Consider the following 144,179-nt stretch of genomic DNA (forward strand, 5'->3'; position numbering starts at 1 on the left):
TGGCCAAGGCCTGAACATCCGAGGCTAAAGGCCTCTCTGTTACCGGTAAATATGCTAAGCTGCCCAAACTCTTCGCCTTACGACTCAAGGCATCGGCCACCACATTAGCCTTTCTGGGATAATAGAGAATGGTGATATCATAATCCTTAAACAACTCCAACCACCTCCGCTGCCGCAAATTAAGATCCTTCTATTTAAACAGATGCTGTAGACTCCGGTGATCGGTATAAACCTCACTATGGATACCGTACAAATAATGCCGCCAAATATTTAAGGCATGAACAATAGCTTCTAACGCAAGTTCGTGGACCGGATAATTCTTCTCATGTACCTTTTTCTATCTGGATGCATAGGCAATCACCCTACCGTCTTGCCTCAATACTGCGCCGAGACCAATGCGTGATGCATCACAATACACAATACCAAATCTCTCCTCACATTCATCGGTCCACCTAAATGGAGCACCCTTCTGGGTCAATTTGGTCATAGGTGCAGCAATAGAAGAGAAACCCTCTACAAATCGGCGATAATACCATGCCAAACCAAGGAAACTCTGGATCTCCATAGTTGAGGACGGTCTGGGACAACTCTACACTGCCTCAATCTTTTTCGGATCTACCATTATCCATTCATACGAAACTATATGACCCAAAAATCCCCCTGAATTAAGCCAGAATTCACACTTTGAAAATTTTGCATATAACTTCTTTTCTTTCAAGTTCTGAAGCACAGTCCTCATGTGTTGCTCATGATCCTCCCGACTCCGAAAATACACCAGAATGTCATCAATAAAAAGAATAATGAAAGAATCAAGATAGGGCTGAAATACATTATTCATTAAGTGCAAAAATATTGTTGGCACGTTATTCAGCCCAAAAGATATCACAGGGAATTCATAATGATCATACCGAGTCCTGAAAGCCCTCTTCGGGATATCTGGCTCCCGAATCTTCAACTGGTGATAGCCTGAATGCAAGTCAATCTTAGAGAACACTCTGGCACCCTGAAGCTGATCAAATAGGTCATCAATACGTGCTAATGGGTACCTGTTCTTCACTATAACCTTGTTCAACTGGCGGTAATCAATACACATCCGCATCGAACCATCTTGTTTTTTCACAAATAAGACAGGAGCACCCCAAGGCGATACACTGGGCTGAACAAAACCCTTATCAATCAGCTCATGTAATGACTCCTTTAGTTCCTTCAATTTTGCTGGGGCCATACGATATGGTGGAATAAAAGTGGGTTGAGTGTCCGGTAACAAGTCAATGCCAAAGTCAATATCCCTGTCGGGTGGCATACCCGGAAGATCCACTGGAAATACATCAGGAAAATCCCTTACTATAGGAACTGACTCCACGGTAGGAGTATCAACACTAACATCTCTCACATAGGCCAGATACGCATCACACCCCTTCTCAACCATTCGTTGAGCCTTAAGAAATGAAACAACCCTGCTAGGAACATGATCCATGGTACCTCTCCACTCTAGCCGCAATAGACCTGGCATAGCCAACGTGACCGTCTTAGCGTGACAATAAAGGATAGCGTGATAGGGCAACAACCAGTCCATGCCCAAAATAATTTCGAAATCCACCATACTGAGTAATAATAAATCAACTCTAGTCTCAATACCACTTATAACAATCAAACACGATCGATACACGCGGTCATCAATAATAGATTCACCTACGGGTGTAGATATATAAATAGAAGAACTCAAAGAATCACGGGATACGCCCAAATACGGGGCAAAATAAGATGACACATAAGAATAAGTGGAGCCTGGATCAAATAAGACTGATGCATCTCTATGACAGACTGGAATAATACCTGTGATAACAGAATCGGATGCGACTGCCTCCGTCCTAGCAGGAAGGGCATAATATCTGGCTTGGCCTCCCCCTATAGGGCAACCTCTACCTGTCCGACCTCCACCTCTAGCTGGCTATGCAGGTGGAGTGACAACTGGTGCAGTAATCATGGAGAAGCCTGAGGGCCCTATGGAATGGGTGGGGCCTGAGAAATCTGTGGAGGTGCACCCCTCCTAAGTCTGGGGAAATCCCTCATGATATGACGAGTGTCACCACACTCAAAATAAGCCCTCGGAGGAATCGGCTGCCGATACTGGCTCGGGCCTGATCGACTAGACTGACCGCTGAAAGTACCCCGTACAGGAGGTACAGTAGACACTGGCGGTGCATAATATGGAACCTGAGGTCTGGGAGTAGCCGGAATACTGTTGAAAGCTGAAAGTGCTGAATGAATAGGACGACTCGCATAGCCTCTACCATGACGGGCTGCGGCTGGGGCATGACAACTCTTATATGTGTCAGAATCTCGAGGTCTCTTAGCTTCCCTCTCTTCTCTCTCCCGGGTATGCATACCCTCCAATCTCCTAGCAATTGACACCACCTGCTGGTATGAGATGTCCATCTCCAGCTCTCGGGCCATACTGAATCTGATACTATTATGGATCCCCTCAATAAATCGACGAACCCGCTCTCGAACAGTAGCAACCAAGGCTGGTGCAGGCCTAGCCAAATCACTGAATCAGACCGCATACTCTGACACGGTCATAGAACCCTGGCGCAACTTCTCAAACTCCGCGCGCCATGCATCTCTGAGACTCTGAGGAACATACTCCCTCAAGAACATATATGAAAACTGAGTCCAAGTGAATGAAGCTGCCTCAACCGGACTGTCCAACTTATATGCCCGCCACCACTGGTAGGCTGCTCCTCTAAGCTAGAATGCAGTGAAAGAAACCCCATTGGAATCCACAATAGCCATAGTACGGAGGATATGGTGACATTCCTCAAGAAAACCCTAAGCATCCTCTGAAACCAAATCGCTAAAAGTAGGAGGGGGGTACTTCTTGTACCTTTCGAGCCTGAGTTACTCCCCCTCCTAAACTGTTGCCCTAGCCTCGGGCCGAACTGGGACAACTGGCTGCACTGGTATAACCTCTGGGGCATGGTCAACTTGGGCCCATGGATCTGGGGTACGGGGGGCGGGAGTATGTGCTCCTCCCCCGGTCTGAGATGTGGCAGGAGTAAGTGGAATCAACCCTGCCTGAGCTAGAGTGCCAAACATGCTCAAAAACTGGGCAAGAGTCTCCTGAAGTGCAGGGGTAGTAATAGGCGTCTCAGGTGCCTGCTCTCCAACTGGAGCTGCTGGTGGTTCCTCTACAGCAGCTCGTGTAGGTGCTCTAGCTGCACCACCTGGTCTTCCTCGGCCTATGCCCTGACCCCGGCCTCTTACGGCTCCAATAGGGGGCGCGGGTGTTTGATCATCGGATCCAGTTATGCGTGTCCTCACCATCTGTGAGAGAATAGAAAGAAAATGGTTTAAAACTTCGAAGTAAAAAAATGCGCACGATAAGGAATCAAAGAAGTGAACATTTGTCCTAACAGTTCCATAGCCTCCCGAAGATAAGTACAGGCGTCTCCGTACCGATCTGCGAGACTCTACTAAATCTACTTGTGACTCATAACACCTACGAACCTAGAGCTCTGATACCAACTTGTCACGACCCCAAATTCCCTCTGTAAGATGTCGTGATGGCACCTAGTCTCTAAGACTAGGTAAGACTATCAATGCGGAATAACTAAATATAGATCTGAAATTAAATCCTTAATAGTTGAATAAATAAGAATTGCAAATTAAACCAATACAACTCTAAAAACCCAGTAGAAATAAGTCACAAGCTTCTAAGAATTTATTCTAAGTGTCCCTATACATCACAGACTAAAGAGAATGAGGAAAACAAAATAATAAGGATAGAAGGGGACTTCGAGGTCTACAGACGTTGGCAGATATACCTTGAAGTCTCCGCGTACGACTAGTTCACAAATACCTGGTCTGATAGGACGTACCTGAATCTGCACGAAAAAAAATGTGCAGAAGCATAGTATGAGTACACCACAGGGGGTACCCAGTAAGTGCCAAGCCTAATCTCGGTAGAGTAGTGACGAGGTCAAGTCAGGCCCTACTGGAAATAATAAAAAACAGGGTAAAAAGTTAAACAATATAATAATAATAAAATGACAATGAAAATTAATCAAATAATTAGTATGTCACAATTTAACTACATAGAATAAGAACAAATAATACCTCGCGGAAGGAAAACAGAAATTTACAACTTTAAAGAAAGTCACAAAATAACCAAAGGCAAATGCAGCCATAGAGAAATATCAATAAGGGCACTCCCAAGGTACCGCCTCGTAGTCCCAAATCATAAATAAATTCACAATATCTCATTTTCTTATATCATCGCGGGAGCCTTCACAATAAATTTTAAAGAAATTATTTTTTCCGAAATAGCATCCCGCGTTTTAGCCACCCTTATCACACCGCATGACTTTTAGTAGTTTCCCTACTAGCCACGCGTATCAAGCCACCCTTATCTCACTGCATGCGTTTCAACACCCAGACCTTATATCACCGCATGCGTATCAATATCACAATATTTCACAATTTGCACTTCAAGTGCCCAAATATTTTAACTTGCCACAATAAATCAACAATAATAATATTTTTCACAATAAGGAGCTCACGGCTCAATACCAAATTTAAAAATGTCAACTACTTTATATTAATAATAATTCAATTAAGAAATTCAACCTTCGATTAATGCACAGAATAAAAGAAACAAAATTCCAACTAAACAAGTAAGACAATTAGCAAGAAAAGGTCAAGCAAATTTTCAAAATATAAAAATAAATCAATGATGATGAATATAACATGATGAAATGATTTAATTAATATGCAATAGTGATCTACACAATTTAAAGACATAACCTTCCATATTTAGTCTGTGTACACACTCGTCACCTCATGTATACGACTTTCAACACGCCACATCGATACCAATCCTAAGGGAAAGTTCTCCTGCACAAAATTAGACAAGTCACTTACCTCCAACCACGCTCAATCAGTCAATAAGAATATCATTCCCTCGATTTTCCGACTCCGATCGGCTCGAATCTCAATGAAGCTTCTTTGTTATTTTATTGATGAAAGTTCACATGCGAACTAGCTAGTATAATAGTGAATATTGAATACTCAAACTAAAAGCAAGACCGCGAACAGGACCAACGATATCGAACTGAATCACCGGCGCGAAACTCGACTCAAAGAAACAGAAGATGGACGATGCAGGTGTGCTTTTGGGAGGCAAATCGTGACTGGTTTCATGACTATTTTATGCTGTATTTTTGGGCTGTTTTCGTGGTGGTTTCAGGTGGTTACGGGTCGGTTTTTGGAGGAACAAGACAAGCAGCAGCTGCTGCGTTTTTGTCGCATGAAGCAGCTATATTTGTTTACTGCTTCTTTGGACTGTTTTAGAGCTAAACTCGAGTAATTTCATGGCTGGTTTTGCTGCTCCTTTTGGCTGGAGTTCAGAGGTGATTCGAGCTCGTTTTTGCTGGGTTTTCAACTGGTTTTTGGCAGCATTTTTGAAGTATTCTGGGGTTGTTTTAGATTGACCTTTTGGGTGGATTTTGGTGCGTTTGTGCAGCTGGGTTTTCTGCTGATTTTGAGCTAGAGTTTTAGTGGCTAAAAGCAATCTTACATGGCTAAAAATGGAGGAAAGGATGGCTGGTTTTTGGATGAAGGAGGAGGCTGCGTTATTTTTGTATGAATTCCTCCCGAGATCGGTTCTTTCTCCGTTCTCCCGTGCTCTCTCTCCTTTTATCAGATCTTTTTTTTTTTTTTTTTTTACTTTTTTTTTAAATACAGATTAATGAACTTATGAATTTGCAACTTCTACATTCGATGCTGAAACCTATAAAATCAACTCTGATTGACCTCAAATTTTACACACAAGTCATAAATGACATAACAGAACTATAAAAAATTTCAGAACTGGATTTCGAACCCGATATCAAAAATTCAACTCCCACGTCAAACTTCTAAACTTAAATTCCTATTTTAGCCATTTCAAGTCTAATTTAACTACAAACTTCCAAATAAAATTTCAGACACGCTCCTAAGTCCAAAATCACCATACGGAACTGTTGAAATTATTAAAATTTTATTTCGGGGTCGTTTACACATAAATCAATATTCGGTCAACTTTTTCAACTTAAGTTTTCATTTTGATTCATTTCAAAATCTCTCTTGACCTGAACCGACTACTCCGACAAGTCACATAACAGCTATAAAGTACAAAATGAGCAGTAAATGGGGGAACGGGACTACAACTCTCAAAAAAACTGGCCGGATCGTTACATGAAGCTACTCAAGGCCTCAAATCGCCGAACGATGCGCTCTGCTCAAAACGACCGGTCGGGTCATTACAATAATTTTTGTTACTAAATTATATTTTTTTATTCATCAAATGTATAAAGAGATAAGCCTTTTATTATATTTGTAAAAAAGCTACCAATATTTTTAATAATTATTATTTTGTGTTATCTATATAATATGCTTATCTTATGTATAAATATCCTGATAGTATCTTTATATTTTTCATTATGGTGTTATGAGTTCTATATATTAACTAAAATTTCCTACATAAGAAATTTAATTAGTATATACATTTTTACGCTATCGCTTGAAATTCTCTTTTTTTAAGTATTCTTCCTTTATGACTATTTGTTTATTATGATCTAGTTATGTGTATATGCACGACTTTTCTCATCATAATTCTAATTATAAGTCTTAAATTTTTATATTTTCTCAAAAATTTATATTTTTTTGTTCCTTGAAGTTATATATTTATATATTGAAGTTATATATTTATATATTTTTTAATTTTTTATAATTCCTTAAAACTATATAGATATTTAATTATTTTAAATTCAAATTCGAAAAGAGTAACTAATTATTAACTAACTTTACTAATTTTGTCCTAAAATCTGACACTTATTGAATTTTGTCCTAAAATCTGACACTTATTGAATTTTTTCCTAAAATCCGACACTTATTCGAGGTCAGCGTTGGCATGATATATGGATGGAGATTGATTTCCTTGTATATGTAAAGTCTTGATTAATTTCCGGTAAGATCTTAAATTTATTTTTCTTGTTAGTATATAGGATAATTTAGTGCCATCTCAAGCTTCTAAAACGAAGATCATTCCTAATTAATCAGCAACTGTTCTAAGCATGCTCTTGTTTAGTAGAAACTTGAGCAGATCATATGGGTACTTTGTGTAAACAGATTGTCTCCTTGACTATCTGGTACGAGCAACTAGCTGTGGAAAACGAAGAATTCAATCCAATTTTCTCTCCTATTTACAATGACGGTGAAGAATTAATTTATTATTGTATTTATTTCGTTGTCTACTTCTTTCATGAATGAAGTGGAAGAACAAATATTGAAGAAAAGTGCCCAATTACAACATCCTTTTCGTGAGATTGAAGGTAAACCATTTATTTGTGCATGGTTATTGTCTATACGTAAATAGTGTTGACATATTGTGGATTTAGCACATAGTATAAACAATTTGAAGAAAGGATGTTTTCTTTTATTTGAAAGTTATTGTTGCGACCAAACACACTCACGCAAGTATACGCGGTCGTCGAGTAATAAAGTGACTAAAAGTCGGATGTCGAACCCACGAGGACTTATGATTAACTATTAACTAAATTAGACTATCCTAATTATCTAAACAAGAATTAAATCTAAAAATATTTTATTCCAACTAATTAAATAAGAAAAATATAAATAATAAACTTTGAACAGAGAAAGAGCAGATTTTAATGATATCAATGTAATGAAAACGATCTAGGGTTATGGTCTATCTAACAATCCTATTGTATTCTTCAATTGAATTGACCGACTAATTTATCTAGCTTATTGGTTGACAGGGTTAATATTGCTCATAAGAATCTGTCGAGTTCTTACTCGCCTATTCAAGCTAACCTAACGCCTATATGTCGATGGAGTTAGAATCAACAAGAACGCATTTATAATTCCTGTAAATAAACCAAGCAAGGCAATTAGGTATATGTCTATCCTAACCACGAATCCGTTCCCCGATGCCCGAGTTCAAGAACTTGCCCTACTCAATCCTATATGCAATATAGAATTTCCACTTTCGAGTTCAATTCTAGATTCGTAGATAATATTCAATTGGTGATCAAGCAATTAATTAATTAAGTGCAAGATTGAATAAATAAACTAATATGATAAATCAAGAAGTCAAAATCAATATCCGAATAACAATAGTCATGAAAGAACCACAGCCCTAGAACGTGAAGTTTAGCTCCACATAGACATGGTAGCCAAACAACAAATCATATAAAGAAACATAAAAATTACTAAGTTTGGTGGGAGAAAGATGAAACTTGATGAATTCCGGCCTTCACAGCTTTTTCCTGGCTTTTTCCCTCTTCCCAATATGTTAGATAACCTAAAGGAGGCGTTTTTGGCTTATATATTGCGTACAAAAGTCGTGAGCCAAAGCTCTCCTATTCCTAGTCCAAATCGGCTTCAGGGATTGATGCTAAGGTGGATGCGACGCATCCAGCTTGTCCTCTATTTCAATTTTTGCCTGCGAAGGTGGATGCGACGCATCCACCTTGTCCTCTATTTCTCAGCTTGCATGCGATGGTGGACGCGACGCATCCAGCTTCACTTCTACTTCCCAGTTTCGCACGCGATGGCGGACGCGATGGCCCAACTTCACTGCTAAGGTTGCATGCAGGATGATGTTTTCCTAGGTTGGATGCGACGCATCCAACCCTTCTTCCTCTAGCTAAACCACCTTTTCTTCATATTTTGCACTCCGAACACCTTAAATCGTCACACATAACTTAATTAGTCATCAAACCAATAATTACACCATGTTGGGTATTTTAAAGATTAAATAACATCAAAAAGTGGTTAAAGCATGGGCAAAGTAACATCAACACATATCGAAATATGCCAAACATCAGTTATAACTAGCTAATTTATAGAAATTGTTATAAGAAAATTATATCTTAACATTTATCAAAATCTCAAATACAACTACGACATATATATTAGTTGTTCCACTCCAGATTACGTAAAGGAAAAGACATTTAGTTCCACAATATCCCAACCCAACAAATTCAAGGTTTTTCCATTTCTGTTGTCTATTTTTAAATAATAAATAAATCTTTAGTTGTATATTATGGACCTACTAGCTGTTAGAAATATAAAATAGTACTAACAATTTAATTTTAGCATAGGTTCAAGTTTCAACTAGCCACATTAGTCAACATCAACTCATGTGATGTCCATAGGTTTCACAGTAAAAAATGTTAAAAAATTAAAGCTTTTTCCATCTTTTCAATAAATAGAGTATTTTTTTGAAATTAGGGTTTCTACTGACAAAAGCAGATTAGAGAAACTGCCTCTGCCGATATACTAATTTTGTCTTTTTCAACCTCTGCAAGCAATAGTTGGTAGTACTTCATATTATTACGGAAAATTTCTTTAATTTTTTTCGCAGAACAAAGATTGGAAATGGTCCAAAAAAGATCAAAATTAACACTGAAAAAATTATCTTTTATAATTTAAAGAGACTTCTCAATTAAAACATTAAACATTCGTTAATGTTTTGTGACGACTTCTACTGATAGTATTTGGTAATTGGTAGTGTTCTGAGCTTCGAGTTTTCACGGTTCCCGAATGCAAATCCTTATAGTGGGTTGGTGTAATTATTTGCTGATTATTTGTTAAGAAATAAGAAATAACTAAAACCGATATATCACTTTATTTGTCATAATGTGACGCCTTAAGATAGGGCGGGTCAAGAAAAAAGACTAGCACACTTCTATGTTAGCAAGCTTTCGAAAAAAAGGGTCATATGATACTTTAGAAAAGTTTCAACAAAGAGATTGACGCATTTTATTAACACTTGATAAGAAAGTAATCATAAAATTCATTATTTAAAGTTAATAAATATGGATCACTTCATATTTAACTAAATATTAAATCCCATAAGATAATCACAGATATTTCTAGACAATTTTAACTAAATTTTATACAATGTCTTAAAAGTATATATAAATAATATATATTTATATGTTGGTTCTGTTCGGGTTCTTTTACTCAATATACCAAACAAAATCAAACCAAACCTAATCGAATTTTTTAATCAGTTTGGTTTGACTTTTGGGTTTGACGGGCTTCCGATTCGATTTGTTAGATCAATAACACAAGCCTAAACAATTATTTTAAATGGATTACCAGTTACAGTAGTGGAAAAATGAATACTCATGGGCATAAATCATTAGTTTGAGTAGACATTAGCTCCAATGTCATCAATGCCAGTCCAGACAAGTAAGTATTAAAGAAGACTTAAATAGTTGAAATAAAATGGTCCCCTCGCAATGCAACCCTCTTAGTCTTGTAAACGTGCAAGCTCTTTGATTTCATGAAATTACGACTCTAGATATTCCTTTATACTCTCGTTCAAATGGGAAATAAAAGGGACTATGCGTTCGCGACATAGTCCTCGCGTTCGCGAAGAAGAACTAGAGGCATGCGAGATTTCGTGCTTTGCGTTCGCGATAGAGATCCCGCGTTCGCGAAGGGTCAAGCTGAGTAGTCTTCGCATTCGCGACATGTGCATCGCGTTCGCGATGGAGGATTTTTTTGGCTGAAGTAAATTGTACTTCGCGAATGCGACGCGAGGGTGTGGCCGTGTTCGCGAAGAAGGACGCGTCTGGGCAGTATTAAAGTTTCCAAAAATGAGGGTTATGCTATTTTTATCAAAAACTTGAGTTGGAAGTTCGGATTTTGGACAAGGGATTGAGAAATTTTCAGAGATATTGATTAGGTAAAGATTCTTAACTACTTTATGGTTATATTCCACTAATCTATGCTTGAATTCATCGTTTAATTTCGGATTTGGGGTGGAAAATGGAGAAAGGTTCTTAGGCCGAATTTTGGGGTTTTGATCGAGATTTTGGTATCGGATTTGAGCAATTTTGGTATGAGTAAACTCGTGAGTGAATGGGTGTTCGTATTTTGTGACTTTTACCCGATCCCGAGACGTGGGCCCCACGGGCAATTTTTGAGTTAATTTCGGAATTTTTGTTAAAATATTAATTTCATTAATTAGATGAGTCTATTATGGTTGTATTTATGATATGTAATTGCTTTTGGATAGATTTGGGTCATTCGGAGCCAGATATTCGTGGGAAAGGCATTGTGACCGATTGATTGAGCTTGGTTCGATGTAAGTGGTTTGCCTAACCTTGTGTTGTTGCCTTTTCCCTTAGGATATTTCGATATTATTTGGTGTGTGGACACCATGTACGTGAGGTGATGAGTACGTACACAGACTGTTATTACAAAAATCTCGTTTATCCTTTTTAAATCATAAATGGTTTCTCTTATTGAATTGCACTAATATGTTTAATTGTTTAGTTTAGACTAGAAAAATATGATTACGTGTTTTAACTGCCTAATTGATATTCTGTTCGCCATGCTTAGTTAAATCCCTATTTTCCTTATCTGTGATTAGTGTAAACTGTGTAATTCGAGGCCATACCTGTCATTTTATCTAGCACTGCATATTTACTTTGGGACTACAGACGTATTCCGGGAGATCCTCCAGCACAACATATTTACTTTGGGACTACGCACGTATTTCGGAAGATTTCCCAGCACTGCATATTTACTTTGGGACTACGCACGTATTCCGGGAGATCCCCAGCACTGCATATTTACTTTGGGACTGCGGATGTATTTCGGAAGATTCCCCTGTACTGCATATTTATTTGGGACTACGGACGTATTCCGGGAGATTTTCCATTGTGTTTACTTTGATCTGAGCCGAGGGCTCATTTAACTGTTAAATTTTTGAGAATTTTTTTAACTATGTTACCGTAAATTTTACTTATATCTTTTATTGTTTAATTTATTATATTTACTCCGGTAGGGCCTTGACTTGACCTCGTCATTACTCGACTGAGGTTAGGCTTGGCACTTATTGGGTACCATTGTGGTGTACTCATGCTACTCTCTGCACATATTTTTCGTGTGCAGATCTAGGTGCACCTTATCAGTCGTACTATCAGTGAGTCGGGACAACTTTAGAGACTTCAAGGTATTTCTGCCACGTCCGCAGACCTCGGAGTCCCCTTGTACTCTTTCTCATGTCCATTATTTTCTGTATCTTCTGTGTTAGATTCTGATGTATAGAGACACTAGACTTTTCCTTCTGTAGTTTGTGATTCACGATGTTTTGGATTTTGGGGATTGTTGTGTATTTTTGAATAGTTGGTTAAATTTTTATTTTTATTTTATTATTTCGCAAAGTGTTAGGCTTACCTAGTTGTAGAGACTAGGTGTCGTCACGACGTCACACGGAGGGGAAATTGGGTCGTGACATAAGGGTGGCTATAGGAGAGATAAGGGTGACTATTGTCAGGGATGATATGTGGTGATGTAGCATTATTGTATTGGTAAGTTTTATGTTTGATCTATCTTGAAATTGTGAGCACGTGGCTAGTGCCCAGCGGATTATGTTATATGGGATCGGGTTGCATGCCGCAACAGGTATGATTAATATTATATGTGATCGGGTTGTACGCTGCAACAAATATGAAATGTGGGCACGAGGTGCCGGGGAAAATATGATAATTTTTATTATTGGCACGTGAGTTGTCCATGCGGTTTTGATAGAAATATGGGCACGAGGTGCCATGGAAACATGAAAGTTGGCTAAGACCCGTGTTATGAAAACATGAAAGTGGGCTGAGACCCGTGTTACAAAAATATGAGAGTGAGCTGAGACCCGTGTTTTATGATTATGAAATGAGGTGTCACAAAGTGACTTTTATTTGAAAGAATTTATATTCGAAAGATATTTATTTGGAAGAAGTATATTCGAAAGATATTTATTTGAAAGAATTTTATATTCGACAGATATTTATTTGAAAGAAGTATATTCGGAAGGTATTTATTCGAAAGAATTATATGTGAAAGATATATATTTGAAGGACTTGATTAATTGGTTGTGCTTGTGTTCCTTATTCGTTTGAGCAATAATTATGGTGTTCTTGTTGCCTTGCTGTTTATATCACTGGTTGATTTTTGTTGCTATCACTGCTAGTTGTTTTTCAATACTATTGTATACTGCTATACTACACAGATTATTTGACGAGTGAGTGTCTTTACTGTACCTCGTCACTATTCAACCGAGGTTAGTCTTGATACTTACTTGGTACCGACTATGGTGTACTCATACTGCACTTCTGTGTATTTTTATGCAGATCCAGGTATTGGAGATATCGGACTCGGGCAGAGTTAGTGTGTTGATCGCAAGGATTTGAGGTAAAGCTACTTGGTCATCGCAGTCCCTTGGAGTCATTTTATTTTATTGTATTGTCAGCTCTTATTCGAACAGTACTGTATATTCGATCCTTGAGATCATTGCATGTATTCAGTAAGAGTTCGTGACTCGGTATTACCAGTCTTAGGAGTTGGTTATATTTGTTTTCCACTTTTGGTTTAGACACTTGTATTAAATTATATGTTTTAAAAAAATGGCTCGAATGTATAATTGAAATCACCTAGTCTTAGAGACTAAATGCCATCACGATGCCTGTGGTGGGATTTTGGGTCGTGATAAGTTGGTATCAGAGCACTAAGTTCATAGGTTATACAAATCACGAACGAATTTAGTAGAGTCTTGTGGATCGGTATGGAGATGTCTGTACTTATCTTCTAGAGGCTACATAACTATTAGGAAATTTCCACTTCTTCCATTCCTTTCGTGTGGAATTTATTGATTTTGGAGTTTGAGCCTTTGTATCTCTATTCTCTCACGGATGGTGAGGACATATGCTACCGGGTCAGCTGAGCAGACAACTGCGCATTCTGCTAGGGTCGCAAGAGGCAGGCTCCGAGGAAGGGCACGTGTCGCAGCTAGAGCACCTGTCAGAGCATCAATCGGAGAGCCGCCAGTAGCTCCGGTTGGGGGACAGGCACCAGAGACACATGTCGTTACCCTCGGACTTCAGGAGACTTTAGCACAGTTCCTAAACATGTTTGGTACTCGTACTCCAGAGCAGAAGGTTCACATTGGTCAGGTTACGGTCATAGTACTTGTACAGCCAGTTATTTTGGTTCAGTCTAAGGTCAGGCCAGAGGCATCAGAAGAAGAACAAAAGAGACTTGAGAGATTTAAGAGGTATAGTCCACCTACCTTTAATGGAACATCTACCGAGGATGCCCAGGGATTTCTAGAAAAGTGTCATCGTATTCTCCGCACCATAGGTATTGTGGAAGTGAGCGGAGTTGCCTTTACTACGTTTCAGCTATCAGGAGCAGCGTATCAATGGTGGCAAGCTTATGAAGAGGGTAGACCAGCCGATGCAACACCACCAACTTAGGCTCAATTTTCAGAGATGTTTTTGAAAGAGTTTGTTCCCCAGACTCGCCGGGATGCATGGCGCACAGAGTTTGAATGGTTGCGTTAGGGCACCATGACGGTGTCAGAATATGCTATCAGGTTCAGTGAGTTAGCTCGTCATGCACCTATCTTGGTTCCTACAGTTAGAGAGCGAGTTCGCAGATTTAAATTTGGAATTGTTGGGTTAAAAAAGTTAGTTTAATAGATAAAGCATATACTTATCAAGTTTAGTGTTTAAACAATTTAATTTATATACTCTCTCATTGACACATTATTGATCAACTCTCCTAAAGACCTTAACGATCAAATTTGATAGTTCCTCTAGTAAGATTGATATTACATGCACTTAATAGAATTTATTTTTAGTCAAGATGTGGTTACACACAAAAAAAAGAAGAAATTTTCGCTATACATGGCGGGGGAGGGGGGGAGAGGGGGGTATTGAAGTCTTTTTGAGTTAAGACTGAACATGTATTGCAATCGCGTCGCTGCCATCTCTAAATTAGTTAACAAGTTTGAAAACATTATGTCTTCAGTTCGTCCCTCTTTCTTTTAGTCCCATGACGTTGGTGTAAAGGGATGCTCGAGTTGCTATCTCGTGACTATGTTAGAGGTAAAGTAATTGCTATATAGCTAGAGTTCTCCTTAATGATAAATTTGAATTAATTTTTCTAATTGGAATTATCTTTTTGAATTGTAGAAGTTTTATGATTGTTCTTTCTCATATAACTATGCATAACGTTAAAATATATGTTAAATAGACTGTCACTATATAATTTATATACAATAAACTGTTACTATACAAAATATATACAAAATAGATTGTCATTATACAAACAATATACTAAATAGAATGTCACTATACAAAATAGACTGTCACTATACAAAAAATATACTAAATAGACTGTCACTATATAATTTATATACAATAGACTGTCACTATACAAAATATATACAAAATAGACTGTCACTATATAAAAATTATACAAAATAGACTTTCATTGTACAATTTATAAATAATAGACTGTCACTATACAAAAATATACTAAATAGACTGTCACTATACAAAAAATATACAAAATAGACTGCCACTATACAAAAAATATACAAAATAGATATTTCAGGCTATTAGATAAAATATGTTTGGGCTGGAGAGACATTTCGGGTCAATAAAAAAAAATATATGCTATTAAAATTTTGAGGGGCTATAGAAAGTCATTTTCTCTTTATTTTTCTCTAAAAAAACTCGTGTGCCGTGGAGTTACTAGTCTCTTCTGCTGCTATACTTCATAAACTCCCCGGAGAAGATTCAAGATTGATAACAGATGAAAGATCTTAACTAGTTTTGCTAGAATTATAATGCATAGATTATTCATGTGGTAAATAATTATGCGGAGATTGTTATCCGATGCATAGTGTCACAATCCCAGTTTTCCTCCGTAAGATGTTGTGATGGCACCTAGTCTTTAAGACTAGGTAAGCATAATAATTTGCGGAATAACTGAATATAAAACGGAAATCAAATCTCAACATATGAAATATAAACAAGAACTGCGATTTAAATGATTACAACTTCCAAAATCCGGTAGAAATAAGTCACAAGCTTCTAAGAGCAAATACTGAGTGTCTCTATACATCAGAGTCTAAAGAGAATAAGGAAAGCAACATAACAAGGATAAAGGGGGACTCCGAGGTCTGCGGACACTGACAGATATACCTTGAAGTCTCCATTACGGTCCAGCTAGTTGGTATCTGGTATGGTAGGAAGAACCTGGATCTGCACAAAATATGAATTGGATGAGGCAGATACACCAGATGATGTCGTTACAGGTATGATTTAATTTATAAAAGAGTAGCACTATTCTTATTTTAATTCAATCCCAATTATCGAGGTGAAATCTCCTTTCATGCTCCTTATATGGCGAGTTTGTGAAATTGTACTCCACTCCCTTGTTTATCCCTGTTGGGAGATTTGATGATGTTAGCTCGTGTCTATCATTTCGTTTCGTACACTATTGAGGGCTATGATCCAAAAGTGACTTTTTATTACGTACTATAGTGGATTTTGATGTAAATTAGGGATAGTTTGATTAAACTTTGTGAATTGATTGCCCTATTGGTATGAGGGTTCATTAATTATTGTGAATTTGTTTGAAGTAATTTATTAAAAGAAGAAAAAGAAATGGACAAATTTCAGTTGGCACGATGTGCATAATACTTGTGATTCAGAGCTGAGGATGTGATCCTCATGTTTTAATGTGAATTGATATGTTTAAACAGGGCTACATGCCGCGGTGGAAGTTATATCGAGACGAGATCTTAGTGGTTAAATTTATATGTTTTAAATTCTCCCTTTTGAAAATATTTGCATTATAGTACAGATAGGGAGTCATGCTTGTTAGGATTATTTGATAATTCTTGTATGTGTTTTTTGTGCATATTTAGCCATTTCGTGATGTAATTATCGAGTTTTAGCCCACGAGGTGAATGCCCAGGTGACGTTAAATGTGACTCGATGATTCGGGTGATTAATTACGATGTTTTCATGTTCCTCAAATTGTTGTCAGTATTGTGAAGGTTTGAAGCAAGGCTTAAATTGAGATGAAGTTACTTCCTAGTGTTGTAATTAATTATGGGCAACTATTGTGGCTAGAGTTATTATTATGGGTCTATGTATAATGTGTTACGTTATTTGGCTGTGTCATGCCAGTGTAGGCACGAGTTGCTATAACCGGTTGAGACTAATACCGTGTGTTGATGTGCAAAAAATCACGCCTCTTTAAAATGTTTAGAGTATAAGAAATTTGGTTTTAAAGTTTATAAGTATGGATGAGAGAAATAATCTTCAACTGAGATAGCGTTGTCGGATCCATGTTAAATTTGCGGTGACTTAGAATCACCCGCGAGTATGTGTGTAATAATACACTCAGTAATTTAATGTCCTCACAAAGATTCTTGGCACATTCGAGGACGAATGTATATTTAAGTGGGGGAGAATGTAACGACCCAACTTGTCATTTTGAACATTTATACTCCTTCCAACTATTTGAAGTCTTAAATAGCTTCATATGATGTTTTATGACGTATGTGAATCGTCGGTTTTGATTTTCAAGTGTTTCGAGATTAGTTCGAAAGAATAAATTCCATATTGGAAGCCTTAAGTTGAAAGAGTTGACCAAATTTAACTTTTTAGTATTCGGCCTCGGATCGGAATTTTGATGGTTCCGTTAGGATCTGATGGTGATTTTGGACTTGAGCGTATGCCCCGATTTGCATTTGGATAGGTCTAGAAGGTTTCGCCACCAATTGGCGAAAGTTGAAAATATTAAGTGAAAAAGGTGTCTTAATTTGCACAACACCTATCTTTGAACGGGTATCTCTCACATAATGTGAAGATACTTTCCATAAATGTTTCACTTACAGTGTAGCCCTTTGAGTTTAGTATATAACGCATCAAGTCATTCGTCAATTGGACATTCCTACTAAAAGTTATGATCAAACTATCAAAGTTAGATCACCCAGCTTATTTTGGCGGACAGCGAAGTGAGGGTCACTTCTCCAGACTAGACGCGGATCTTGTGCCTGCAGTGGACAGCGAAGTGAGGCACACTTTGCTAGAGTATACGCGCCCCAACTCCAGCTCTTTTTAAGCCAATTCGGGGTTCATTTTTCCCATTTTATTTGGACGAATTTTGGAGCTCTTCTCCACTCTCTCAAGACCACCAACTCCTCTCTTCTTCAAGGTAAGAAATCCCCATTATCTTGGTATGAAATTCCATCATTTATACACTAGTATTGATGAAATTTACATAAAAAATACTTAGTTCTTCAAGAACTTAAAGGAGGGTTTTACAAGATTTCTTCCAAAAAGGTAATCCTACACCCTTAGACTTATATGTATGGATTTATTATGAGTATGTGAGCAATAAATAAGTATTAACTCTTATTGGATGGTGCTTACTTAAACTAGATTATTGGGTGTTGTAGAAATTTTATAATGAGTTATTTAGCAACAATTGAGTGGATATGAGTTCATTGATAATTTTAATGGTGCTAAAGAAGGTTGTTTGTAGACAAAGGATGGCTTAGTATCTCTTGTTGGTGGGAAGGAGGGATTGTTGGATGAAGAAACACCATTACTAGAGGTAGTAAAATGCTATGTACTCTAGGTGTTTGATAAAATACCTAAATGACCAAAAATCTAGAAATATGTTTACTAATATTGGTGCAATTATGTTAAATTATTGTAGATCGAAATTTATTTAGTGTGGTGGACCATCATAGTATTATTAAGGGGCAAATTTTAGATTTGAGCCGTCCGGAGGTGGCTTTACTCACGAAGATCATATAAAGCATTGACTTAGTTTTGTCGAGGCAAGTATCTTGCCTAATCTTGAGTGGGAGAATTACCCCTTAGGCATTGAGTCTTATGTAAAAATTGTGTAATTGAAAACCATGTACATGAGGTGACAAGTACGTACTTGGTTTATATGTGCAAATTATATCGGTTGAAATTCGTAGACTCCCTTATGTACTAAATTGAAAAATTGTTGGAACTTAGTAAATCCTTGATTTGTCATGCCTCATTCTTTGTTTGTTGAGATTGTATTTTATATGATAATTTGGTGTGATTGCCACTTGAATTTTTATGTGAATTTCGTTTGTTTGTTAATTTGATATTTCTTGGAAATAATCACATTATGGATTTTTTTATCTGTAAATCATTAATTAAATAAGTTTAAATTGAGGCGTTTATATATTTATCTAAAGTTTGGATTAAAAAGGTGTTGTCCTATGATGAGTTATTTCCCATCCTTGTGCTTGTTTTTGAGATTTTATATATATTGTGTTGAGTTGTGGTTATTTGACTAGTGAGTATCTTGACTGTACCTCGTCACTACTCCACCGAGGCTAGTTTTGATACTTATTGGGTACCGACTGTGGTGTACTCATACTATACTTCTGTACATTTTTGTGCAGAGCCAGGTATTGGAGATATTGGACTCGGACAGAGTTAGTGTGTTGATTGAAAGGATTTAAGGTAGAGTTGCTTGGTCGTCGCAGTCCCTTGGAGTCTTTCTATTTTATTGTACTATCAACTCTTATTCGAACATTACTGTATATTCGATCTTTGAGATCATTGCATGTATTTAGTTAGAGTTCGTGACTCAGTATTACCAGTCTTGGGAGGTGATTATATTTGTTTTCCGCTTTTGGTTTCGACACTTGTATTAAATTATATGTTTAAAAAGAATGGCTCGAATATATAATTGAAATCGGCTTACCTAGTTTTAGAGACTAAGTGCCATCACGATGCCTGTGGTGGGATTTTGGGTCGTGACAGTGCATCGCACGAACGTAGATACTAGTACTATATTAAAAGCACGAAAGCCTTAAAAAATGTTGTTCGTCTTTTTTACCCTTTAAAAATATATTTTACATTGGATAAAATTGTAAACTCAAAAAACTTTCATACTATTTAGGAGTTCGAAATCAAATAAGTTTTGTCCAAATATAATTATGTGTTTGATATCTTTTCCTAATAAGAAAAAAATATATTAAGACAATAAAAAGAATACAAAAAGTAGGAGAAAAGTTTCTTTTTCTTTGGAAAGACCACGATTTGTGTAATGTTTTTTATTCTTTGTCCTTTAATCATACAAGACCGATTTTACCTTTTTATTTTCCTTATGAATTATTTGCTGTTTTTAAAATTTAAAGCATACATATTTCTTTAGCAGCTTTGTTGTTGAATCCGTTAGTTTCTATTCTTAAAATACTACGGCAAGTATTGTTATGAACTGTAATCTACCATTAGATTTTGAAATAGTAATTATTGTTGGAACAAAAAAATATATTTGTAATAAAAATGTAGTACATAATTGAATTTACAACATTAACTGAATTACCGAAATGCACAATAGCGTTATATGGAAACAGTTTTGGAAAAAAAAAAAAAAAAAAACTAATATTATTACTAAGATAGTTTATTACATAATTTGACTTAAAAAAAATAAGAATTAGCTATGAAATTCAAATTGTAGCTAATTTAATTGGATTTGAATATTACCATCCATATGAACTCTCTTCTTATTTTTCGTATTTTCAATTTGAGTTCCAACAGGAATATGATGAAGTTCATATTAGGGACTTGGGCAAATATAATTCATATTTCTAAGACAATGAAAAATATAGTATCGTTGCATTATATTTAAGTACAAGTCAACATACTATATATTCGACTCTAAGCTACTAAAGCAGATGCATAACCCATACATTAAAGTTAAAATAAAGCATTAGATTACTTTTGTGTGGCATAGTTTTTTTCCCTATTAAGTTGGCTAAATATGATCAGTATTAATTATTTTACAAAGTCTATATTTTGAAAAATAATATTCAACAACTCAATTACATGGTTTAATAATATTTGCGTAATTTTAAAAAAATTATGTTCATTAAAATGGAGTACACGCGCAACGTGCGATGCCAGGATTTTCATCAAGGGGGTCAAAATATAAAAAAATAAACTCACCAAGAAATCAAAGGGTGTTAATACATAGTACATATGCATATTTTATAAAAACTTATCTAATTACACAATGTAATTTTCTGATAAAGGGGTATGGGTTGACACTCCTTAAGTGCATGCGGCTCCACCACAGACAACACGCGACTAGTAAAAGTCACTGCCGCATGTTATAGACCCATGACTTATTATCCATAGTACGTACAGCGGCAGACATTACCACAAAATTTGAAATTTCAATTTATTTTTTTTGGAAATATTTAAAACGTGTATATCCATGACCAAAATATTACTGTATTTTATTTTGACTATATTATTCAGGTAACCAATTTGCTACTTCTCCTCTTCTATATATAAAGCTCCTGTATCCTTCCCAAAACATACACCAAGCAGCTTTTGTGAGAATCTTGAAAAATCACAAAAACTGCACATTTAAAAGAAAAAAAAAAAAAGAAGAAGTAGACGAAAAAAGATGCGTCCAGCTTCATCAGTTATCACCTTCTTTCTTCTTCTTTTTATCTCCATCTATATTTTGAAGAAAACCCTAAAAAAGTTTCCCAAATCATCGATAACCATAGCACTAAACTACGTAGTTTTTATGGCTAATCAGTTGAAATGGGCTTGGGAAATTCTCCTCCTTCAATCTTTTTCTCATCCTTATAATCTTAGTTCTATTTCTCTAAATGCTCATGATCAGGATCATGATCATGAGCTTGAAATTATGCATTATGAACCCGAATCAGAGTCTTCGGGTTCACTAGAATGTGCAGTTTGTTTGTGCAAGATTGAAGAAGGAGAAGAAGTTAGAGAGTTAAGATGTGATCATCTTTTTCATAGGGTTTGTTTAGATAGGTGGGTTGGTACGGGACATATGACGTGTCCGTTATGTAGAAACCATCTCAAGCCACCTACTCTCGTTGCTAATTTGCAACAAGAGGTTATTTTATTCGATTTCGCCTCGGGGACGAGGTCGAGAGATCGTTATGAATGGTGGATACGGTAAATAAAAATAGATTTTGCATGATTATGGTAGAGGAAGATGAACAATATATATATAGTTCTTAGGAGACTTTTTTTTTTCATGGCCATTTTCATGCACCTCCTGTAAATTATATGGGAATGATAAACTTGAATACTTGATGATGATGATGAAAAATAAAGTACCCTATTGTTGATATGCCATGTATCAATTAATATTCCTTTTTAATCATTTAGTGGTAACTAATTACTGGTATATTCAATCACGAATCATTATCTTTCTTAGCACTATAAATCAGCGATATAATGATAATTTCCTCACTTTTCTTTTTCTTTTTCTTTTTCCCATTCAAATTTGGTTTCTTCTTACCAAAGTCTGACCACTCAATTCTGTGAAACACTAGTCACTAGATATTTATTGCAAACTATATATTTGATACATACTTTTACCTCTTTTTTGGATGATAATAACTATACTATTGTCACGATCCAATTTCACCTATAGGTCGTGATGGCGTCGGACACCGCTGCCAGACAAGCTAACAATAAATACTAAATAAATTCTCATTTTAATATTTTTGAAGTCATAGTTGTTCCCCTCAATTAAATAGCAGAAGATGACATTTACCAAATAGGTACTAATATCTTTAAAATTTTCCAATACAGTACAACCCATAATCATCCCAAAACCCGTTGTCACAAGTGCATGAGCATTTACTAGGGAATTAAAATAAAATACAACATCTGTCTAGAATACAAATTAGACAGAAAAATATAATAACTCTGAAGGAGACTCTGTTAGCTGCGGATCGTAATATAGAATGCAGCTCACCTATGTCCCCAAAATTATTAACCACACCTCTGTGCCCACAAGGCCGCTATACATATATGTAGCTGCACAATAAAATGTACAGCAAGTGCAGTATGAGTACGAAAACAACGTGTAACCAGTAAGTATCAAGCCTAATCTCGAAGAGGTAGTGACGAGATGGTCGACTATGACACTCATTATAGGTCAATAACATTAAATAATCATGAAAATAGAAATATTTATATCATCGTGATTCACAGAGTTAACAATAATTTTATTGAACCAGCAGAAGTAATTAAATTCCTTCAATTCCAATAATTCTCAATATATTAATTAAATCCTTCAATTTCAGTAAAAACAAATTCCAATTTATCAAATAGCTTTACAAGCTGCAATTCAATTTCAATAAATTTTCAATTTATCAAATAGCTTAACAAGCTACAATTCAATTTCAATAAATTTTCAATTTATCAAATAGCTTTACAAGCTGTAATAAACTGTTCAAGTATCGTGTAATTGTTATTATTATTAAGCACGATTTCTGCCGAGGTCGTACGGCCCGATCCAGAGTTTCATGTACACTGTCGAGGGACGTGCGGCACGATCCATAGATGCATCTATCTTGCCGAGGCATTCGGCCCACTCCACAAGAAAGGAGAATATTTTCTTATGTACCTCCTGAAGGAGAGTATATTTATTATAAGATAAATTCGGGAGGGAGAACAATTTCTTTTAACAATTAATTAATTTAAACAGAAAATCAAGCATATGAAGTTTTCATCCTTTAATATCTTTATCTGAAAATTCACAATATATATATATCAATTAATAGTAATTAAACAAAGAATATAATTTACACAAGTAATTCATATTTTGAGTCCTAAACTACCCGATCAAACTTCCAAACTTAAATTCTTGTTTTAGCCATTTCAAGCCTAATTTCACTACGGACTTCCAAATAAAATTCTGATCACGCTCCTAAGTCTAAAATCACCATACGGAGCTGTTGGAATGATCAAAATTCTATTCCGGTGTCGTTTGCATATAATTCCACATCTAGTCACTATTTGAACTTAATTTTGTTTTTTTTAAATCAAAATTCCATATCTCGGGCTAGGGACCTCGGAACTTGATTTCAGGCATATACCCAAGTACCAAATCACGATACAGGCCTACCGAAACTGCCAAAACACTGATCCGAGTCTGTTTGCTCAAAATGTTGACCAAAGACAAACTTGGCCTTTTAAAGCCAACTTAAGAAACCAAGTGTTCTGATTTCAACCCAAACACTTCCAAATCCCGAACCCACCATCTCCACAAGTCATAAATCATTTAAAGAACATACGATAAGTTTTATTTAGGGGAACGGGGTTTTAGAAGTTAAAACGATCGATTGGGTCGTTACATTCTCTCCCACTTAAATATACGTTCGTCCTCGAACGTGCTAAGGAGTGTTCCGGAGTTATCCAAAATTACTGTTTAATGCCTCGTGCACCTAACCGTGCTACCACACCTAGTTGAGCACATTAACTCGAGCCAATCTTAAAATTCTCCCATTTATTTAGGCAAATAAGCCTTAAAGCCTAATTCTAATATCCAGAATTCTCCACCATGCATGTTTCCAACATATGAATGTCGTATCAATCACTACACGATGTACTAATACAGAATTGCATACCTTTGTTGAATTTAGACCATGCACCGCATCATTCACATGACTATAATAATATCCTCCGATAACAATAGCCAAAATTCCACGAATCTGATGTTCACAACACACCTCATTATACATATAAGTCCTGTTCCAACTCTTGAAATACTTCCGCGATGGAAGAAATGTGTAGAAATTTATAACAAACTGCCGAGTCAACAATTATTGAGTTTCTCCTTCTGACAAGAATCATTGCCTCATTATAACCAAATAATGGTATTTGCTCTTTATTACACTTCATATAATCCGATCGCACTGATCCCGAATCCAATAATCTCGTCTCACCAAGTATAAACTGCTTAGGCAATAAACTACCTCAGACACGATCAAAAAGCCTCATATGACGCCACAATGAGCTAATAAGATACGGACTCGATTGCGATACATAGGAAACACGAACTTTGGAAAGGATTTCTCGACCCACGTGACTAATTAGACAACTGAAAAGGTGTCATGAACCTTCCTCAGAAAATGGGACACAAACACACAAAATACAATATAGGGGACTGTACTGAACATCACACTGTTGCAGCGTGCAACCCGATCCATACATGATACTGTTGCGGTGTGCAACCCGATCCAAACAACATACCCGTGGCGGCGTGCCACTCTATCTGCACGAAAAGAATCTATAAGAAAATACTTACCGAGCTAGAATGCTCATTACTATAAAATATCCGAATATCGGACACAAGCACGCTCAGTGCATAATATCATCCCTGGAAGGACCGACAGTGCCATACGCTACAAAACTCAAGCACAACTAAGGTGCGATATATGATCTGAATCTCGAGAGCCATCCTGCTCACATAACACCATCGCTACGCGGAACCTCATCACATAAGAAATTTATCAAGCCGTTTCATAACTCACACGGCACAATATAGTATTACATGAAATAACCGACGACGAAACGACATCTAACGTCCGAATACTCCTCCATAGGGAGCTTTTATGCATGAAATGAACACATCCGGCCTGATATAGAGCCCGTATTCATATTTAAATCCATCCACAGACCTCAAGCCGATTCTGATCGCACCGTACTAGGCTAATAACCTTTCAAGGATCCATAATAACCCTTTTCCCATAATACACAAGAATAGCCATCATAATCAGAACAAACTTCCACAGTCCACAACCAAGTGAACCGAGCGCCCTCCAGGCATAAATTCTTAAATCAGCGATATTACCACAATCTTTATACTTGGTTTCAATCTTCACTCAATCAAGTGACTACATGTCACTCTTACATAATCTTTCCGTGAGACACGCTCCCACGACCTTCCGCACCAGGTAACTAGTCTGCACATCCATGCTACCGGTTACACTAATGCTGTAAAGCATATCAAGAATCCACAAATCAATACACAAGGTCTCATACACCTGACATCGACCTTAGATGATGCTAAAAACAATACCATTTTATTTTAAACATCTAAATCCCTTTCCTGCTCATCCGAGCTCATGACATCCTTGTCAACACCGAACCGAAATCTTAAATCCTCAACTATCGAATCCCATGCTACTTAGTGCACTTAACCACGCTAATGCGCAGGAGTACAAGAATTTCATCATAACCCCCGAACCACTAATAGGGTAAACACTTCATCATATAGAAACCTTCTTCTTAACTCATTTCAAGAGAACCATTACAACACGTGACTGAATTCCCATATCCGTAGAAAATATCATTCTCAAGTAGTGGTCTAAACCACCATAAATCTTCTGGGATCCCTCTACACAAAACATGTCATAATACTTGAATTCCTCCAAATAAAATCAATTACGGAGGCCATCAAGCCTCGCACGTACCGCCACAAATCACATGCATAATTCAATGCGCTGAAGAAACTTATCATTGCCACCATCGTACCGATTCAACCATTGTTAGCCGATCCGTCTTTTTTCAATTTACTCTCAACTTGACTTAGAATATAATAATAGCTCCATTCATTACATCACAAACTCAAATCCGCACTCATCCTAAGTGACCTTATTTCACGAGACCACTTTATTTCAAAACCCACTAATTATCTCATATCCCTTCTTGTGCGCACTTTTTACATCTTCAACTAGTACACCCATTCTGATACTTCTTTTATGAATCCGAAGTTATTTTCTTCCGTTTTTCCAATGCTACACCACAACCTGAAGATAATGCAGAGTACTCCAAGCCCCATTTCATAATCTGCTGCAAAAGCTCGATACTCAACCATACTATAGACTCGAGATCCTCAGACACCACACTTTAAATTTTTGAACCCGCTAAGACAGTTATTTAGAGTCACTTGCTCTGACTTGTTCTCAAACATGATCAATTCCAAGGCCCTGCTAGCACATGGACACTTTATCAAGGAAACATCCAACTGTCTCACTTTCCTGTGCATTACATCTACACGAAGCATAAACTCTGAGTCTTCCAAAAACCTGAATATGAATTGATAAGGCCAAATATGGCACACATTTCCCAAATCCTTTGCTAAAATTACCACTGATATTTTCTTTCCTTAGTTGCAATGACCCACCAATACACCGATAACCAGAAAACCGCACAACTTAACACTACACAATCCAATCATAGACAATGGGGCTCTCCCACATAGCTTGAAGCTACAATTACAAAATTCTAGAATCCACCGAGATTCTTTCTTCATCGTTGACATGATCCTGTACACACAACTCACCAAATTTTCTCGAAATCCTTCTATTAACCTTTAATAAACACTCTGAACCACTAGCCACATTTACATATTAAATCTCTTACCGGATAGGCAGTAGAATTCTTCGTAGAAGCTTCATCAACACCACGCGACCGCTAACCTGCTTACAGGAGATAACCCACATGTGGAAATTACATGCTGACATACTCCAACGTCGCTGCACTGGGTGCAATTACTATGAAAACAGTAGATCATCCTGAGTCCGAGCTCATTCACCAGCTGCACCAGTCCGTTCGCTCCTCATGGACATCAACTAAAGGTGCGACAATGCATTCCAATCCAAAGTCATGTTGTATTCTTCTTCATATTAAGAAACTCCCTCCCGTTGTATCCAATCTTCCTCAATATAGCAGCCAATATTCTAAATTAAGTCCGTAGACCTAGTCACTATCCATTTTACATCCCAAATCACTCCAAACACTCCTCAAGACATGTAATCATCATACCACGTAACCCATGTGCTACCTTGCTACTCTCCCACTTTGGTCAACCATCTCCTTTAAGCAACTACTCTGCTTTTATTTTCTTACACTTGGCCTTTTCGGAACCTAACCACCGCAAGGCACCTTCCACATGTCCTTCCTCATCCTTCGCTTCCCAGTTGTTGCCTTAACACAAAATCCGTCTCTGTAGCACTTAAACCAATAGCTCGTTACCAGCTTTAAACCTTTCTGACGATCATCCTTCTCAAGATATCAATACTAGAAACGCTGCTTTAATCCTGAATTACTGCACATCGTGATCTCTAACGACTGTCTCCCCTATACCAATTCCTAACACCCCGTCGTGAAGGCGAGTTGAAGAAAACCATAACACTGGTGAACCTTAACGCATTTTACAAGGCGATGACACCATATCAAAATTGAGAACTCTACCACACTCGAAAATATCAAGCTTCGTTACTCCATCAACCCTAAACCTAAACATTCATAGTCCGATTGCCTTTTCTCCGATGGAATTAAAACATGGAACCTCTGAATCATGTACTGAGAAAACCTTCTTTCAAGTCGTTTACTGCCCTGACACATAGACGAGCATTTTTCCATTTCATAAACATTGTGCGATAACAACGCACAAATCGTCATAACAATCAATGCCAAATCTCAAAACCTTAGGTAGTAATGATACTTAATTTTAAATGACAGAGCGGCCTTTCGCAAGGCGATGACAATAGCCCAATTAATTATACAAGGAGAAGTATCTTGTACTACATCTGTAGTACCATTAAAATTTTCCTCGATCCTCAATGTATAACAAGCGCTTCACGTGGCATAAAATTGAATAGGAAGGAAATATAGGCATAAGCCTTAAAGGAATCAAATCGCATGATGAGGAATCAAAATGAGAAGTATTCCTAACAACCCTGTAGCCTCTCGAAGATAAGAACAGACGTCTCCGTACCGATCCGCAAGACTCTACTAGACTTGCTCATGACTCGTGAGACCTAAGTGAACCTAGTGCTTTGATACCATATTGTCACGGTCCAATTACACCTATAGGTCGTGATGGCGCCGGACACCGCTGTGAAACAAGCCAACAATAAATACTAAATAAATTCTCATTTTAATATTTTTGAAGTCATAGTTGTTCCCCTCAATTAAATAGCAGAAGATGACATTTACCAAATACGTACTAATATTTTTAAAATTTTCCAATACAGTGCAACCCATAATCATTCCAAAACCCGGTGTCACAAGTGCATGAGCATTTACTAGGGAATTAAAATAAAATATAATATCTGTCTAGAATACAAATTAGACAGGAAAATATAATAACTCTGAAGGAGACTCTGTTAGCTGCGGATCGTAATATAGAATGCAGCTCACCTATGTCCCCACAATTATTAACCACACCTCTGCGCCCACAAGGCCGCTATACATATATGTACCTGCATAATAAAATGTGCAGCAAGTACAGTATGAGTACGAAAATAACGTGTACCCAGTAAGTATCAAGCATAATCTCGAAAAGGTAGAGACGAGATGGCCGACTATGACACTCACTATGGGTCAATAACATTAAATAATCATGAAAATAGAAATATTTATATCATCGTGATTCACAGAGTTAACAATAATTTTATTGAACTATCAGAAGTAATTAAATTCCTTCAATTACAATAATTCTCAATATATTAATTAAATCCTTCAATTTCAGTAAAAAAAATTCCAATTTATCAAATAGCTTTACAAGCTATAATTCAATTTCAATAAATTTTTAATTTATCAAATAGCTTTACAAGCTGTAATAAACTGTCCAAGTATCGTGTAATTATTATTATTATTAAGCACGATTTCTGCCGAGGTCGTACGGCCCGATCCAGAGTTTCGTGTACACTGCCGAGGGACGTGCGGCACGATCCATAAATGCATCTATCCTGCCAAGTTGTTCGGCCCGCTCCACAAGAAAGGAGGACATTTTCTTATGTACCTCCGGAAGGAGAGTATATTTATTATAAGATAAATTCGGGAGGAAGAACAATTTTTTTTAACAATTAATTAATTTAAATAGAAAATCAAGCATATGATATTTCCATCCTTTAATATCTTTATCTAACAATTCACAATATATTCATATATATCAATTAATATTAATTAAACAAGGAATATAATTTACACAAGTAATTCATGCTTTGAGTCCTAAACTACCCGGTCAAACTTCCAAACATAAATTCTTGTTTTAGCCATTTCAAGCCTAATTTCACTACGGACTTTCAAATAAAATTTCGATCATGCTCCTAAGTCCAAAATTACCATACGGAGTTGTTGGAATCATCAGAATTCTATTCCGAGGTTGTTTGCACATAATTCGACATCCGGTCACTATTTAAACTTAATTTTGTTTTTAAATCAAAATTTCATATCTCGGGTTAGGGACCTCAAAATTTAATTTCGGGCATATGTCCAAGTCCCAAATCACGATATGGACCTACCGAAACTGTCAAAACACTGATCCGAGTCTGTTTGCTCAAAATGTTGACCAAAGTCAAACTTAGTCTTTTAAAGCCAACTTAAGAAACCAAGTGTTCCGATTTCAACCCAAACACTTCCAAATCCCGAACCAACCATCCCCACAAGTCATAAATCATTTAAAGCACATACGGGAAGTTTTATTTAGGGGAACGGGGTTCTAAAAGTCAAAACGACCGGTTGGGTCGTTACATTCTCTCCCACTTAAATATATGTTCGTCCTCGAACGTGCTAAGGAGTGTTCCGGAGTTATCCAAAATCAGTGTTTAACACCTCGTGCACCTAACCCATTAAAATTTTAATAAATATTTAATATAAATCCATAATTTTAGAAGTGTAATGAGTCTAATACTGTGAATTATCTTAGTCGAATCTATCAAATTTAAATTTTGAATTTGCTACGAAAAATTGATTTCACTTTGTTGTCATTTGGAATAAAAGAAAAAGTGAAAAAAACAAGTGGCACGTGTTTTTTCTCTATTAACTAATTGTCACATAGTCATCTACAATGACTATTATTCATGATTTGTGTCCTCGTAAGTTAGTTTAAATGAAAAAGAAAATGATTCAAAACTCAAGAAGCAATATTAGCTATATATATCGACGTTATTAAGTGATTAATAAAACTTGTCTATCAATTTTTACACAATATCACCAACAGCCCTGGAAAAATAACTTATTTATTAGAGTGGAACAAAACAAAACAAAAAACCAATAAATAAATAAATAAATAACCTAAAATTTCCCAGAATAGTTGAAAATTCTCAAAAATAACGATGTAATTAAAATACACACTTCCAAGTTTTAATAATTAAAAAGAAATTACCTTAGTTTTTAGTTTTTTCCATCATTTTTCTGGTTCTCTATTAAATTTTTTTTCCTCTGACTTTTTTGCTTAATTAACAGCTAGACATTCCCCTTAATTAATCTCAGTTAATTGTATTTTCAGCAGACATGTCTTTCAATTGTCTTCTTAACTGAGGTTACATGTTCAATCTATGTTCATTGTTCTTTTCTTCTTATTCAACTATTTTCCATTAGGTTTTTTTTTTTTTTTTTAACTTTATTGGGCTTTCTAAGAAGGGCTTGGGATCAGAGGCGGATCTAGGACTTGGAATTTCCCAGTGCCATACTACTTTGAGCGTAGGATTACTATTTTCACGATCAAAATAGGATAAATATTGGTCAATTTGATCCATTTTAGACTTATGTTCGGATTATTCTCCGTTTCGGTTTATATAGATAAATTGCTTGAAAAAAAGTATAATAATTATGATAACTTTGCACAAAGCATAAAACTTTACTGCATTACTAATATTATAAATATAGATCTTTTATTTGCAGTTGTCCTCGATGAGTTTTCAAAATCTGAAGACGGTCAATAACGTCATCATTCCTTACATTTACAGATGATCCACTCTTTTTGGTGAAAGGTCAAAAAAAACACTGCAAATTTAAAAGACTAATATAATCCACATTCATCTTTTTTAAAATTTAAAATTTTTTTCTATTTATATTTTACTATTTAAACACATTTTTATTAATACTTGTGTGACTTTTTTAAATTTAGCACTTAGTGAGACTAGTACCTAAAATAGCGAGAAAAAGTCAAGAATTAATTAAAAAAACAGTCAACTAGGATTAATAAAGGATAGTAAAAAGAGGAATTCTTACAAAAAAAAAAGTGTATTTTGCACCAAGCGAAAAGAGCAAAATACATGTAAAAATGTGTATTTGCAGCAAGCTAAAAAGAGCAAAATACACAGAAAAATGTAAATTGTCCTCGACGAGTTTTCAAAATTTGAAGACGGTCAATAAAGTCATCATTACTTACATTTACAAATACTTCACTCTTTTTGGTGAAAGATCAAAAAAATACTGCAAATTTAATAGACTAATTGTAACGACTAGACTTGTCGTTTTAAGAATTAATGCCTCGTTCAGCGACTTAAGGTCCCGAAAAACTTTGTAATATGTATTATGACTTGCGTGTGCCGTCGAGTTTGGTTTTCGGAAGATTCAGAATTAAATTGAAAGAACAATTCTTATTTTAGAAGCTAAAACGAAAAGAGTTGACTTTTGAGTAAACGGCTCCGGAATGAAATTTTGATGATGTCAATAATTTTGTATGGTGATTTAAGACTTAGGCATATATCCAGATTTGGATTTGGAAGTCCGTAGGATAATTCGACGCATTTTGGCGAAAGTTGGAAAATAAAAGACTTTGGAAAGTTCGACCGAAAGTTGAATTTTTGATACCGAGGTCGGATTTTTATTCCAGAAATTAGAACTGCTCCATTACGTCCTTTATGACTTGTGTGCAAAATATGAAGTCATTCCGGATTGATTTGGTATATTTCGACGCAAAATATAGAAGTTGGAAGATTTGAAAACTCATAATTCGATTTGATGCGTAATTCGTAATTTCGGCGTTGTTTGACTTGGTTTTAATCCTGGACTAAGTTTGTATTGTATTTTGGAATGTGTTGGTATAAATAGTTAAGGTCCCGAAGGTCTCGGGTGGATTTCGGGAGGTTAACGGATCAATTCGGACTTGAAGAAAAGCTGCTGGAATTTCTGAGCAGCAGCTGATGCTTTCGCTTCTGCGAAAGCTTCATCGCAGAAGCGACTGGAAAAGGAGCTGGGCAGAGACTGGCTTGAACTCGCATAAGCGGACATTTCTGTGTACCTGCGCGATCGCAGAAGCGCAAGTAAGAACGCAGAAGCGAAGCTGGCAGCTCATGGTTTTCTCGCAGAAGCGTCAACAATGCTCGCAGAAGCGGAGGCAGCGCAGAGGCGTGAACAGTGATCGCAGAAATGGAGGCAGCACAAAAGTGTGAACAGTGGTTGCAGAAGCGAGCTCGCAGAAGCGACAAATCTGCCCGCAGGTGCGAAACTAGGCAGAAACATAAGGACCAAAAATTAGTCACTATGCCATTTTCGATTAGATTTTAGAGCTCGATTTTTGGGCCATTTTGGAGGAATTCTTCACGACTTTGACTTGGGTAAGTGTCCTATATCCGAAAGTGATTATATTTCATAAATTTGTGGTTATATTCATCGTTTAATTTGGATTTAAATGGAAGAAATCAAGATTTTTGGATAAACTTTTCAAAAAAAAAATTTTAGGATTTGGAGATCGAGTTGTTATCGGAATTTGATAAAATTGGTATGGTTGAATTCGTATCGGAATGATTGTTCGAATTTCGTAAAAATTATATCGGGTTCCGAGAGGCGAGCCCCGCGTTGACTTTGGTTGATGTTTTAGAATAAAATTTTAAGTCGACGTTTTATTATCCCGAATTGTTTTCGATGAATTTTAATGAAGTTATGCAATTAATTTAAATAGATTTGAGCTGTTCGAAGGTCAATTCGAGAAAAAAGGTTATTCTGGAATGTCGGCATAATTTCAAAAAGAAAAGTATCTTGCCTAACCTTGAGTGGGGAAAATTACCCCTTAGGCATTGAGTCTTATGTGTAAATTGTGTGATTTAAAGTCGTGTACGCAAGGTGACGAGTACGTACTTGGTTTATATGTGCAAATAATATCAGTTGAAATTCGTAGATGCCCCATTCCTTGTTTGTCGAAAGTTATTATATTTCATAAATTGGAACTTAGTAAATCCTTGAATTGTCATGCCCCATTCCTTGTTTGTCGAATTTGTGTTTTATATGATAATTTGGTGTTACTGTCACTTTGATTTTTGTGTGAATTCCGTGTGTTTGTTGATTTGATATTTCTTGGAATTAATTTCATTATGAATTTTTTATTTGTAAATAATTAATTAAATAAGCTTAAAAATAGGCGTTAGTATATTTATCAAAAATTTGGATTAAAGAAGGTATTGTCCTATGCTGAGTTACTTTTCTATCTATGTTGTTTTGAGGTTTTATACACATTATGTGGAGCCTTAGGCTATTTGTTGTGAAATTAATTGATTTTGTTATATCTTTGGAATTGGTGGTGGCCATTGGGTAATTTGTGATATGAATTGATTTTGTTATGTTGCCGTGATAATATTTCGTGTAAATTGTTGTGTGATTTGAGTTATTATTATGAGGATATAAGTGTGACATTCCACTGTTGATATTATGTGGGTATAAGAGTGGCATTTCACTGTTGTTATGTGTGCCGGGATATTGTCTGGGTGGAGTGATAAGGGTGGCTATAGGAGCGATAAGGGTGGCTATTGATATTGTCAGGGCAGAGTGATATGGGTGGCTATTATTATGGAGTGATACGAGTGGCTATAGGAGAGATGAGGGTGGCTATTGTCAGGGATGATACGTGATTATGTGGGATTATTGTGTTGGTGATTTTTATGTGATGTTGTGATTTTCCATGTATTTATTTTATCTCTTGTGCAACTTGTCTTATTATTTTGGTAAACTTGATAATAGTCTGATTCATATTGAAATTGTGAGCCTGTGGCTATTGCCGGACGTTTTATATTATTGGCATGTAAACTGTCCGTGCAGACGTGATATGAAATATGGGCACAAGGTGCCGGGGGAAAATATGATGGTTTTTATTATTGGCACGTGAACTGTCCGTGCAGATGTGATATGAAATATGAGCACAAGTTGCCGAAAAAATATAATGATTTTTATTATTGGCATGTGAGTTGTCCGTGCAGCATTAACAAAAATATTGGCACGAGGTGCAGTGAAAATATGAAAGTGGGCTGAGACCCGTATCTTATGATTATGAAACGAGGTGTCACAGAGTGACTATTATTCGAAAGAATTATATTCAAAATATATTTATTTGAAAGAAGTATATTCGAAAGATATTTATTTGAAAGAGTTTTATATTCAAAAGATATTTATTTGAAAGGAGTATATTTCCAAGATTTTTATTTGAAAGAGTTTTATATTCAAAGGATATTTATTTGACAGAAATATATTCGGAAGGTATTTATTCAAAAAAATTCTATGTGAAAGATTTATATTTGAAGGACTTGTTTAATTGATTGTACTTGTGTTCCTTATACGTCTGAGTAATAATTATGGTGTTTCTGTAGCCTTGCTGTTTATATAATTAGTTGATTTTTGTTGCTATCATTGCTAGTTGTTTTCCAGTACTATTGTATACTGCTATATTACACAAATTATTTGACTAGTGAGTGTCTTGACTGTACCTTGTCACTACTCCACCGAGGTTAGTCTTGATACTTATTGGATACCGACTGTGGTGTACTCATACTACACTTCTGCACATTTTTGTGCAGAGTCAGAAATTGGAGATATCAGACTCGGACAAAGTTAGAGTGTGATCGCAAGGACTTAAGGTAGAGCTGCTTGGTCGTCGCAGTCCCTTGGAGTCTTTCCATTTTTATTGTACTGTTAATTTCCTATTCGAACAGTATTGTATATTCGGTCCTCGAGATCATTCCATATATTCAGTTAGAGTTCGTGACTCAGTATTACCAGTCTTGGGAGGTTGTTATATTTGTTTCCGCTTTTGGTTTCGACACTTGCATTAAATTATATGTTTTAAAAAAATGGTTTGAAATAAAATTGAAATCGGCTTACCTAGTCTTAGAGACTAAGTGCCATCACGACACTTGAGGTAGGATTTTGGGTCGTGATAAGTTGGTATCATATCTCTAGGTTCATAGGTTCTATGAGTCACGAACAAGTCTAGTAGAGTCTTGCAGATCGGTACGGAGACGTCTGTACTTATCTTGGAGAGGCTACAGAACTGTTAGGAAATATCCACTTCTTTCATTCCGGTCATGCGAAATTTGTTGAATTTGGAATTTGAGCCTTTGTATCTCTATTCTCTCATAGATGGTAAGGACACGTGCTACCGGATCAGCTGAGCAGACACCCACGCATACTGCTAGGCCGCAAGAGGCCGGGGCCGAGGAAGGGCACGTGTCACAGCTAGAACACCAGTCAGAGGGGCAGTTAAGGAGCCGCTAGTAGCTCCGGTTGGGGGACAAGTACCAGAGACACCTGTTGTTACCCCCGGACTTTAGGAGACTTTAGCACAGTTCCTGAATATGTTTGGTACATTAACTCAGGCGGGATTGATCTCCGTTTCCCCAAATATTTCACAGATTGGGGGAGGAGTTCATACTCCTACCGCCCGTACTCCAGAGCAGCAGGTTCATATTGGTCAGGTTCTGGGTATAGTACCTGTACAGCCTGTTATTCCGGTTCAGCCTAAGGTCAGGCCAGAGGCATCAGAAGAAGAACAAAAGAGACATGGAAGATTTAAGAGGTATAGTCCACCTACCTTCAGTGGCACAGCTACTGAGGATGCCCAAGGATTTCTAGAAAAGTGTCACCGTATTCTCTGCATCATAGGTATTGTGGAAGTGAGCGGAGTTGCCTTTACTACATTTCAGTTGTTAGGAGCAGCATATCGATGGTGGCAAGCTTATGAAGAAGGCACTAACTTGGGATCAATTTTCGGAAATATTTTTGAAAGAGTTTGTTCCCCAAACTCTTCGGGATGCATAGTTCATAGAGTTTGAACGGTTGTGTCAGGGCACCATGACGGTGTCAGAATATCCTATCAGGTTCAGTGAATTAGCCCATCATGCACCTATCTTGGTTCCTACAGTTAGAGAGCGAGTTCGCAGATTCATTGAAGGCATCGATTATGATTTTTAAATAAGCATGGCTCGGGAGTTGCAGACTGACATTCCATTTCAGCAAGTAGTAGAGATTTCCAGGATGTTAGAACGTGTTTGAAGTGGGGAAAAGAAGTCTAGAGAGGCCAAAAGGTCTCGGAACTCTAGAGGATTCAGTGGATTCTACTCTGCAGCTATGAATCATCATGGCGGAGGCTCGGGCAGTCGGTCAGCCCAGTCCGCAATTCAGAGCACTCGTAGTGCTCCAGTTAACACTTTTAGTGCATCATCGGCATGAGGTTCTTATAGTGGTTATTCTAGTTATCCGACACAGACTCAGTACGAGCAGTCGTGACCTCAGAGGGGTTGTTATGAGTGTGGTGATATCGGGCACATCATGAGAGATTGTCCCAGACTTGGGAGAGGCAAATTTCATCAAAAAAACTTAGGCTACAGGCTTTAGTCGAGTTAATACTTTACGTGCTCAACCTGTTAGGGGTAGAGGACAGGCAGGTAGTGGGCGCCTATGAAGGGGAGGCCCGACCCGTTGATATAATTACTATGATTTGGCTGAGGCCGATACACCAGATGGTGTCATCACAGGTATAATTTTAATTATAATAGAGGAGCACTATTCTTATTTTGATTCAGTTATGATTATCGAGGTGAGATGTAACGACCCGGCCTGTCGTTTTGAGTATTATAGCCCCGTTTCTCCATTTACTGCTCAATTTATGCTTTACAGTTGTTTTATGACTTGCCGAGAATTCGGAGTGAAATGAGACACTTAGTCTCATAATTGAAAACTTAAGATGGAAAAGTTGACCGGATATTGACTTATGAGTAAACGACCTCAGAATTGAATTCTGATGATTCCAATAGCTCCGTATGGTGATTTTGGACTTAGGAGCCTGTCCGGAAAATTAATGGGAGGTCCGTAGAAGAATTAGGCTTGAAATGCCAAAAGTTGAATTTTTGGAAAGTTGACTTTTTGATATTGAGGTCAAAATCCGATTCTGAAAATATTTATAGGTTTGTTACGTCATTTATGACTTGTGTGAAAAATTTGAGGTCAATCAGACGTGATTTGATAGGTTCCAAAGTCGTTTGTAGAAATTAGAAATTTCAAAGTTCATTAGGCTTCAATTGGGGTGTAATTCATGGTTTTAGCGTTGTTTGAGGTGAATTGAGGGTTCAACTAAGTTCGTATGATGTTTTAGGACTTGTAGGTATATTTGGTTGAGGTCCCGAGGGGCTCGTGTGAGTTTCATATGGCTAACGGATCACTTTTGGCTATTGGCAGACTGCTGATAGTTGCTGGTATTTTTCTTCTTCTGATTTCCTTATACGCGATCGCGTAAGTTTATCTGCGATCGCGTAGTGTAATTTGGGCAGAGGCGACTTTGTTCTACGCGATCGCCTGAGATGGTTTACCATCACGTAGGCTTATTTGAGGCAGTGATATTTTTGTTCTTCGCGATCGCGTGAATAGGGCTGCGATCGCATAGAGTAAGCGGAGCAACAGGGAAGGCCACGCATTTGTGCTTCGTGATCACGTGAAATGGTTTGCGATCGTGTGGGCTTATAGGTTTGAACTTCGCGATCGCATGGGATAGTTTGCGATCGCGTAGGGTTATTTTTATGGGCAGTAAAAATTTGTGCTATGCGATCGCGTAGAAGAAATCACTGGGCATTGAGTTTAAGTTCTGAAAATGGGAATTTTGACGGATTGGAGCTCGGGAAGAGGTGATTTTTGAAAGATTATCAGAGGAAACAACAGGGTAAGTGTTCTTAACTCAATATTGGTTAAATTACCCGAATCTATGGTTGTTTTTATTATTTAATGGGTGAATTAAGTTGGAAAAATTGTGAAAAACCCTCTTAGTTTAATTTGGAGATTGAGGGTCGATTTGATGTCGGATTTGAGTAAAATTTATATGGTTGGACTCGTGGTTGAATGAGCGTTCATATTTTGTAACTTTCGCCGGATTTTGAGATGTGGGCCCCACGAGCAATTTTTTAGCGTAAATTCGAATTTTTATGAAAAATTAGCATTTTCTTATGGAGTTAATTTCAATAAATTTTATTGACTGAATCGAATTAATGATGGCTAGATTCGAGGCATTTGGAGGCCAATTCACAATGCAAAGGTATAGCGGAGTAAAGAATTATACGGTTGGAGGTACGTAATATTTCTAAACTTGGTTCTGAGGGTATGAATCCCCGAATTTGGTATGATATGAATTGTTTGGAGGTGACACACACGATAGGTGACGAACATGTAGACATGCACCACAGAAAGTGTGTCTTGAATAAATCCTGTGACGTAGTAAAATTAAAGAATCATGTTATTATTTGAACATGTGGCACGTGTTAGAGGAATTAAGCTGAGGCTAGTAATAAAGATCATGTTTAGGCTGTGTGTCGATATTTTAGGACCCATGGGGTCGTGATGTTGTTGAATTTATTGTTCTAAGGTATACATTTCACACTCAGTAATAATTGTCCATTATGAGGATATTTATGGGATTGAGCTGCGCAACGCAGCAGGCTATTTGGCTTTATATATATTATTATTAAATGTATCGGGGCCGCCTGCCTGCAGCAGGCCAGAATGGCTTTATACATTATTATTGTTTTGGATCGGGACTGCCCGCCTGCAGCAGGCCTTATTTTCTTTACTATTTTATGGATCGGGGCTGACCGCCTGCAGCAGGACTTATTGGCTTTATTATTAAATGGATCGGGGCTGCCCACCTGCAGCAGGCCTCATTGGCTTTATTATTATACGGATCGGGACTGCCCGCCTGCAGTAGGCCTTATTGGCTTTATATCACGCTTGGGCTGAAGGATCCCCTCCGAGAGTCTGCACACACCCCTAGTGAGCGCGGTCGACTTATAGCGCTTGGGCTGAAGGAGCCCCTCCGGAGTCTGTACACCCCCAGTGAGCGTAGATAATTTTATATATTCGGGATAGATTTCCTAGGGCATGGACTTGCCTTACTTACTGCTTAAATATATGTTTGGGATGGATTTTTCCCAGGGCATGGCTTGCCTTACTTATTTATATTGTAATGAATTTACCTGGACATGGATGTCCGTATCATTTGCATTTGGGGATAAATTACCCCAGGGCTGGATTGGCCTTATACGGTACTGAATGACTGACTGTCAGTCGATGTGTATATATATACACAGGTTGGAACACCCCGGGGCTGGACTAGCCATAAACTATACCGAGTGAACGAATGATTGGTGACCAGTATCTATAGGAGGTCTTGCTACTGATATGTTATATTCCTTATATCATACAGTATTGATCTATTTCACTTGTACTAAGTGTATCTGTTGAACTTGAAAGCATGCCTACATTTATGTACCATTATTTCTTTCTGGACTGTACCTGCGGAGCTCATCATTTCTTTCAGCCCAGAGGTTAGTCTTGTTACTTATTGAGTTAGTTGTACTCATACTACACTCGGCACCTCGTGTGCAAATCCAAGTGTTTTCGGACACAAAGATTGTTAGATTTCAGAGTACTATCAGTTGGAGACTATCAAGGTAGTTGCTTGGCGTCCGCTGACCTTGTCTCTCTTATTTTAGAAGCTAAAATGAAAAGAGTTGACCGAAGAGTTGACTTTTGAGCAAACGGCTCCGCAATGAAATTTTGATAATGTCAATAGCTTCGTATAATGATTTCGGACTAAGGTGTATGTCCGGATTTGGATTTGGAAGTCCGTAGGATAATTCGACGCATTTTGGCGAAAGTTGGAAAATAGAAAATTTTGGAAAGTTCAACCGAAGGTTGAAATTTTGATAACGAAGTCGGATTTTGATTTCAGAAATTAGAACAACTCCATTACGTCCTTTATGACTTGTGTGCAAAATTTGAAGTCATTCCGGATTGATTTGATACATTTCAACGCAAAATATAGAAGTTAAAAGATTTAAAAACGCATAATTCGATTCGATACACGATTCGTTATTTTGGCATTGTTTGACGTGGTTTGAAGCCTCGACTAAGTTTGTATTATATTTTGGGACTTGTTGGTATAATTGGTTAAGGTCCCGAGGGCCTCGGGTGGATTTCGGGAGGTTAATGGATCAATTCGGACTTGAAGAAAAGCCGTTGGAATTTCTGGGCAGTAGCTGATGCTTTCGCTTCTGCGGAAGCTTCATCACAGAAGCGACCTCACAGAAGTGTGGAAATCATCGCAGAAGTGACTGGAAAGGGAGCTGGGCAGAGGCTAGCTTGAACTCGCAGAAGCGGACATTTTTGCGCACCTGCGCGATCGCAGAAGCACAAGTAAGAACGCATAAGCGAAGCTGGCAGCTCATGGTAGCTTGTTGGTTTTCTCGCAGAAGTGTGAATAGTGTTCGCAGAAGCGGAGGCAGCGCAGAAGCATGAACAATGCTCGTAGAAGCGAGCTTGTAGGCGCGACAAATCTAGGGCTGTTCAAAACCGAATCGAAACCGTTAACCGAACCGAACCGATGACTTATTGGCACCGGATTATCGGGGTAATGGATGGTGAACGGATTGAGATTTTATAATTAATGGCTTAATGGTTTGGGGGAGGATTACTCAATTTTCTTATTGGGTAAACCGTTAACCCGTTAAGAATTTTTATAATTTATACTTTTACCCATATGTATATAAAGTACTATTGAAACCATAAAAGGCTAAATCCCTAATTTTTATTTTCTATTTCTCAATTGTCTATAGCCACCAGAGGTAGAGAAGTCAACAAATCAAAATTTCAATGATTACTACGTGTATGTCTGTATGAGTAGTCTTGATGGTATTAAAAATTTGGTTAATACATGTATGACAGTATGAGAAGTCTTGAAGACTTTTCAATTAAAAAATACCGTTTGGTTAGATCTTAGATGGTATTATAAATTTTTTATTGATTTAAAAATTTTTGGTATTGATTGAATGATTGTTCAAAAATTTCTATTTGGTTTAACCGATAAGTCGTCCGATAACCGCCTGATAATTGTTAATCCGATACCAATCTGTCCATTGTCTTTTTGGATGGCTAGCGGATTACTATATTTATAATCTGATAACAGTTAAGCCGAACCGTTAAGCGTAATTATCCGCCCGATAAGCACCCCTAGACAAATCTGCCCACAGGTGCGAAACTGGGCAGAAACATAAGGACAAAAAATCAGTCACTTTGCCATTTTCAATTGAGATTTTGGAGCTCGGTATTTGGGCAATTTTGGAGGAGTTCTTCACGACTTTGACTTGGGTAAGTATCCTATATCCGAAAGTGATTAAATTCTATAAATACGTGGTTATATTCATCGTTTAATTCAGATTTAAATGGAAAAAATTAAGATTTTTGGAAAAATATTTCAAGAACAAAAATTTAGGATTTGGAGGCCGAGTTGTTATCGGAATTTGATAAAATTGGTATGGTTAAATTCGTATCGGAATGGGCATTCGTATTTCGCGAAAAATATGTCAGGTTCCGAGAGGCAAAAAATATGTCAGGTTCCGAGAGGCAAACCCCGCGTTGACTTTGATTGGCTTTTTAGAATAAAATTTTAAGTCAACATTTTATTAACCGAAATTATTTCTAATGAATTTTAATGAAGTTATATAATTAATTTGGATAGATTTAAGTTGTCCGGAGGTCAATTCAAGCAAGAAGGCTATTTTGGAATATCGGCATAACTTCAAAAAGGTAAGTATCTTGCCTAACCTTGAGTGAAAGAAATTACCCCTTAGGCATTGAGTCTTTTGTGTAAATTGTGTGATTTAAAGCCGTGTACGTAAGGTGACGAGTACGTACTTAGTTTATATTTGCAAATTATAATGGTTGAAATTCGTAGATGCCCTTATGTATTAAATTGGAAATTTGTTGGAACTTAGTGTAACGACCCAACCGGTCGTTTTGAGAATTTAAGTCCCGTTCGGCGGCATAAGGCCCTGAGCAGCTTCGTACTATGTGTATTGAATTGTGTGCATGGTTGAATTCAGTTACCGGATGATTCTGAGTGATTTGGGACACTTAGTCCCTAAAACAGAAGCTTAAGTCTTAGGATTTTGACCGTAGTCAGAACTGTGTGAAGACGACTCCGGAATGGAGTTTCATCGATACTGTTAGCACCATTGGGTGAGTTTGCACTTAGGAGCGTGTCCGGACTATGAATCTGAGGTCTGTAGCTGATTTAGGCTTGAAATGGTGAAAGTCGAATTTTTGGAGATTTGGACCGGAAGTGGACTTTTTGATATCAGGGCCGGAATGCAATTGCGATAGTTGGAAAAACTCCGTTTTGTTATTTCGGACTTGCCTGTAAAATTTGACGTCATTCTGGGTTGGTTTGATAGGTCTCGACACAAGATATAGAATTTGAAAGTTCAAACTTCATAGATTTTGATTTGAGGTGTGATTCGTCGTTTTGATGTTGTTTGTTGTGATTTGATCCCTCGAGAGAGTCCGTGTTAAGTTATGGAACTTGTTTGTGTGTTTAGACGGGGTCCCGTGGGCCTCGGGTGTGTTTCGGATGGGCCTCGGGCCAATTTCTTCTATTTTTGGATTGCTGGTTTCTGGTGTATGGTGCTCTCTTTCGCGATCGCGTAGCTCCAGTCGCGATCGCGTAGTGTTCTGTTGATCCGCCCCATTTTTCTTCATCGTATTCGTATAGTACCTCACGCGATCGTGAAGATCTGCCTTTCCATTTTTCGTGTTCGCAGCTCCTCATTCGCGTTCGCTTAGAAGAAACTGTGAGCTGGAGATGGGTGATCATTTCCTCTACGCGTTTGCATTCTTCAGTCCGCAAATGTGAAAGTATGCCTTTCCCTCGTCCGCGTTCGCCTGCTTCTTCACGCGTTCGCGTAGCTCAAATTGTGGGCACCAGAATTTCCTTCTTAGCGATCGCATAACTCTGTCCGTGATCGCGTAACACGTTTTGGGCAGTAGCCACTTTCCTTATACGTGATTGCATTCGTTCTTCCACGATCGCGATGCTTTGACGCCTGAGCAGAATTAAAAGTCCCAAAAACGGGGGTTTGAGTTCATAACACAAAATCAAATTGGGAGCTCGGTGGAAGGCAATTTTTGCCGAGATTCTTGTGTGGGTGTTTGGGGTAAGTGATTCTTATCCAGTTTTGATTAATTTCCATGATCATGCCTTTGAATCCATCATTTAATTCGGATTTAAATGAAAGAAATCAAGATTTTTACAAAAATCTTCCAAAAAAAAAAATTTAAGATTTGGAGGTCGAGTGGTTATTGGAATTCGATAAAATTGGTATGGTTGAACTCGTATCGGAATGGGTGTTCGGATTTCAAGAAAATTATGTCGGGTTCCTAGGGGCGGGCCCCGCGATGACTTTTGTTAACATTTTAGAATAAATTTTTAAGTAAACGTATTATTATCTGAAATTCTTTCCGATGAATATTAATGGAGTTATACAATTAATTTGGATAGATTTGAGCTGTCCGGAGGTCAATTCAAGTAAGAAGGCTATTTTGGAATATCGGCATAACTTCAAAAAGGTAAGTGTCTTGCTTAACCTCGAGTGGGGGAATTACCCCATAGGCATCGAGTCTTATGTGCCGTTTGTAAAATGTGAAAAGCCGTGTGCGCGAGGTGACGAGTACGTACTCAGGCTTATATGTGCAAAATATATTGGGTTTAAGTCTTAGGCATATTGTGTAGTAAAATGCAAATCATGGGCACTTATTAAATCCTCTATTTGTCATGTCTAGATCCTTATTTGTTGAAATTATTTTTCCATGATGATTTGGTGGGATTGCTACCTTGATTTTTATGTGAAATATTATTTTGTTGAGTTGTTCACTTCGGGATATTTTGTTAAGATTTTGTGCACATTATGGTCGAGCCATGGGTCCTTATTGTGGAAAATAAGGTATTTGTTGATTTTTGTGGCAAGTTGTGATATTTGAGCACTTGATGTGCAATCTGTGATAATTTGTAATGTTTGAGCACTTGATGTGCAATTTGTGATAATTTATAATATTTGAGCACTTGATGTACAATTTGTAATAAGTTATAATATTTGAGCACTTGATGTACAATTTGTGATAAGTTGTAATAATTGATCATTTGATGTGCAATCTGTGATATGTTATAATAGCTGAGCACTTGAGGTGCAGTTTATGAGATGTGATATTGACACGTTATTCTGTTGGGAAGTTTTGTTCAGGTGTTTGCACGAAGTTTCTACCGTGCTATTATTACTATTGATTTATGCACATGCGGCTTGACAAGGCGGGATATATATATATGTGTGGGGGGGGGGGAGGGTTTGCGCATGTGGCGAGACAAGGTGAAAATATTATTGTGCGCGTGTGGCGAGACAAGGCGGGCATTCACTTTACTATTGCACAAATGGCGAGACAAGGTGGGCTATGTCGGGAATTGAATAGGGATGACTTGTGATGGCCTGGGGGCATTGTTGTTGTTGCATATTTACTTTTGGGACTACGAGACGGTATCTCGGGAGTGCCTTTGTTGACATTCTCTGTGGTTGCACTTGTCTTCGGTTATTTTTTTGTATTTCCGTGATAGGTAAATTGTTGTGTTTTTCTGTGATGTAATATTTGATTTAGTATGTGTTTGTATCCCTTATTGTAATGTGTTGTCTTTGGCTCTTGTACGAGACTCTGAGGATTTGTGGTTCTAGTCTTTATTAGTTTTCAAAGTTAAGTTGTTTTGAATAAAAAAAATTATTGTATGCTTTAGTTCTTATAAGTTTTACATCCAAATCAGCAACTATCGGGTGCTTTCATTTTAATTGAAATGTTATTTTCTTCACCCAAATAATTTCTAAAATAAATTCATTTCTTTGTTGAATTTCTTACTTGATTTAAAAATTTTAAGCTTACTTTATCGGAAATAAATTGATTGTATGGATCTTATAGGCATTAATAATCATATTTGGCACGTAAATTGTCCGTGCAGTTGTGATATGAAATGAGGGCACGAGGTATCGGGGAAATATGATGATTTAATTATGGGCACGAGGTGCCGTGAAAATATGAAATATGGGCTGAGACCCATGTTTACGAAAAATATAAAATTAGGCTGAAACCCATATTTTTATGATTATGAAATGAGGTGTCACATGGTGACATTTTAATTGAAAAAATTATATTCAAAATATTTATTTGGAAGGATTTTTATTTAGAAAGTATTATATGAAAGAGTTATATTTGATTAATAATTATTTGAGAAAATTATATTTGAAAGAGAGTTATTTAGAAGAATTATAGGTGAAAGACATTAATAGAAGGACTTGATTTAATTGGGTGTAATTGTATTTATTAATGGTATTCTTGTTGTCTTACTGTGCATATCACTAGTTGTTTTATGTTGCCCTTATTGTTATCTATTTCATATTATTTTGTATATTATATTGCACATGCTATTAGACTAGTGAGTGTCTTGACTGTACCTCGTCTCTACTCCACTGAGGTTAGTCTTGATACTTACTGGGTACCGACCGTGGTGTACTCATACTACACTCTGTGCAGAGCCAGGTATTGGAGATATCTTACTTGAACAGAGTTAAAGCGGGATCATAAGGATTCAAGGTAGAGCTGCTTGGTCGTCGCAGTCCCTTGTAGTCCTTTCATTTCATTGTACTGTTAATTTTTTAATCAAACAGTATTGTATATTCGGTCCTCTTGATCATTCCATGTATTCAGTTAGAGTTCGTGACTCAGTACTACCAGTCTTTGGAGGTTGTATATTCATATTTGTTCCGCTGTTAGTTTTGATTACTTATTTAATTACAAAACAAATGGCTTCAAAATGTAATCGAAATCGGCTTACCTAGTCTTAGAGACTAGGTGCCATCACGATGCCTGTGGCGGGATTTTGGGTCGTGACAAGTTGGTATCAGAGCTCTAGGTTCATAGGTTCTGCGAGTCACGAACGAGTTTAGTAGAGTCTTGCGGATCGGTACGGAGACGTCTGTACTTATCTTCGAGAGGCTACAGAGCTAGTAGGGAAAAAATTCACTTCTTTCATTCCTCATCGTGCGGCATTTATTCAGCTTGAAGCATATATCTTATGTTCTTTTGCATCCACTCGTGTATGAAATTGTGCACTCGGTATCAACTATGCGCCAACGGTTCATGATACTATAGAGGGGTTATAAGAGAGCCAGGGTTGCTCAACCATTATTACAACGTGTTGTCAAGATCGAGGATGCGGAAGTATTGAGAGATCATTCAGTTGTGCACATTGGGGTGCAACAGGTTCTAACATTTGGTTGATAAGTATGATATTAAGAAGGTTTAATTAATTGCCTAATCATCACAATTGTGGTAGGGTCACGAGGTGGATGTAGATCTGAAATAGCTGGTGGTATTAGAGACTATGTAATTCGTATGGGATTTCTATTTAGCAAAGGGTACGTACGCAACCAAGGCACTGGGGGGGAGCGAGTTTAACTATCACGAGGATGACATGCAACAAATAAATGGCCTAAGATGTATTTATGTGGTATTGAAAGGTTCTCCGAAACTTGTATATGATTAAGAGCTAAAATTAGTATGGGATGATGCTGGGACTTGTGGTATTCCCGCGTCGTTAATAATTCTACATTTCATTATCAACGGGGCCATGGAAATAATTTTAGAATACTCGGGGTATTCCAGTAAGTTCTTTTAATGCACCACCGACACGGGGTTCCTATAATGGTTATTCTAGTTATCCGACACAGACTCGGAGTGAGCAGCCGAACCCGCAGAGGGGTTTTTATGAGTGTAGTGATACAAGGCACATCAAGAGAAATTGTCCCAGACTTGGGAGGGGTGGATTTCATCAGAACACTCCAACCACAAGCTTTATTCCAGTTAATACTTCATGTGCACAGTCAGTTAGAGCTGTAGGACAGGAGGGTAGTGGGCACCTAAGTGGTGGAGGCCCGACTCGTTGATATAATCTCTATGATTTGGCTGAGGCCAATACAACAAATGGTGTTGTTACAGGTACGATCCTGATTTTGTTATAAAAGGATATTTTTCCTTAGTTTGATTCGGATCCGAATATTGAGGTGAGTCCTTCTATTATGCTCCGCTTATGGGTGAGCTTCGTAATTTTGTGAAACCCTTATATGTTTATCCCTGTTGGGAGAATTAAAGATGTTAGCCCGTGTCTATCATTTTTATTTTGTACACTACTAAGGGCTATAAGTCCAAAAGTGACTTTATGTGACTCACTACAGTGGGTTTTGATGTGATTTTGGAATAATTGATCTTAATTTTTATGAATTATATGCCCTATTGGTATGAGGGTTCATTATGTGTTGTGAATAATTGTTTACAAAATTTATTGAAAAGAAGAAAGAAAGGAATTTGAAAATTTCAATTGGCACAATGTGCAAAATACTTGTGATTCGGAGTTGAGGAAGAGATCCTCGCATTTTTATATGAGATGAAATATTTAAACTGGACTATAAGCCACGGTAGAAGTTATATAAGGATGAGGTCCTTGTGGTGAAATATTTATGAGTTTAAAATTCTCCCTTTGTGAAATTTAATTTGTACAATATTATTAATAGTGAGTCTTGCCTGTTAGGCTTATTTGATAAATCTTGTATATTTTCTGTGCATATTTAGCCACTTTTGTGCTGTAAACATTGAGTTTTAACCTATGAGATGAGTGCCGAGGTGGCAGTAAATGTGACTCATTAATCTAAGTAGGTAATCATGAGGTATTCATGCCTCACATTCTGTTGTCAGTATTGTGGAAATTTGAAATGAGGTGGTGGTTAATATGAGATTAATTGATGATATTGGAATTAATTATGAACAACTTTTAAGACTAAAGATGTGGTGATGAGCATACATATGATGTGCTTCATGTCCTGATATCATTATAATAATGCAGTATTTGTAATGTTGAGATTGGTGTTATTGATATATACCTTGTGGTATTTTGTTGGGTTGTGGATGTATTGTTAGGAGTTCTTTTGGTGTTACTCTAGTAGGTGGATAGGCCCAATTACAGGGGAGACTCTGCCGAAATTTCTGAAAAATTTGGGAGTTAGTAAAATTTGAAGGATTGAGATTTGCAAAGGAAGAGATAAGTTATGTTATGTCGAATGATCCTAAGCGGGGGGAGAATGTAACACCCCAGAAAATTTTTGAAGTACTTTAACACTATCAAGAAAGTTGATGTGTGCGTCGACACGAGTTGCTATAGCCAGTTGAGACTAAAAATCGTGCGTTGTTGTGAAAATCAGGTCTTGTGAAAATGTTTAGAGTGTAAGAATTCGTCTTAAAGTTCACAAATATGGATAAAAGAAATAATCTCAAATGAGACGATGTTGTCGGGCTTATCTCAAATATGGTAACGTGGGATCAACCGTGAGTATATGTGTAAAAGTAAAATCATCAATTTGGTAAACTCAGAATAATTCTTAGCATGTTTGAGGACGAACGTTTGTTTAAGAGGTGGAGAATGTAACGACCTGGCCGGTCGTTTTGAGAATTTAAGTCCAGTTCGGCAGCATAAGGCCCTGAGCAGCTTCGTACTATGTGTATTGACTTGCGTGCATAATTGAATTCAGTTACCGGATGATTCTGAGTGATTTGGGACACTTAGTCCCTAAAACGGAAGCTTAAGTCTTTGGATTTTGACCGTAGTCGGAAATACGTGAAGACGACTCTAGAATGGAGTTCTGTCGGTTCTGTTAGCTCCGTTGGGTAATTTTGGACTTAGGAGCGTGTCCGGACTGTGAATCTGAGGTCTGTAGCTGATTTAGGCTTGAAATAGCGAAAGTCGAATTTTTGGAGATTTTGACCGAAAATGGACTTTTTGATATCGGTGTCAAAATGTGATTCCAAGAGTTGGAACAACTCCGTTATGTTGTTTGAGACTTTCCTGCAAAATTTGACGTCATTCCGGGTTGGTTTGATAGGTCTCGACACAATATATAAAATTTAAAAGTTCAAAGTTCATATATTTGGATTTGAGGTGCGATTTGTCGTTTTGATGTTGTTTGATGTGATTTGAGTCCTCGAGCGAGCCCGTGTTAAGTTATGGAACTTGTTTGTGTTTTTAGACGGGGTCCCGGGGTCCTCGGGTATGTTTTGGATGGGCCTCGGGCCAATTTCTTCTATTTTTGGATTCCTGGTTTCTGGTATCTGGTGCACTCTTTCGCGATCACGTAGCTCCAGTCGCGATCGCGTAGTGTTCTGTTGATCTGCCCCATTTTTCTTCATCGCGTTCGCATAGTACCTCATGCGATTGCAAAGGTCTGCATTTCCCTTCTTCGCATTCGCAGCTCCACATTCGCGTTCGCGTAGAAGAAACTGTGAGCTGGAGACGGGTGATCACTTCCTCTACACATTCGCATTCTTCAGTCCGCGAACACGTATGTATGCCTTTCCCTCGTCTGCGTTCGCCTGCTTCTTCACGCGTTCGCGTAGCTCAATTTGTGGGCACCGGATTTTCCTTCTTTGCGATCGCACAACTCTATCCGCGATCGCGTAACACCTTTTGGGCAGTAGCCACTTTCCTTCTACACGATCGCATTCATTCTTCCGCGATCGCGATGCTTTGATGCCTGGGCAGAATTAAAAGTCCCAAAAACGGGCGTTTGAGTTCATAACAGAAAATCAAATTGGAAGCTCGGTGGAAGGCGATTTTTGGAGAGATTCTTGCGTGGGTGTTTAGGGTAAGTAATTCTTATCCAGTTTTGATTAATTTCCATGATTATGCCTTTGAATCCAATATTTAATTCAGATTTAAATGAAAGAAATCTAGATTTTTACAAAAATCTTCCAAAAATAAAAATTTAAGATTTGGAGGTCGAGTTGTTATTGGAATTCAATAAAATTTGTATGGTTGAACTCGTATTAGAATGGGTGTTCGGATATCACAAAAATTATGTCGGGTTCCGAGGGGTGGGCCCCGTATTGACTTTTATTGACTTTTTGGAATAAATTTTTAAGTCAATGTATTATTATCTGGAATTATTTTCGATGAATTTTAATAGAGTTATACAATTAATCTGGATAGATTTGAGCTGTCCGGAGGTCAATTCAAGAAAGAAGGATGTTTTGAAATATCGGCCTAACTTCAAAAAGATAAGTGTCTTGCTTAAACTCGAGTGGGGGAATTACCCCTTAGGCATCGAGTCTTATGTGCCATTTGTGAAATGTGAAATGCCGTGTGCGCGAGGTGACGAGTACGTACTCGGGCTTATATGTGCAAAATATATTGGGTTTAAGTCTTAGGCATATTGTGTAGTAAATTGAAAATCCTTGGCACTTATTAAATCCTCTATTTGTCATGCCTAGATCCTTGTTTATTGAAATTATTTTTACATGATGATTTGGTGGGTTTGCCACCTTGATTTTTATGTGAAATATTATTTTGTTGAGTTGTTCACTTTCGGATATTTTGATAAGATTTTGTGCACATTATGGTCAAGCCATGGGTCCTTATTGTGGAAAATACGGTATTGTTGATTTTTGTGGCAAGTTGTGATATTTGAGCTGTGATGACCCAAACGGTCATCTTATATTTTAGAAATCGAATATGCGCTCTTAAGCCTTAAAAATCTTATTTTTACCCTCCTCAATTAGCGTGCGCAGTCCGGACAGGTTTCCGAAAAAAAAGATTTTATGTTGAAGACTAATGAAATTAAGAATTTTTGCCTTAAAAGTTAATTTTGGTTGACTTCGGTCAACATTTTTGTAAACGAGCCCGGATCCGTGCTTTGACAGTCTCGATAGGTCCGTATCGAATTATGGGACCTGGACGTATGTCCGGAATCGAATTTGGAGGTCCCTAGCTTGAGTTATGAATCTTTGATGAATATTTAAAGTTTGGAAATTATTTGTTTTTAAGAATTGATTGATATTTGGCATTGTTAGTATCGGGTACGTATTTCAGTTCTTGAGCCCGGTACATGTTCATTATGATATTTAAGACATGTCTGTGAAATTTGGTGAGAAACGGAGTTGATTTGACGTGACTCGGACGTCTAGTTGAGAAAATAGAAATTTTAAAGTGTTCTTGAGAATTTCATTTGAATTGGTACTAAATTTAGAGTTCTAGGTGTTATTTTGGTGATTTGATCGCGCGAGCAGGTCTGTATGATGTTTTTAGACTTGTGTGCATGTTTGGTTTGGAGCCACTAGGGCTCGGGTGAGTTTCAGATAGGCCACGGGATGTTTTGGACTTTGGAAATCTGGTTTTTCTGCAGAATCTGTGTTCCGGCATGTCCTTCTTCGCGTTCGTGAAGGCACTCTCGCGAACGCGAAGAGTAAACTGGGCAGCTGAGGATTTCTTCTTCGCGAACGCGAAGCGATGGGGGCGTTACCCTTCGCGAATGCGACAAGCCCATTGCGAACGCGTAGCATTAGGCACTGGGGAGGGGGAGTCAACCTTTTCTTCATCACGAACGCGAAGACCAGGGAAAGCGTAACCTACATGAACGCGAGCACTGCCTCGCGAATGCGAAGGCTTGGCAGGTCATACACTTCGCAAACGTGACAGTGCTCTCGCGAACGCGATGAACACTGTCGCCCAGCACTTAACATAATCCAAAACGGGATTTTTGCCAAAAAAACTCATTTTTCGCAAAAACCAAACGGTGAGGGGCGATTTTTCAAGAGTAATTGGTAAGTGATTCTAAACCATTTTCTTTCAATTACCCATTATATTTCTTGAATTTTCAACCTAAAATCTAGAGTTTTTATGGTAGAATTAGGGTTTAGGGTAGAAAATAGGAATTTCGGGAATTTGGGGATTTAGACCTCAATTTGAGGTCGGATTCCAAAACTAATTACATATTCGGGCTCGGGGGTGAATGGGTAAAAGGATTTTGGTCCGAACCTCGGGTTTTGACCAAGCGGGCCCGGGGTCGATTTTTCGACTTTTTGGAGGAATAATTTGAGAAATTTAATTTATGCAATATAATTGATTCCTTTAGCAATATTTGATATTATTGAGTCATTTTTTAATAGATACGAGTGGTTTGGAGGTGAATTCTAAAGGAAAAGTTGTGATTGAGAATTAAGTGGTATTCGGAGCGAGGTAAGTGTTGTGTCTAACCCTGACTTGAGGGAATTGGGAACCTTAGATTATTTGCTAAGTTAAATTCATGTGAGCGGCGTATATGTGAGGTGACGAGTACTTATGCACAGCCAATTTACTTGTTTTCCATGTTTCTTTGTTTTTCTTATATTGTCTTATTCCTATGCCAAATTGCTACGTGTTATACTGGTGCTGTTCAAATTATCGTTCTTATCATGTTTACGGAATTTTCTGGTTATAATTGAGTTTTTATTTTAAAGTTGAGATTGATATTATGGAACCAAATGTTGAAGTAAGGTTTGTACTTGTTATTCTATCTCCCTGTTGTTATTCATGCATTGCATTATGGTAAGGGAGAGTGTTAATGCACGAAGGGTGATGCCGTGCCATATTGTGAGTGTTAATGCACGAAGGGTGATGCCGTGCCATATTGTAAGTCTTAATGCACGAAGGGTGATGCCGTGCCATATTGTGAGTGTTAATGCACGAACGGTGATGCCATGCTATATTGTGAGTGTTAATGCACGAAGGGTGATGCCGTGCCATTATATGAGAGTAAAAGCACGAAAGGTGATGCCGTGCCTTTTCTATTAATTTTATTGTGACATTGAGAGTAAAAGCACGAAGGTTGATGTCGTGCATTTTTCTTTACTGTATTCATTATTCCTATTGATTCATGGTATATTGACTGCTCCGGTGATTATTATGTTGTAGTTCTTTATCTGTATTCCCCTTAGTATTTCTCCCCTCCCGACATTTCATGTTTAGTTCTGCATTCCTATTATTTGTGTATACACTGTTAAATTGTACAGGTTGATTGTAGGTGCCTTGCCTTAGCCTCGTTACTACTTCGTCGAGGTTAGGCTCGACACTTACCAGTACATGGGGTCGGTTGTACTGATGCTGCACTCTGCACTTTCTGTGCAGATTTTGATACCGACTCAGGTTGATCGAGATTTGCTATTGGTCTGCTATCCGGAGACTCAAGGTAGATCTGTCAGCGTTCACAGACCTTGAAGTCCCCGTCTATCTTTTTATGTCCTACTTTTTCCTTTCATTCAGACAGTTGTATTTCTTTCAGACTATTACTTGTAGTAAATTCTAGAATGCTCGTGAATTGTGACTCCAGATCCGGGTGGTAGTAATTAATACAGTTTTATAATATTCCGCACTTATTATATTTTATTTTAGTTAATTATTGTTATTTAGTGAATGGAAATAAGGAATTGGTTTAATGATTCTCTAACGTTGGCTTGCCTGGCAAGTGAAACGTTAGGCGCCATCACGGTCCCGTTGGTAGGAAATTTCGTGTCGTGACATTTGGTATCAAAGCACTAGGTTACATAGATCTCATGATTCACGAGCAAGCATAGTAGAGTCTGGAGGATCGGTACATTTCCCATGGCACCAGCAGTCTCTCAGGCTGGAGGAGGAGCCCAGACTCACACCATTCCTGCTCTGGAGCAGATAGCTCCCCAGTATCAGGCTCCAACAGCTCACCCATCGGCTTAGTTCAGCCGGTTATTGCGGCACAGGTCGAAGATGGGCCAGCTATGTCTTATGATGCTTTATGGAGATTGGACAGGTTTACCATGCTCTTTCCTGTTCACTTCAGTGGTGCTCCTTCAGAGGACCCCCAAGAGTATCTTGACAGTTGTCGCGAGGTTCTACGGAACATGGGTATAGTGGAGACCAATGGGGTCGATTTTCCTGCATTTTAGATGACTGGTTCCTCTAAGAAATGGTGGAGAGATTACTTGTTGACCAGACCAGCTGGGTCACTTGCTCTTACTTGGGACCAGTTCTCTCAGCTATTCATAGAGAAGTTTCTGCCTATCACATTGAGAGAGGAGCGTCGCCGTCAGTTTGAGCATCTCCAGCAGGGCGGTATGACGGTTACTCAGTATGAGACCCGTTTTGTGGATTTGGCCCGTCATGCTATTCTTTTGCTTCCCACCGAGAGAGAGAGAGGGTAAGGAGGTTTATTGATGGACTTGCTCAGCCTATCAGATTGCAGATGGCTAAGGAGACTGGGAGTGAGATTTCTTTTCAGGCGGCTGCTAATGTCGCCAGACGAGTCGAGATGGTTCTTACTCAGGGAGGTCAGAGGTCTGACAAGAGGCCTCGTCATTCCGGTGAGTTCAGCGGTGCCTCATCTAGAGGCAGGAGTACTTTTGGTAGAGGCCATCCTCCCAGGCCATTTCATTCAGCGCTCTAGGCATCCCACGGTGCCTCAGGTGGTCATGGCCCTTAGATGCATTATTCCGACCAGCTAGCCTACAGTTCACCACCAGCTCCTATTAGTGCACCTCCACTCCAAAGTTATCAGGGTGGTTATTCAGGTCGACAGGGTCAGTGTCAGGGTCAACAGTCACAGTAGCCGAGGTTATGTTATACTTGTGGTGATCTTAGGCACATTTCTAGATTTTTCCCTCAGGCAATTTGCAGCTCACAACATCCGAGTTCTCGTGCTATTATTCTGGCACCAGTTGTTGTACCACCTGCTCAGCCAGCTAGAGGCAGGGGTTAGGCAGCCAGAGGTAGGGGCCAGACAAATAGAGGTGGAGACTAACCAGCTAGAGGTCGTCCTAAGGACGTAGTTTAGGGTAGTGGGGCCCAGCCCCGGTGTTATGCTTTTCTAGTTAGGGCCGAGGCTGAGTCATCTGATGCTGTTATCAAAGGTATTATTTCAGTTTGCAGTAGAGATGCTTCAGTTCTATTTCATCCGGGATCTACTTACTCCTATGTGTCATCCTATTTTGCTTCCTATTTGGTTGTGCCCCGTGATTCTTTGAGTGCTCCTGTGTATGTGTCCACACCAGTGGGAGATGCTATTGTTGTAGATCGTGTTTATCGTTCGTGTGTGGTCACCATTGGGAGTCTTGAGACTCGTGTAGATCTTCTACTTCTCGACATGGTTGATTTTGATGTCATACTGGGTATAGATTGGCTGTCACCTTATCATGCTATATTAGATTGTCACGCCAAGATGGTGACTTTAGCCTTGCAGGGGGTTGCCTCGATTAGAGTGGAGAGGGAATCTTGGCCATTCTGCCAATAGGGTTATCTCTTATGTGAAGGCTCGTCATATGGTCGAGAAGGGGTGTCTAGCTTATTTGGCTTATGTCCACGATTCTAGTGCACCTATGTTGTTTGTGAATAAGAAATATGGATCTATGAGGATGTGTATAGATTATCGGCAGTTGAACAAAGTCACCATCAAGAAAAAATATCCATTGCCAAGGATTGGTGATTTATTTGATCAGCTTCAGGGTGCCAAGGTGTTTTCAAAGATTGATTTGAGATCTGGCTACCATTAGTTGAGGATTAGGGCATCCGATGTTCCTAAGACAACTTTCTGGACTCGGTATGGGCATTATGAGTTTCTAGTGATGTCGTTTGGGCTGACAAATGCCCCAGCAACATTTATGGATTTGATGAACCGGGTGTTCAAACCCTACCTTGATTCCTTTGTGGTTGTGTTTATTGATGATATCTTGATCTACTCCCACAGTCGAGAGGAGCATGAGCAGCACCTTCGGATCATTCTTCAGACTCTAAAAGATAGCCAGTTATATGCTAAGTTCTCAAAATGCAAGTTTTGGTTGAGTTTAGTTGCTTTCGTGGGTCACATTGTATCAATAGAGGGTATTCAGGTGGATCCTAAGAAGATTGAGGAAGTCGAGAATTGGCCTAGACCCACATCATCTACAAAGATTCGTAGTTTCCTGGGTTTGGCGGGCTATTATCATCGATTTGTGGAGGGGTTTTCATCCATAACAGCTCCGTTAACCAGATTGATCCAGAAGGGTGCCCCGTTCAGGTGGTTAGACGAGTGTGAAGCGAGCTTTCAGAAGCTCAAGACAGCTTTGACTACGACACCGGTATTGGTGTTACCCACAGGTTCAGGATCTTATATAGTATATTGTGACGCATCTCGTATTGGTCTAGGTGCGGTATTATTGAAGTGTGGCAAGGCTATTACATATGTTTCACGGCAGCTGAAGGTTCACGAGAAGAATTACCCTGTTCATGATCTAGAGCTGGCAGCCATTGTTCACCTGAAGATTTGGAGGCACTATCTTTACGGCGTGCCATGTGAGGTATTCACTGATCATTGGAGCTTGCAATATTTGTTCAAGCAGAAGGAACTCGATTTGAGGCAGAGGAGGTAGCTAGAGCTATTGAAAGACTATGATATTACCATATTGTATCATCCCAGGAAGGCCAATGTGGTGGCCGATGCTTTGAGTTGAAAGTCAGTCAGTGTGGGTAGCCTTTCATATATTCCAGTTGGTGAGAGACCGCTTGTATTGGATGTTCAGGCCTTGGCCAACCAGTTCGTGAGGTTAGATGTTTCTGAGCCCAGCCGTGTTCTAGCTTGTACAGTTGCTCGGTCTTCCTTGTTTGAGCGCATCAGAGATCGGCAGGATGACGATCCGCATTTACTTGTCCTTATAGACACAGTACGGCACGGTGGTGCCAAGCAGGTTACTGTTGGAGATGACGGAGTTTTGAGGATGCAGGGTCGTAATTATGTGCCTAATATGGATGTACTTCGTGAGTTGATCCTTGAGGAGTCCCACAGTTCCCGGTATTCTATTTATCCGGGCGCCGCCAAGATGTATCAAGACTTGAGGCAGCATTATTGGTGGAGGCGAATGAAGAAGGACATAGTTGCCTATGTAGCTTGGTGCCTAAATTGCCAGCAGGTAAAGTGTGAGCATCAGAGACCTGGTGGTTTACTTCAGAGGTTAGATATTCCTGAGTGGAAGTGGGAGCGTATCACTATGGTCTTCGTTGTTGGACTCCCAAGAACTCAGAGGAAGTTCGATGCAGTTTGGGTCATTGTGGACAGGCTGACTAAGTCAGCGCATTTCATTCCTATGGCAGTTACCTATTCCTCGGAGCGGTTGGCAGAGATTTATATTCGTGAGATCGTTCGTCTTCACGATGTGCCCGTGTCTATCATTTCTGATCGAGGTACGCAGTTTACCTCACACTTTTGGAGGGCAGTTCAGCGTGAGTTGGGTACGCGGATTGAGATGAGCACAACATTTCATCCTCAGACGGACGGTCAGTCTGAGCGTACTATTCAGATCTTGGAGGATATGCTCCGTGCCTGTGTTATTGACTTTGGAGGTTCTTGGGATCAGTTTTTTCCGTTAGCGGAGTTTGCCTACAATAACAGATACCAGTCGAGCATTCAGATGGCTACCTATGAGGCATTATATGGTAGACGGTGTAGGTCACCAGTTGGGTGGTTCGAGCCGAGGGAGGCTCGGTTATTGGGTACAAATTTAGTTCAGGAGGCCTTGGACAAGGTCAAGATTATACAGGATCGGCTTCGTACAGCTCAGTCCAGGCAAAAGAGTTATGCTGACCGTAAAGTTCGTTATATTGCATTCATGATTGGAGAAAGAATATTGCTTCGGGTATCGCCCATGAAGGGTGTTATGAGATTTGGGAAGAAGGGCAAGTTGAGCCCTAGGTATATCGGGCCATTTGAGATCCTTGATAGTGTGGGGGAGGTAGCTTATAGACTTGCGTTGCCTCCAGGGTTATCCTCAGTTCATCTGGTATTCTATGTGTCTATGCTCCGAAAATATCATGGTGACCCGTCCCACGTGTTAGATTTCAGCTCTGTCCAGTTGGACAAGGATTTGACTTACGAGGAGGAGCCGGTGTCCATTCAAGATCGACAGGTTCGACAGTTGAGGTCAAAGAGTTACCTTTAAGTTCGAGTGCGGTGGAGAGGTTAGCCTATTGAGGCAGCTACTTGGGAGTCCGAGTCCGATATGCGGAGTAGATATACCCACCTTTTCACTAGCTCAGGTGTTTTTCTATGTCCGTTTGAGGACGAACGGTTGTTTTAGAGGTGGAGAATGTGATGACCCAAAAGGTTATCTTATATTTTAGAACTCGAATCTGTGCTCTTACGCCTAAAAAAATCTCATTTTACCCTCCTCGATTTGCGTCCATAGTTCGGGCAGGTTTCCGAAAAAAAGGTTTTATGTTGAAGACTAATGAAAATAAGAATTTTTGCCTTAACAGTTAATTTTAGTTGACTTCGGTTAATATTTTTGGTAAACGGGCCCGAATCCGTGCTTTGACGGTCCCGGTAGGTCCGTATCGAATTATGGGACCTGAGTGTATGCCCGGAATCGAATTTGGAGGTCCCTAGCTTGAGTTATGAATCTTTGATGAAAATTAAAAGTCTGAAAATTATTTGTATTTATGAATTGATTGATATTTGGCTTTGTTAGTATCGGGTCCGTATTTTGGTTTCGGAGCCCGGTACAGGTTCATTATGATATTTAAGACATGTCTGTGAAATTTGGTGAGAAACGGTGTTGATTTGACGTTATTCAGACGTCCAGTTGAAAAAATAAAAATTTTAAAGTGTTCTTGAGAATTTCATTTAAATTGATGCTAAATTTAGAGTTCTAGGTGTTATTTTGGCGATTTGATCACGCGAGTAGGTCCGTATGATATTTTTAGACTTGTGTGCATTTTTGGTTTGGAGCCCCGAGGGCTCGGGTGAGTTTCGGATAGGCCACAGATTGTTTTGGACTTTGGAAATCTGGTTTTTCTGCAGAATCTGTGTTCTGGCATGTCCTTCTTCGCGTTCGCGAAGGCACTCTCGCGAACGCGAAGAGTAAACTGGGGAGGTGAGGATTTCTTCTTTGCGAACATGAAGGGTTGGTCGCGAACACGAAGAAATGGGGGCGTTACCCTTCGCGAACGCGACAAGCCCATCGCGAACGTGTAGCGTTAGGCACTTGGGAGGGGGAGTCAGCCTTTTCTTCATAGCGAACGCGAGTAATGTCTCGCAAACGTGAAGACCAGGGAAGGGTAGCCTACACGAACGTGAGCACTGCCTCGCGAATGCGAAGGCTTGGCAGGCCATACACTTCGCGAACGCGACAGTGCTCTCGTGAACGCGATGAACACTGTCGCCCAGCACTTAACAGAATCCAAAACGGGATTTTTGCGAAAAAAACTCATTTTTCTCAAAAGCCAAATGGTGAGGGGCGATGTTTCAAGAGTCATTCCTTCCCCAAATTGTTGGTAAGTGATTCTAAATCATTTTCTTTCAATTACCCATTACATTTCTTGAATTTTCAACCTAGAATCTAGAATTTTCATGGTAGAATTAGGGGTTAGGGTAGAAAATAGGGATTTTGGGAATTTAGGGATTTAGACCTCAATTTGAGGTCGGATTCCAAAACTAATTACATATTCGGGCTCGGGGGTGAATGGGTAAAAGGATTTTGGTCCGAACCTCGGGTTTTGACCAAGAAGGCCCGGGGTCGATTTTTTGACTTTTTGGAGGAAAATTTTGGGAAATTTAATTTATGCAATATAATTGATTCCTTTAGCAATATTTGATATTATTGAGTCATTTTTGAACAGATACGAGTGGTTTGGAGGTGAATTCCAAAGGATAAGCTGTGATTGAGAATTAAGTGGCATTCGGAGCGAGGTAAGTGTTGTGTCTAACCCTGACTTGAGGGAATTAGGAACCTTAGATTATTTGCTAAGTAAAATTCATGTGAGCGGCGTATATGTGAGGTGACGAGTACTTATGCACTGCCAATTTACTTGTTTTCCATATTTCTCTGTTTTTCTTATATTGTCTTATTTCGATGCCAAATTGCTACGTGTTATATTGGTGCTGTTCAAATTATTGTTCTTATCATGTTTACGTAATTTTCTGGTGATAATTGAGTTTTTATTTCAAAGTTGAGATTGATATTATGGAACCAAATATTGAAGTAAGGTTTGTACTTGTTATTCTATCTCCCTGTTGTTATTCATGCATTGCATTATGGTAAGGGAGAGTGTTAATGCACGAAGGGTGACACCGTTCCATATTGTGAGTGTTAATGCACGAAGGGTGATGTCGTGCCATATTGTGAGTGTTAATGCACGAAGGGTGATACCATGCCATATTGTGAGTGTTAATGCACGAACGGTAATGCCGTGCCATATTGTGAGTATTAATGTACGAAGGGTGATGTCGTGCCATGATATGAGAGTAAAAGCACGAAGGGTTATGCCGTGTCATTTCTATTAATTTTATGGTGAGATTGAGTGTAAAAGCACGAAGGGTGATGCCGTGCATTTTTCTTTACTGTATTCATTATTCCTGTTGATTCATGGTATATTGACTGCTCCGGTGATCATTCTGTTATAATTCTTTATCTGTATTCCCCTTAGTACGTCTCCCCTCCCGACATTTCCTGTTTAGTTCTTCATTCCTGTTATTTGCATATATAGTGTTAAATTGTACAGGTTGATTGTAGGTGCCTTGCCTTAGTCTCGTCACTACTTCGTCGAGGTTAGGCTCGACACTTACCAGTACATGGGGTCGGTTGTACTGATGTTGTACTCTACACTTTCTGTGCAGATTTTGATACCGGCTCAGGTTGATCGAGATTTGCTATTGGCCTGCTGTCCGGAGACTCAAGGTAGATCTGTCGGCATTCACAGACCTTGAAGTCCCCGTCTCTCTTTTTATGTCCTACTATTTTCTTTCATTCAGACAGTTGTATTTCTTTCACACTATTACTTGTAGTAAATTCTAGAATGCTCGTGAATTGTGACTCCAGATCTGGGTGGTAGTAATTAATACAGTTTTATAATATTCCGCACTTATTATATTTCATTTTAGTTAATTATTGTTATTTACTGAATGGAAATAGGAAATTGGTTTAATGATTCTCTAACGTTGGCTTGGCTGGCAAGTGAAATGTTAGGCGCCATCACGGTCCCATCGGTGGGAAATTTCGGGTCGTGACATGAGCACTTGATATGCAATTTATGATAAGTTGTGATAATTGAGCATTTGATGTGCAATTTGTGATATGTTATAATATCTGAGCACTTGACGTGCAGTTTATGAGATGTGATATTGCACGTTATTCTGTTGGAAAGTTTTGTTCGGGTGTTTGCACGAGGTTTCTGCCGTGCTATTATTACTATTGATTTATGTACATGCGGCGTGACAAGGCGGGCTCTCTCTCTCTCTCTCTCTCTCTCTCTCTCTCTCTCTCTCTCTCTCATATATATATATATATATATATATATATATATATATATATATATATATATATATGGGTTTGCGCATGTGGCGAGACAATGTGGGAACATTATTGTGCGCGTGTGGGAACATTATTGTGCGCGTGGGCTATGTCGGGGATTGAATTGTGATGACTTGTGATGGCCTGGGGCATTGTTGTTGTTGCAAATTTACTTTTGGGACTACGAGACGGTATCTCGGGAGTGTCTTTGTTGACATTCTTTGTGGTTGCACTTGTCTTCGGTTATTTTTTTGTATTCCGTGATAGGTAAATTGTTGTGTTTTTCTGTGATGTAATATTTGATTTTATTATGTGTTTGTATCCTTTGTTGTAATGTGTTAGCTTTGGCTCTTGTACGAGACTCTGAGGATTTGTGGTTCTAGTATTTATTAGTTTTCAAAGTTAAGTTTCTTTGAATAAAAGAAATTGTTGTGTGCTTTAGTTCTTATAAGTTTTACATCCAAATCAGCAACTATCGGGTGCTTCATTTTAATTGAAATATTATTTTCTTCATCCAAATAATTTCTAAAATAAATTCATTTCTTTGTTGATTTTCTTACTTGATTTAAAAATTTTAAGCTTACTTTATCGGAAATAAATTGATCGTGTGGTTCTTATATGCATTGATAATGATATTTGGCACGTGGATTGTCCGTGCAGTTGTGATATGATATAAGGGCACGAGGTGTCGGGAAAATATGATAATTTAATTATGGGCACGAGGTGCCGTAAAAATATGAAAAATGGGCCGAGACCCGTGTTTACGAAAAATATGAAAATGGGCTGAGACCCGTGTTTTCGAAAAATTTAAAAATGGGGTGAGACCGGTATTTTTATGATTATAAAATGAGGTGTCACATGGTGACTTTTTAATTGAATGAATTATATTCAAAATATTTATTTTGAAGGATTTTTATTTAGAAAGTATTATATGAAAGAGCTATATTTGATAGATAATTATTTGAGAAAATTATATTTGAAAGAGAGTTATTTGGAAGAATTATAGGTGAAAGACATTAATTGAAGGATTTGATTTAATTGGGTGTAATTGTATTTATTAATGGTGTTCTTATTGTCTTACTGTGCATATCACTGTTTGTTTTATGTTGCCCTTATTATTATCTGTTTCCTATTATTTTGTATATTATACTGCACAGGCTATTAAACTAGTGAGTGTCTTGACTGTACATCGTCTCTACTCCACTGAGGTTAGTCTTGATACTTACTGGGTACCGACCGTGGTGTACTCATACTACACTTCTGCATATTTTTGTGCAAAGCCAGGTATTGGAGATATCGGACTTGAACACAATTAAAGCGGGATCATAAGGATTCAAGGTAGAGCTTCTTGGTCGTCGCAGTCCCTTGGAGTCCTTTCATTTGATTGTACTGTTAATTTTTTAATCAAATAGTATTGAATATTCGGTCCTCGTGATCATACCATGTATTCAGTTAGAGTTCGTGACTAAGTACTACCAGTCTTGGGAGGTTGTATATTCATATTTGTTCCGCTGTTAGTTTTGATTTCTTATTTAATTACAAAAAAATGGGTTTAAAATGTAATTGAAATCGGCTTACCTAGTGTTAGAGACTAGGTGTCATCACAATGCATGTGGCGGGATTTTGGGTCGTGATACTTAGTATATCCTTGAATTGTCATGCCTCATTCCTTATTTGTCGAATTTGTATTTTATATGATAATTTGGTGTTACTGTCACTTGAATTTTTATGTGAATTCTGTGTGTTTTTTTATTTGATATTTCTTGAAATTAATTTCATTATGAATTTTTCATCTGCAAATAATTAATTAAATATGCTTAAAAAGAGGCATTAGTATATTTATCAAAAATTTGGATTAAGGAAGGTGTTGTCCTATGCTGAGTTACTTTTCCATTTCTGTTGTTGTTTTGAGATTTTATACACATTGTGTGGAGCCTTGGGCTATTTGTTGTTAAATTAATTAATTTTGTTATATCTTTGGAATTGGTTGTGGACATCGGGCAATTTGTGATATGAATTGATTTTGTTATGTTGCCGTGATAATATTCCGAGTAAATTATTATGTGATTTGAGTTATTATTACGAGGATATAAGGGTAGCATTCCACTATTGATATTATATTGGTATAAGGGTGGCATTTCACTGTTGTTATGCGTGCTGGGATATTATCTGGGTGGAGTGATAAAAGTGACTATAAGAGTGATAAGGGTGACTATTGATATTGTCAGGACAAAGTGATACGGGTAACTATTATTATAGAGTGATACGGGTGGTTATATGAGAGATAAGGGTGGCTATTATCAGGGATGATACGTGATGATGTGGGATTATTGTGTTGGTGATTTTTATGTGATGTTGTGATTTTTCTTGTGTTTATTTTATCTCTTGTGCAACTTGTCTTGTTATTTCGGTAAACTTGATAATAGTCTGATTCATGTTGAAATTGCGAGCCTGTGGCTATTGCCGGGTAGTTTATATTATTGGCACGTGAACTGTCCGTGCAGACGTGATATGAAATGTGGGCATGAGGTACAGGGAGAAAATATGATGGTTTTTATTATTGGCACGTGAACTGTCCGTGCAGATGTGATATGAAATGTGGGCAAGAGGTGACGGGGAAATATAATAATTTTTATTATTGGCACGTGAGTTGTCCGTATAGTGTTGACAGAAATATGGGCATGAGGTGCAGTGAAAATATGAAAGTGGACTGAGACTCGTATCTTATGATTATGAAACGAGATGTCACAGAGTGACTGTTATTCGAAAGATATTTATTTGAAAGAGTTTTTATTCAAAGGATATTTATTTGAAGGACTTGTTTAATTGGTTGTACTTGTGTTCCTTATTCGTTTGAGTAATAATTATGGTGTTCTTGTAGCCTTGCTGTTTATATCACAGGTTGATTTTTGTTGCTATCACTGCTAGTTATTTTCCAGTACTATTATGTACTGCTATACTGCCCAGTTTATTTGACTAGTGAGTGTTTTGACTGTACCTCGTCACTACTCTACCGAGGTTAGTCTTGATACTTACTGAGTACCGACCGTGATGTACTCATACTACAGTTCTGCATATTTTTGTCCAGAGCCAGGTATTGGAGATATCGGACTCGGACAAAGTTAGAGTGTGATCGCAAGGACTTAAGGTAGAGCTACTTAATCGTCGCAGTCCCTTGGAGTCTTTCCATTTTTATTGTACTGTTAATTTCTTATTCGAACAGTATTATATATTCGGTCCTCGAGATTATTCCATGTATTTAGTTAGAGTTCGTGACTCAGTATTACCAGTATTGGGAGGTTGTTATATTTGTTTTCGCTTTTGGTTTCGACACTTGTATTAAATTATATGTTTTAAAAAAGGCTTGAAATGAAATTGAAATCGGCTTACCTAGTCTTAGAGACTAAGTGCCATCACGACACCTGAGGTGGGATTTTGTGTTGTGACACTAATATAATCCACATTTATCTTTTTCAAAATTTAAACATTTTTTCTATTTATATTTTACTATTTAAACACACTTTTATTAATACTTATGTGATTTTTTAAATTTAGCACTTAGTGAGACTAGTACCTAAAATAGCGAGAAAAAGTCAAGAACTAATTGAAAAACAGTCAACTAGGATTAATAAAGGATAGTAAAAAGAGGAATTCTTACAAAAAATAAAGTGTATTTGCACCAAGCCTAAAGAGCAAAATACATGTAAAAATGTGTATTTGCAGCGAGCCAAAAAGAGCAAAATACACAGAAAAATGTAAATTGTTTGCAGTCTGGGTTCGAACACCCGCCATTTAGGAGGTGTACGTTGCCCTCTGCCAGTGGCAACTCGCACCAGTTTACTAGTACGGGTGCCACCTCTAATATTTATACATAATCTACTATGTACATAGAAATATAAACACAATCTCGACCGAAGTTTGCGGGTGGCGTACCACACCTTCCCTACAACATAGATCCGCCCCTGCTTGGAACCTATGAATAGAACAACACAACAAAATGATGAAATGAAGAAGAATTTGCTGGAATTGAAAGTATAGATAGAAAGGCAGAAAAGGGGACATTGGCTCTGAAATGATGGAATTTTGTTTTCTGCCCGATATCCAGTACTATCATTGGAGCATCAACTAATTAGCGTCATGTAAGCCTCACTAAAGGGGAAGGCACTCCCAGGATTTTTTATTTCTGATGACTCGAAGCCAAATCTTTAGTTAATGATGGACGGATCTTATTCACCTTACCATACCTTTGGCATTAACTAGTTTCCATCTAAACTTTGAATCAACAATACATACAATTTTGACCTTTTTAATCAGTTAATCAGGACTTTTTAATTTCACTAGAAACAATAATAATTATGCGTAAAAAAAGCAAAATATGTGATGACTGATGAGTATTTCTTTTCACAGTGAGATATGGAAGTTAGAAGGAAAAAAACAGAATACTTAATAAATTTCGTAGAATTCTCCAAGAAGGAAATTGTAAAAATAATTATAACGACCCGCCCAGTCGTTTTAAATATTATAGTCCCGTTCCCCCATTCACTATATAATTTATGTCTTGCAATTGATTTATGACTTATCGGGTTAGTTGGTTCGGGCCCGGAAGGAACTCGCAGTGAAATGAGACACTTAGTCTCATAATTTAAAAATTTACGTTAGAAAGTGGACCTGATATGGACCTATGTGTAAACGACCTCGGATTTGTATTCTGATGGTTCCGTTAGCTCCGTTAGTTGATTTTGGACTTAGGAGTGCGTGCGGATTGTGACTTGGAGGTCCATGGTAGAATTAGGCTTGAATTGGTGAAATTGGAAATTTGGCGATTTCGGTCGGCAGTGAAAAATTTGATATCGGGGTTGAGATGGAATTTCGGAAGTTGGAGTAGGTTCGTAATGTCATTTGTGATGTGTGTACAAAATGTGAGGTCATTCGGACGTGGTTTGGTTAGTTTCGGCATTGTTTGCCGAATTTAAAAATTTAGAAGTTCTTAGGCTTGAATCCGATGGTAATTTGATGTTGTTTTGAGTGATTCGAAGGTTCGACTAAATTGGTATGCTGATATATGACTTCTTGGTATTTTTGATTGAGGTCCCGAGGGCCTCGGGGTGATTCCGGGTGGTTAACGGATTTGTCGAAGTTGGTATTTGTAGCTGGAGCTGCTGCTACTGCTATTTTCGCACCTGCGGAAGAAAGCCTCGCAGGTGCGAGGCCGCTGGTGCGCTTGGGGAGTGCACAGGTGCAGGCGACGCTGGGCCAAGGCTGGGAATGCAGGTGTGATGAATTGGCCGCATCTGCGAGCCCGCAGGTGCGAGGCCTTGAGCGTAGATGCGGAGATGAGGATTTTGGGCTGGTTTCGCAGATGCGCACCTGGGACCGCAGGTGCGAGAAAGGTGTCAGTAGGTGCGAAAGCTGGGGAATTAAGTGAGTTGCACAAGTGAGGCTCCTTGGACTGCAAGTGCGGTCGCGCGGGTGCGAGAAAAGGGACGCAGGTGCGAAAAACCTGAGCAGAAACCATAAATAGAACCCTTCGCAAATTGTGGTGCATTCTTCACCGTTTCTATCTGGTTTTGAAGCTTTTGGGAGAGTTTTGAAAAGGGAATCAAGGGGGTTTCGTTGAGGTAAGTTACTTGAGCCCTAATACTTGTATATATGGTGATTTTTCGTCATTTAATCATGGTAATTAGTGAAAATGAGGGGTTAGGGCTTAGAATATTTGGAGAGTAATTCAAGGATTTGAAGGACCAAACGATGTCGGATTTTGATGAATTTGGTATGGTTAGACTCGGGAGAGGTCAAGGTTTATTATTCTGCCATTATTGACTGATTTCGAGATGTGGGCCCAGGGGTCAAATTTTGGCCGGTTTCGAATTTTTGGCATAATTTGATAGTTTTTCTTGTGGAATTCATTCCATTAGCGTATATTAATGGTATTGTACTGATTGTGAATAGATTCAGAGCATTTGGAGACCGAGTCCAGATACGAGGATATCCCGGAGTAGGATCTTTACGCTGTTAAGATAAGTAACAGTTTTAACTCTAGCTTTGAGGGTATAAACCCGGAGATTTGACATCATGCGATGGTTTGGAAGTGATACCCACGCTAGGTGACGAGCGTGTGGGTGTGCACCACGTGGAATTTAGACTTGGTCCGTCCCGTGAGGTTGTGAGGCCTAATGGCTATTATCTGTGGTTATGTGTTTATTTGTTGTTGAACTAGTTTACCTTCATGTTAGAGATCATGCTTAAGCTTTATTCATGCTCACATTATTTGTATTCAGTCATAGAAATTATTGTACCTATTTACCTCAGTCTCTATTATTTGCTAATATATGGTGATATTTGATGTGGGTTGTGTTCCCTTATTTGTTGGTGATGATGAGGCTAGTGAGGTACATGATTGAGTGAGGCCGAGGGCCTGGTTGTGAGGATATTAATACCATAGCGCGTGAGTTGTCCGCGTAGTACGTGAGTTGACCGTGCGGGTCCAGGTATTGATACCATAGCGCGTGAGTTGTTTGCGTAGCACGTGAGTTGACCGTGCGGATCTATGTATTGATATGATGGCACGTGAGTTGTCCGTGCTTAGAGCTTGGGCTTTGGGAGCCCCTCCAGAGTCTGTACACATCCCCAGTGAGCGTAGAGTGTTGAGTGTTTTGCGTATTGAGTGCTGAGTGCGAGTGATGAGTGATGGAGTGGCACTACTGTGAGGTTGCATTTATTTGTGTGGTTGCTGCATTTATTTATTAAACTTCTTTGTGGCAATTGCTGAGTTATGGAATTTACCTGTTTATTTCTGTTTATATTTTAAATTGTGAAAAATAAATAATTGGACTGTTTTACTTAGCTTGTCACTATTGCTCAGTTTCTTAGTTATTTCTGTTACTTGCTGAGGTAGTTGTACTCATGCTACACCCTGCACTTTATGTGCAGATTCAGGTGAGTTACAGCGCGGCAATCGTTGAGTTCAGGCCGGCTATCTGTAGAGATTGCAAGGTAGCTGCTAGCGTCCGCAGGACCTTTTCACTCCTTTTATCATTTCTTCTTTTGGATTGTATTGACAATTAGACAGTTTCATTTCTTAGTTCATAGATTTAGACGCTCGTGACTTAGTAACACCCCGATGTTTGGGCGTTTCCGTATTTCTAAAATTATATTTAAAGTTGATTTAGTTTATGAGAAATTCAAATGTTGAAATGCTTTATTAAATTCTAATAATCGATTTAGTAGTAATATTTTGGGGAATAGGCTTGCCTTGTAATACGATAGGCGCCATCACGACCATGGTTAGATTTTGGGTCGTGACAATAATTGTTTTAAAGAAAGGAAGAACTGAGTCGCATGCGTACTAATTCCACAGCCACCACTTTAGAAGCAAGATTGTAATAGTCAAGTGTGGATTTTTTTTTATCATTTTAATAAATTTTTGGCGTTCAATTCAATGGAGTTGTTTCAAATTTATGTCATTGCTTTAAGTGAGTCAAAAAGAATTAATTTCTTTTTCCACTTTTTAGGTGATAAAATAAAACAAATTTACAATTAGGAAAAAGGATTGAGAATAGTAGTCGTTATAGTCAGCTAGGAAGTCATAATGATAATCTCAAATACGTCTTGCTTCTCTTTCTAAATTAGCTTCAAAATATTTTTCACTTTTTATTAATTGGAATTGTTATAGTTCGAATACTCGTAAGGTAGAATCAGCGCCTACCTTCTCCCATATTTTACTTGCAATTTCCCGTACGACTTCTCATTACAATTATTCTTTAAGAGTTATATCCAATGTTAGATAACCTAAAAAATAACTACAAGTAACTATCTCCTAAAAATTGTGGAGTAAACTAAAACATACGATAAATTAGCTATTACAACAGTTTAATTTATACTATCAATGATATGAATGAAATCCACTCTTTTATCCCATGGAGGATATTTTCTTTTAAAGGAAACCATGCATGTATATTTCAAATTTAGTGAACCGCCTCTCCTTAAGTGTTTTGGTATAATTTTGAATTGTGAGAACTAAATTTTAAAAAGGGAAAATGCATAAGTACCCCTTGAACTAAGGTCGGATTTTTAACTACACACTTTATCTTTTCGGGAGTCTTAGTACCACCATAAACTTTTTTAAGACAGTGATTAGGGGTGTCAATGGATATTTAAAAACCGACTAAATCGACCGAACCGTACCGTAACGAATCGATTTTCAGGTTTCTTTTAATAAAACAGTAGGTTTTAATATAAATCTATAACCGTACCGATAATTAAGGTAGATTTTTTATTTTATGAAAATAAACCGAAAAACTACCGAACCATACCGAATAAATTTATATGTGAAAGATATATTTATATATTATGTTTTAAAATAACAAAGCATTAAATTCTTCCTTGGGCCGTAGAATTATGAAAACGGTTACAAGCCAACAAGTAAACTCAAAATCCTAATTCCCAAACCTATTATGCTACTCCTATTGAAATTAAATTATCTCCAACATATTTACTAGCAAGACACAAGGTATTCTAGCAATTATGAGTAACAAATTATAATGTTTTGAATATGTTTCCTTTCGTATGATTTAGATTTATCTTTTTGAATATTTAATCTTCTATAGACTTTATTCTTGAGTCCTAACTTGGTTCATATCTTTCTACTCATGTGATTTATATTTTATTTGTCTTTACTTAGTTTCTTTTATACTGTTATAGAATAATTGATGGATTTATACTTTGTCCATCTTTCATATTTTCTTAATTCATCACCTTTTAAATAGTAAAAATGTCCAGAAAGTTTTGTGAAATCCTATAAAAGTACGCAGGTTATTGCATTCTACTAGTAACTTTTACATGACACTAAAAAAATAACCGAAAATTAACCGAACCATACCGATACCGAATAGAAACCGACATGATTGAGGCGGTTTCGGAAAGTCTAATTTTGGTTATACATAGTAAAATAACCGAAAAAATGATATGGTATAATTTTTATAAAATAACCGGCCGAACCGAACCATTGACACTCCTAGCACTGATATACATGCTAAACCACGTGTATATTTAATTTTAAAAAATCGTTTTTCCTTTCTTTCTTATTCTTTTTCTTATTTTTTTCGTTCTTTTCTGTTCTCTTTCTTCTTTCCAACTTCTTTCGTCGGGCCTGCTATTCATCCCAAACCAAGCATGGCTGCTGCTTCTTTTCCATCATTTGTCTTTGCCCCTTTTGTTTCGTGTTCTATTAGTTTTTCTCTTTTACTTTTTCTTTTCTTTTTCCTTTTTTTAATCAATTACTCATGTCGACCATGTATACCACAGATCCACCATTGTTACTGCCCCTTCTTAAAACAGAATAAATACCTCCCTAAAAAGTCAAAACCAAATCTATGTCAAAGCTTTGAAAAACACGCGCCTATTGAGTGTATATTTATTTATTTTATTTTTCTTATTCTTCCTTTTTCTCTTTATTTTTTTCTTCATTTGGTTTCTACCAGCCGCTGCTTGTCGGCGACGAACAAATTCCAAACGATACATTCTTTTTTTATGTTTTTCTTTACTTTTTTCATGTTCTTTTCCTCCCTCTTTCTTTCTTTCTTTCTTTCTGTGTCTTTTTCTCTCTTTTTTCAGTAGACGTGGTTCTACACCACCAGTGCCACCACTGATGCAGGGTGATGTGGACTTCTGCGGCGGATTTCAATAGCGGTGACAGGTTCAACATCAGAAAAAGAAGGAAATCCAGTTGTTGTGTAAATCGATCAACATAGAAGGTGTTTCAATATTTTTTTATGATATCCAAGGGTGGATTGTCAAGTAGGTGATGGAATGGTGTAGAGGAAATGGGTTTTATGGAGGTTCTAGTGATGTTTTTGATGGATTTTGCCGTTGTCTGCCGGTGAAATTTTCGTCCAGAAATTAATTGTATTTCTATTAAAAAATGAAAAATATTGACTCAATTTGACAAAAAGGTAGAAAAATAATAAAAAAAAGATACTATTAGCTTAAGTTAAGATATTAGTTAATTATGTGTACTAATTAAATGGAGAGTTGTCCAATTAAAAAATGGCATGTGTCTATATTAATCAGATTTTACTTTACTTCTTCGCCTCACATGCCTCAAGCGAGTGAGCACACTCTCCCTGCCACATCAGCATTAAAGGTGTATTTATTCTATTTTAAAGTAGTTCAGGGGCAACAAAAACCTCGCAAAGATAAAGTGTGTCACTGAAAATCTGACTATAGTTCAAGAGGGTACTTATGCATTTTCCCTTTTAAAAAGGAATACTTCTACCTGTTTTCATTTTAAATTTACAATATGTATCTCGCTGAGGTGACTACAATGAGATGAAATGGTCTTTTTTTACTTTTAACCCGCGCTAGAAACTATTTATATTCTATAGTCGAAAGTGTATAAAATATATACACACACACACACACACACACACATATATATATATATATATATATATATATATATATATATATATATATACAATAAAAATATTCATTTTTCGACTATTATTTTAAGAGTGACTATATATGTCATTTTCCCAGAAGAAATCTCACTCGCAGGCCCAAGTGATGAGCAGACACTCGATCAACTCACTAAATGTTTGTTAAGAAAATCGGAGAGAAAATGTGTGAACAAATTCCTCTACAATCATGTCCATTAAAATTATAGTCTGATTAGTACCCATTATACTTTCACTTAATTGGAAATGCTACATTAGTTCACCCTATCAATGATTTGTCAAAAGAGAAGTAAAACACAAAAGGCTGCTGCTTTCACAAATATCATATTAATCAATTGCTACAGAACTAGCTGTATACAACCAGGACTGTTTCTATCAAAATAAGATGATAATAATGGGGAAGTTTGAGGCAAGTGAAATTTTAATTGGAATGAAAGAATGAATCACGTCATGTAGTTTTACGATTGACACACACAGATATGAAGCTACAAACTGCTACATTACATTTGATTGGCTGAGAAAATCTCCAAAGACGGCGCCAAATTGTTTGACCCAAAATTTAAATCTAAGTATAAACAATTAAATTTTCTAATAGAATAGAGTTAATCTTAGTCAATATTAATATCCAAAAGATTGATTAACCGATTTTCTAGTAAGATGTTACGAGTACTATTTGAGTAGCAATAAATGGTGATAATAAAGCAATATTCAATGACCGAAGAACAAAGATGGTGGCATTAAATAGCAATAAATAATAATGAATGACATTTATGTAAATAAATGCATAATAGTCACCCAAAAAGGTGAGATTCTTACAAAGATTGATGATGATAAGCCTTAGAGTATTCGGATCCTCCTTGTATCGTGGGAAAAAAAGATACACAAAGATCTCAAGAAAAGACGTATTTTGTATGTCAAAGATAAAGCAAGAATCTTCAGAGAATGTCAATATGTTATTTTTAACAATGAGTATCCAATCCCCTCTACAATCCTCTCTCTTTCAATTTATAAGGGCACATGAGCCACAAAAACCCTAATAGTACAGATGAGAGGAATATTCCCTAGAGTATTCTCTATAAGGTCTCATTTCTAAAACTAGCAGTTACTGCTCTGCTAAAGGGAGTACTCGTCCTCGTCCTTATCCTCTATTGAGACAACTCGACCTCACCTTCGTCCTTTGTTGAAGACAAATCGATGACGCGTGGCAGCCTTCGAAGGCTTTCTTATGTTGACTTGGCCCACATATAATTATGATAATTTTAACCCATACAACAATCAAATTTTCAAAGAATTGGAAGGGTGATACTTTAGATACTTTCTTGAAAAATTGGCATCTTGTCGTGAGAGGCGTATCCAGTGTATAAGTTATGGTTCAACTGATCCCATAACTTTCCCTCATACTCTGTATTTTTGCCTAAAAATCATTAAATATGTACAGATAATAAATTTTGAACTTATTAAATTAGATGAGATGTAGTAAAATTGCGAATTTGAACCCATAAAATTTAAATACTGGATCCGCCTCTTCTTGGCGCTCCTTTTATATTGGGAAATTTGGTTTTATTCTATCTCTTTTGGGGTTTGGTTTCTTGCCGACCTGACAATTTAGTAACATATCACATTGACTGCAGCTTGTTATATTATCTTGGATAAATGATCATCAATTGCACAAGTTGTTGATAGTACTTTCAAAATGAATTATGAAATAAATAAGAATTAATAAAGGGCAATTACATATTTTCCAGTCAATTTTTGCCAACTTTCACCTATACCTTTCTTTGATATTTAAGCAAAAAATTATTCTTTTATTATTGTAATGACCCGGCTGGTAGTTTTGAGAATTTAAGTCCCGTTCGACGATATAAGGCCTTGAGCAGCTTCGTATTATGTGTATTGCCTTGCGTGTGTGGTCGGATTTAGTTACCGGATGATTAAGAGTGATTCGGGACACTTAGTCCCTAAAACGGAAGTTTAAATCTTAGGATTTTGACCGTAGTCAGAACTATGTGAAGACGACTCCGAAATGGACTTTTGTCGGTTCCGTTAGCTCTGTTGGGTAATTTTGGACTTAGGGGCGTGTCCGAATTGTATTTTGAAGGTCTGTAGCTCATTTAGGCTTGAAATGGCGAAAGTCGAATTTTTAGAGATTTTGACCGGTAGTGGACTTTTTGATATCGGGGTCGGAATGTGATTCCGAGAGTTGAAAAAGCTCCGTTATGTCATTTGGGACCTATCTGTAAAAGTTGACGTCATTCCGGGTTGGTTTGATAGGTTTCGGTACGAGTTTTAGAAGTTGGAAGATTTGGAAATTTATAAGTTCGATTCTTGGTGCGATTTATATTTTCGGTATTGTTTGATGTGATTTCAGATCTTGAGCGAGTCCGTGTTAAGTTATGGAACTTGGTCGTATGCTTGGACGGAGTCCCGGGGGCCTGAGGTGTATTTCGGACGAGTTTCAGATGGTTTTCGTGGTTGTGAAGAGGTCTGTGTTCTGGTGTAATCGCACATGCGGACCTTGGGCGCAGGTGCGATGGTCGCAGGGGCGAAGGTGGAGGCGCAGGTACGAGAAGAGTTGGTCTTGGCAGCCTCCGCAGATGCGAAGAATTTGTGTGCATCAGCGGCTCCGCCGAAGCGGATTGTGGCGCACAGAGGCAAGGGGAAGCACAGGTGCGGTTGGACATGCGCACCTGTGATTGCACAGATGCGGCTAATTATGTCGCAGGTGCGGTCACGCCTAGGCAGAAAAGAGAAATTTGAGGGTTTGATTTCATTCTTCGTTTTTGGACCTCAGAGCTCGGAATTTGGCGATTTTTCGAGGGATTTTCAGAGGAAGCTTTGGGGTAATGATGCTTAACTCATTTTTGGTTGTATTCCATTAATCTATAATTATTTTTTCAATTTAATTTCGGATTTTGAGGGTTGAAATTGAAAAACATTGGAAGAACTTCTTCAATAAAGATTTTGAGTTTTGAAAGAGAATTTGTGGTCGGATTTGAGTAGTTCCTATATGGTTGGATTCGTGAGTGAATGGATGTTCATATTTTATGATTTTTACCCGATTCTGAGATGTTGGCCCGGGTCGACTTTTTAGGGCGAATTTCAGAACTTTTGTTAAAATTTGATTTCATTAATTAGATGAGTCTATTGTGGTTGTATTCATGATATGCAATTATGTTTGGCTAGATTTGGACCATTCTGAGTCGGATAATTGAGAAAAGGGCATTCTTACGGTCTGATTGAGCTTGGTTCGATGTAAGTATCTTGCCTAACCTTGTGTGGGGGATTTTTTCCTTAGGATTTGAGTCTTCTATGTTGATTGTAGTCCATATACACAAGGCGACGAGTGCGTGCTCGGACTTATTTGTGAAAAGTTGGCCTTTTAGGATTCTTAGGTCTTTATATTCATCGATTATGAAGTTGTTCTATATAAGATTAAAGTTCCTATTTACTAGTTTCACCTCTACATGCTTTAATTAGAATTAATTGCTACAGGATTCACTCTTATATCCTATTTGACTCTTATTTGACTTAACTGAAGATTTTACCTCCTCTATTATCATGCTATCTTTTCATAACTGCTTATCTTTATTTGGAATTATTATTATCTCATCCTATAATTGTGTAACGACTCGGTCTGTCGTTTTGAGAATTAGAGCCCCGATCCCCTAATATCTACTTTCCCCATATTTGTTTCTGCTTTTGGGATATGCTGGAGTGTTTGGTTATGGAATTCGGGGAGTTTTGGGACACTTAGTCCCTAGTTGTGAGTTTAAGCCTTAGAGTTTGGACCGTAGTCGGAATTGTGTGAAAACGGATCCAGAATGGAATTCCGTCGACTCCGTTAACTCCGTTGAGTGATTTTGGGGTTAGGAGCGCATCCGGAATGTGTTTTGGAGGTCTGTAGTAGATTTAGGCTTGAATTGGTGAAAGTTAGTTTTTCGGCGATTTCAGCTGATAGTGAAAATTTTGATATCGAGCTCGGAATGGAATTTCGAAAGTGGCTGTAAGTTCATAGTGTCATTTGTGACCTGTGTGTAAAATTTGAGGTCATTTGGACTAGATTTAAGATGGTTCAGCATCGTTTGTAGAATTGGGAAAATTTTAAATTCTTAGGCTTGAATCCGTGCTTAATTCATGATTTTGTTGTTGTTCGATGTGGTTTGAAGGCTCGACTAAGTTTGTATGGTGTTTTAGGATTGGTTGGTATGTTTGGTTGAGGTCCCGGGGGCCTCGAGTGTGTTTCGGATGCTTAACGAGAAGAAATTTGGACTTAGGAAAATCTGGTGCATTGCTGGTTCTGGTGTTTCGCACCTGCGGAGGCGAGTCCGCAGGTGCGCTTGGGAGTTCACAGATGCGGAAATGGACAGGGAATGCTGGGCTCGCAGATGCGGCTAGTCGTCCGCAAAAGCAGAGCTGCAGATGCGGCGCAGGGGGTCGCAGATGTGGACCCAACCCAATAAGTGATTTCCGCACCTGCGTTGATTTTTTCGCAGGTGCGGGACCGCAGATGCAGCCCATGAGCGCAGATGCGGAAATCGTTGGGCAGAAAAGGGGATTTCGAGGGTTTGAAAATTTCATAACACAAAATTCGATTTGGAGCTCGGTGGGAGACGTTTTCTCGAGGGATTTTGAAGGAGAACTATTGGGTAACGAATTCTAACTCTATTTTGATCATAATACAATAATCTCTTGTTGTTTTCCTAGTCTAATTAAGGAATTTGAGGGTAAAACTTTGGGAATGGGGGAAAAGGTTCCCCAATTGAAAATCTGAGATTTGAATGGGAATTTGATGTCGGATTTAGATGATTTTTGTTCGAGTGAACTCGTGATTGAATGGGTGTTCATAATTTGTAATTTTTACCCGATTCCGCAACGTGGGCCCGGGGAGATTTTTGGGCATTTTCCCTAATTTCACGCTTTAGCTTCGAATTAATTAGCTAAATTAGTTACTTATAGTTATACTTACATTATGCAATTGATTTGAATAGATTCGGGTCATTTGGAGTCGGATACTCGTGGCAAGAACGTGATATCGAGATGATTTGAGCGGTTGAGGTAAGTGGCTTGCCTAACCTTGTGTTGGGGACTTTCCCCTTAGGATATCTTGATATTATTTGGTATGTGGGTGCCGTGTACGTGAGGTGACGAGTACGTATACGGGTTGTTATTGCAAAAATCCTATTTATATTTTTTAAATCATAAATTGTTTCTCTTATTAAATCGCACTAATATGTTTAATTGTTTAGTTTAGACTAGAAAGGCATGCTAACGTGTTTTAACTGCCTATTTAACATTCTGTGCACTATGCTTAGTTAAATCCCTATTTTTCTTATTTGTGATTATTGTAAACTGTATAATTCGAGGCCATACCTATCATGTTATCTTGCATTGCATATTTACTTTGGGACTACGGACGTATTCCGGGAGATCCCCCAACACTGCATATTTACTTTGGGTATACGGACTTATTCCGGGAGATCCCCCATCACTGCATATTCATTTGAAACTACGGGACAGTATCCCTGGAGATTCCCCATTGTATTTTACTTTGTTCTAAGCTGAGGGCTCCCTTAACTGCTAAATTTTTGAGAATTTCTTTAATTGTGTTACCGTAAATTTTACTTATATCTTTTACTGTTTAATTTATTATATTTACTCCGGTAGGGCCTTGACTTGACCTCATCACTACTCAACCGTGGTTGGGCTTGGCACTTACTGGGACCATTGTGGTGTACTCATGCCCTTTCCTGCACATGTTTTCGTGTGCAGATCCAAGTGCGAGCTATCAGCCTAGAGTTTAGTGCGTGCTGCTGATTCTAGGAGACTTCAAGGTACTTCTGCTTGCATCCGCAGATCTTTGGAGTCCCCTTCTACTCCCTCGCCTAGAGATTTGTTTTCTTTATTATCTTCATACTTTTGTATAGAGCTACATAGATTATAGCAGCTTGTGACTTAGTGATATTCCGGGTCTTGAGGAAATTATTTTGTATATGTCGAGTCGTACTACTCTTGGCTATTCACAATATGTTATTTATCTTAAAAATGTTGTGTTTTCTTTATATTTTTCGTAATAATAGGCTTACCTAGTCGTAAAGACTAGGTGCCATCACGACACCTTATTGAGGGTTAATTTGGGTCGTGATAAGTTGGTATCAGAGCACTAGGTTCGTAGGAGTTGCGAGTCACAAGCAAGTTTATTGGAGTCTCGTGGATCGGTGCGGAGACGTCCGTACTTATCTTCGGGAGGCTATGTAACTATTAAGAACAATCATATTTCTTTGATTTCCTTGTCGTGCGAGTTATTGACACCAAATATTCTAAGATTCTATTCTATTCTTTCTCACAGATGGTGAGGACCCGTACTGGGAGGACCGATGATCAGGCACCCAAGCCCCCTTCCAGAGCCGCCAGAGGCCGGGGTCGGGGTATCCCTGGAGATTCCCCATTGTATTTTACTTTGTTCTAAGCTGAGGGCTCCCTTAACTGCTAAATTTTTGAGAATTTCTTTAATTGTGTTACCGTAAATTTTACTTATATCTTTTACTGTTTAATTTATTATATTTACTCCGGTAGGGCCTTGACTTGACCTCATCACTACTCAACCGTGGTTGGGCTTGGCACTTACTGGGACCATTGTGGTGTACTCATGCCCTTTCCTGCACATGTTTTCGTGTGCAGATCCAGGTGCGAGCTATCAGCCTCGAGTTTAGTGCGTGCTGCTGATTCTAGGAGACTTCAAGGTACTTCTGCTTGCATCCGCAGATCTTTGGAGTCCCCTTCTACTCCCTCGCCTAGAGATTTGTTTTCTTTATTATCTTCATACTTTTGTATAGAGCTACATAGATTATAGCAGCTTGTGACTTAGTGATATTCCGGGTCTTGAGGAAATTATTTTGTATATGTTGAGTCGTACTACTCTTGGTTATTCACAATATGTTATTTATCTTAAAAATGTTGTGTTTTCTTTATATTTTTCGTAATAATAGGCTTACCTAGTCGTAAAGACTAGGTGCCATCACGACACCTTACTGAGGGTTAATTTGGGTCGTGATAAGTTGGTATCAGAGCACTAGGTTCGTAGGAGTTGCGAGTCACAAGCCAGTTTATTGGAGTCTCGCGGATCGGTGCGGAGACGTCCGTACTTATCTTCGGGAGGCTATGTAACTATTAAGAACAATCATATTTCTTTGATTTCCTTGTCGTGCAAGTTATTGACACCAAATATTCTAAGATTCTATTCTATTCTTTCTCACAGATGGTGAGGACCCGTACTGGGAGGACCGATGATCAGGCACCCAAGCCCCCTTCTAGAGCTGCCAGAAGCCGGGGTCGGGGTAGAGGACAACCACGTGGTGCAGCCGAGCACCTGCGAGAGCTGCGTTAGAGGAGCCCCCAGTAGCTCCAGCTGGAGGGCCAGCGCCGGAGATCCGTATTGCTACTCCAGCCCTCCAGGAGACTTTAGCTCAGTTCTTGAGCATGTTCAGCACTCTGTCTAAGGCTGGACTGTTTCTGATAGCTCCTGTTACATCTCAGGCCGGGGGAAGGGCACAGACTCCCGCAACCCGCACTCCTGAGCAGAGGGTCCAGGTTTATCAGACCCCAGAGTATATTCCTATTCCCACAGTGGCTCCGGTTCAGCATGAGACTAGGGTAGCTGCTTCTGAGGCAGAGCAGCTCAGACTTGAGAGGTACAAGAAGTACCACCCACATACTTTCAGCGGGACTAGCTTCAGATGATGCTCTGGATTTTCTTGAGGAGTGTCATCGTATTCTCCGCACTATGGGCATTGTGGAGACGAGTGGGGCCTGATCAACCTGGACCCTCTGCTCAAGAGTGCGGGTTGCGGGAGTCTGTGCCCCTCCCCTGGCCTGAGATGTAGCGGGAGCTATCAAAAATAGTCCAGCCTGAACCAGAGTGCTGAACATGCTCATGAATTGAGATAAAGTCTCCTGGAGGGCTCGAGTAGCAATAGGGATCTCCGGCGCTGGCCCTCCAGCTGGAGCTACTGGGGGATCCTCTGACGCAGCTTTCGTAGGTGCTCGGGCTGCACCACGTGGTCGTCCTCTACCCCGACCCCGGCCTCTGGCGGCTCTGGTAGGGGGCTTGGGTGCCTGATCGTCGGTCCTCCCAGTACGGGTGCTCACCATCTGTGAGAAAGAATAGAATATAATCTTAGAATTTTTGGTGTCAATAACTCGCACGACAAGGAAATCAAAGAAATATGATTGTTCTTAACAATTACATAGCCTCCCGAAGATAAGTACAGACGTCTCCGCACCGATACGCGAGACTCTAATAAACTAGCTTGTGACTCGCGACTCCTACGAACCTAGTGCTTTGATACCAACTACCACCCACCTACTTTCAGCGGACTAGCTTCAGATGATGCTCTGGGATTTCTTGATGAGTGTCATCGTATTCTCCGCACTATGGGCATTGTGAAGACGAGTGGGGTTTCTTTCACCGCTTTCCAGCTGAGGGGTATTGATCATTAGTAGCTGTGCGGGTCGTTGCTGTGGAGACTCAAGGTAAACCTGTTGCTACGTTCGCAGGCTTCGGAGACACCTTTAAGTTTTTTTTGCACTCTTTATTCTTATTTCTGAACAGTTGTATTTAGAAATTTGTAGCAAACTCTCTAGAGCTTATGACTTGTACTACCGGTTTTGGGAATTGTAAGAGATTCTATTTAAATAATATTGTTGTTTCAATTATTGTTAGGCTTACCTAGTCCCTAAGATTAGGTGCCATCACAATACCCAAACAGAGGGGAAATTGAGTCGTGACAAGTTGGTATCAGAGCTCTAGGTTCATAGGTGCTACGAGTCATAAGCGAGTTTAGTAGAGTCTTGCGGATCGGTACGAAGACGTCTGTACTTATCTTTGAGAGAGTACGAAAATATCATATTAGGACAATTTCACTTCCTTCATTCCTATCATGTGAGTTCATTGATCTCGAAGTTTGAACTTTTATCATTCCATTCTCTCACAGATGGTTAGAACACGAGTTGCAGTTACTGATGACGTTGCCCTCGGAGTAGATGTCGTTAGAGGCAGAGGCAGAGGCAGAGGCCGACGAGGAGTACGTGCTGCAGCTAAGGGTGGCATGTGCGCCGGGCCCAGTCCTAAGTGGGCTTCGTGGTCCCGGTCCTAAGTGGTCCCGGGCTTCGCGGGCTTCTTGTTGGAACCGGCCCGGGACCGGGACCACGAACTAACGGTCCCGGGTTAAGTGGGCCGGTCCCGGACCTAAGTGGTTTTAAAATTTTATAGAAGTTAGAGAAAAAAATTGGTAATAAAAATATCTAAGTCAATTCCTTGTAAATTATATTATAGAATTGTGACCTAAAATATTTAATTCAAATTTTAAGACAAGATGTACATATAATATAGTATATATATTTAAGCTATATTCGATATTAAATATTGAATATTAAAATTTAGGATGTTATAATTATAAAAAGTTTGGGGTTAAAACAAAGTTAGGGGGTTAAAATGGATATTTTGTAACTAGCCAACGACTATTTTGGCAGGGGAAACAGCTAGATTTTAAATGCCATAACGGCTATAATGTGACAGATTTTTTATAAAAAACAAATTAGCCATTGGGCCCGGATAGGCCTGTTTAGGACCGCTTGAACCGGCCCACTTCCTAGCCGGTCCTGTCCCAATCGGTCCCGGTCTCGCGGGCCTCGCCTATGGGACCGGCCCACTACCCAGCCCACCTCTCCACGGTCCCGGTCCTATCCGGTTAGGACCATTTAGGCCCACCGCCCATTTGGGCTTGCAGTCCTGGGTCGGGGTCGGTCCTAACCGGCCCACATGCCACCCTTAGTAGTGGGTATTAAGTTTAATGAATTACAGTTAAATACGTATGATTTTGCATAATTTCAGGAGACCTTAGCACAGTTCCTGAGCATGTTGGGTATATTGGCTCAAGCGGGGTTGATTCCGGTTGCACCAGCTATTTTACAGACCGGGGGAGGAGCCCAAACTCCTGCCGCCCACACCCAGAGCAACGAGTTCATGATGTTCAGGTTCCTAGTGTCATGACGACACAGCCTGTGGTTCCAGTTTAGCCCGTGGTCAGGGCAGCAACATCTGAGGAAGAGCAACTTAGACTTGGAAGGTTCAAGAAATATGCCCCTCCTACATTCAGTGGTTTGGCTTCAGATAGTGCACATGGATTTCTGGACGAGTGCCATCGCATTCTCCGCACTATGGGTATTGTTGAGATGAGTGGGGTTGCTTTTACTACGTTCCAGCTTAGGGGAGCGGCTTATCAGTGGTGGAGGGCATATGAGTTGGGTAGCCCAGCCGAGTTAGATTCACTTACATGGGTTTAGTTTTCAGAGATGTTCCTGAGAGAGTTTGTACCTCAGTCCCTTCGAGATGCATGGCGCGCGGAGTTTGAACAGCTGCGCCAAGGCACTATGTCAGTATCAGAGTATGCCGTGAGATTCAGTAATTTAGCCAAGCATGCACCTGTTTTGGTCGCCACAGTTAGAGAGCGTGTTCGTAGATTCATTGAGGGACTCAGACATGATATTCAGTTCAGCATGGCTCGGGAGTTAGAGTTAGATGTTTCGTTTCAGCAGGTGGTAGGGATCGCTCGCCGTGTTGAGGGCATGTGGGATATGGAGAGAGAGGACAGACGGGGCCATGAGAGAGAGAGAGTACATGCGAGATCAGGAGAGAGAGGAAAGGGAGATGAGGAGGCCTCGTAGACTGGAGAGATCTACTGGTCCTTATTTTGGAGGCAGGGTATGACATGGTAGAGGTTTTGTGGGTCAGCCAGTTCAATTTGCACTTCAGGCTTCGCACAGTGTCTCAGGTGCTCATGGGTCTCAGAGTACCCGTACCGCACAGTTCCCATGGCCACATCGGCAGAAAGGTTGCTTCGAGTGTGGAGATACCAGCCACAGGGTGAGAGATTGTCCTAGACTCCAGACATGTGTGTCATAGTAGAGTATTTAGGCGAGTAGAGGGCACCCAAGAGGGGAAGGCCCGACCCGTTGATGTGTTTCATATAGTAGGTTTGAGGCCACTACGCCAGATGATGTCATGCATGTATGCTTTTGAATTGTTACAGAGGGGCACAACTCGTATTTTGATTCGGTTTTGCTTATCGGGGCGAGTTCCCCTATTTGTTGTTCCACCTATGGGTGAGTTCATGACTTAGTATTCTGTATATGTGTTTTCCCCTATTGGGAGATTCTATGAGTGATAGCCGTGTCTATCATTATTTTAATTCATTTTTGAAAGTTACAAGACTAGAAGTGAATTCATGTTGTCCATTATGGCAGGTTTGATATGATTCCTGAGTAATTTGGTTACGATTTGTGATTTGATACTCTAACGGGGTGAAAGTTTAGTAAGTGTTGTGATTTTATTGGCAGAATTGAGTTAATAGAGGATTTCCATTGGTATGATGTGTATTCGACATGTGATTCAGAGTTGAGGGTGAGACCCTCGCGATTTCATGTGATTTGATATGTTTGAGTTGGGCTGCGTGCTGCAGTGGAAGTTATATCATGATGAGATCCTTGTGATTTGTTCATATACTTTAATTTTCCTTTTAAATTGATTTGTAGGATGGTACTCATAGAGATTTGTGCATGTCGGGCATTGTTTAATATTTCTCTTATGTGTTTCTTTTTACATATTCAATCATTTTCGTTATGTGCTTCTTGAGTTTTAGCTTTCGGGGTGTGTGCCCGGTGGTGTCAGTTGTGACTTGTTGATCCGGGTGTATGGTTATGAGGTCTTTCTGTTTCTTGCATCATTGTCAGCGTTGTGGAGGTTTGAAACAGGTTACCAACGGATATGAGGCTAATTGCCGGTGCTGGTTTTGATTTCGGGCAACTATTGTGATCAGAAATGTTATTATGGGTCTATATGTGGTGTGTCTTGTTTTGTGGTCATACCTTGTAGGTGTAGGCATGAGTTGTTACAGCTGGTTGAGACTGATACCGTTTATGGATTTAGAATCGGGTCTTTTAAAGATAGATGGAAGGGGAGAATTTTCGACTCTAAGGCTTATCGGTGTTGGCAGAAAGGATGAATTACAGTTGGGATGGTGTTGTCAGGATTATATGGATTTGGGTGACGTGGGGTTGCCCGCGGGTGTACGTTGAATATGTGTTTTCAGTGATTTGAAAACTTCGAGGCGATTCTTAGCACGTTCGAGGCCGAACATTTGTTTAAGAGGGGAAGGATGTAACGACCCGGCCGGTCGTTTTGAGAATTTAAGTCCTGTTCGGCGGCATAAGGCCCTGAGCAGCTTCGTATTATGTGTATTGACTTGCGTGCGTGGTCGGATTCAGTTACCGGATGATTCAGAGTGATTTGGGAAACTTAGTCCCTAAAACAAAAGTTTAAGTCTTAGGATTTTGACCGTAGTCAGAACTATGTGAAGATGACTCCGGAATGGAGTTTCGTCAGTTCCGTTGGGTGAATTTGGACTTAGGGGCATGTCCGAATTGTGTTTTGGAGGTTTGTAGCTCATTTAGGCTAAAAATGGCGAAAGTCGAATTTTTGGAGATTTTGACTGGTAGTGGACTTTTTGATATCGGGGTCGGAATGCGATTCCGAGAGTTGGAACAGCTCCATTATGTTATTTTGGACCTGTTTGCAAAATTTGATGTCATTCCGGGTTGGTTTGATAGGTTTCAACATGAGTTTTAGAAGTTTGAAGATTTGGAAATTTGTAAGTTCGATTCTTGGTGCGATTTGTATTTTTGGCATTTGTTTGATGTGATTTGAGACCTTGAGCGAGTCCGTGTTAGGTTATGGTACTTGGTCGTATGCTTGGACGGGGTCCCGGAGGCCTGAGGTGTATTTCGGACTAGTTTCAGATGGTTTTCGTGGTTGTGAAGAGGTCTGCATTCTAGTGTAATCGCACCTGTGGAACTTGGGCGCAGGTGCAATGGTCGCAGGTGCGAAGGTGGAGGCGCAGGTATGAGAAGAGTTGTTCTTGGCAGCCTCCGCAGATGCGAATAATTTGTGCACATCAGCGGCTCCGTAGAAGCGGATTGTGGCGCCCAGAAGCTAGGTTAAGCGCATGTGCGGTTGGACATGCGCACATGCGATTGCGCAGATGCGGCTAATTATGTCGCAGGTGCTGTAACGCCTGGGCAGAAAAGAGAAAATTGAGGGTTTGATTTCATTCTTTGTTTTTGGACTTGAAAACTCGAAATTTGGCGATTTTTCGAGGGATTTTCAGAGGAAGCTTTGGGGTAATGATTCCTAACTCGTTCTTGGTTGTATTCCATTAATCTATAGTTGTTTTCTCCATTTAATTTCGGATTTTTGTGGTTGAAATTGAGACATATTGGATGAACTTCTTCAATAAAGATTTCGAGTTTTGAAAGGGGATTTGTAATCGGATTTGAGTAATTCTTATATGGTTGGACTCGTGAGTGAATGAGTGTTCATATTTTGTGATTTTTACCCGATTCCGAGATGTGGGCTCGGGTCGACTTTTTAGGGCGAATTTCGGAATTTTTGTTAAAATATTTATTTCATTAATTAGATGAGTCTATTATGGTTGTTTTCATGATATGCAATTGTATTTGGCTAGATTTGGACCATTTAGAGTTGGATAATTGAGAAAAGGGCATTCTTACGGACTGATTGAGCTTGGTTCGAGGTAAGTATCTTGTCTAACCTTGTGTGGGGGATTTTTCCCTTAGGATTTGAGTCTTCTATATTGATTGTAGTCCATGTACGCGAGGTGACGAGGGCGTACTCGGACTTATTAGTGAAAAGTTGGCTTTTTAGGATTCTTAGGTCCTTATATTCATCGAGTATGAAGTTGTTCGGGATATGATTTAAGTTCCTATTTACTATTTTCACCTCTACATACTTTAATTAGAATTAATTGCTTCAGGATTCACTCTTATGGCCTATTTGACTCTTATTCGACTTAATTGAAATTTTTTTAATTCCTCTATTGTCTTGCTATCTTTTAATAACTGCTTATCTTTATTTAGAATTATTATTATCTCATCCTATAATTGTTCAGTCTTAATTGAGGTTATGATTATTTTTACGCTGTTTATCCTTAATTAAATTGTTGAATATCCTTCGTAATTTCTCAACCTTAAAGTAAGTTTAGATATCCTCTATCTTAGTCGACTTGTTGTATTTGGAATTATTTGTCTCGTGTTAGCATCCCTGTTGTTGAAACATATATCATGGGATCATTGCTACATACTAGTTTCCCCTTGCTGAGCTATTCTCTTTACGCCTAACATTCTTTACTGTGGTTATTCCTTGTGAATCGGATTCTATCTTTTCTTGTGATTTAAAATTCTTGAGTTGATTTACTTGTTGTACATTGTATTATTGCCATTGTTGCTGTTGTACTTATTGTGGTGATGCACGAGGTTTCTGCCGTGCAGTTGTTATTATTGTGATGCACGAGGTTTCTGTTGTGCTAATGTTACTACTGATACTTGCACATGCAGCGAGTGTGTGTGTGTGTGTGTGTGTGTGTGTATATATATATATATATATATATATATATATATATATATATATATATATATATATATATATATATATATATATGTGTGTGTGTGTGTGTGTGTGTGTGTGTGTGTGTGTGTGTGTGTGTGTGTGTGTGTGTGTGTGTCGGAGCATTGTTATGCATGTGTGGTGAGATAAGGCGGGCATTTACTTTATTATTGCACACGTGGCGAGATAAAGTGAGCTGTGTCAGGGATCGTTTTGTGATGATTTGTGATGGCGTGGGAGCATTCTTGTTGTTGATATTTGTGTAGTGGTACACTTACCTGCGTGAGCTTTATCTTGTGAAAGTTGTGAGAAAAATATTCTGCGTGTTGTGCGTTCTTTTTTTTCCTTATGCTTATTTGCTGGTATGGACTATGCTAGGACACTTGCCCAAACATGCACGTAGTTAAGCACTCTTATAGGATAAGAGGTGTTCTTGATAATGTTGAACATATATGCTCACCCTTGTTTACTTGCCTTTTATGTGAGAATGGCTCTATTGGCACGTGAGTCGTCAGTGCGGTTATGAGGGCACATGATGCCAAGTGTTAGGGTTCAGGTATTGAAACCCGTAAATTGTGATTTGTCCGAGGTTCGGTACCTCGTTGAGTTGTTGACTAAAACTTGACGTAAAAGAGGTTGTAGTTGTTGAGTTATTATTTGTCCTTGCTTTATTTGTGATTTCAGATATAGGTTGTATTCTATTGACTTTTCTGTGTCACTTTTATGGTATTCCATCGATACTTGTTGTTTCCCTTCTTGTTGAAATTACTGTATTGTGAGCCATATTGCATAGTCTTTATGTTGATATCATTTTTCTATTGTTTCCTATACTTATACTTGCTCATTTTATTAGACCAATGAGTGTCTTGACTGTTCCTCGCCACTACTCTACCGAGGTTAGCCTTGATACTTACTGGGCACCGTTGTGGTGTGCTCATTCTACTCATCTGCACATTTTTGTGCAGATCCAGGTATTGATCGTTAGTAGCTGTGTAGGTCGTTGCTGTGGAGACTCAAGGTAAACCTGCTGCTGCGTTCGCAGGTTTCGGAGTCACCTTCAAGTTTTCGTTTTGCACTCATTATTTTTATTTCTGAACAGTTGTATTTAGAAATTTGTAGCAAACTCTGTAGAGCTTATGACTTGCACTACCGGTTTTGGGAATTATAAGAGATTCTATTTAAATAATGTTGTTGTTTCAATTATTGTTAGACTTACCTAGTCTCTAAGAGTAGGTGCTATAACGATACCCAAACAGAGGAAAAGTTGGGTCGTGACCATTATGATCGAAATGTTTATTATTCAATCGATAAATGATCTAAAACTTATTTCGTAGAAACTAAAATCAGGCAATGGGGCTTTTGTCTGCATATTCCCTTGTAAAATGGTGTACCACTTGTATAAGAGATTACGTTCTTAGTTTCTTTAGCAATTTTCTTTTAGTTTTGTTGAAAATATAATTAAGTAAATAAAAGTAAGACAAAATAAATAAAGAGGTTTTGATTTAAACTTTTATAAAAAATATCTACTAAAGAAGATTTCTACATGTTAGGCCAAAAAATTGTCCGCGGGTGTGACGTTCTTAATAAAAGAACTATCAAGCTCACACAACATAGGGATAAGATCTGCGTATATCATATTCTTCCTTGATCTCACTTGTGGGATGACACTGAATTTGTTGTTATTGTTGTTTAACTATTAAGCTCGCGCGGGAACTATTTAAAAATGAAATTGAGAGTTATATATGGGAAATGCGTGCTCTTTTAGCTTAAATAATTACTAGTATTTCTTTTTGTTCTGATTTCACTCTCCTTTATTTTTTCCGTGTGCAGGCAGTTCATATTTCAGTATGAATCTATTTAATTATGCGGGATGTATTTCAGATTAATACAATCAAAGTTTCAAAGAAAACGAATGGTGATATTCTTTTTAGATATTTTCTTGAACTGGCATTCTGTCCACCCATTTGGAAAATTTGCTTCTATTGTATTCTTTTTGGGGTGGGTTTCATTTTTAGCCCGCCAAACAATTATCAGTAACATTTTTATTAATTCTTGACTGCAGCTTCTTATATTATCTTCGATAAATATTTATCAGTAACTTGTGCATATTTTCTGGTCTATATATAAATTTCTTCAACTTTCACCCACTTGGGGATCGAGAGTGTAACATATGAGTTAACGTTAAATCAATTCCTTTTGTTCAGAGCCGGTATATGTATTGAGAAATTTATTAAATACCTATAAATTATGACTATAAATTTAGTTATTATTGTACATTAATTTAAGGTCGTTTTCGGAACTAGGAACCAATAATATGCGTATGCTTTCGGTCCAAGAATGCAAATTTAAGGGAAAAGAACACGGGGTACATTATGAGAGGACAACGAACCATAATATATTTTTAGTGATACGATGATCCAAATGGACCAAAAACAAAATAGAATATAAATTTCTAGAGAAGTCTAAGAAAAAATGCAAGATAGTAGTCGATTTGTCGGAAAATACTAATCTAATGGCATATCAAATATCTTCCAAAAATGTTGCTTTTTTTTTTTCCTTCTCAAGGCATGTTACTTCTAAACTTAGTGGCTTGGGTAAATAGTTCAAATTAGAACAACATTGATGTCCCTCCTTCGTGATGACTATAAAATATTCATATATTATATACTTAAAAATAAATTATTTTAAATAAAAAATATATATAATATATCAATTCTCTGTATTTTCTAATAATATTTTTTCGGAAATAAAAATATCATGATAATGCAAATAAAAGAAATAAAAAAGAACACGAGGCATCAAGGCAAAAGAGCATCAGGCAACATGGCAAAATGGATTTGTTTTCTATAAATAGTATGCCATATTTGTGACGTGCCAATTAACAACTTTTTCTCTAGCTTTGGTCTTTGCTTCTTTCTTTATCTATTTCACTTTCCTCTAGTAGTTTTTGAATTTTCTAAGATTATTGATAGTATTTTAAGAATTCCTTTATTTGTGAAATTTAAATACTCCATAATGGAGTAATCTCTTTTGTTGGGATAGTTGATAAAGCTCGATATAGTTATAATATTAATCTCAGTTTTATTATATGCTTGACCTGAAACTTTCTCTTATATTTCTATATTGTGCTGGAATATTAATTTTAATTAATTATTATCACTTCTATCTATTTCTTTTCCAAAGTTAGTTGTATGTCAATTGTGTAATTCTTACGAAACAAAATTAATATATGATAACTATTGGGTAAAATAATTGAGTGTGAGTAATTCTTATTAATCTATTATTCCAAGTCTGTAATCTTGCTTACTTCCATTCTAATTCTCACAGAGGAGTTGTAGTAGGCAAGACTATTAATTTTTAGTAAAAAGTAATCGCCAGAGGTTTTTGCTATCTTTTAGCACAATTCAGGCAGGAAAAATATTTCAGTTTAATTATCACGAGTCATATATCAATTGATTTATATAACCTCGCAGAGTATTATTAATTGATTATTTCTTAGTGAGCAAAATATAATTGTATTAGCAATAAGTAGTTATACCTAAGAGAAATACATGTAGAAGCTACGATTTTATTTTGATCACGCTATCGAGTGAATTCAATGATTCCCAACTCTTTTTACATATAAATCTTCCGAAAGTTATTTTGTTTCAACTTAAGCAATTTAGATTTTCAACAAACAAAAGTTCATCAATTTTATTCTCTTAAATAGTAGTAATGTAATGACTCGACCGGTCGTTTCGAGAGTTATAGCCCTGTTTCGCCATTTCTGCTTCTTTATGTGGTATTCAGCTGTATTGTGTTGTGTCGGGTTGGTTGGTTCGGGTATTCGGAGTGGAATGTGACACTTAGTCTCCTATTTAGAAGTTTAAGTTGGAAAGGTCAATCGAATATTGACTTATGAGTAAACGATCTTCGATTTAGAAATGAGTTTCTGTAAATTGGGTAGGAATGCCATGTTTGGCCCTTGTGCCAATGCTGTTTGGACCCTTAGGGGCCTTTTTCTTACTATCCTCTCACTTTTTTCACTTGAAAATCTATACTCAGTCATGGTTATACCTGTTTACTGCATAACTTAGTTTTATTACTCTGTTTTGATGCATATAAATGCCGTTTTGGGCTGAATATCATGTTTTTACTGAGAGCCCGAGTAGCTTGAAAGGTTTATGACTGAGTAAGGCCGAGGGCCTGATTTGTGAGGATATTTATGGGATCGGGCTGCACATCGCAACATGTTTGATATACGCCGAGGGCTTGATTGATTTATGCCATTATTTGGCTTGATATAGCGCTTGGGTTGAAGGAGCCCCTCCGGAGTCTGTACACACCCTAGTGAGCGCAAGTACCTACTGAGTGCGAGTGCAAAGTACCGAGTACTGATGCCCGAGAGGCATGAGTGATTGTGAGGTTTGCCCGAGGGGCTGTATACGAGTGATGTTGCCCGAGGGGCTGATTATGATTTCATCATTTTTGCTCACTTTTGCATTGAGCCTTTGTTTGAAACTGTGAAAAAATATCTTTAAATGATTTTTTACTGGAATTGGGTTTAAACGAGATGATTTGATTCAAACACTGATTTGTAAAGCATGTTGTATTTTACCGAGATTTCAAGATATGAACTTTATATGCTTTATTGCTCGTCACTACTGTTCATTTTTTATTTAGTATTGTTACTTACTGAGTTGGCATACTCATGTTACTCCCCGCACCTTGTGTGCAGATCTAGCTGTAGCAGGACACGGTAGTGGCTATTGACTATTCCGGTTGCAGATTTTCACGGGGATAGCAAGGTAGCTGCCTGACGATCGCAACACTGCTCTTCTCCCTCTTATCTTCCTTTAGTTGTATTTAGCTATTTTCCAGACTATGTTAGTCTCTATATTGTCAGACAAATTGTAGTAGATGCTCATGACTAGTGACACCTTGATGTCGGATTTTTCTTTTCTTTTCCGCACTTTTATTTTTATTTGAACTCCTTTTACAAAGGTTTTTATGTTAAATAGCCTTGAAATGTTTCTTTGAAATGAAAATATCGGTTTGTTTGAAAATGAGTCGGCTTGCCTAGTTCCACGATTGGCGCCATCACGACAGGATTAGTTTGAGTCGTGACAAGTAACAATATTATAAGTTTGTAGCTAGATTCTCCAATCTCTGTGGGACGATATCATAAACTATACTAGAATTTTACAGAGTACGAGTAGCAAATCTTATACACATTGGCCTCGTAAAATTTTTGGCGCCGTTGCCGGGGATTGGCATACATCTACTTCAGATTAAATATTTTATTACTAATTTGAGAATTTATTATTATAATATATTTTTTTATCGGTGTTTCCTAAATTGCACTTAACTATTACATTTATATTAATAATAATGTTTTTTTGACTCAATCATAGTTATAGTAACAATACCATTTTATTTTTCTTTCTCATTATAACTACTACCAACTATTTTTATTAAATCTCTTAGTATATCTACTACAATTAGACTATTGTCAATATTTTATTAACCGAGAAAAAAACATTATAATCAATACTTTCACAGTCTCACACACTATTAACTGCCCTTATATATATTATCGTTGCAATTTTAGATACTATCACGAGTATTAACACTATTACTTTGAATAGTATTATATTTTCTTGTCACGGTTTACTTGTTGCGTCATTTTTATATATCTATTTTATTACAAGTGTTGTATAATATTACTACTATCTATACATAATAAAATTACTGTACTAATACTTTTTGCTTTGGCACCTATTTTGTTTATTATCTATGCAATCTTCTTTATTATTGTTATTATTATTAGTTTTTATTTATTGTTATTATTATTTTAGGAACTAACGTTCTTTACTTTATGAATTTCAATTAGTTTATGACTATTATTATTTTAGGAACTAACTTTCTTTACTTTATGAATTTCAATTAGTTTATGACCCGCTCTTCTACAAAAGAGTTGACAAGTTACGATCCTGAAATTGAAAGATCTCTTCGATCGTGCAGGAAAGGACAAACGTCTTCTCAAACAATAGCTTGTGAAGGAATGGAGAATCAGGAAGTAGAAAATATCAATCCACGTAGAGTACCACCACCAGTCCAAATAGAGGATCAGATTGATGAAGTAGCGCCAAAGCCTGCAAACAGAATCCTAAGGGATTATGCTAGACCAGATCACTTCAACTGTGAATCTAGTGTCAGGAAGCTCCCAGTGGCAGCCAACAACTTTGAAATCAGGACCGACCTAATTCAAATGATCCAACAATCTTATATCTTTACTGGAGATTCAAGTGAAGATCCAAATAGTCATTTAATTGATTTTCTGGAACTAGTAGAAACTGCTAAGTATAATGGAGTATCCCCTGAAGCAATCAACTTAAGGTTATTTCCTTTTTCTTTAAAAGGAGATACTAAGACTTGGTTGTGAAGTTTGCCTCAAGGATCAATTACCACATGGAACCAAATGACTCAAAATTTTTAAGTAAGTACTTTTCCCCTTCCACAAAGTTATGACAAGACATATCTAATTTCTTGCAGACTGACACAAAGTCAGTTTATCAAGATTGAGGAAGGTTAAATGAAATGTTAAGCAAATGTCCACACCATGACATTCCTGAACATATATACAGTTGTATATTTTTTATTACAGGCTAAAACCCTCTTCTAGAAATATGATAGATGCAGCTGCAGGAGGTTCTATAATGGAAAAAATTACAGAGGAAGCATTGCAATTGTTGATTGAAATTTCTGAGAATGCCATCCAATGGCCATCTGAGCGTGTAATTATCAAGAAGGCCGCTGCAGTAAATTAGGCCGATGCTTTAAATACACTGACACAACAGATTATTTCTTTGGCACAAAAGTTTGAATCTTTTCAGCTGAATACACAACAACCAAACCACTCTGAAGTTTTTGACATGTGTGGAGGAAATCATCTAAATAATGAATGCCAAGCAATCCATCAATATGATGAACAAGTAAATGCTATCGGCTACAAATCTTACCCTTCTGGAAGTCCAATAGCACATAAACATCTTGGATGTAACGATCCGACCGGTTGTTTTGAGCTCTAATGCGTCATTTTGAGCTCTAATGCGTCATTCGATGGTTTGAGGCCATGAGAAACCTCAATTCGGGTATTATGACTTGTACGCATGGTCGAAATTGAATTTCGGAAAGTTCGGAGTTGATTTGGAAAGAGAATTCTAATTTCGGAAGACTTAAGTTGGAGGAATTGACTAAAGTGTGATTTTTGAGTAAACGACCTCGGAACTAGAATTTGAAGGTTCTAACAGGTTCGTATGATGATAGTGGACTTGGATGTATATTCGGATCGGGTTTTGGATGACCCGGAAGCATTTCAGCGCCTATTGTAGTAGTTGGCATTTTGGAAGAATTTCATAAATTTGGGTTGAAGTGTATTTCAATGTTATCGAAGTCCGTTTGGGATTCCGAGTGTGGGAATAGATCCGTATGGTGATTCTGGTATTGGGAGCACGTCCGGAAGTGGATTCAGAGGTCCGTAGGTCATTTTGGGGTCATTTGGCGGAAGTTAGAAATCTGAAGGTTTATGAGAAGTTTGACTGAGCGTGGTCAATTGGACGTGATTTGATGGGTTTCGGCATCAAATGTAGAAGTTTGAAGTTCTAAAGTTCATTAAGTTTGAATTGGGGTGCGATTCATGATTTTGATGTTGTTTGATATGATTTGAGACCTCGAGCAGGTCCGTTTTATGTTATGGGATTGGTTTGTGCGATTTGGACGGGGTCCCGGGAGCCTCGGGTAGGTTTCGGGATGGTTTCGGATCACTTCGGTCTGTTTTGGACTGCTGTTGCTATTCAACCGCTCATCGAGCCACAAATTCCACTCATAGGGATGCTATCAGACGTGAGTCCAAATGTACAAGTTCACAGAACTAAAGCTACCAAGCCTAAGCAGCGGTCTAAACCTGACCTCAAGTCCTCCAGACTGGCCCATCACCAAAACATAGAATACACATCTCGAACCTTGTTCATGGAATCACAAGTCGGCAATGCATAGCTGATACCGAGCGCTCACATACGCATACGAATGCGTGGAAGGAATTCAAAGAGTTATGTTTCAATATGAATCAATTCCTCACGATAAGGAAAGAAATATGGGAAATTATCCTAAATATCCTGTAGCCTCTCAAAGATAAGTGTGGATGTCATCATACCGATCCACAAGACTCTACCAGACACTTGTTCATGACTTGTAGAACCTATGAATCTAGGGCTCTGATACAAACTTGTCATAACCCAAAATCCACCTAGTCGCGATGGCACCTAACCCAACCCGTCAGGTAAGCTAATTAATAACTATCCAATTTAATTAATATTTAACTGACTATAATACACTCCCCAAGGACTGTTAGTACAAATCATGAGCTTCTAAGATTTTAATTTACAATGCTGGTATGAAATAATTACATCATCTGTTCGAAATGTACATAAACAAATTTTTATAAGTCTAAGGCTACCATGAACAAGAGGCAGCTATGACCGAAACACAGGTACATCTTCAAATCCAGCTCTCGTCGATCACAGCAACATCAACAGCCAATATATGCACGCAAGGTGGAGAAGTGTAGTATGAGTACAACTGACCTCATGTACCTAATAAGTATCAAACCTAATCTTAGGGTGAAAGTAGTGACGAGCTGGAACGAAGGTCAGGGTCCAACACCAATAGCCAACAACAGTTCATAATAACATGATAGAAGTAATAAAAGAAGTAGCTCAGAGATAAAATGCTCAGCTCGTTCACAGTTCCAGAAAAATAGTCCTGCTTTTCAAATATATCATTGAAAACCCAAATCTTTTTACCAAAATCACCAATTTATGAGAAAGTTTGAAAATTGTGATTTTCCCCAAAACTTTCAACAGGTAATTGTTTCATTTTTAAATAACATGAGGAAAATACATCTCTATACCTACACGTCAATATGTAGGAGAAGTCATGAATGACAAAATATCGTACAACATGAGCAAAAATGCATCGCTATGCTTGTATGTCAAGTGTGCATGTCAATGCGATGCAACTCAGTTATAAAACCATATGCATACTCTCAAACTATCATTTCACTCAGTCCTCACAGTCAGTCAATCCTCCCAATCGCTTAGCACTCGCACTCAGTAGGTATTTGCGCTCACTAGGGGTGTGTACAGACTCCGGAGGGTCTCCTTCAGCCCAAGCGCTATAACAAGCCAATCATGGCATAAATCAATAAAACATGTTGCGACGCGCAGCCCGATCCCATAATTATCCTAACATCTTGCCCTCGGCCTCACTCATTCATCAATCTCTCCAGTCTCTCGGGCTCACAATGTCATAAAAATCAGTCCAAAAATGATGATATGATAAATCAATAAATAGCAACAGATACTGAGAGATGATATGAAATGAATGAACATGACTGAGTATGAAGTTACTATTTAAACAAATAATTCAACAGCAGAAATGACCTCAGTGGGTCCCAATAATACCAACAATTGCCTAAGCATGATTTCTAACATGAGTCACAGCTCAGTTTCTCTAATTTGGTATCCTTCTTCGTGAACGCAAAGGAAGTCCCGCGTTCGCGTAGAGGAAATTATGAGGCTGCTGGGTTGGCCTTCGCAAACGCGAGCAAGTGGACGCGAACGTGAGGCAAAAGCTGGTCAAGCCTTCGCGAACGTGGCCAAGGCGATGCGAATGCAAAGAAGAAAGGGGGAGATGGGCCTAAGGCCATTTTGCCTACGCAAATGCGAACACGAACGCGAATGCGAGGGTTCTGGGCAGCTAGCCTTCGCGAACGCAATCAGAGCGCCGCGAACGCGAAGAGAGATTTATGGGCATGAGGTTGTTGAGCCTCGCGAACGCGAAGGATGTGCTGCATTCGCGAAGAAGGGTCGCCTGGGCAGTGAGGTTTTTAAAAGACGGGATTTGATCATTTTCCTCCATTTTATCATTTGGTTGGGCAATTTTTGGAGCTCTTGGAAGGGAGATTTTCGTCATCTATATCAAGGTAAGTGATTCCCACCTATAGTAAGTTAAATACTTGGATTATATATGGATTTACACTTGAAAATTTGTGAAAATTTGGAATTTTGAAGAAAAACATAGAAATTGATATTTTTGGATTTTGATGACGAAATTGGACATGGAATTTGGAATAAATTATATATTTGAATTCATGGTGTTATGGGTAAAGTTTATCTTCGAATATTTTCAGAATCCGGGCACGTGGGCCCGAGGGTTTCTTTATCGTTTTTTCGAGCGGAGTTAAAAATTGTTATAAATTGATTAATTATGAGTATTAGAGTATATTTTGATTGGTTTGCATCTTATTTGACTAGTTTTGGATCGACGGTCACCGGTTTGAGGTGTTAGGGCGGTGTTGGAGCCAATTTTGGAACATCGGAGTGAGGTAAGTCTCCTGTCTAACTCTGTGAGGCGAAAAATAACCCTAGGTGTTGTATGTTGATGTGTGCTACTTGTTGTGGGGGCTACGTACGCGCGAGGTGACGAGAACCGGTACGTAGCTACATTCACGTTATTGTCCGGGTAGGCTTAGGTTCACATCATGTTATAGCTACACTATTTGAGCATTTTCTCGCCTATTAAATTCCTCTATTTTACATCCCTACTTGAGACTAGACTTTCTATTGTAGAGACTTCACAAGTTCACGATTAGTCACCGAATAACTTTACTCCTCCTACGGCATGTTTCCGTGATAAATATATACTTCATTGAAAGGTTTTTGTTAAAGAAATCGCAACTCACACGTTTATTCATGAGTGGGGTCAAGAACCCGTCAAAGCTTCTTATTCTAATGGGATCAGGCCGTTCACCGCGGCAGGATTATGTATTTCACTATTATGGGATTGGGTCGTTCGCCTCGGCAGGATTATGTATTTCATTCTTATGGGATCGAGCCGATCGCCTCGATAGGATTTATGTACCACACTCTCATGGGAGTGGGCCATTCGCCTCGGCAAATTAATAGATGTATCTATGGTTCGGGCTGTTCGACCCTCAGCAATACACAGTTTAAATTTTATGTTGGATCGGGCCATACGCCTCGGCATTTCCTATATCATATCCTCATGGAATCGTGCGTAATCTTTGGCAAAAAGCCATTGTATCTGTGAGTTTTCCCGATTTGAGTTATAACAATCTATCTGATGAGATCCACTATATCTATATATATGCTCCGGTTAAGGACAAAATTTCTAATGGAGAGCTTGAGTTCTTCTTAAAGAGGGGGATTTGTACCACCTGATTCATACTTGTTTATCTCAATTATTTACTCTGCCTCATATTTACTTACCTCTTTACTATACTTGATATTATTGGACCACTAGTGAGTGTCGATGTCGACCCCTCATCAGTACTTCTCCGGAGTTAGGCTAGATACTTACTAGGTACACGTTGATTACATACTCATACTACACTTGATGCACATTTTTGTGCAGGTACGTATGTGACTAGTGGCCTTGTGAGAGCAGAGGCGTGTATGCACGCGGGGACTTACGTGAGCTGCATTCATTATTACGACCCGCAGCCAACAGAGTCTCCCTCAGAGTATTTATATTTTTTCTATCTAAGTTGCATTCCGGACAGATGTTGTACTTTATTTTTATCTCTTAGTTGATGCTCATGCACTTGTGACACCGGGTTTTGGGGTTTTTATGGGTTGTTCTGTATTAAAATTATTAAAAATATTATTATTTGCACTGTAGATTCCATATATTACTGTTTAATTGAAGAAAAATATGATTTCTAAAATATTAAGTTGAGAACCAAATTAAGAAATTATTGTTGGCTTGCCTGATAGTGGTGTCCGGCGCCATCACGACCTTAATGGATTTTGGGTCGTGACACTGGATTTCAATGGAGCAATCCAAATGGTGCTAAGAACTCTCAAAACTTTCAGAAGAAACCTGTACAAGGTCCGCCCGGATATCAGAATCAAAACTGAAAGCAATTGAATTAATGTTGAGCGGAGAGTTTCCTTTCTACCAACGGGTGTATGTATTGAGATCTGAATTTGAATCTGGTTGAGAAAGTTGTCTTAATTGTCAAGAGAATAAATGCGAACTTAGCGGCTGATTGAGGTATTTTATGGTTGGTGTTACATGAGCTTGAAAAGAATTTTTGTTAAACTGACTGTGGTATTATGGCAGTAATAGAGTATGAAATGTTTTGTTCTATGGCTTTGAGCCAAGTGGGGGAGTCTTCTATCACCAATTTGATTGCACAGTTGCGTGTTGTATTGGTTTTGGTTTGAGGCATACTTGTGGATTGGTTATGATTTGCAGAGGTTGAGATGGAGGATGAGTCGAGTAAGGAAATTCTTGGATATGGGTTATATTGCACTTTATGAGTATATGAAAATCACGGAATGAGTTGAGTTGTTATTCGTGACGGATGTAGTGTGCACGGTGTATGAATATGCTCGGTTGTTAAGGCATGGTTACTTCTTTGGGGTGTTGTTGTGCTAATTGAGCATAGGTAGATTGGCCTATTTGGGCGGTGCAATTTAGATTTGAGATGAGTGGATGACTCATAAGAAGAATCTAAAGAGTTAAAGATTTATATGTAAGCAATTGAGAATATTTCGAATTTGTATAGCACTAGAATCGGTTATTTATATTAGATGGTGTCGGGAATGTGAGGTAATTCTATTTGACTATAGATTCTACATTCCAGTATAAGAAAGGTAAAAGAACAATTGTAAATTCACATAAGGTATATTCAGAGTGCGTGTTTCAGTTGTGGTACTTATGGAGGTGCTTAAGAATAATACAATGGCTTATGGGACTTAGGGAAGTGTGGTTTTATGATGGGATGTCTTGTAGTGAGCTTTGGGTAAGGATCGTAGTGTTCTGACAAGGAGAAGTGTCAACTTGAGGGTAATTCAGAAGAAAATCGGAGAAAATAAGACAACTAGGTAGTAGGCTAGACCAATATGGTAATGGTATGCTCGATTCTTTTGGGTAATTATGATGTGGTGAGGCTCTATAGATGTTTTGGTGGCAATATCCTTGGGTTTGGTGACCTACGTGGCTAGGTCGAGTCAGAGGAATTCAGTCTAGGTCGAGTCAGAGGAATTCAGTTCAGATAGCTTGGATATGTGCAAATGGATTTCAAAGTGTTCTTGATGATTTCTACCATGGTTTGAACCAGATTTTTTCTATCGGTGTGGGGAACATGTTGTGTATTGTGATTTCCTCTTGGAAGAAAGCAAATGGAAGATTTCTAACTAACCGGATATGTAACTTGTGGGTGACTTAGAGTTGATAATGAGAATCTCGTGCTTTTCACATGATAGATGTGGTGTGTTGTGCGGGGTTAAAATTTACATGTACAAGGTGGCAGTTTAGTATTGAAGTAAAGGTCCCAAATTTTGGATAGAATGGTCAATTTCAAATATTTAGAGGAATGTTATAACTGCCCAGTAATCCCTGAGAATGGTGTGCATTTCAGAAGGCGCATTGTGTTTTGACTTACGGATGTTCATTGGTATTGCGGTACTCACCTAGTTGATAGACTGCTGATATTCAAATTATTGCTATGTGGAACAAAAGAATTATGGAAGTATTCATAGTGGGATGATCGTGCATGAAAGATGTGTTAGTCATTCGAGTGTTGGAGTTGGGACCAGTTACGGTGATTCATGTGTTCTATGAATTTGGAGTCTGGAGTTCTCAAAAGCATATTGTTTCATGGTTGCGGTCGGTTTGAGGTGAGTATTTTATTTAAACTCGGTGGAGGCACTAGTTGCCTTAATTAAATGTGATAGCTACGCGCTAGGAGTGCGTATATATGCGAGGTTTGAGCCCATGTGCGGTCACCGGGGCGAGTATTCATACTCGGAAGAATACTTAGGCTATGATATGCCTAGAGTTGACTGTTAAGTGTAAAGTTACAATGTTTCTCATATTCGTACCTTTGTGGAGAACTATCTAGGCTATATTTGAGGTTACAAAGAGGGTAAATCCTTGAATAAACTGGGTATTTACTATTTCTGCGTTAACTTGCTAATTTGAGCTGTGATAGAACACTTTGCACATGCCTACTCTATGGTGTGTTAATTATACCACTCCAGGAGCATGTGAATCTTATTTCTTTTATCATATACATGTATACTTAATTGATTGCTCCTGTATGATATGCTTGGATTGGAGGCCTATGACCATGCCAAGCGAATTATGTTATTGGCACGTGAGTTATCCGTGCGGATCCATATACTGATATTATTGGCACGTGAGTTGTCCGTGCGGGTCCGAATATTGATACTATAGCACGTGAGTTATCTGTGTAGTTGATGTTAATGTGAGCTCTAGGAGAGCTGGTTACCGTTATTAGATTCGCGTGTCTTGGTTCTACTATATATGCTGAGCTCATAGCATTGCGGTTGTGGTGGTGCTTGTTGAACTTGCAATACGGTTCTCTCCTTTGAGACATTTCCCATTTTTGGGTAAACGGATTGCACAGTTGTGGCTTGAGTTATATTGGTGTGGCATGTCTGTGAGATAGTTGTGTTTAATAATATAAGGTCATTGAACCTAGAATGGGTACTATCAGGAATAATTACGGTATATTTAGGAGGATAATATTGAAAGTTGGCCTAGAAAGGGATTATGGTTATGGTTGGAGCGAGAGAGCTCCATGACTTGTTGATCTGATAAGTGGTTATCAGATTCTGCGTGTTTCTTTCACTATCGATAGTGTACAAAGGTTTTGGAATGAGGTTCTATTTGATATGGGGTTTAATACTAGTACCAGGTTGGTTTTGAGTAGTTACAGTGATCGGGAATAGTGCTGTCAGTATGCAAGTTGTGTAGTATGTTATGTGATTATATCTGGGGCTATGGTTATGGCTTGATACAACCTTTTCAAACTTATACAGTATGTAGATGTGAGACCCGGGTCTTGTAAGAAATTCTAGATGTTGGAAATTGGGTTCTATGTTTCACAGACTAAGGTTAAAGTAATGATCTTCAATTATGTTGTGTTGTCAGGCCTAAATGAAATAGGGTGGCGTAGGATCACCCCGGGTATGTGCGTGGTAAGCTGGAATAGTGATTTGAAGGTTTAGGAAGAACTCTTTGCAAGTTCGAGGATGAACGTATGTTTAAGTAGGGGAGAATGTAACAACCCGACCGTTCATTTTTAGTATTTATACTCCTTTAAACTATTTTAAGTCTTGAATAGCTTTATATGATGTATTATGATGTGTGTGAATCGTCATATTTGGTTTTCAGGTGTTTCGAATAAGTTCGGATGAATGAAATTCATGTCGGAAGCTTAAATGAAGCTGTTCCATTTACAAGTTCTATCTAGCTCGTGCTTAACCTTAGTCAAGTTTTCTTTCAATTTTCTCACCAGTTTATCTCTTTTATACAACGCATCTTTTACCCTCTCTAGATCCTTTTCTAGTGAGAGTTGTGTGTCACTAGCTATCTTTTAACCTATTCCTAATTTCAGTTTTAGATTTTCAGTTCTAAGTTCTAGAACAGATGTGTCAAGGGCATGAACTTGGTTCTTCAACACAGTATTTTCATTTTCAGTTTCACAAGCCCTAAATCCCAGGTTTTTGCACCTTACTTTCAAAATGACACACTCCCTTGACAACACTTCCTTTTCATTATTCACATCGTCAGACTCATCAATTAATTCCAACAGTAATTCAGACAGTCTTTCTTTAGACATGAATTTAATTTTATCTTTTAATTGAAAGACGCCTTGTTCATCATCTCCCTCAGATTCACTAGAGGAGTCTCCTCATGCAGCAAGAGCTTATTTCACAACATTGTCAGCGGCATCTTTTCTCTTGAATTTCCTGTCAGGAACCGGGTTCCTCTTAGTCATTTTGTTTGTGTTGTGCTTGTACTGGTCTTGCTTGTGGAGAGGACAATCTTTGATGAAATATCCTGGCTTCTCACATTTGTGACAACAATCATAGCCTTTTGGTATACTAGAGCTGTCCTTTTTTGGAATACCCCTATTTCTGTGAACCATTTTATGAAATCTTCGCGTCAAATAGGCCATGTCAGCATCATCAACACTTGAGTCACTATTGTCTTCCTTGAGAACCAGGTTCTTCTCCTTTTTGGGTTCTCTTCTTTCATTGTCCTTCTTCTTCTTCTTCATTTCGTGGGTCTTCAAATTTCCAATGAGTTTGTCAATCATCAACTTTTGCAGATCTTTTGCTTCCATGATAGCATTGACTTTACTTTTCCAAGAACCGAGTAACACACTGAGTATTTTCCTGACCAGTTTGTTCCTTGGAATGATCTCTCCTAGAGAATGGAGTTCATTGATGATGGAAGTAAAGCGAGTATGCATGTCCTGAATGGACTCATCATCATTCATCTTTAAGAGTTCGTACTTAGTAGTGAGCATGTCAATCTTTGACTGCTTGACTTGGGTTGTTCCTTCATGTGCGGTTTGGAGAGCCTCCCAGATCTCCTTAGCAGATTGACAAGCTGAGATTCTGTTGTACTAGTCTGGTCCAATACCACAGACGAGGATCTTCTTTGCTCGGAAGTTTTTCTCTATAGATTTGCGGTCGACATCATTGTACTCCCTCCTTCTCTTTAGGACAGTCACTGTTGTCTCGCCAATGGTCTTCATGGGGACAAAGGGTCCATCACAAATGACATCCCAAAGCTCTGAATCTTTAACCATGATAAAATCATGCACTCTTGTCTTCCATCAGATGTAGTATTCTTGGTGGTCTGTAGGTTGATTGACCTTCTTTAAAATTTGGTGGAGCAGCCATGTGGATCCTTTCTAGGTGTTAGCCTTATAGAAAGAACCTGCTCTGATACCAATTAATGTAAACATAGAGTCCACCAAATTGTATAGAGAACCTGGTTCTCTATCAGTTCCCACAGAACACACACATACAATAGTAAGTAAATGACACATCAGTATTTTACGTAAAAAAACTCCCAGCTCACGTGATTTAAAACCATGACCTACACTCATAGGATTTCAACTTCACTAACCGAGCAACTTTAGATTACAACCTATACATAAAAATACATGGATAAATACATTATACAACTCTACGGAATCAACCGAGTCTCAATTTCTACGGTGCACGCCCACACGCCCGTCACCTAGCATGTGCGTCACCTCCAAACAATTCACATAACACGTATAATCAGGGTTCATACCCTCAGCTGCAAGTTTAGAAAAGTTACTTACCTCGAGCAAACCGAATCCGCTGCCGAGCAAGCTAAACAATACTCCGAAAATTCCATTCCGCGCGTATCAACCTCCGAACACCTTCCTATCTCCTCAATTCCAAGCTAAACGATTCGAAACTAGTCAAACAACGTGCAAATTAATCAAAATATACTCCAATGCTTGCAATTTAACAATTTATAAAAATTTCCAACTCCGCTCGAAAAGTCGACAGTGGGACCCACGTCTTGTAATCCGATGAAACTCACAAAATCTAACAACCCATTCAATTACGAGTCCAACCATACTAGTTTCACTCAAATTCGACTCCAAATCGACATTCAAATCTCAAAATTTCGTTTTATGAAATTTTTATAATTTTTCCCAAATTTCCATCTCAAAATACTGATTAAATGATGAAAATAATGATATATTCATGTATATTAAATAAATCCGAGATAGAATCACTTACCCCGGTGAATTTCTTAAAAATCCCACAAAACATAGCCACAAACCGAGCTCCCAGAGTCTAAATAGGAAATAATACTCCAACCCTTGTTTATAAGGTACAACATTCTAACATCACATTGTGCTGACCGCACATTTTTTGTGCGGTCCGTACATTCCAAGTTCTGCGGCCACACTTCAACAGCTAGTGCACTACCAGGTTTCAGTAAATTGACCATAACTTTTGGTACAAATGTCCAAATGATGAATGGTTAATTTTTTGAAAACTAGATTCAAAGGGCTACAACTTTAGTTTTTGGATCATCTCCAAGTTCCTTGTAGATTAAAAGATATAAGCTTCCGAAGTCGGCCCATAGAATTTGCAGAATCTTCTTTTTGCGGCCGCGAGAGGATTTCTGCGGTCTGCACATTTTCTCTGCGGTCCGCACTCGAGGCTTTGCCTCATCACTCCAAAATGTGCCCCTGCACTTCAAACGTTCCAGAATAAAATCACAGAGCCGAAATGCCCAGACTCGCTCAAAACTCACCCAGAAATACACTCGAGCCAATCGAGACCCCGTTCGAATATACAAATAAGTCCCGTAACATAACACGAACCTATTCGAGGCGTCAAATCATACCTAACAATATCAAAATCATGAATCACATCTCAAATCGAACTTAATGAACTTCGAATCTTTCAACTTCCAAAACTCGTGTCGAAACGTATCATATTAATACGGAATAACTTCAATTTTTTTTACGCAAGTCATAAATGAAATAACGAAGCTACTGAAATTTTCGGAATCATAATCCGGACTCGATATCATAAAATTCAACTTCCGGTCAAACTTCCAAACCATCAATTTCTTACTTTCGCCATTTCAAGCCAAATTCAACTACGCACTTCAAAATAAATATCCAGGCACACTCCTAAGTCCGAAATTACCATACAGAGCTATTGAAAACATCAAAACTCCATTCAATAGTTATTTTCACAAAAGTCAAACTCCGGTCAACCCTTTTCATTTAAGCTTCCAACATGAATTTCATTCATCCGAACTAATACGAAACACCTGAAAACCAAATCCGACGATTCACACACGTCATAATACATCATATGAAGATATTCAAGACTTCAAATAGTTTAAAGGAGCGTAAATACGAAAAACAAACGGCCGAGTCGTTACACATTTCAAGCACTATAAAATCTACAGGGAAAACAAACTTATCTACTCTTACGAGTACATTTTCAATTATTCCCTTAGGTCTCATAGTACTTTAATATGCAAACTGAAGAGAAACACTTGTGTCTTTCATTTAACTAAGATCTAACTTTTTAAAGAAAGAAAATGGCATCAAATTTATTGAAGCCCCAGAATCACAAAGTGCTTTTTCAAAATATACTCCTCCCAAAGTTCATGGAATTGTAAAACTGCCTGGATCACCAAGTTTTTGTGGTAGAATATTTTGAAGTATAGCACTGCATTTTTCTGTAAGCATTACCACAGAAACTTATTCTAATTTTCTTTTACTTGACAAAATTTCCTTTAAAAAAATTGGCATATGAGGGCATTTGTAACAAAGCATCAGTGAAAGGAATATTGATATGAATTTATTTTAAAATCTCTAAAACTTTTGTAAATTGGCTATCAAGCTTTTCTCTTTTGTAAATTAACACTACAGGTCGAATTCATATTCCATGCGAGCTGCATTCTTCGCAATTAACAACTTAATCATTCCATGATTTCTTTTTCATATTTTTATAAGTGCATTATATCCCGTATTTAGGAAATATCCTTACTCGAGTCATCCTTGATCTCAGCTTATGCAGTCATAACTGCTCCACAAGTATGTCTCAAAACAAAACCTAAATTTAACCTATAACCATGAAATCGAATTGTCAAAGTCATAGATCAAAACATTCAATAATTTACAATACCCATATTCAATTACTGCCCTAACACCGTAGTAAGATTTAACTATATTCTTCCCAAGCTCATGCAACACAACCTATATGGTACCTCAAATCGTCTACTAAGCTCGCCTTCATTCCCGTGATGGTCAGGTCAACTTTCTTAACTAATTCAAATTCAAATCTCAATACATCTACCTTACTGATAGAAAATAAGATTCTCCACACAACATTATAAAGATCACACCTCTGTAGTTTATTCCACAGGTGATAATCCGCATGTTTAGCCTCAAACTGCCATCTTGATACTCCCTTCTGCAACCACAATTACTATGCAATCGCTTAATCTTTCTGGGTCTGAACTCACCACAAGACATGAAAAATATACTTCATTCCACAATAAAACAACATGAAAAGAAAAAAAATCTTTCAACACACTCATAACTCGAGATTATACTTCACATCAAGATAGAAATCAAGCACCCAATAGTCCTTTTTACATCCCGTCATATCCGAACCATTTGGACACATTTCACAGTCACATCATACTCATCATATGGTTATTTCACCGCTCATCACGCCACAAATTACACTCATAGGGACACTTTCGGACATATGAGTCAAAATATACAACTTCACACAGCTGAAGCTACCGAGCCTAAGCTGCGGTCTAAACCTAGCCTCAAGTCCTCTATAATGGCCCATCACCAAAATATAGAATACACCTCTCGAACCTCGTTCATGGAATGACAATCCGGCGATGCACAACTGATACCGAGCGCTCACATGCGCACACGAATGCATGGAAGGAATTCAGAGAGATATATTTCAAGATGAATCAATTTCGCACAATAAGGAGAGAAAGATGGGAAGTTTATCCTTAAATGTCATATAGCCTCTCGAAGATAAGTATGGACGTCATCATACCGATCCGCAAGACTCTACTAGACATTTGCTCATAACTCGTGAGACCTATGTAACCTAGGGCTCTGATACCAACTTGTCACGACCCAAAATCTCACATGTCGTGATGGCGCCTATTTAGATACTAGGCAAGACAATAACCTCAATAAATCCCAAATTCTTTTAAGTTTGATAATATAATAATTAGATTTTTTACTGAAAATCCCACAATATCTGGTACAATTACACTCCTAAAACTCGGTGTCACTAAGCACATGAGCATCTAAATGATAATAAAGTCTGACTGATAAAACACTGTCTGAAATTATAGAACAGTACAATAACTGAAAGAATGAGAGTCAAGGTCAACGAATTCCAGGAAGCAACCTTGATAGTCTACAACTGATAGCACTCTGAGTGTAACAACCCGACAGGTCATTTTGAGCTCTATCATGTCATTCAGTGGTTTAAGACCCTGAGCATCTTCACTTCAGGTATTATGACTTGTACGCGTGGTCAGAATTTAATTTCGGAAAGTTCAAAGTTGATTTGGAAAGACAATTCTAATTTCGGAAGTTTTAAGTTGAATGATTTAACTAAAATGTGATTTTTGGGTAGACGACCTCGGAATAGGGATTTGAAGTTTCCAACAGTTTCGTATGATGATTTTTGATTTGGGCGTATGTCCGCATCGAATTTTGGATGATCCGGAAGCGTTTCGGCGCCTATTGTGGAAGGTTGGTATTTTGGAAGAATTTCATAAATTTGGATTAAAGTGCATTTTCAATGTTATTGATGTCCGTTTGGGATTTCGAGTCTAGGAATATCTCCATATGTTGATTCTAGTATTGGGAGCGCGTCTGGATGTGGATTTGGAGGTCCGTAGGTCATTTCGGGGTCATTTGGCGAAAGTTAGAAATTTGAAGGTTTTGGGAAGTTTGACCGGGAGTGGACTTTTTGATATCAGGGTCGGATTCCGATTCCCGAAGTTGGAGTAGGTCCGTAATGTTAATTATGACTTGTGTGCAAAATTTGAGATCAAACGGACGTGATTTGATAAGTTTCGCCATCGATTGTAGAAGTTTGAAATTTCAAAGTTCATTAAGTTTGAGTTGAAGGGTGATTCATAGTTTCGATATTTTTTGGCACGGTTTGAGGCCTTGACTAAGTTCGTAATGTGTTTTGGGACGTGTTGTTATATTTGGTTAAGGTCCGGAGAGCCTCGGGATAGTTTCGGGTGGTCAACGGATCAACATGGAGTTTTGTTCTGTTGCTGAAGGGCCTGAGTTCTGTTGTAGTTGCACCTGTGGAAAAAGGGTCACAGGTGCGACGCCGCAGAAGCGGTGAGGCAAGCACAGAAGCGAAGTTGGCCAAAAGGCATGGGGTCGCAAAAGCGGGCACAAATGCGCAGGTGCACGCGCGCGGATGCGCTGCATGGGGCACAGATGCAGGGGCTATTGGACCGAGCTTGAACCGCACCTGTGATGGAATTTCCGCAGGTGCGTAGCCGCATAAGAGGCTGATGAACCGCAGAACTGGAAATCGTGGCTGGGCAGTGAATTCTTTAAAACGGGAGTTGGGTTCAATTTCACTTCATTTTGTGCATGGGAGCCGATTTTGGGAGCAGGTTTGGAGTGCCATCTTCATCCTATATTATGGGGTAAGTGACTTCTTCTCATTTTTGGTTAAATACATGGTTTATATATGGATTTAAACATGGAAATTAGTAGAAATTTGGAATTTTGAAGAAAAACGTAGAAATTGGTATTCTTGGATTTTGATCACGAATTTGGGCATGAAATTGAGAATAAATCATATATTTGAGTTCGTAATGTTATGAGTAGTGTTTATCTTCGAACAGTTTTGGAATTCGGGCACATGGGCCCGAGGGTTGCTTTATCGGCTTTTCGAACAGAGTTGGGAATTTATTTAAATTGATTTGTTATGAGTATTAGAGTATATTTTTATTGGTTTGCACATTGTTTGACTAGTTTTGGAGTGACATGCATCAGTTTGAGGTGTTAGAGGGCTTTGGAGCTGGTTATGGAATTTTGGAGCGAGGTAAGTCTCCTGTCTAACTCTGTGAGGGGAAAATTACCCCTAGGTGATGTATATTGATGTGTGCTACTTGTTGTAGGGGATACGTACGCGCGAGGAGATGAGAGCCCGTACGTAGCTACATTCATGTTATTGTCCAGGTAGGCTTAGGTTTACATCATGCTATAGCTGTATTATTTGAGCAGTCTCTGGTCTATTAAATTCCTCTATTTTACATTACTACTTGAGACTGGACTTGTTATTTTAGAGGCTTCACGAGTACATGATTAGTCACCGAATAATTCTACTCCTCTTACGGCATGTTTCCATGAAAGATATACTTCATTGAAAGGTTTTTGTTAAAGAAATTACAACTCACACGTTTATTCGTGAGTGGGGTCAAGGACCCGTCAAAGCTTCTTATTCTAATAGGATCGGGTCATTCTATAACGACCCGACCGGTCATTTTGAGCATTTACACTCCTTTCAACTATTTGAAGTCTTGAATAACTTCCTACGAGGTATTATGACTTGTGTGAATTGTCAGTTTTGGTTTTAAGGTATTTCGGAGATAGCTTGTAAGGATGAATTTTCATGTTGGAAGCTTAAGTTGAAATAGTTGACCGGATATTAACTTATGAGTAAACGACCTCAGAATTTAATTTTGATGATTCCAATAGCTCCGTATGGTTATTTCGGACTTAGGAGCGTGTCCGGAAAATTATTAGGAAGTCCGTAGTAGAACTAGGCTTGAAATGCAGAAAATTAAATTTTGGGAAGTTTGACCGGTGGATTGAATTTTTGATATCGAGATGGAAATCTGTTTCTTGAAATTTGAATAGCTTTGTTATGTCATTGATTTGATATATTTCGGCACAAGATATAGAATTTGAAAGTTCAAAGTTCATAGATTTTGATTTGAGGTACGATTCTTCGTTTTGATGTTGTTTGATATGATTTAAGGCCTCGAGTAGGTCCTTGTTATGTTATGGAACTTGTTGGTATGTTTGGACGGGGTCCCGAGGGCCTCAGGTGAGTTTCGGGTGCTTAACAAATCGAATTTGGATTTGGAGGAGGAGCTAAAGCAGCTGGGTTGCTGGTGTGATCGCACCTGCATGAAAAAGGGCCGCAGGTGCGAGCTCACAGATGCGAGGAATGATTCACATAAGCGAAAATGCATGGGCTGTCCAGGCACCGCGGGTGCAAAAAAAAAAAAAATCACCGCAGGTGCGAAGACCACGGGTGCGACAAAAATCACCGTGGGTGCGAAGACTGCGGGTGCGAAAAGAATTGCTGCGGGTGCGAAGACTGCGGGTGCGAAGGAATCATCGCGGGTGTGAAGAAATCACCGCGGGTGCGAAAATCCTGGACAGAATATTAAAAACAGAGGGGTTCGGAGTGTTTGCCATTTTTAGGCCTTCAAGCACGGTCTTTGGGGAGATTTTGAGAGAGAATTCAAGGGAAACTTGAGGTAAGTCACTTGTGATCATTTTTACTCCATAATATTGAATTATCATCGAATAATTCGACTACATTACATGTTTTTGAGGTGTAAATCGGGGTTTGAACTTAAGGATTTGAAAATAAGATTTGAAGATTTGGAGGTCGAGTTGAGGTCGGATTTCTATAAAATTAGTATAGTTAGACTCATGGTTGAATGGGCTTCCGGATTTTATAACTTTTATCGTATTCCGAGATGTGGGACCCACAGGTGATTTTTGGGGCGTAATTTCGGATATTTGGAAAATACCAGTATTTTGATATAGAATTAATTCCTATAAATTTTGTGGGATGAATCAAATTAATTGTGATTAGATTCGAGCTGTTTGGAAGTTGATACGCGCATAATGGAATTTCTGGAGTATTGCTTAGCTTGCTCGACATTGGATTCAGCTTGTTCGAGGTAAGTAACTCTTCTAATCTTGGAGTTGAGGGTATGAACCCTGAATTTATGTATTTCATGAATTATTGGGAGGTGACGCACATGCTAGGTGACGGGCGTGTGAGCGTATTGAGACATAATTGTTTCTGTGGAATTTTGTTGTTAAATGATCTTGGCATTTTTCCATGCGGTTTTATGAGTCAAAGAAAGTGAGCGGAAAAGCATATTAAAAACCATGTTGAGGCTATGTGCCAGTATTATTGGGACCCACAGAGGTCATATTATTGTGAATTATTTATTTTAAATTGAAAATTCATACTCAGTCATATACATTTTATTGCATATCATATCTCAGTCTCTGTTGTTACTTATTGATACATCATATCATCATTTTGGGCTATTCTCATGACATTGTGAGCCCATGAGAGAGAGAGAGTGGAGAGATTGATGACTGAGAGAGGCCGAGGGACTGATTGTGAAGATATTCTTTTTTTGGGATCAGGCTGCACGCCGCAGCAGACCATGTTGGCTTTATATATATATTATACTATTGCACGTGAGTTGGCCGTGCGGATCCATATATTATACTATTGCACGTGAGTTGGCCATGCAGCATGTGAGTTGGCCGTGCGGATCCAGATATTTTTATAGCATGTGAGTAGTCCGTGCAGATCCAGATATGATATTATAGCACGTGAGTTATCCGTGCGTATAGCGCTTGGGCTGTAGGAGCCCCTCATGAGTCTGTACACACCCCCAGTGAGCGCAGTCGACTATAAACAGGGATCGGGCTACACGCCGCAGCAGGTATGGTATAACGCTGAGTGATTGAGTGTGTTGAGCATAGTGAGAAAGAATGCGAGACAGTGAGATTGAGTACTCACAGAGTGTGAGTACATGAGTACAATCTCTGAGATACATTGCTTTGACATGCACACATGACATACATGCATAGAGATGTATTTTTCTCATGCTGTACAGTATCACATCATTCATGATTTCTCACACATGTTGAAATATGGGCATAGTAATGCATTTGTTTTACACGGGTTATCTGGAAAGAAAATGAAACATATTATTTATTATTGAAAGGATTTTGGGAAAATTATTGCTTTTAAACTTATTCATAATTTCTTTTGAATTTTTGGTAAACGATTTGGGTTTTTCACTGAGGTACTTGAAAGGGAAGTACTATTTTTAGAAATCATGATTTAGCTGAATATTTTATTTCTGAGTTACTTCTTATATTATTGTGTTATGGATTGTGGTGAACTATTGGTTTTGGACCAAACCTTGGTAAAAGCTCGTCACTGTTTTCAACCTAAGGTTAGGTTTGTTACTTACTCAGTACATGGGGTCGGTTATACTGATACTACACTTCTGCACATTGCGTGCATATGTTGGCTGTTGTTATTGATGTGCTCGACAGTTGCCGAATTTGAAGATGTATATGCGTTCCCGTTGTAGCTGCCTCTTGTTCATGGTAGCGTTAGATTTATAAAAGCCCTGTTTATGTGCTATTCAAACAAACTATGTATTTATTTCATCTCCGCTTTATAAACTCTATTCTTAGAAGCTCATGATTTGTACTACTAGTTCTTGGGTGATTGTATAAGATTAAGACCTTTATTTACTTAAATTACTTTAATAATCATTATTGGAATGGGATATTTGGTAATTGGCTTGCCTAATGGGTTGGGTTAGGTGCCATCATGACTAGTTAGATTTTGGGTCGTGACAAGGTGGTATCAGAGCCCTAGGTTCATAGGTTCTACAAGTTATGAGCAAGTGTCTAGTACAATCTTACGGATCAGTATGATGACGTCCATGCTTATCTTCGAGAGGCTACAGGGCATTTAGGATATATACTTCCCATATTTCTTTCCTTATCGTGCGAGATTAATTCAGCTTGAGACATAACTCTTTGAATTCCTTCCACTTATTCGTATGCGCACATGAGCGCTCGGTATCAGTTGTGCATCGCCGGCTTGTGATTTCATGGACGAAGTTCGATATGAGTATTCTATGTTTTGGTGATGGGTTAGTCTAGAGGACTTGAGGCCAGGTTTAGATCGCAACTTAAGCTCGATAGCTTCGGTTGTAACTTGTACAATTGGACTCATATGTCCGGTGATGACCCTACAGTGAAATTTGTGGCTCGATGTGCGGTGGAATGGCGGTATGATGGGTATGATGTGACTGTGGGATGTGTTAATATTTTTTGAACATAACGAGAAGTGTTTCCTTGAAATTTAAAGGGAAGGCCATTGGGTGCTTGATTTTTGATTTGATGTGACGTACAGTCTCGAGTGTGAATGTTTTGAATGATCTTTCACGTGTTTAAATTTTGGGAAAAATTAAAGTCTCATGTCTGGCTAATGAGTTTGGACTCAGAAAGATTAAGTGATTGCAAAGTAATTGTGACTGCAAAAGGGTATAACAAGATACCAGTTTGAGGCTAAGCAAGTGGGTTATCCCCTGCGAAGTAATCTACGTAGGTGTATTTCTTATGATGTGAGTAGAGAGTTTCTTTTCTGCCGACGGGGTGTATGGGTGGAGATTTGAATCTGAATCTGGTTGAGAAAGTTAAATTGTGTGTTAAGAGGATGAATACGAACTTAGCGGATGATTGAGGTATTTTTATGGTTGGCGGTGTATGAACTTGGGAAGAAGTTTCATTGGACTGACTGTGGCATTATGGCAGTAAGAGAGTATTGGTATTGTGATTTATGGAATGTTTTAATCTATGGCTTTGAGCCAAGTGGGGTAGTCTACTATTAACAATTTGATTTCATGGTTAGGTGTTAAATTTTAATTTTGGTCTGAGGCATACTTGTGGGTTAGCTATGACTTGCAGAAGTTGAGATTGAGGATTACCCGAATAAGGAAATTCCTGGTTAAGGATTATATTGCACGTATGAGTAAATAAAATTCGCGGGATGAGTGAGTTGTTATTGGTGAATGATGTAGTGCGCACGGAGTATGAATTTGATATGTGGTGTTAAAGTAGAGTTACTTCTTTGAGTGTTGTGGTGCTAATGGGGCACGTGTCGTTTGGCCCATTTGGGCGGTGCAATTAGATTTGAGCAAAGTGGGTGTCTCCCGAGAAAAATTCCAATGGGTTTGACAATTATATATAGCAATTGAGAATATTTCCGGACTTATGTATGGATAAAATCTGAGATTTGCGTTTGATGGTGCCTGGACTTGGTGACCTGCGTGGCATGGTCGAGTTAGAGGAATTTAGTTTTAAGGGCTTGATTATGTGAAAATAGATTCCAAAGTATTCTTGATGGTTTTTACCGATGTGGAGAACGTGTTGTGTATTGTGATATCCTCATGGAAAGAAGCAAGAGAAAGGTTTCTAACTAAAATGGTATGTAAATTATGGGTGACTCAAAGTTGATAATAAGATTTTTGTGCTTTTCACATGATGGAATGATAAATGCGGTGTGTTGTGTGGGATTAAGGTTGGCTTGTGCAAGGTCACGGTTTAGCTTTGAAAGGGAGGTCAAAAATTCTTAGAGGGCATGAATAGTTTTCGATGATTAGATGAATGCTATAACTATTTGGTATTACGTGAGTAGAGGGTACATTCCAAAAAAAAGGCACAGTATGTTATGAATTATGGATATTTTATACGTATTGCGACAATTTCCTGGTTGATCGACTGTTGATTTTAAAACGTTGCTATGTGGCACGAAAGAATAGGAGAAATATTCCTCGTGGAATGATCGTGTATGAGAGATGTGTTAGACATTCGGGCGATGGAGATGGAATAGAATATGGTGGTTCGTGTGTTCTATGGATTTGGAGATTTGGAGATTCCCAGGAGCCGATTGTTTCATGGTTGTGGACTGCGAAGTTGTGGCCGAAGCTAGCCAGATCATAATATGTGTTATGATTCAGTCATTATGGATTTTCGTAAGGGTTTTTATCTATTTGTGGGTAACCCGAGTTGATTTGGGGGTCCATAGGTATGCCCAATAAAGATATGTATTCTACACTGAGCCGGAATGGTTGTCTCCATACTACTATTATTGAGGGATGTGTCATTTGGTTGATGTTGAACTTATTCATGTTCTCAAATGATCTGTGAGTTACTCCTTTATGCTACAAGGAGTTGTGATTCATTGGTTATGTGCACAGATGGTGCGGTTCTATTTGAGCTTTATAGCGGAATTTGAGTGTGGTGAGTATTTGGGTGTTGCATGATCGATAGCGTAATGGTTATGTCCTTTCAGGTTTTGTGTGGTATTTTTGTCATTTGCCTCTCTGACGTTATTAATTTGGAGCAGGGTGGCTCGGGGTATATAATATGAACCTCGTGTTAGAATCGGGTGATGGTTCTACAGTGTATGATGAATTTTTAGTGTTTCATTGTGGCGGTACTTGTTAATCTGGCGGGGCAGTTCTTCCATTTGAGTCATTTTCCATGACTGGGTACATTTGAATGTTGTATTGGTGCACGGATGGCACGGGTTGTGGCTCCGAGTTATATTGATGCGGTATGTTTGTGGAACAGTTATGTTTAGTAATATAAGGTCATTGGACATGGAATGGGTACTATCATGTTTAATTTTGGTATATTCGGGAGTATAATATTGAAAGTCGACTCAAAAAGTGATTATAGTTCTGGTTAGGGCATGACATCTCCATGACTTGTTGATCTGATAAGAGGTAACGAGATTCTGCGTGTTTCTTTTATTATCAACAGTGTACGAAGGTGTGGGGATGAGGTTTTGTTCGATATGGGGTTTGATGCTAGTACTTGGTTAGTTTGAAGTAGTAACTGTGATCATGAATGGTGCTACGAGCGGGCGAGTTGTCTAATATTCTGGGTAAATTGTATCTGTGATTATAGTTATGGCTCGATGTAGCTTGTTCAGACTCATACATGGTGTAAATGTAAGATTCGTGTCTTGAAAAGAAATTCTGAAAGTTGGGAATTGAATTCCAAGGTTTTTATGCTAAGGTTAAATTAAGGATATTCAGTTGTATTGTGTTGTCAAGTACATATGGAATAGGGTGACGTGGATTCACCCCCGGGTACGTGCGTGATAAGATGGAATAGTGATTTGGTGGCTTAAAAACAAATCATGGCATGTTCGAGGACGAACGTATATTTAAGTGGGGGAGATTATAACGACCCGACCGGTCATTTTGAGCATTTACACTCCTTTCAACTATTTGAAGTCTTGAATAACTTCCTAAGAGGTATTATGACTTGTGTGAATTGTTGGTTTTGGTTTTAAGGTATTTCGGAGATAGCTTGTAAGGATGAATTTTCATGTTGGAAGCTTAAGTTGAAATAGTTGACCGGATATTAACTTATGAGTAAACGACCTCAGAATTTAATTTTGATGATTCCAATAGCTCCGTAAGGTTATTTCAGACTTAGGAGCGTGTCCGGAAAATTATTAGGAAGTCCGTAGTGGAACTAGGCTTGAAATGCAGAAAATTAAATTTTGGGAAGTTTGACCGGGGGATTGAATTTTTGATATCGAGGTGAAAATCTGTTTCTTGAAATTTGAATAGCTTTGTTATGTCATTTATGACTTGTGTGCAAAATTTGAAGTCATTCCGGATTGATTTGATATGTTTCGGCACAAGATATAGAATTTGAAAGTTCAAAGTTCATAGATTTTGATTTGAGGTACGATTCGTCATTTTGATGTTGTTTGATATGATTTGAGGCCTCGAGTAGGTCCGTGTTTTGTTATGGAACTTGTTGTTATGCTCGGACGGGGTACCGAGGACCTCGTGTGAGTTTCAGATGTTTAACAGATCGAATTTGGATTTGGAGGAGGAGCTGAAGCAGCTGAGCTGGTGGTGTGATCACACCTGCGCAAATAAGGGCCGCATGTGCGAGCTCGCGTATGCAAGGAATTATTCGCAGAAGCGAAAATGCATGGACTGTCCAGGCACCGCGGGTGCGGAAAAAATCACCGCGGGTGCGAAAAAAATCACCGTGGGTGCGAAGACCGCGGGAGCGAAAATAATCGCCGCGGGTACGAAAATCCTGGACAGAATATTAAAAACAGAAAGGTTCCCAGTTTTTGCCCTTTTTGGGCCTTAAAGCACGGTTTTTGGGGCGATTTTGAGAGAGAATTCAAGGAAAACTTGAGGTAAGTCACTTGTGATCATTTCTACTCCATAATATTGAATTATCATCGAATAATCCGACTAGATTACATGTTTTTGAGGTGTAAATCGGGGGTTTAAACTTAGGGATTTGAAAATAAGATTTGAATATTTGGAGGTCGAGTTGAGGTCGGATTTCTGTAAAATTAGTATGGTTAGACTCGTGGTTGAATGGGCATCCGGATTTTATAACTTTTATCGGATTACGAGCCGTGGGCTCCACGGATAATTTTTGGGGCATAATTTCGGATTTTTGGAAAATTTTAGTATTTTGATATGGAATTAATTCCTATAAATTTTGTGGGATGAATCAAATTAATTGTGACTAGATTCGAGCTGTTTGGAAGTTGATACGGGCATAATGGAATTTCTTAACTCATTATTGGTTAAATTACCTAACTCCATGGTTGTTTTTATCATTTAATTTGTGAATTGAGTTGGAAAAGTTTGAAAACCCTCTTGGTTTAAATTGCAGATTTGAGGGTCAAGTGGGGGTCGGAGTTTGGTAAAATTGGTATGGTTAGACTCGTGGTTGAATGGGCTTTCGAATTTTATAACTTTTGTCGAGTTCCGAGACGTGGACCCCAAGGATGATTTTTGAGCTAATTTTCGAATTTTTATGGAGAATCATTATTTTCTTATGGAATTAATTCAAATGAATTTTATTGACTGAAATGAATTATTTGTGACTAGATTCGAGGCATTCGGAGGCCGATTTGCGAGGCAAAGGCATAGCAGAGTAAAGAGTTTCACGCTCTGAAGTATGTAACACTTCTAAACTCTGTTCTGAGGGTATGAATCCACAAATTTGGTATGATATAAATTGTTAAAGGTGACTCACACAATAGGTGACGAACATGTAGACGTGCACCATAGAAATTATGTCTTGAATAAATCTTGTGAAGTAGGAAAATTAAAGAATCATGCTATTATCTGAACATGTAGCACTTGATAGAGGAATTAAGTTGAGGCTAGTAATAAAGATCATGTTTAGGCTATGTGCCGATATTTTTGGACCTATGGGGTCGTGATGCTGTTGAATTAATTATTCTAAAATATACATTTCACACTCAGTAATAATTTTCCATTCTGAGAATATTTATGGGATTGAGCTGCGCAATGCAGCAGGCCATTTGGCTTTATATATGTTATTATTAAATGGATCGGGGCTGCCCGCCTGCAGCAGGCCAGAATGGCTTTATACATTATTATTGTTCTGGATCGGGGCTGCCCGCCTGCAGCAGGCCTTATTGGCTTTACTATTTTATGGATCGGGGTTGCCCGCCTGCAGCAGGCCTTAAAGACTTTATTATTATACGGATCGGGACTGCGCGCCTGCAGTAGGCCATATTGGCTTGTATTACGCTTGGGCTGAAGGAGCCCCTCCGGAATCTGTACACACCCCCAGTGAGCGTAGATGATCATCGATATTCTGGATGGACTTCCCAGGGCATGGACTTGCCTTACTTACTGCTTATATATATTTGGAGTAATGGTTAGTGTACAAAGGAAAAATTGAATATGGCAGAAAGGAGTGTGTTTGAAATGAATAGAGGCGTGAAGATCTGATTATCGTGTCAGGTGCAATATGACTTGAGTTTGGAAGGTATTGTTGACGTACAGTTGATGTCAATAGGGAAAGTGCAGACTTATACAAATGGTGGGCGAGCATGAACTCAGGAGAATTTACGGATTTAGTGGTCGTTGCACTCAGTGCAGTGTCATTGGAAGATGTCGGTAAGGAATTCCACATGTGGGTTATCTCCTGTGTGCAGCTAGCGGTGGCGTGATGTTGATGAAGCTTTTGCGAGGAATATTACTTGCTACCCGGTAGGAGGCCGCGTATATGATTTTGGCTGGAGATTCAGAATGTTCATGAAAGGATTAATAAAAGACTTCGAGAAGTCTGGCAGGGTAACGGTGCGAGACCTCGGTAATTGAGAAGGAGAAATCCTTATGGGTTATAATTTTATATAATTACAGCTGAAGGCTAAGTGGGCGGGAGGGGGGGGGGGGGGTCTGCTATCTACGATTTGATTCCATGATTAGGTCTGGTATTGGTTTTGGTCTAAGGCATACTTGTTGATTAGTTATGACTTGCAAAGGTTGAGATTGGGGATAACTCAAGTATGAAAACTTCTTAAATGCGGGTTATATTGCACTTTATGAAAAATTATGAGATAATTAAATTGTTATTTTGAAGGATGTAATGCGCACGGAGTATGGATTAGATTGGTGGTGTTAAGGCAGAGTTACTTCTTTGGGGGCTTGTGTCTTTTGGCCCGTTCGGGCAGAGTAATTTAAATTTGAGCATACTTAGTGAGTTTTGGGTAAGGATAGTAGTGTTGTGATAAGGAGAAACGTCAACTTGAGGGTAATTCAGGAGAACCTCAGAGAAAATAGGACCACTGGAACCGGATATTTCCTACCGGTATGGGGAACGTGTTGTACATTATGATTTCCTCCTAGAAAGAAGCAAGAGAAAAGTTTCCAACTAATAGGGTATGTAATTTGCTAGTGACTTAGAGTTTATAATGAGATTTTTGTTCTTTTCATTTGATAGATGTGGTGTGTTGTGAGGGATTTAGATTTATATGTATGAGGTGGCAGTTGATTCTTGAAAGGAAGATCACAAATTCTGAACGGAATAGTCAGTGTTGTATATTTAGATGAATGTTATAGTTGCTCGGTAATCCCTGAGAAGGGTATGCGGTTGAAAGGGGCATTGTGTTTTGATTTACAGATGTTCATTGGTGTTACGGTAATCTCTTGGTTGATAGACTGTTGATACTCAAATTATTGATATTATTGGCACGTGAGTTGTCCGTGCAGGTTCAGATATTGATACAATAACACGTGAGTTGTCCGTGCAAGTGATGTTAATGTGAGCTCTAGAAGAGCTGGTTACTGTTATTAAACTTGTGTGTATTGGTACTACTACATATAATGAGCTTGTAGCATTACAGTTGTGGTGGTGCTTGTTGAACTTACAATACTGTTCTCTACTTTGAGACATTTTCCATTTTTGGGTACAAAGTTGCGCAGTTGTGGATTGAGTTGTATTGGAGTGGCATGTCAATAGGATAGTTATGTTTAATAATATAAGGTCATTGGACCGAGAATGTATACTATCGGGTTGGATTCCGGTATATTGGGAGGATAATATTGAAGGTCGGCATAGAAAGTGATTATATCTGGACTATGGTTATGGCTGGATACAGCTTGTTCATACTTATACAGTGTGTAGATGTGAGATTCGGGTATTGAAAAGAATTTTGGATGTTAGAAATTTGGCTCCATGGTTTTTGGGCTAAGGTTAAATTAATGATTTTCAGTTATGTTATGTTGTCAGGCCTATATAGAATAGGGTGACATGAGATCACCCCCGGGTATGTGCGTGGTAAGGTGGAATAGAGATTTGAAGGTTAAGAACAACTCCCAGCACGTTCAAGGACGAACGTATGTTTAAGTGGGGGAGATTGTAACGATCCGACCGGTCGTTTTGAGAATTTACGCTCATTTCAACTATTTGAAGTCTTGAATAATTTTCTACGAGGTATTATGACTTGTGTGAATTGTTGGTTTTGGTTTTAAGGTATTTCAGAGTTAGCTTGGAAGCATAAGTTGAAATAGTTGACCGGATATTGACTTATGTATAAACAACCTCGAAATTTAATTCATATAATTCCAATAGCTCCGTTTGGTGATTTTGGACTTAGGAGTGTGTTTGGAAAATTTTTTGGAGGTCCGTAGTGAAATTAGGCTTGAAATGCCGAAAATTAAAATTTTGAAAAGTTTGACCGAGGGGTTGACTTTTTGATATCAGGGTCGGAATCCGATTCTGAAAATTAAAATACCTCCGTTATGTCATTTATGACTTGTGTGCAAGATTTGAAGTCAATCAGACGTGATTTGATAGGTTCCGGAGTCGTTTTTAGAAATTAGAAATTTCAAAGTTCATTAGGCTTGAATTTGGGGCGTAATTCATTGTGTTAGCGTTGTTTTAGGTGATTTGAGGGTTCGACTAAGTCCGTATGATATTTTAGGACTTGTTGGTATATTTGGTTGAGGTCCCAAAGGGTTCGGGTGAGTTTGGGATGGTTAACAGATCATTTGTGGCCTTGGTGGGATTGCTGATATCTGTTGCAGCAGTTTTTGGATTTTCTCTTTCGCGTTTGTGAGTGGGCCCTCGCGTTCGTAAAGGGGAATTTCAGGCAGGCAGGATTTACTCTTTGCATTCGCGATGGGGTCTCGCATTCGCGAAGAGGAGCTGGGTTGTGCATAGCGTTCGCATTTGGGTATCACGTTCGCGAAGGGAAAAATAGTGGGCATGGGTTTCTGCCTTCGCGTTCGCAACGGGGAGCTCGCGTTCGCGAAGAATTTCTAGCTCTGAAGTAAGTAACACTCCTAAACTTGGTTCTGAGGGTATGAATCTACAAATTTGGTATGATATAAATTGTTGAAGGTAACTCACGCGATAGGTGACGAACATGTAGACGTGCACCACAGAAATTATGTCTTGATTAAATCCTGTGAAGTAGTAAAATTAAAGAATCATGTTATTATCTGAACGTGTGGCACTTGATAGAAGAATTAAGCTGAGGCTAGTAATAAAGATCATGTTTAGGCTATGTGCCGATATTTTTGGACCCATGGGGTCGTGATGCTGTTGAATTAATTATTCTAAAATATATATTTCACACTCAGTAATAATTTTCCATTGTGAGGATATTTATGGGATTGAGCTGCGCAATGCAGCAGGCCATTTGGCTTTATATATGTTATTATTAAATGGATCGGGGCTGCCCGCCTGCATCAGGCCAGAATGGCTTTATACATTATTATTGTTCTGGATCGGGGCTGCCCGCCTACAGCAGGCCTTATTGGCTTTACTATTTTATGGATCGGGGTTGCCCGCCTGCAACAGGCCTTAAAGGCCTAACTATTACGCTTGGGCTGAAGGAGCCCCTCCGGAATCTGTACACACCCCCAGTGAGCGTAGATGATCATCGATATTCGGGATGGACTTCCCAGGGCAATATATATATATATATATATATATATATATATATATATATATATATATATATATATATATATATATATATATATTTGGGATGGATTTTTCCCAGGGCATGGACTTGCCTTACTTATTTATATTGTAATGAATTTACCTGGACATGGATCTTGTCTGTATCATTTATATTTAGGGATAAATTATCCCAGGGCTGGATTGGCCTGATACGGTACTGAGTGACTGACTATCAGTCGATGTGTACTTATATACGGGTTGGAACACCCCTGGGCTGGATTGGCCATATCGATGTGCATATATATACGGGTTGGAACATCCCTGGGCTGGATTGGCCATAAATAGTACCAAGTGACCGGATAATTTGTGACCAGTATTTACTTGAGGTCTTTCTACTGAGATGTCATATGCCTCATATCATGCAGTATTGATCTATTTCACTTGTACTGAGTTTACTGTTGAATTGGAAAGCATGCCTATATTTTTGTACCATTATTTTTACTGGACTGTACCTGTAGAGCTCATCATTTCTTTCAGACCGGAGATTTGTCTTATTACTTATTGAGTTAGTTTTACTCATACTACACTTTGCACCTCGTTTGCAGATCCAGGTGCTTTCATACACGGAGATTGTTAGATTTTAGAGTACTATTAGTTAGAGACTATCAATGTAGTTGTTTGGCGTCCAATGACCTTGTCTCTCTTTTCTTCAGTTACTGTATTGTTCTGTACTTTCAGACAATGGCTTTTTATCAGTCAGACATTGTATTCATATTATATGCTCATGTACTCAGTGACAGCGTGTTTTAGGAGTGATATATTTGAAATTTTGAGATTTCTTCCGCTAAATTAAATATTTTATTTTTAAATTTAAAATAAATGGTAGTTTATTGGGATTTTTGGCTTGCCTAGTATTGAGATAGGCGCCATCACGACAAGTGAGATTTTGGGTCGTGACATTTTTCCCATTATAGAACCTCCTGCAGCTGCATCTATCACATTTTTGGAAGAGGATTTTAGCTCGTGATAAATAATATACAACTGTATATGTTTAGGAATGTCGTGGTGTGGACATTTTTTAACATTGCCTTTAACCTTTTCCAAGCTTTATAAACTGACTCTGTGTCAGTCTGCAAGAAATTAGATATGATTTTAGGAGGTGAAAAGTATTTATTTAAAATATTTTGAGTCATTTGGTCCCATGTGGTAATTGATCCTTGAGGAAATTTTGCAACCAAATTTTAGCATCTCATTTTAAAGAAAAAGGAAATATCATTAACTTGATTGCTTCAGGGAATACTCCATTATACTTAGCAGTTTTAACTAGTGCCAGAAAATCAATTAAATGACTGTGTGGATCTTCACTTGAATCTCCAGTAAAGATACAAGATTGTTGGATCGTTTGAATCAGGCCGGTCCTGATTTCAAAGTTGTTAGCTGCCACTGGGGGCTTCCTAATACTAGATTCACAGTTGAAGTGGTCTGGTCTAGCATAATTCCATAGGATTCTGTTTGTTGGCCTTGGCACCACTTCACCAAACTAATCCTCTATTTAGACTGGTGGTGGTACTCCGTGTGGGTTGATATTTTCTACTTCCTGACTCTCCATTCCATCAGAAGCTATTGTTTGAGAAGACATTTGTCCTTTCCTACGCGATCGAAGAGATCTTTCAATTTCAGGATCGTAACTTGCTAAAATCTTTTGTAGAATAGCAGGTCATAAACTAATTGAAATTCATAAAGTAAAGAAAGTTAGTTCCTAAAATAATAATAGCAATAAACAAAAACTAATAATAATAGCAATAATAAAGAAGATTGCATAGATGATAAACAAAATAGGTGCCAAAGCAAAAAGTATTAGTACAATAATTTTATTATTTATAGATAATAGTAATATTATACTACACTTGTAATAAAATAGATATATAAAAATGACGCAACAAGTAAATCGTGACAAGAAGATATAATACTATTTAAAGTAATAGTGTTAATATTCGTGATAGTATCTAAAATTGCAACGATAATATATATAAGGGCAGTTAATAGTGTGTGAGACTGTGAAAGTATTGATTATAATGTTTTTTTCTCGGTTAATAAAATATTGACAATAGTCTAATTGTAGTAGATATACTAAGAGATTTAATAAAAATAGTTGGTAGTAGTTATAATGAGAAAGAAAAATAAAATGGTATTGTTACTATAACTATGATTGAGTCAAAAAAACATTATTATTAATATAAATGTAATAGTTAAGTGCAATTTAGGAAACACCGATAAAAAAATATATTATAATAATGCGTTCTCAAATTAGTAATAAAATATTTAATTTGAAGTAGATGTATGTCAATCCCCGACAACGACGCCAAAACTTTGACGAGGCCAATGTGTATAAGATTTTGCTACTCGTACTCTGTCAAATTCTAGTATAGTTTTTGATATCGTCCCACAAAGTGTAATGATCCGACTTGTCATTTTGAACATTTACGCTCATTTCAACTATTTGAAGTCTTGAATAGCTTCATATGATTATTATGACGTGTGTGAATTGTCGGGTTGGATGTTTCAGGTGTTTCGGGATTAGTTCGGAGGAATAAATTTCATGTTGGAAACTTAAATGAAAAGGGTTGACCAAAATTTTGACTTTTGTGCAAATGACTCCAGAACAGAGTTTTGATGATTCTAATAGCTCTGTATTGGTGATTTTGGATTTAGGAGTGTATCCGAAAAATTATTTGGAAGTCCGTAGTTAAATTAGACTTGAAATGGCTAAAATAGAAATTTAATTTTGGAAATTTGACCGGGGAGTTGACTTTTTGATATCGGGGTTGGAATCCGATTCTGAAAATTGGAATAAGTCTGTTATATCATTTATGACTTGTTTGCAAAATTTGTGGTCAATCAGACTTGATTCGATAGGTTACGACATCGAATGTAGAAGTAGGAATTTCATAGTTTCATTAAGGTTAAATTAGGGCATGATTCGTGATTTTAGCGTTGTTTGATGTGATTTGAGGCTTCGACTAAGTTCGTATGATATTTTAGCACTTGTTGGTATATTTGGTTGAGGTCCCGAGGGGCTCGGGTGAGTTTCGGGGTGGTTTCGGACCATTTATATGCCATTTTTAATTACTAGTTTTTGTCTACAGAGGTGTGCATCGCGATCCCGAATATTTGATCGCGATCGTGAAGAGCAAACAGCAGTTTGGGGCCTTGTGAATTGCGATCGCGGGAGCTCTTTCTCGATCGCATAGAACAAAATCTCTGCTGCACTGATCCAGCTTTGGAAGCTTATATCTTGCAATCTATAAGGAATTCGGAGATGATCCAAAAAAGAAAGTTGTATCCTTGATGTCTAGTTTTCAGAATGTCAAACCATTTGTCATTTGGAGTTTTGCACGAAACATTAATACTATTATACTAGAGGCTGTCTCGAAGAGTTTGGGAGTTCGTTCTTCGCGATCGCGATTGGTTTTCCACGATCGCGAAGGGCAATTTTGGGGCTGCAAAATTTTGTGCTTCGCGATCGCGAAGATTAAATGCCTGGACAGAAGCTATATTTCTAGGTTTCGGCCATTTTAACATATTTGGAGCTATGGAGCTCGGATTGAAGCGATCTTTAGGCGAGTTTCACCATTTGAATTGGGGTAAGTGATTCTAACTCGGTTTTTGTTAAATTACATGAATATATTATTGTTTTTATCATTAAATTTGTGTTTTGGGTTAGAAATGGTAGAAAATTTCATAAACTTTAATTGAGGATTTGAAGGCCGAGTTATGGTCGAATTTGAGTAATTTTGGTATGGTTGGACTCATGGTTGAATGGGTTGTAGGATTTTGTGAGTTTCGTCAGATTCCGACACGTGGGCCCCACTGTCGACTTTTTGAGCGAAGTTGAGAATTTTTATAAATTGTTAAATTGTAAGCATTGGAGTATATTTTAATTAATTTACATGTTGTTTGACTAGTTTCGAATCGTTTGGCTTGGAATTGAGGAGATATGAAGGCGTTCGGTTGATTAGCGCGGAATGGAATTTTCAGACTATTGTTTATCTTGCTCGGCATTGAATCCATCTTGTTCGAGTTAAGTAACATTTCTAAACTTGGGGCTGAGGGTATGAACCCTGAATATACGTGTTATGTGATTTATGGATCGGGCTGCACGCCGCAATCGGCCTTATATGTTTTATTATTATGGGATTGGGCCGCACGCCGCAACAGGCCTGATTGGCTTATTATAGTGCTTGGGCTGAAGGAGACCCTCCGCAGTCTGCACCTCCCCCCCCCCCCACAATGAGAGCAGATGATATAATATTTGGGATGGACTTCCTAGTCCATGGAGTTGCCTTATTTATTTATATTTGGGATGGAATTCCTTGGGCTGGATTGGCCCTGTACAGTAGTGAGTGACTGAATGTCAGTTATTATGTGTATATATATGGGATAGATTTTCCCTAGGCTGGATTGACCATATACAATACTGAGTGATTGAGTACTCTAAGAGTGTGAGTATATGAGTTCATCACTGTGCTGCATTGCATTAGACATGCATACTTGATATGTAAGCATAGAGAAGTATTTTTCCTCATGTCATCTCATAATGAAATTTCTTATCTGTTGTTAAAGTTTTTGAGAAAAATCATAGATTTCGGATTTACTCATATTTTCGGTAATTTCGGTAAAGAATTTGAGTTTTACTGTTATAATTGATAAGAAAATGTTTATTTTCCGAAATTGTATACGAGCTGAGCATTTTATCGTTGAGTTATTATTGGTGTTACTTTCATTATATTGTTATGAACTGTTGCTAGCTATTGGTGTTGTACGCTGACCTTTATTTCAGCTCGTCACTACTTTCAACCTAAGGTTAGATTTGTTACTTATTGAGTATATGGGGTCGGTTGTACTCATACTACACTTCTGCACCTTGTGTGCAGATTTCTGATGATGATGTTGCTACGTATGGCGTGAGCTGGATTTGAAGATGTACCTGCGTTCTAGTCATCGCTGCCTCTTGTTCATGGTAGCTCCAGAATTATTAATCTTTTTATATATATTTCAAACAGATGATGTATTTTTATTTCACACCAGCTTTGTAAATTCTAATCTTAGAAGCTCATGATTTCTACTACCAGTCCTTGGGGAGTGTATTAGAGTCAGTTAAATAATAACTGAATCGGATTATTGTTATTTGGCTTACCTAGAGGGTGAACTTAGATGCCATCACGGCTAGTTGGATTTTAGATCGTGACACAGAGATTGAAGAATCTAGCTATAAACTTATAATATTCTTACTACCATTTGAGAGAATCAAATTGATGATATTTTGTTTGTTGAAAATTTAAATTGCGTAAGTTGAAACAAAATAACTTTCAAAATATTTATATTTAAAAAGAGTTGGGAATCATTGAATTCACACGATATCGTGATAATAATAAAATCGTAGCTTCTGCATGTATTTCTCTTAGGAATAACTGCTTATTGCTAATACAATTATATTTTGCTCACTAAGAAATAATCAATTAATAACACTCCGTGAGGTTATGTAAATCAATTGAAATATCGCTCGTGACAATTAAACTGAAATAATTTTCCTGCATGAATTGTGCTAAAAGATAGCAAAACCCTCTTGCGATTACATTTTACTAAAAAACAATAGTCTTGCCTACTACAACTCCTCCGTGAGAATTAGAATGAAAGTAAGCAAGATTACGGACTTGGAATAGTAGATTAATAAGAATTACTCTCACTCTATTATTTTACCCAATAGTTATCATATATTAATTTTGCTTCATAAGAATTACAAAATTGACATACAACTAACTTCGGAGAATAAATAGATAGAAGTGATAATAATTAGTTAAAACTAATATTCCAGCACTATATAAAAATATAAGTAGAAAGTTTCAGGTCAAGCATGTAGTAAAACTAAGATTAATATTATAACTATATCGAGCTCCATCAACTATCCTAACAAAAGATATTACTCCATTATTGAGTATTTAAATTTCACAAAGAAAGAAATTCTTAAAATACTATCAATACTCTTAGAAAATTCAAAAACTACAAGAGGAAAGTGAAATAGATAAAGAAAGAAGCAAAGACCAAAGCTAGAGAAAAAGTTGCTAATTAGGCACGTATGCTCTCTCCTTCAACACAAATATGACATACTATTTATAGAAATCAAATCCCATAAGGTGCCATCTTGCCTCATGCTTCTTTTTTCATGTTGCCTCGTGCTCTTTGGCCTTGATGCCTCGTGCTCTTTTTTATTTCCTTTATTTGCGTTATTATGATATTTTTATTTCCTGCAAAATACTATTAGAAAATATAGAGAATTGACATATTATATATATTTTTTTATTTAAAATAATTTATTTGTAAGTATAAAATATATGAATATTTTATAGTCATCAAACTCCCCCGCACTTGAATCCTTGCTCGTCCTTGAGGGAGTATTTTATTAATAGTTGTTTTTTCTTGTAGAGTAGAAAAGTAAAAAAGAAATAAAATTTCACATAAAATTCAAAACCTATAAGTTTTTCAAGTCGCCAAATTAATACCTTGTTGTCACGACCCAAAATCCTAACCTGTCGTGATGGAACCTATCATGGTACTATGCAAGCCGACATTTATGAAGTAACTCCAACACTTAACAGAAAACGGATTTAAAGTAGTTTAAATGATAACAACTTCTCATAAATAGGATAAAAATCCAAAATACAACGCGAAAATTCCCAATATCGGGATGTCACCGAGTACATGAGCATTTATACATCACAGGTCCGAAAACTACTTTCTATGATAATCTTGAAACTAAATACAATAAGTGGAAAGGCAGGGAAGGAGAAACAAGGTATGCGAAACGCCGACATCTACCTTGAAATCTCTAGAAGATCAACTATGCGCGGAAATCAAGACCCACTGCGTCCAGAAATACCTGGATCTGCACACGAAGTGCAGGGTGTAATATGAGTACAACCAACTCAGCAAGTAACAATATTAAATAAAGAACTTAAAGTAGTGACGAGCTTCACAGTTATAGTTCAATTACAGTGATTTCAACATAAGAAAGTAGGCATGATCTCAAGTTAGATAAATTAGGTCAATAGTTATTCCATGACAAGTTCAAGTGAAACAAAGTGTAATACCTTTTAGAAATTACAAGGCAATGATACATGGCAGCTAAGTGCAACAATAATGAAATCAAATGCATCCTCTCAGGGCCACAGTTAGTCAGCCTTCCCATTCACTCAGCAGTCGGCACTCGGCACTCGCACTCAGTAGGTACCTACGCTCACTGGGGGTATGTGCAGACTCCGAAGGGGCTCCTTCAGTCCAAGCGCTATAATCCGCACGGACAACTCACGTGCTACACGAACAATCACGTGCTATAATATAATATCTGGATCTGTACGGATAACTCACGTGTTGCACGGACAACTCACGTGCTATAGTATAATATCTGGATCTGCACGGACAACTCACGTGCTATAGTATAATACCTCACAATCAGGCCCTCAGCCTCACTCAGTCATCAACCTCTCCAGGCTCTCGGGCTCCCAAAAATCATAATAATATAATGCATAAAAAAATGAACAATAGAGACTGAGATTTAATATACACAACCGGGTTATTCTATTCCACCTCTTAGAAAGAAATTCACCGTTTTCGAGCTCCCCCTTTTTCCTCTGAGTACAAAACAACAATTTAGCAAATAATTCAACCCATACATGACCTATATGGATCCCTATAATGCCAACACGTAGTCTAAACATGATTTGTGGTTCAATTTCTCTAATACATGGAGAATGTACAGAAAAAAATAGATTATACAACTACACGGTTCAATGGAATTTGACCAAGTCGCAATTCCTACGGTGCACGCCCACACACCCGTCATCTCAAAACCAAATACATGACACGTAATACGGGGTTTCGTACCCTCAGAACCAAATTTGGAACTGTTACTTACCTCAGTCCGAGCAAATCTCTACTCCAACACACCCTTGCCTCGCGAAACGACCTCTGAATGCCTCGAATCTAGGCATAAACAATGCGATATAATCAATATGGGCTAAAGGAATCAACTCCATAAGAAAATGCTAAGTCATTGATCAAAATAAAAAATCGGCTCAAAAGCCGGCCCCCAGGCCTATTTCTAGAAATTCGATAAAAGTCACAAAACCCGAAAGCTCTCTCGACCAAGAGTCTAACCATACCAAATCTATCAAAATCAGACCCCAAATCGTCCCCTAAATCCCCAAATCAAACTCTCCAAATCCCTAACCTCAAACTCCCAATTTACACCTTAAATATACATCAACTAGGTGGGAAAATCAATGGGGAAGCAATTTTATTGATCAAAAATAAGCACAAGGGACTTACCTCAAGAATCCCCTCAAAAACCCTCTCACAAATCGCCTAAACCGTGCTTGAAATGTTTGAAATGAAGCCAAAATCGCGAACCCTTGTTTTAATAATCTGCCCAGGCTTTTGGCACCTGTGGCCATATATCCGCACCTGCGGAACCGCTTCTGTGGCCAATTCTCCGCTTCTGGGGAAGCCACTTAAATTTCTCAGGCCTGCATCTACGCTCCATGTTTCGCACTTGCGGAGCCGCTTCTGTGACCTTCTATCCGTTTCTGTGAAAACAGGCCCCTCTAAATTCCATATCTGCAGAGCCTCGCTCGCACCTGCAGGCTCGCAGATGCGGTAAGTTCCTCGCATCGGCACCCTACCCAGGCCAAACCGGCTCTACTTCTGCGGTTCACCTCTTGCTTCTGTGAGATCAAATCTACGATCCCCACTCCGGAGGTGCGATTACACCAGAAGCTGGTGAGCTTCAGAACTTCCCTCAAACTTCACTTCGATCCGATAACTATCCAAAATCACCTTGAGGCCCCCAGGACCTCAACCAAATATACCAATAAGTCTTAACACCTCATACGAACTTAGTCGAGCCTTCAAACCACCTCGAACAACATAAAAAACACGAATTGCATATAGATTCAAGCCTAATGAACTTTAAACTCCCAATTTCTACAAACAATGTGATTGACCCCAAATATTGCACACAAGTCACAAATGACACCATGGACCTACTCCAACTTTCGGAATCGAAATCTGACCCCGATATCAAAAGGTCTATGTAATGACCCAACCGGTCATTTTACTTTTAGAACCCTGTTCCCTAAAATAAAACTTCCCGTTTGTGCTTTTAATAATTTATGACTTGCGGGGATGGTTGGTTTGGGATTTGGAAGCGTTTGGGTTGAAACTGGAACACTTGGTTCCTTAAGTTGGCCTTAAAGTGCTAAGTTTGACTTCGGCCAATATTTTGAGAAAACGACCCCGAAATAGAATTTTGACAATTGCAACAGCTCCGTATGATGATTTTGGACTTAGGAGCATGTTCAGAAATTTATTTGGAAGTCCGTAGTTAAATTAGGCTTGAAATGGCTAAAATAGGAATTTAAGATTGAAAGTTTAATCGGGGAGTTGACTTTTTGATATCGGAGTCAGAATCTAGTTCTGAAAATTTTCTTAGCTCCATTATGTCATTTATGACTTGTGTACAAAATTTGAGGTCAATCGAACTTGAATTGATAGGTTTCGGTACATAATGTAGAAGTTAGAAATCTTAAGTTTCATTAAGCTTGAATTAGGGGATGATTCGTGGTTTTAGCGTTCTTTGGTGTGATTTGAGGGTTCGACTAAGTTCGTATGATGTTTTGGGACTTGTTGGTATAATTGGTAGAGGTCTCGAGGGGCTCAGGTGAGTTTCGGACGACTAACGAATCACTTTTGGCCTTTGGAACACTGGTGATAACTGCTGGTATTTTCTTCTGATTTCCTTATACGCGATCGCGTAAGTTGGTCTGCGATCACGTAGAGTAATTTGGACAGAGGTGGATTTGTTCTACGTGATCGCGTGAATGGGGTTACGATCGCGTAGGCTTATTTTGGGCAGCTGGAAATTTGTTCTATGCGACCGCGTGGGCACATTTGTGATCGCATAGGTTAGGCGAGCTTGTGCATCGCGATCGCATGTAGTTGTTTGCGATCGCATAGGGGAAACTGGGGAGGAGATGGGCCATGCGCTTAATGCTTCGCGATCACGTTAGGAGGGTCGCGATCGCGTAGGCTTGTGGAGATGATGCCTCGCGATCACGTGAATTTTCCGCGATCGCGTAGGGTTAATGTTTGGGCAGTAAAATTTGTGCTACGCGATCGCGTGAGGAAGTTCGCAATCGCATAGAAGAAATCACTGGACAGAGAGTTTAAGTTCTGAAAATGGTAACGATTTGGAGCTCGGATTTAGGCGATATTTGGAAGATTTTCAGAGAAAACAACAAGGTAAGTATTCTTAACTCCATATTGGTTAAATTACCCGAATCCATCACTATTTTTATCATTTAATTGGTGAACTGAGTTGGAAAAGTTTGAAAACCCTCTTGGATAGATTTGAGGATTTGAGGGGCGAATTGTTATCGAAATTTAGTGATTTTAGTATGGGTAGACTCGTGGTTGAGTGGGTATTCATATTTCGTAACATTCGCCGGATTCCGAGACGTGGGTCCCACGGACGAATTTTTATTAAAAAATAGTATTTTCTTATAGAATTTATTCTTATAATTTTTAGTGATTGTATCGAATTAATTTTGGCTAGATTCGAGCCAGACAGAGTTGGATAATCATGGAAAAGGCCTTCTAGTGAATTAAATTGGAGCAAGACGAGGTAAGTCTCTTGTCTAATCTTGTGAGGGGGAAATTACCCCATAGGGATTAAATTGAATATTGTTGCTAATTGCGGGGGCTACGTACACACGAGGTGACGAGAGTCCGTGCGTAGCTACTATTAATGCTAAAGTCCGGGTAGTTTAGGTCTCAAAGCATGAATTACTTGTGTAAATTGTATTCCTTGATTAATTAATATTAATTGATATATATGAATATATTGTGAATTGTTAGGCAAAGATTTTAAAAAATGGAAATCTCATATGCTTGATTTTATGTTTAAATCAATTAATTGCTAAAAAAAAAAAGAAATTATTCTCCTCCCGAATTTATTTTATAATAAATATTCTCTCCTTCCGGAGGTACATTAAAATATCCTCCTTTCTTGTGGAGTGGGCCGAATGCCTCGGCAGGATAGATGCATCTATGGATCGCGCCGCACGTTCCTCGGCAGTGTACACGACACTCTAGATCGGGCCGTACGTCCTCGACAGAAATCGTACTTGATAATAATAATAATTACAAGATACTTTAATAGCTTATTTCAGCTTGCGAAGCTAATTGATAAATTGGAAAATCCTTGAAATTCAACGAATTATTATTCTTGCTTGTTAAATAATTAATTGTTATTCCTGTAAATAATATTTAATTCATAAATTGGAGATTATTTGAATTGAAGGAATTTAATTAATATATGGAGAACTGTTGCATTTGAAGAAATTTGATTATTTTCGCTGATTAAATAAATTATTTTAAATTTTGTAAATCATGTTGATTTAAATATCCTAGTTGTATTTCAATTATTCTTATTGACCCATAGTGAGTGTCAAAGTCGGCTATCTCGTCTCTACCACTTTGAGATTAGGTTTGATACTTACTGGGTACACGTTGTTTACGTACTCATACTACACTTGCTGCACTTTTTGTGCAGGAACTGAGGTAAGTACTAGTGGGGGACCTATCGTCTTAAAGTCACATTATCCAGGGGCATAGTGGTGAGCTGTTTCTCTGATCCGTTCTGCAACTACTAGTGTCTCTCTTTATAGTTTTCATTCTGTCTATTTTTATTTCAGACAGTATTTGAGATTTTGTATAATCTACTAGATGCTCATACATTTGTGACACCAGGTCATGGCACACACATTGGTAGAATTTGGGTTTTATTATTTTCTTGGTTTTAAATTTTGTTAATATATGCTTAATTTATTAAGTTGGCTTGCCTAGATGTAGTGTTGGGCGCCATCACGACCTATAGGTGAAATTGGGTCGTGAAAACATGGTATCAGAGCACTAGGTTCACGTAGGTCTCACGAGTTATGAGCAGGCCTAATTGAGTCTTGCTGATCGGTACGGAGACGTCTGTACTTATCTTCGAATGGCTATAGGGTGTTAGGAAATTACCTTTCTTCATATTCCATTGTGCAATTGATTTAGTTCTAAATATCCTTCTCTTATTCTCTCTCAGATGGTGAGAACGCGCTCGAATAAGGTTCCAGGCCAAGGAAGAGCTACTCCCCCAGTTGCTAGAGGTCGAGGGAGGGCTCCAGCCAGTGGTAGAGGGCGAGGACGTCCCAGGACTGTTCCAGTTATGCCGCCAGTGGGTCCAACAGAGAACCCCATTGTTGAGGAACAGGATGAGGTGCCTGTGACAGAGCCAGCTCCGATGGATTTCACATCTGCACCGTGATTTCAGGATGTCATGCGTCGGATGCTGCGGTTCATGGACAATATGACTTAGGCCGGTTTATTTCCAGTAGACCCAGCCACATCTCAGGCGGGCGGGGGAGCACAGACCCATACCGCGCAGGCTCATGGACTGGCAGCTGCTGTATATCAGACCCAGGGTGCACTACCCGTGGGTGAAGCCCCGCCAGTGGCAGCAGCTACACCTGAGCCCAGGCCAGCTTTAGTCGCCGATCCTCAGAAATTATTGGACCGATGGACTAGACTACATCCCCCTATCTTCGGGGGTGAGCGACATGATGATCCACAGGACTTTATTGATTGTTGCAGGGACAGACTGCACAACATGAGGAGATTGGAATCTTATGGGGTTGACTTTGCTACTTTTCAGCTAGAGGACGGAGCCCGTAGATGGTGGCAGTCTTATGTTCTTGGCAGACCAATAGATTCTCCTTCCATGACTTGGGACAGGTTCACCCGTATCTTCCTGGACAGGTATATTCCACCCTCCCAGAGGGAAGAGTTGCGGTTTCAGTTTGAGTAGCTCCAGCAGGGTCAGATGTTAGTGACTCATTATGAGGCAAGGTTTTCTAAATTATCTCGCCATGCACTTATGATACTCCCTACCGAGGCGGAGAGAGTGCGGAGATTTGTAGCCGGTTTACATACTGGTATTCAGGCCACTATGGCTCGAGAGTTTGAGATGGGTACTTCTTATGAGTGAGTTGTGGAGATATCTCGGAGGATTGAGGGTGTGCGTCAGCGAAGCCAAGAGCAGATTATGAGAGATAAGCGGTTTAGGTACTCTGGAGAGTTTAGAGGTGCTCCGTCTGGGGGCAGAGGTCAGTTCGTGAGGGGGCAGTCCAGCAGACCCCCATTTCCAGCACCACCACCTCCTCGAGGTGCTCCAGTGCGACCTTATCTTAACGCTATACAAGAGTGTTCCTACCGCCCACCAGATATTCAGGGTCCTCCCAGTGGGTATTCAGTTCCCCAAGGCCAGACACTTAGTCAGCAGCCCATAGCACCGAAGAGTTATTACGAGTGCGGGGATCCTAGTCACATGCAGAGGTTTTGCCCCAGGCTTCGGAGTAAACTAGTGCAGCAGGGTCAGCAACCTATGCTTACCGGACCAGTTGCTCCACCAGTAGTCCAACCACCAATAGGTGGAGGAAAGATGGGTAGGGGCCGTCCCAGAGGTAGAGGTCAGCCAGGCAGAGGCCAGCCAGTTGGCGCTCCAGCTCGGTTCTATGCTTTTCTGGCTAGACCAGATACAGAGGCCTCAAATGTTGTGATTATAGGTATTATTTCTATTTGCGGTAAAGATGCCTCAGTATTATTTTATCCAGGATCCATGTATTCATATGTGTCATCTTTATTTGCTCCATTCCTGGGTGTTTCTATTGAGTCCTTGAGTACTCCTGTTTATGTGTCCACTCCTGTAGGTGATTCTGTTATTGTGAACCGGATCTACTGGTCTTGTATTATTAAATTTTGTGGTTATGAAACTAGAGTAGATCTCTTATTGCTCGAGATGATCGATTTTGAAATTATTCTGGGTATGGACTGGTTATCTCCATATCATGCTATTCTAGATTATCATGCCAAAACTGTTACCTTGGCTATTCCAGCATTGCCTAAGCTAGAGTGGAAGGGTTCGTCGGTTAGTTCATTTAATCGGGTTATTTCTTTTATAAAGGCTCAACATATGGTTAGGTTTGAATGTTCCGAAAACTGCTTTTCGTACTAGATATGGGCATTATAAGTTTCTGGTAATGTCTTTCGGTTTGACTAATGCCCCGAAAGCGTTTATGGATCTGATGAACAGGGTATTCAGGCCATATATTGATTCGTTTGTCATTGTCTTCATTGATGACATTTTGATCTACTCGCACAGTAAGGAGGAACATGAGTAGCATATGAGAGTAGTGCTTCAGACATTGCGGGAAAAAAGTTATATGCTAAGTTCTCTAAATGTGAGTTCTGGCTTGAGTCTGTAGCATTTTTGGGACATATTTTATGGGGTGATGGTATTAAGGTTGATCCCAAAAATATTGAGGCAGTTCATAATTGGCATCATCCCACTTCGGCGAGTGAGATCGGGAGTTTTCTGGGTTTAGCAGGTTATTATCGTCGATTCGTGGAAGGTTTTTCATCTATTGCAGCACCTTTGACCAAATTAACCCAGAAGGGTGTTCAGTTCTGATGGTCCGATGATTGTGAGTCAAGCTTTTAGAAACTCAAGACAGCATTGACTACATCACCAGTGTTAATGTTACCTTCCGGTTTGGGAATGTATACAGTGTATTGCGACGCTTCACGCGTTGGTTTGGGTTGTGTATTAATGCAGGAAGGGCGAGTTATTGCATATGCATCACATCAATTTAAGCCCCTTGAGAAGATTTATCCAGTACATGTTTGGAGTTAGCTGCGATTGTTCACGCCCTTAAGATTTGAAGGCATTATCTTTATGGGGTGTCATGTGAAGTTTATACTGATCATCACAGTTTGCAGCATTTGTTCAAGCAGAGGGACCTAAATTTAAGGCAGCGCAGATGGCTGGAATTACTAAAAGATTATGATATTACTATTCTATATCATCCAGGTAAAGCAAATGTAGTTGCAGATGCCTTGAGTAGAAAGGCGGAGAGTATGGGTAGTTTGGCTTTCATTTCAGTAGAAGAGAGGCCATTAGCTTTGGATATCCAGTCCTTGGCCAACAGACTTGTGCGGCTAGATATTTTAGAGCCCAGCCGAGTTCTACATGTGTCATAGCTAAGTCTTCACTATTTGAGCAGATCAAGGCTCGCCATTATGATGACCCACACTTAATGGTTCTTCAAGAAACGGTAATACGAGGTGGTGCCAAGGAAGTTACTATTGGTACGGATGGTGTTCTGCGACTCCAGGATCGTCTATGTGTTCCTAATATGGATGGACTGAGGAAAAAGATCCTGCAGGAGGCACACAGTTCTCGGTATTCTATTCATCCAGGTGCTACGAAGATGTATCGTGACTTGAGGCAGCATTATTGGTGGCGACGAATGAAAAAGGACATAGCTGAGTATGTAGCTAGGTGTCTAAATTGTCAGCAAGTTAAATATGAGCACCAGAGGCCAGGTGGCCTACTTCAGCAGATGACTATACCAGAGTGGAAATGGGAACACATCACTATGGACTTTGTAGTTGGGTTGCCGCGGACCTTGAGGAAGTTTGATGTAGTTTGGGTGATTGTTGACAGATTGACCAAGTCGGCACATTTTATTCCTGTTGTGACTACTTATACTTCAGAGAGGTTGGCCTAGATTTATATTCAAGAGATAGTTCGGTTGCACGGTATACCAATTTCCATCATATCAGATAGAGGTCCTGAGTTTACTTCACATTTCTAGAGAGCAGTACACAGTGAATTAGGGACCCATGTAGAGCTCAGCACAACCTTTCATCCGTAGACCGACGGGCAGTCAGAGCGGACAATTAAGATTTTGGAGGATATGCTCAGGGTATGTGTGATTGACTTTGGAGGTCAGTGGGATCGTTTCCTGCCTTTGGCCGAGTTTGCTTATAATAACAGTTACTAATCCAGCATCGAGACGGCTTCATTTGAGGCTTTGTATGGCCGTCGATGCCGTTCACCTATCAGATTATTTGAGCCCGGTGAGGCTAAGTCATATGGTACTGATTTGGTAAAGGATGCCTTGGAAAAGGTAAAGTTGATTCAGGAGCGACGTCATACAGCACAGTCCAGATAGAAGAGTTACGCGGATCAGAAAGCGCGTGATATATCATTTATGGTAGGTAAAAAAGTTCTCTTGAAGGTTTCGCCGATAAAGGGAATTATGAGATTTGGCAAGAAGGGCAAGTTGATCCCAAGGTTTATAGGCCCATTTGAGGTGTTGAGACGAGTTGGGGAGGTTGCTTATGAGCTTGCATTGCCTCCTAGTCTAGCGGGAGTTCATCCGATTTTCTATGTATCTATGGTCCGGAAGTATCATGCTGACCTATCACATGTGTTGGATTTCAGCACAGTTCAGCTAGATAAGAGTTTGGGTTATGAAGAAGATCCATTTTCCATTGTTGATAAACAAGTTCGCCAGTTAGGTCCAAGAGGATTTCTGCAGTAAAGGTCCAGTAGAGGGGCCAACCACTCGAGGAAGCAACTTAGAAGGCCGAGGAAGACATGCGGTGAAAATATCCACACTTATTTAGTACTCCAGGTACAATTCTAAACCCGTTCGAGGACGAAAGTTTCTTTAAGAGGTGGATAATGTAATGAACCAATCGGTCATTTTCACTTTTAGAACCCTGTTCCGTAAAATAAAACTTCCCGTATGTGCTTTTAATGATTTATCACTTGCGGGGATGGTTGGTTTGGGATTTGGAAGTGTTTGGGTTGAAACCTGAACACTTAGTTCCTTAAGTTGGCCTTAAAGTGCTAAGTTTGACTTCGGTCAATATTTTGAGAAAACGACCCCGGAATAGAATTTTGACAATTGCAACAGCTCCATATGGTGATTTTGGACTTAGGAGTGTGTTAGAAATTTTATTTGGAAGTCCATAGTTAAATTAGGCTTGAAATGGCTAAAATAGGAATTTAAGTTTGGAAGTTTGACCTGGGAGTTGACTTTTTGATATCAGAGTCGGAATCCAGTTCTGAAAATTTTCATAGCTCTGTTATGTCATTTATGACTTGTATGCAAAATTTGAGGTCAATCGGACTTGAATTGATAGGTTTCGGTACATAATGTACAAATTGGAAATCTTAAGTTTCATTAAGCTTGAATTAGGGAATGATTCGTGGTTTTAGCGTTGTTTGGTGTGATTTGAGGGTTCGACTAAATACGTATGATATTTTGAGACTTGTTGGTATAATTGGTCGAGGTCCCGAGGGGCTCGGGTGAGTTTCGGACAACTAACGAATCACTTTTGGATTTTGAAACACTGCTGATAACTGCTAGTATTTTCTTCTGATATCCTTATACGCGATCGCGTGTGTTGGTCTGTGATCACATAGAGTAATTTGGACAGAGGTGGATTTGTTCTACGTGATCGCGTGAATGGGGTTGCGATCGCGTAGGCTTATTTTGGGGAGCTAGAAATTCGTTCTATGCGATCGCGTGGGCACGTTTGCAATCGCGTAGTTTAGGCTAGCTTGTACATCGCGATCACGTGTAGTTGTTTGCGATCACGTAGGGGAAACTCGGGAGGAGCTGGGCCACATGTTTATTTCTTCACGTTCGCGTGAGGAGGCTCGCAATCACGAAGGCTTGTGGAGACTGTGCTTCGCGATAGCATGGGATTTTCCGTGATTGCGTAGGGTTAATGTTTGGGCAGTAAAATTTGTGCTACGCGATCGCGGGAGGAAGTTCGCGATCGCGTAGAAGAAATCACTCGGCAGAGAGTTTAAGTTCTGAAAATTTTCCATTTTTAACGATTTGGAGCTCATATTTAGGCGAGTTTTGGGAGACTTTCAGAGAAAACAACAGGGTAAGTGTTCTTAACTCAATATTGGTTAAATTACCCGAATCAATCACTATTTTTATCATTTAATTGGTGAATTGAACTAGAAAAGTTTGAAAACCCTCTTGGATAGATTTGAGGATTTAAGGGGCGAATTGTTATCAAACTTTAGTGATTTTGGTATGGGTAGACTCGTGATTGAGTGGGTGTTCATATTTCGTAACTTTCGCCGGATTCCGAGACGTGGGTCCCACTGACGAATTTTTAATTAATTTCAGAATTTTTATTAAAAATGTAATATTTTCTTATAGAATTGATTCTTATAATTTTTAGTGATTGTATCGAATTATTTTTGGCAAGATTCGAGCCACACAGAGTTGGAAAATCGTAGAAAAGGCCTTCTAGTGGATTAAATTGGAGCAAGACGAGGTAAGTCTATTGTCTAATCTTGTGAGGGAAAAATTACCACACAGGGATTAAATTGAATATTGTTGCTAATTGCGGGGGCTACGTATGCACGAGGTGATGAGAGTCCGTACGTAGCTACTATAAATGCTAAAGTCGGGGTAGTTTAGGACTCAAAGCATGAATTACTTGTGTAAATAGTATTCTTTGATATATATATATATATATATATATATATATATATATATATATATATATATATATATATATATATATATATATATATATATATATATATATATATATATATATATATATATATATATATATATATATATATATATATATGAATATATTGTGAATTGTTAGATAAAGATATTAAAGGATAGAAATCTCATATGCTTGATTTTCTGTTTAAATCAATTAATTGCTAAAAAAAAATTATTCTCCTCCCGAATTTATCTTATAATAAAAATACTCTCATTCTGGAGGCACATAAGAAAAATGTCCTCCTTTCTTGTGGAGCGGGCCGAATGCCTCGGCAAGATAGATGCATCTATGGATCGCGTCGCACGTCCCTCGGCAGTGTACACGACACTCTGGATCGGGCCGTACGTCCTCGGCAGAAATCGTGCTTAATAATAATAATTACACGATACTTTAATAATTTATTTCAGCTTGCGAAGCTAATTGATAAATTGAAAAATCTTTGAAATTTAATGAATTATTATTCTTGCTTGGTAAAGAATTTATTGTTATTCCTGTAAATAATATTTAATTGATAAATTGAAAATTATTTGAATTGAAGGAATTTAATTAATATATTGAGATTTGTTGCATTTGAAGAAATTTGATTATTTCCGTTGATTAAATAAATTATTTTAAATTCTGTAAATCATGTTGATTTAAATCTCCTAGTTATATTTCAATTATTATTATTGACCCATAGTGAGTGTCAAAGTCGGTCATCTCGTCTCTACCACTTCGAGATTAGGTTTGACACTTTTTGGGTACACGTTGTTTACGTACTCATACTACACTTGCTGCACTTTTTGTGCAGGAAATGAGGCAAGTACTAATGGGGGACCTATCGTCTTATACCCACGTTATCCAGGGGCATAGTGGCGAGTTGTTTCTCTGATCCGTTCTGCAGCTACTAGTGTCTCTCTTTGTATTTTTCATTCTGTCTATTTTTATTTCAGACAGTATTTGAGGTTTTGTATAATCTACTAGATGCTCATACACTTGTGACACCAGGTCTTGGCACACACATTGGTAGAATTTGGGTTTTATATTTTCTTGGTTTTAAATTTTGTTAATATATGCTTAATTTATTAAGTTGGCTTGCCTAGCTGTAGTGTTGGGCATCATCATTACCTATAGTTGAAATTGGGTCGACAGTCCACTCCCGTCAAAATTTCCAAAAATTCAACTCTCGTCATTTCAAGTCTAATTCCACTACGGACCTTTAAATAACAATCCGAACATGCTCCTATGTCCAAAATCACCTAACGGAGCTAAGAGAACCATCAAAACTCCGTTCTAGAGTCGTTTACTCAAAGATCAACATCCGGTCAATCATTGATACGCTCAAATTACACCTTAATAAATAGTGTAAAGCGGTCGATGTCAAATATAATAACCCAACTAGGTTGGGTTCGAATCCCACAGGGAATAGGTGTGAGAAGGTTACTTGAGTAGTGTGAAACTTGACTTAATTTGTAATTCTATTCCGTTAGCTAAAAAAGAATGTTGTAATTGAGTGAAATGAATACAAGTATAATATTGTGAGGTTGTAATTAATTTGATTAAGAAAACCATGGTTGTGTCCCCATTGATGGAATGTAATGCTATTGGTGTTAATATGATATATTTATAATGGAAGGTTCTTTGAAATACAAATGGTTTCTAAGTGACAACCCAATATTTCCCAATAGTTGGGTAATATCTACTCTTTAAGATTTTCCCAAATGTAAAAGAGTTGCGATTGAAAGGAATCAATTTATGCAAAATAGAACCCACTTATTCCTAGACGATTCCATTAAACAAGGTTTAAAGCCTTGAGTTTTTGATATTCAATTCTGCCAAACCTTAGCCCACTTTTCCAAGTGAAGATAGAGTGAAATGGAATTAGTTAATGTTTGCAACCACTAACATCACATGAAGCATAAGAACTGAATAAATATCAACCAATCATTATATATATATTCAATGATAAATACCCATTAACATTATACCCATCTAGGGTCCACAACCTTAGTAATTCAAACTAGCTACACATACTGAAATCTAAGAACAAAGCGATAAATACAGTCATAAAGCTTACAAAGGTACAAGATTCTTTCTTCAAAAGTCTCCAAAGCAATGGTGCATTCAATGCTCCAAAGGTAGTCTCTTTTTATGACTTTGCTGACCCACAAAAACCCTAATAAATCTATTTATAGTGGGCTAAAAGTCGGAGCCAAAAATTAACAAAAATAACCCCGCAGAGCATTTGTGCGACTGCATACTGGTCGCAGATCACGTATGCGGTCCGCATATTATTCGAAATCATCACATAATCTCATGTTTCCAAACCCAGCTCTTGACCGCATTTTAATTATGCGGTCCGCATATACATTATGCTACCGCATATTCTTCCGCATAAGTGCTTCTCAGCTTTCTTGATTTCAGTTATGCGATCACTATGGTGTCCGCATAATCGTTATGCGACCCCATAATGGGTCGCATTTTCTCCTCTTCAGTTAACCAACAATCTGCTTCAGTCTGCGATGGTTATGCGGTCCGCATATGCTTTATGCGACTGCATACTTGCATCATTTCTGCCCTTTTGTGGCTTTTTGACTTCTTTTCCATGTTTTTGGGTTCTCAAGCGTCATGCACTGCAAAACACTAAAACTTCATAAGAATTAACTAAAAATGCATTGAAAGATGAGCTAAAATCTATGTAATTGGTATCAAATGTGCCTAAATTCTACGGCGCATCAACACCCCCAATTTAAACTCTTGCTTGTCCTCAAGCAACTAGAACAAATATTATCCTTTTCTAAACTCTTACCGACACTTCACGAACAGTAATGACCGTAGATGGTATTGACTGTTAGTTAACAAGCATGTAACTTCATTTATTGACCCTTCATGGAAGACAAATATCACTTAACAATGCGACCAATCAACTTGTAAACTTTGAGCCTTAACCAAACTGACAAAATATTACTCACAGCTAAGTGCACTCGTATTCTACTTCAAGAACTTAACTTCTGTTAAATCTTGTAGTTCATGCGCGCTCATAACAAAGAAAATCCCCAACTCACACATATTTACAGGGGATGCAATCGAACACTCTTTCACTCGGAACGAAACCTATATGTTACAAGTATCAGTCCATATGCTTGCCCTTATTTAAACTTGTTCCTATCTCAGGAATGATTGGTTGAAGATCACCTGGGACTTTTCACAGGTTGTAATGTAGGTTTCGGGAGGAGTTGGATGAATATCTGGGAACGTAGTGGCTATACCCTCCTTGAACTCTACATATACTTTGCTTCTTTACTACATAGCATTGATCGACCTCGAGTTACCGACAATGA

This window comes from Nicotiana tabacum, chromosome 24, assembly GCF_000715075.1.
Source record: "Nicotiana tabacum cultivar K326 chromosome 24, ASM71507v2, whole genome shotgun sequence".
Classification (NCBI taxonomy): Eukaryota; Viridiplantae; Streptophyta; class Magnoliopsida; order Solanales; family Solanaceae; genus Nicotiana; species Nicotiana tabacum.